This window comes from Zalophus californianus, chromosome 6, assembly GCF_009762305.2.
Source record: "Zalophus californianus isolate mZalCal1 chromosome 6, mZalCal1.pri.v2, whole genome shotgun sequence".
Lineage (NCBI taxonomy): Eukaryota > Metazoa > Chordata > Mammalia > Carnivora > Otariidae > Zalophus > Zalophus californianus.
In genome coordinates, this window is record NC_045600.1 from 140,651,225 (window position 1) to 140,790,663 (window position 139,439).

Below are 139,439 nucleotides of genomic sequence, written 5' to 3' on the forward strand. Positions count from 1 at the left end.
CCCAGGGGACTGCTTGGAAGCAGGCCCCGCTCACTCGGAAGTGCAGGTTCGGCGGCCTGTGCGGGGAGCTGGTCCGGGCCTCGCCCTCCGGGCGGCGGCCGGGCGGCCGGGCGGAGGCGCGGGGCTCAGCTCTTCTTGCGCAGCTGGCTGTACTGCGCGCGCGGCCCAGGATGGGCTCCATGACGCTGGGCCGGAAGAAGCTGTCGCTGACCCTGCGCCTTGGCTTCTCGCGGGCCACCGCGGGGAAGGCCGGGCGCGGCGCGGCGGGCGCGTCCGCCCTGTCCTCCGGCCCCGGGCCGGGGGCGCCGCGGCACTGCGGGCGGGGTCGCAGGCTGCCGCGGGGGCTGCGGGGGGCGCGGCGCGGGCTCGGGGCTCGCCCCGGAAGCCCTGCGCTCCGCCTCCCGGCGCTCGGCCTCTTCGATGTCCCGGAATTCGCTCTCGGGCTCCATCAGCGACAGCCTGGGGAGCTGAGGGCCCGGCAGCCGTGTTAGGGCCCCGGCCTGGCCCCTCGTCCTTGCGCCTCCCATCCACCGCTTCTCCGGGCCCCTCGCATGCACCCCTCCCAGCAGCGGCCTTACGGAGAGCACAACCTGGGGTGTGGGACGCGGGCGGGGGAGCAGGGGAGACCGCTGACGCCTTGCCCTCTCCCATGGTCTCCTCGGCCCAGACCCCCAAGGCAAGGCAGGCAGCCCCCCCCCCTCCCAAAGTGCCTGGACCCCTCGGGTCTCCCTCTGGGGTCGCTCCGTGGAAAGTCAGCGGCTTTTCCCACCATCCCTTGGGCCTGAGCCGTGCGCTAAGCACAGCCCATACGTGGTCCCAGCCAGGGTCAGGGGACCCATGCCCGGCCCTGTGTGGAGCCCAAGGTAAACAGGCTGGCAGCCAAGACCCCGGCGTGCCTCTTTGAGGGACTGACTAACCCCCACCCCCAACCCTAGCTCACTAAAGGGTGGGTGCCCGACTGGGCCTTCTGGAGCCTGCACAACCTGTGCCTTGCTCTGGGCAGGGGCCCAGGGACTGCCAGAGAGACAGTATTGGTGTCTCTTGGGTTTTTCCTTTTGTTAATAGGTGACAGGATTGGGATGGCGCCGCAGCTGTGCCCTGGAACAGAGCCCACCCCCCCGCCCCAGGGTGCCCTGGAAGCCTCCTTCTAGCCCCTTCCCAGGGAGCAGCATGCAAACGCCCTGAGGCGAGGGCTGGGCCAACTGGGGACCCCCAGACTGATGGTCGGAAGGGGGGCTGTGGGGCAGGGTCTCAGGCCAGGGCCACCGTCTCTATACTCTTGGGGCTGGCAAGGGCCCCCCCATCAAGGCCATAGCTCCTCAAAATGTTTCTGGGGTGCCAAGGAGATTGGGGAAAGGAGGCCCCCTGCAGCCCCTTGGGTCCAATCTGCTTTACCCGTCCTTCCCAGGCCCCTGGGGTGGGTGGGACTCACCGGCACGTAGTGGACCACCGTGTCTACCACGTTGTCAGTGACGCCCTTCAGGGCGTCTGACAGGGACATGGCCCTCCCCTTGATGGGGGAGGCGGCGCGGGCCGGGGTGAGGCGCAGCATCCTTGCCGCCGAGCCCAGCACAGCCGCAGGCGCCCACATCACGGCTGAGATGGTGCTCCCCGCGGCCTTCTGCAGCACGTGGGCCACGCTGCCCAGGAGGCCTTGCGGGCTGGGCAGGGCTGCCACCTGGGGGCCAGAGCTAGGTCAGCACCTGCGGCGGCGCGCCCCGGGGCCCTTCTCCCCACCGCCCCCAGAGCTGGAGGGAAAGAACGCGGGCGCCGGTTTCTTCCGAGCTGTGTGGCCTTGGGCAGGTCACTTCCCCTCTCTGGACCTGCTTCCTCACCTGCACAACGGGGATGACAGTCTCCGCCCTGCCTACCTTCTGGGGCTGTTGTGAGGGTCAGCTGAGAGAAGGGCACGGAAGTACTTTGTTAGCCGGCCGTCTGGGGGTGCGGTGAACAACGCAGCCTGCACGCCCTACGTCTCTGGGTCTGGGGGCCGAGGCCCACCCCGAGCCTCTGCTTCGCGTCCCCTCAGTGGGCTGTGGGAACTTGAGGCGTCCACGTCCCCCACTCGGCCTCCACTCGCGGCCTTACCTCGCTGAGCTTGTTCTCCTCGGTGTCAGATTCCTCCTCCTCCTCAGTCTCCTCTCCCTCCGTGTCTGCCCGGTCATCGTGGTCCTCATCCTGGGCGGCGAGGCTGTGCAGCCAGGGCACCCGCACCTCACTCTGCCGCCGGGACACCACCTGCATGGCGGCCGCGGCGCCCCACTGGGCCAGACTGCTCTGCATGGGGGTGGGGGGGGGCCGGTGAGCTGCTGGCCTCACACGCCTGCAGAGGACCGGGCGGCCCCAGCGGGCAAAAGCCCTCACCAGGGGCCAGGCCCCAGCGGACTGTCCCCCAGATTTGTCACTGAGTGATCACTCTCACACCTGGGGCACGCACATCGGAAGCGTGCAGCTCTGTGACATTTTGTAAGCACACACGTATGTAACTACCACAGATCAAGACAGAGGCCACTTTCAACACCCCAGAAGTCTCCCGTGGGGGTGCCTCCCACCCTGCCAGTACCCTTCCCCCGAGGGACCACATGTTGACCTCTGCCAACAGAGGGGTGGTTTTGCCCATTTTTGAACTTCATATAAATGGACTCATGCGATGGGTCTTCTTTCGCGAATAGCTTCTTCTGTTCAACATTGTGTTGTGAGACTCATCCCTGCTATCGCAAGTCAAGATAGCTCCTTCCTTGTCACTTCTGTGTCATATTCCATGTAGACCCACCACAATTTACCCACTCTGCTGTTGGTGGACATCTGTGTTGTCTCCAGTTCTTGGCTAAGGATAAAGCCTGATAGGAACGTTTTGACCTGTCTTATGGGGGGACGTAAGCTCTCATTTCTGTTGGGTTGAATTGCTGGGTCTTGGCAGGGGAGGCATGTTTAGCTTTAATAGATACTCCTTGGAGACTTGGAGATCTTTAAAGAGTGAAAAAAATCAAGGGGACCCCAGTGTCCCATGGGTGGAAACAGACCTGGGCAGGTGGGCTGGTGCCCCCTTGAGGCACAGCCTGGCTCATTCCTAGCCCTAGGGAACTCCCCAAACAGGGCTTCTTTATCATACAGCTTCAGGGGACACCATTATGTTCTGTGTGAACAGGGTGCCTGAGGTTGCACAGTACAGCAGGCCCTCCCTACTACACGTAAGGCTGGGACATGGGTCAGTCGCAGCCCCTACGGGTAAATGATCCCCCAGTGCAGGGGACAGAAGAGAACCACTACTCCCGTATCCCTACTGAAGCCACAGAACCTGGTGCATAGTAGGTTCTCAGCAAACATTTGTTTGAATGAATGAGGCCTGATGATGCTTTTAAAAATGTTATTCAAATGATGGCTGAGAAGTGGTTGTTTTGTTTGCTGACCTTTATGCTTTAAGTTTTAACTTTTATTTCCTTTGTTTTCCTTTGTTCGGCCTTTGTTTCTTATAAAGGTTCTTATGAAAAAAAAATCCAGTTTATATCTGCTAAAATACACAGTGGGGGTGGGGGTATGGTGGGGAGTTAGCCCTGCCTGGGCCTAGAAAAAACAGCTTTACCTTAGGTGCAAGTAAGATGCAAATTAGAACTCTAAAGGGGCAATTTTAAAACCTGTGGGCAGTCAGAGTCAGGGATGCAGCCCAGCCAGCACTCTCTCCCCAGCAGAAGGCATTTGGGACCTTGCTTACTTACAGGCGACACTTCTGGTCCCTGGATAGCAGCTAGGGGTCTCTGCTCCCGCATAGGTGGGAGGGCCCGCCGCAAGAAGCTCCCTTGTGAGGATGAAGGCTGGGGGGTAGGACTCCGAGGGAGAGGGAGTGTCCTCGGCTCACAACCTGTCCTTTCCCTTCTCCTTGAAGCCCAGAGGACTGGCCCTCCACCCCCTTAAGGCCTCCTGACCTTAAACCTAAAGTCCCAGCCCAAGCTGGAGGAGAGAATGTTCCTAGGACCAGAGGTGGAGTTGGGTGGGATGGGAGGGACCCAGGCTAGGGGTCAGCCAGAGCTCTGGGCAGACACTCACCAGGGGTGCCACACCTGGGATCCACATGGCCAGGGCGTGGCCCTGCTTCAGTGCCCGGGCTGTGGTCTGGAAGGTGTGTTGAGAGAGGGTGTTGGCCAGGGCCCCAACCCTGTGCATGAGGCTCGGCTTGGCTTTGGGGGGCTTCTGGGCCTGCTGCTGTCCTGGAGCAGGGGCTGGATGGGATTTGGGGGGAAAGCAAGGAAAGCTGATCAGAGAGAGGGGGTGCTGGGGAAGCTGAAGTTGTGTCTAGGGTTGAAAAGTGGTTACCCGAGCTCTACCACAGGTGGAGCTGGTGACTCAGGTCACTCAGTTTCCCCACTCACAAATGGGGAGAGGAGGCTAAATGAGGATGGATCCCTCTGGAAAAACTTTCTGGGCCTTCCCTGTTCCAGAGCCGTGGCCGGCTGAGCCCTGGCTGCCTCTTACTAATTCCCAGGCAGCATGGGCAGCCAACTCACTTCCCAAGAAGGGTCTGCCAGCCCCCCTAATGGTAGATACCTGACTCTTCCTTGGCTGAAGGGAGGAGGAACTCTACCATCTTCTCAACACCACCGAGGGCCAAGTCAGCCCCTCCAGAGGCCAGCCGGCCGGCTCGCGTGTTGGCGGCATACTCGGCAGTGTCTTTGGCTACCCCCCAGGCGAGCTCACAGCTGGCCAGAGCGGCCCCCAGGACCTTGTCCGAAGTGCTGGTGATGGGCACGCTGATGCTATTCCGGGCACTGCGAAGGCGGGTAGAGATGGTGTCCTTCAGCTCAGAGGCGATCTGGGGGAGATGGGGAGGGGAGTCAGGCCTGTGGGTCTGGTAGCCCTGAGCCCAGCTTCCAGGAAGGCCTCATTTAAAGGCTCAGGAGAGAGGCATGTGGCTGTCTCAGTCTGTAGAGCGTGTGACTCTTGATCTCAGGGTCATGGGTTCCAGCCCTACACTGGGCATAGAGCTTACTTAAAAATAAAATAAAATAAAGGCCCAGGGGAGGGGCACCAATATCTGGACCCCTCGATTAAGCTGAGCTTTAAGGGGAAAGGGCTCCCGTCCTCCCTGTGCATGGATCTCCTGGCCTCTTTGCACCCCACTTCTTCCTGGCAACATCCTAACCAACCTTAGCCCCCAAAGGCCACCTCCTTGATGACACCTGTCTCGATATTCTCATGCTCACAAGGCATCTCCACTCCCAAATTCCTCAAATGTCTTGTCTGTCCTTCCCTCAGAACATGCTCCCATTCCCATCTGCATTTAGACTGATTCAGAGATGTGGCTGATCTTCCTACCAGTTCCATATTGAAATAATTTATCTTTCTCTCCTATAGTCTGGGAGCTCTTTTGTGACATAGATGCCCTTCATCTGGAAAAATGTGAAGAGCACAGGCCTCGGAGCCAAACAGACCTGCTTTCATGTGGCCTCCACTGAAGGCTGTGTGCCCAGGGCGAAGTCACTAGTTTTCTCATCTGTAAAAATGGGGATACCCACCCCCGTCCCAGACGGTTGACAAGAGGATTAAATGGGAGGGCTCCATAAATCGCACTGTGGCCCCTGGCAACCCCTGTCGGGCTCAGTAAATGTTTGTGGGATGAGTACATAGTTGGTCAGTGAGATGAAGCTTATTCCCCAAAAGCGCCTGTACATGGCCCTTATCTAGCAAATACCCAATGAATATACAGCTAGGTAAAGTGACTTTTTTCAGTCTCCTGGTCCATAAAGGGCTGGATCTTGAGGACATGGGACTGCAATCCTGAGCTCCGATGAGTGTGGCCCCTGATCTTAGGTGACTATAGTTACCAAGTGGTCCAGTGCCGGCCCACTGGGTATCCTGGGGCGGGGAAGGGGGATCATGGGATTAGAAGCAGTGGGACCCACCCCAAGCCCCTGTTTGAGTTAGCCCCTGGGCTGTGCCTGCTTTCCAGAAAGCCTGCCTCCATCTGGCACCACAGGGAGAGGACTAAGGCCACTGTGGCCTTAGGGGCAGGCGGCCACCCCCAAGCTTGGAGGGCACTTGCCATAGAAATGAAAGGCTGACAGTCATGGCATTGTCAGCCTGTGCCCTCTCCTCTTGAGAGGTGGGACAACAGAGTACGGGGCACATTAGGGAAGAGGAAAGGGGCTCACCTTTTCAGGAGGGTACTGGAGGGCTGGGATCTTTTCCTCCAGGTGGTCCAGGCCACGGCAGGCCAGCTCGTTGGCAGCTACGACTAGAAAGCGAAGGCCACAGTGGGGTGAGCCATGAAGACCTAGCAGTGGCCTCTGTGTCAAGGAAGGTACCTCAGGGCCCTCAAAACCCCCCAGCCCTGCTGCATCCGAAGCATCTTGGAACCTGAGTTGCTCCCCACCCCGGCTCCTCAGCCCCCTTTTAGCTCCCCGTCCTCTGTGACTCCTTGAGGCCAGGCCAGTGTCTTCCCTCTGTGTAGGAACTCTGGAGTCAGGCAGATCTGCACTCAGAGCCCAGTGCGTGCATCTACAGAGTGTGGCTTTGGGTAAGTCACAGCGTGCCTGAGCCTCAGGTTCCCCACTTGTCAAATGTGGACTAATGGTGCCTAACGTGCTGGGTTGTGGTGAGGAGGAAGTGACAGGAACTCTGTGAATCACCAACAAATACTGGCCTCTCCCTCCCTGTCCTCCCTCCCCGGTCTGGGTGAGGTTTGGGTGGGCATGAAGGACAAGGTGTGAGAGGAGGGGCAGCAGGGCCCTCGGGTGGGCCCTGTGGGGGTAGGGCCGGTACTTGCTTCATCCTAGAGGTGACCAAGTCCAAGCTATAGCCGGCCCGGGCCCCGGACTGTCCATGTCCCTCTTTCTACCTTCTAGGAGTAAGATAATCAACGGTGGGAAGAGGGTGGCAGGGAAGAGAAAGGAGTTGCCCCCAGAGCGGGGGGCAAGTACCAGAGTACGTAGATGCTTCTAGGAGGTACGGGCTGCTGAAGACAGAGCTCTGCAGTCATGATCATGGAGATCAGTTCTCTATGCTTTCATATATTCTCTCTCCAGATAGCTTACATTTCTTCACAAAATTCTCAAGCAGCAGAGAGCCCAGATGACTTGGGCCATCTTCTGACTGGGCAAAATGAGACCGAGTGAAGTTATTGACGGAGTTTGGAGGCAAGGAGGCTGGCCCAAGGCAGAATCCTCACGCACCCATAATTTTCTAATCAGGATGGTGGAAGGTCCTAGACTTCTTGGTGCTGCTGGAATTTCCCTCAGCCCTGTCAAGAGCCTTGCCTTGGATGCACTTGTCATAACGAGCACTGGGTGATGTGTGGAAGGGTTGAATCACTATGTTGTATGGCTGAAACTAACATAACACTGTATGTTAACTATACTGGAATTTAAAAAAAGAGAGAGAGAGAGTCTTTCCTTGGAGACGATATTTTCAAATGGGGCAGAACAATTTGAGTAGGGCTGGGTCGGGTAGTAGGGCCCGTATGGAGTTGCTCTCCACCTCCAGGGCCCAGGCTGCTAGCTTTCCGCTGCTGGGCCCGGATGCCTTCCCGCCCACCCCACCCCTGCCCCCCCAGGCTCTGCCGGACCAGACCTAGAGTCTGCTGCCCCTGCTTCTGTATCAGACTCTGCTAGTTCCTACTGTTGCTGCTGGATTTGGGGCCAAAGTGGGCATCTGGTCTACCATGAGCCCCACTCCCACCACTGCCCACACAGCTCTGCCCATCCCTTGCCCTGCCAATTCTTTGGCCCATCATTGTCATCCCAGAAAAATGCCAACTGGGCTGTAGATGGGACATCTACAGATGGGGAGAGATGTACATCCATATCTGTACCTGTGTCTACAGCCGTCTCTCACTGTATCATCTATAGCTGTGGAGAAGATCATGTAACGGGATGTAGGTGGTGAGAAAGGCCATCGGACAGCCAAAAAGGCACACAGACATATCGGCAGACAGACAAGCAAGCTACCAGACAGACAGACAGGCGGTGGCCTGCCAGTACCGGAGGACTCACACTGGGTGGACAGCCTGCGGACCACCGGCTCCATGCTCCAGGGCCGCCAGGCTGCTGGCGCCCTGTACACCCTTCTCGTAGGCATTGCATACAGAGGCCACCAGCGGGTGGGCTTCCTTGGTGCTGGTGTAGGTCTTCTGGAAACACTCACAGGTGCCGCTCACCACCGGCAGCTGCAGGACCCGCTGCAACACATTCTCCTGCTCCTGGCACGGAAGGAAGGAAGGCAGGCAATCAAGGTGTTCCCTGCACACTCCTACCTCGCGGGAAGGCAGCCCTGGGTCACGGAGCCCACTGGGGAGGCTAGCCTATGTCCCAATAACCTAGGAGGAACCCAGGCCACAGAGGTCTCTGGATGGCCCACAGGAAAAACCAGAGCCAGTCTGCTATGCTCAATCCGAGCTCTGCTGAGATACTGGGACACGGCCTCCCTGCCTGCGTAGGCTGGTCCCCTGCCTGTGCATGCGCCCCCTTCCCTCCCATACCCGTCTATCTGGCAGAATACTGCTTCCTCACGACACAGCTTGAGCATCACTGCTTCTGGGAAGCTTCCTGACCCTTCTCCTCACATCAGCAGCCACCACTTCATTCCATTGGCCATTACGTCTTTCATTATTCTTGCCCTCCGTACCTTTTGCGGGGGGCTCTTAGAGGAGGGGGGGGGTCCCCTACCGAAAACTGAGCACAGTGTGTGTACTCGTCCCTCTCCCAGTGCCTAGCTCCAGGGCAGCAATGCTGGCTGAATAAATGAATGGGTCAGGGCTGCGCCTAGGAGGGGTAAGCTGAGATCTGCCCAACTGCACAGAATCACAGAAGTTTAGGGCCTCCAGGAGCCTCTGCAGCAAAAGAGCTTCCCATAGTCTTTCTGGAGGGCTTCTATTTATTTATTTTTTAATTTTTTTAGTTAAAAAATGTTCTCGAGTTCTTCATTTCTTTAATTTAAATTCAATTAATTAATATATAATATTAGTTTCAGAGGTAGAGGTCAGTGATTCATCAATCTTAGGTAATACCCAGGGCTCATTACATCACGTGTCCCCTTAATGTCCATCACCTAGTGACCCCATCCCCCCACGTTCCTCCCCTCCCTGGCAGGCTTGTATTGACACACTTCCTTGGATGGACCTTGCCCCTCATAGAGTGGCCTGTGGCCCTCGTTGGACAGCACTGCTGAGCTGCAATGTGCCTTCACCCGCTGCTCCACCCTCTGCCCTCTGGAACAACACTGGGCAAATTTATTTCATCATTCATGGGCTGGCCCTTCACATACTTGAAGGCAATATGTCTGCCTTTAGTGGTCCTTCCTCCGTGCTAAATAGCTCCAGATCCTAGCTCAGCTTACCGCCCTGGTCCTGGTGGTCCCCTCTAGCTAGGCTACAGTTAGTGTCGTCTTTCTTAAACATACAGCACTCCAACTTGAAGACAGCATTCCAGGTGTGGTCTAAGCATGTGGGATATAGTGAACTTGCCACTTCTCATTTTTGGGGTGCTGTGCTCTTATTATGCAGCCATACAATGAAACTTAAGGTCACCCGGAATTTCAGTGAACAAACACTGGTCCTTGAGTAAAGAATGTGGATTCTAGTCCTGCACGAGGAAATATTTACTCCAGGCACTGATTGGGGTGCTTGGGTGACAAGACCTCACTGAATTCTAACAGTGACCCTCTGATGTCAGCACTAGCACTTTGCCGGTGAGGACACAAAGACCCAGAGATTGTGAGGTGGCTTATCCAAGATCACACAGCTAGTAAATGACAGAGTCAGGATTCCAACTCAGGCCTGAAATGGCCTCTCTGCAAGATTCACTTCAAATATCGCAAGGTCTGGGATAAAGGAGAGCGCAGATGAGGCAGGATTGGCCACAGGATTGATTAATGGCTGTCCGTGGCTAGTGAAGGGGTATTAATATTTTTCTGTCCACTCAGGAAGGCTAAGAATTCTCCACATGAAAAGTGAAGAGAGAAAGCTCCCCAGGTCCCTGACTCAGACGCCAGGGCTCTCTGCAGTTTGACTACGTCCCTGTAGCAGGGTTCTGCTCTGGAGGTGAGGACCTGGTCTCTTCCATTTGTCCGCTGAGTTAGGAGACCCATCAAGGAGACTTATGACAGCAAGGCTACAATTTCTTAGCTTTCATTTTGAAGGCGAGTTTGAAATTTGAACTAGAAAAAGAATCTGACTGTAAACAAGAGAGTATTTTCTTTAACATTTGGACAGAGCCTTCGGTGGTGGTTGTAGGCAAAGCCAAAGAGGGAGAGAGAGGTCCTGGGAAGGGAATAAACCACCAACCGTTAGGATGGGTTAATGACGCACTGGTTCATTTTATGCCTCTGTGTTCTATGATTTAATATAAAACTTGGTGGTGATTCCAAGTGCAAAAGTTAGCTAAAGCCTAACTTGGGACAAGATGGGCATTATATGGGCTCACAGTTTTTAAGTTTCACCCACTATCTGAACTGTGCCTAAGTCAGAGAGGCCTTGCCTGGAAGGGTCAGGTACCCCTAAAGGTGTCACACCACTCTAAGTCACAGTGAAAACCAGGCTAGACACAAAACCCCGGAAATAATGTTCCTCTAACCCTTTCCCATATGCGGCACAGGCTGTGTGCCGTGTAACCCCGAGAGGTGCCATTCACATACCCTAGAACACGCACGACACCCCGGAGTTACAGAATGCAGCGGCTTGGCATTTGAATCTACATCCCGCCTGGGCGGACAAAGCAGGTGCATTTGCATCAGGGTTTAAAACACAGTAGTTCCCTTCCTCTCCTTACCAACTCAGCCAATATTTCTGTTCTTTTCTTCCGAGGTGCTCAGTTTTCGGTAGGCACCCCCCCTCCTCTAAGAGCCCCCTGCAAAAGGTACTGAGGGCAAGAATAATGAAAGACGTAATGGCCAATGGAAGAGGAATATAATCTAGACATAACTTGTTCTGAGTCCCCTGAACCTCTCCTCCCTGCTCCTTCCTCCCCCGCTCAGTGGTCCCCCCCACTTCTCAAGCTACTTACAGGGAGGTCTCCATCCGGCAAGGTTGGGCCCTTGTTGACCGCCATCATAGCTCTTCAAGCTGCAAAGCAGAGTCCCACGTCCATCAGAAAGCCCTCAGCTTGAGGCCCGCAGGTCAGCCCCCAACCTCTCATGGCCCCGACAAGGCCCAGGCTGCCGGGGAGTTCCAGCTCCCTCAACAGAAGGCATTAGGCTGGAGCATGAATGTCACAGACAAGCGGTCACTCCCTAGAGCCCCATTGGGAGGAGGTGCCCCACAGCCTACTTGTCAAGACTGATGTTTCTGACAAAGGTTCAGCTAAGAAATGACAAATAAGGGTAGCTTTAAGAGATAAGAGGTTTTAGATGAAGTTAAGGGGCTCCCAGATGAGGATCCAAAAGAGACTAAAAGACTAAATTTCAGCTTTAGGTCTTTTTTTTTTTTTTTTTTTTTGATGCAAAAGTTCTGCAACAATTCCTCTCTTTTTAAGCAAGCATACCTGCCAGTCCTTCCCTGCATTTTCAACTAGGAAGAAAGTCATCACTTAAAACCAGCTATTTCGGCTGTGTTCTGGAAAAGGCTGGTGCCCCAGAATATCTACCCTACACTCTTGGTTATTCACCTTGAATAATCTCTCCCCCTCAGCGGTTTCCCTGCGGCCTCTTCCTCTCAGTGAAATTCTCGGAGACCCTTACCCTCAGCTTCTTTAACTCTCGACAACAAACCAGGTGAGGCAGATGTCCCCCCGGGCCCCCCGCGCTCACGCTATAGCTGACGCTGCCTCCGTCCCCCAGAGCCCAGGCTGCGGAGTGTGTCCCCCAGCAGAAACGATTCCGGCCACTCCAGGGAAGCCTTGGGCAATACTACTAACACCTCCAGTTGGAGGAGGGCAGAGAGGGAGAGTTGGGTTATCTGAGCCGGGGTCCCCTGAACATATCCGAACTTCGGTAAGATTTGAGCAACTAGGACTGCGGAGCTGACAGAGATGCAGCCCCAGAGGAGTTATCCTTCCCGAGCCAGGAAATATCAGTTCTGTAACGTGTTTCTGGCCCCCAGTTCTCCAAAGAGCTGTCTTCCAGAAGGAAGGTGTGGGAATATAGGTCATAAAACTCAAAAATTTCTAAAGTTCTGTAATCTTTGGCTCCTTTCTCACAGAGGGTCCTGTGGACCGTTTCTAACCCGTTTTCCTCATCCCTTATTATGTACTGTTAAGAGCGAATTTTTGAACAGTAAGATTTGAACCCAAGCAGGAACAGAGTCCACCTGAATGTGCTACTCTTTGATTATTAAGATAAATTGCTCTTGGGCACCTGGGTGGTTCAGTTAGTTAAGCGCCTGCCTTCAGCTCGGGTCATGATCTCAGGGTCCTGGGATCGACCCCTTCGTCGGGCTCCCTGCTCAGTGGGGAAACTGCTTCTCCCTCTCCCTCTGCCCCCCCAACTTGTGGGCACTCTCTCAATAAATAAAATCTTAAAAAAAAAAAAAAAGATAAATTACTCTCCATGAAGAAGAGGACCAGAGCTAGGGGTCGACTTCTTGACATTCTAGCCTTTGAGGGAGCAATTCCAACCTCTGCAAATTCCTAGATTTCAAGGAAGTTTATTGAACTCTACCTGGTCTAAGGTGCCACCAGAACAGGCTGTGGAAGAACCAACTGGATTTGCTGAGTCTGGAAAAGTGTTTGTGTTGACCAGGGATCCTCTTACTGATCAACAGCATCCAGACAACCAAGAACTATCAGCTCTCATCCCTTCCTTAGCAACAGATTAGGCAGGAGCCCAAGTTCTAGTTCCTGGCTTCAAAAGGTGATGAAGGACTGTGGTGTAAAGCCATAGTTTTCAGATGTCTAAGAAGGGCCTTTAAAAATGGATAAGGGGTATGAGGGGGCACCAGCCTGGCTCAGTCGGTAGAGCATGCAACTCCTGATCTCAGGGTTGGGAGTTCAAGGCCCATGTTGGGGTTTATTCATAATAAAATGGATAATGAGGGGTGCCTGGGTGGCTCAGTCGTTAACGGTCTGCCTTCGGCTCGGGTCATGATCCCAGGGTCCTGGGATCGAGCCCCGCATCGGGCTCCCTCCTCGGGAGGAAGACTGCTTCTCCCTCTCCCACTCCCGCTGCTTGTGTTCCTGCTCTTGCTATCTCTGACTCTGTCAAATAAATAAATAAAATCTTAAAAAAAATAAAAAAATAAAATGGATGAGGGGACAAAACTTATTTTCTTTGTTGTTGGTAGAATTACCTCTATTGTTGACTCTGCTAAGTTGTATGCTGTGGGCAATAGGAGAAAGAGGCAGGAGATGGGGAAGATTTCTGATGGATCCTTGGTAATCCTGTGTTTGTGATATAATAAGGCAGGGAATGAGGGGTCAGAAAAGGGAGAGTCAAACAGGGGGCCTCCAAAAGGAGTTATAAGTATGTGATACATTTAATACTTATTGATCCAACCCAGACTTTTAAAATATAAGACAGTAATGGAGAGGAAAGGAAGCGTCTAAAAAAGGAGCCTCTGCCCTTGCTTCAAGGTTCAGGACAAATTATCCATGAGGCTGTGTCTGGAGAGCAAACTGGGCCAAAGGGCTGTTCCAAGCCTTTGGAGTAATGGCTCTGGGCCAGAGGGTGTATAGGGCTCTGTGCCGGAAAGTTCTGCTGACAAAGCCGGTCCTTTGGCAGCTTCGACTGGGAGTCTGGAATGTGGGTGAGAGATGAGAAGCAGTGAAAGGGCCTAGGGCAGTCCCCTGGGAGCAGTCCTGTCTTCTAGCCACAGCTTGAAAGACACAGAGTTATCTTCTTTCCTCCCCTCACGGCCCCCCGCCCCGCCCCCTCACCCTCCACCTTCCCACATGAGCATAGGGACCTTGGTCCTCCTGCGCACAAGTGGGTCCCACCGCTAAGCATGGCATTCAAAACATTCGCTGCTGAATAAATTCTCAGGCAACAATGTTCAGGTGTGAAAGTGGCTGGCCTGTGCATCTCTTAGGAACATCTTCGGTTTTTAAAATCCCTCATGAAATGTGGAGGCTCAGAGGTGGGGAGGGGTGCTTAGAAACGAGAAAGATGCACAGGGAGGGAGGTACCAGGGTACCATTAAGGTTTTCACATGAAACAGTGTTCCCCAAACTCCCCATCACCCACCCTAAATCGCAGAGGACAAAAGTACCAAGATGGATGCCACCGTAAACACGCCACCACGGATTCGAGGCCAACTTTTCCAGGCAGAAGCCAAAGCTCCACCTGACTGAGCTGTTACAGAAGACCCTGTCCTGGATGAGATCACCTCAGAGGTCTCTTTCAACCCAGACGTTCCAATCTAAATCCTTCTTCATCCTCCTCCTCAGCTGGCTCTTCCAGGTGAGAGCGCGTTTTACCAGAGCGCTCTCCACCGACTGTGCATTACTCCGATCACCTCTGGATCGCCCTTCTCTTAGCGCTTCTTCATTTCCCAGAACACATTCACAGATCCTGGGGTCTCTTTTGTCTAGAAATTTATTAGACATAAGTAATCTACAACAGCAGAGGATCTGGACAAAGTAAAATCAGTTGCTTAAACTTTTTACTTGCCCTGACCTAGCAGCTTTCATTTCACTTAAAGTTCCCCAAGTATTTTCTCAATCTCATTATCTTGATTAATCACTTCAAAAATAAGAGAGCCAAGGACCTGAGTCTGCTTTTTAAGAATCTCATTCCCAGTGGGGCGCCTGGGTGGCTCAGTCGTTAAGCGTCTGCCTTCGGCTCAGGTCGTGATCCCGGGGTCCTGGGATCGAGCCCCGCATCGGGCTCCCTGCTCCGCGGGAAGCCTGCTCCTCCCTCTCCCGCTCCCCTGCTTGTGTTTCCCTCTCTCGCTGTGTCCTCTCTCTGTCAAATAAATAAATAAAATCTTAAAAAAAAAAAAGAATCTCATTCACAGGGCACCTGGGTGTCTCAGTCGTTAAGCGTCTGCCTTCGGCTCAGGTCATGGTCCCGGGGTCCTGGGATTGAGCCCCACATCGGCTCCCTGTCCCCCTCTCCTCCCCGCTCCCCCTGCTTGTGTTCCTGCTCTCGCTGTGTCTCTGCCAAATAAATAAATAAAATCTTTTAAAAAAAATCTCATTCACATTTATGGGAAAATTTATTTCGTGTACATTTCTTTTCTCATTTCCATTCAGGTAAGTGAAATGGCTTTACCTGATAGGACTGACATTGGCCTCCTACCTGATGGCATCTTATTTTTCTGCTTCACTTCCTCGCATCAGAGGACCTGGCGATCACAAACCACTCAGCCCCCGAGACGGGGAAGCAGGACCGTGAACAAATGGCCTATGCCCCCAGCCCCGTAGTGCTCCTTTCCACTCCCTCAACCACCTCCCCCGTATGAAGTCTGATCTATCACAGAAAACTGTGATGCTCTTTCATTCAGAGTATTCATGAAATTTCTTAACTGCGTAACTTCCGATGAAAATTAATGTGGTAGTGCCCCAACTGTCATATGGCTTTAAATAAAAAAAAATCTAGCTGATGAATCTAGACAGTTTTTAATTTTTATATAAACCCACTAACAAAGTTCTAAAAGAGGGCTTTCTGGTATAGGATTCTGGAGTCTCACGCCTCCACTCAATCAGGAGGGCAATGAACTATCCTCGAGAGAACACTGAATTGGGGAGGAACGAGGTGCTGGGCTGGTTTTTTAAACCTGTTTCCTCATCTGTCACAGGCCACCCACAGGCACCTGTTGTGGACCTCCCATATTATGTGTACCTCAGTCCTATGTGCTTCTGATTTCTGCTTACTCAATGCACTACCTGAAGTAACCGCATCTACCAGTGCAGGTGCCCGATGCGTTTCTGATTCTACTTCTGGGCAGAGGAAGGGCAGGACCGCCATGATGAAAGGCTGCAAGCCCAGCGCCCCGCCCCCCGCCACGCCCTGGCATGGGCCTCCAGGGGAGAAGTGGTGTGGGGGGCTGGGGGCTGGGGATCTGCTCAGAGGAATAAGAGGCCTCTACTAGGTCTGGGAGAGGGCTGGGTATCAGACCTACGGTAGTTGTGCAAAAGCAGTGAGGCGCACAGCCCAAAGGCTGCTGTATGTTAATGCTCAATTTTTGGGGCCTTTTTCAATTTTATACATTCAGCAAACAGTAAGCTCCCACGATGAGCCTAAGAGATGTTCGATAAATGTTGGATGAAAGGAAAATACTCAGGAATTCAGAAGTCACTCCAGCCCTCTAAAAAACACATACACATTTTCATGCGCCCCCATCCTCCATTCTTGGCCCCACCTCTGCTCACATCACTGGTCACTAAATGCTCATGTGAACAAGTCTTTTGCGCAGGATGACATGGTCTGTGCCTCAAGCAAATGTCCATCCTAAGACGTTGTCTTTAAAGCAGGCACTAGTCTTCAGTCTGAAACCACTTCAGTGCATCTTCAGCTTCATCTGAGGATTTGCCACAGTGATGATGCCTGCTATGGAGGACACAAGACCCCCAAGTCCAATGATGCCAGGATTGGACTTATAGATCCCCAACTGGTCCAAGGGGTTCAAGATATCGCAGAAGTTCTTCACTGTGTCCAGGAGCAAGGGAGGATGCTTCTTCAGAGATCGGAATAAGAGGAGGAGAAAGGACTGGAGCCATTCTGTTTCCTCATCAGCCACGCTGTACCCAAGAGGTTCCTGAGACAGTGACTTCTCCCTCTTTGCCCTGTCATGTGCAGCCTGTTCCATCTGCAGGGAGATTTCATACAGATCCCTGGCCAGGCTCAGCAGGAGAGAATAGTAGTAATGGCGGGCAGCCCACAGGCGCCATTTCTCTTTGTTAATGCCAGAGGCAAGCCCTACGCTCCTCACCCAGAGGATGGTATCACAGATGAAATAAATCACACGGTTCACGTTGGCTAACGTTAGGCATAAGCGGGGTACCAGGTCAGTGGCACGAACGCTCTGCTGAGTCGCCTGCACAGCATGTAACACATTGCCTAATCTGAACCCTGCAAGAAGAACCCACAACAGTTAACAAATATTTAATTACTATGTTATATGAAGGCAGAATCCCTATATCAGGGTGAGAGGCCAGCACTGGTGTTTGACAACTGACTGTCATTTGAGGCTCAGTCTTTGCTCAGGAATAAGGAAGGACTTTGCAGTATATTAAGGACACCCAAAATGATCCTGGAAGGCACAAAAGACAGTGACTCTTTAAATTTATCACCTCCATTCCAGTGAATACCTTAACATTGGCTTACAACATCCTTCAGGCAAGGTCAGTCATGAGTATGGATTGTGACACTTGAACGTTACCAGCTAAACATCGTTAGAAGAAAAGTAGTATAACATGAAGTCTAGATGCAACTTTATTTATTTATTTACTTATTTATTTATTTTTGCACATAGGAAGCTTTGATTCACTGTGGCTATTTCTCTGACCCAGATGCCAACATTCTGGAGAGTCTGATGCCTTAGATTTTATTTACTTTCCAGACAAAGATGGCTTTTCTTATAAAACACCATTATCATTTTGCCATTTCTGTGGTCCAAACCCCTATTGGCTCCCTACTGTTAGGAAGACAAAGTAGAGATGGTAGGATTTAGTGTCTGGGAAACCTATTAATATTGTCATATGTGACTCCTAGTTGAATTAAATCAACCACTACAAGGTATATCCTCATCTGACCATGTAATTCAATTAATCAGGGATGATCAATCAACAAATATTTATTGAGCACCTACTAGATGAGTTATAGTCCTAACATTATGGAGAATACAAAAGAAGTACTTTCCTTAAAGGACTATATCTTAGACTCAGCATATGCTCAAAAGTAGCTCCTTCAAGAGACTTACAATCTCAGGAATGTCTGGTATTATTTTAACAAAAGTAACACAAAACAGAATACGTAATGAATTATCCTGGGTTCCAGTTCTTGCTCTTGCATCAGCTGGCTGAATGACCCTGGGTAAGTCCCTCCTGGACTTCAGAGACTAGTAACCTTTAAAGTACCTGTGAGTTCTAACATACGGAAAGAATCTGAGAACTTCTTATCTTATCCTTCAAAGTCATCCAAAAAGCTCACCCTACTCTTGACAACTTAAGTCTTCTGTCATTGACCTTCCAATACAAGGTTTGCTCATAACAGTTCTGAGCCTTCATGGGGGGAAATCACCTTCAAGAAGGCTCTCCTTCCCTTTCTCCTCTAGCTACACCTCAAGTTCCACCTCCTCCCAAACCTTTTTCCCCCCCCTCTATCCTAGCTAATATATTTGGCACTAAATCTTATACATTATTTATACCACGTAATCTTATTTCTCTCATAAAGCTCAGCTCTATACCTAAAGTAGTTGCTCAAAAATAATTGTTCAACATCGGATTTCTACATTCCATTCTAACATCTCTGCCTACCTACATCTGATTCTTATCAAACAACCAAGATTCAGGCATGCAACTGTTACTAGAAGTATGGGGTTTCCCGGTGTGCTTTATTATTAAAATGAATTAAATGAGTGCAAGACACTGACTTCACTTTTGCCTGTAACATGAAACATCCACAAACAGGCTGAGAACCACCCTCGACTTCCTCTAGCAATCCCTCAAGAGAAGAAGGGGAAAAGGCAAGCTATTCTGTTCTAGAGAATACAAAGGCCTTCCACAAGCCAGAAGCTCATGTTAGGGATTACCAAAACGTTGTATAATTCTAAGAATTAAAGGTGAGCTAACATACTGTATGCCCACTGGCTATGATTAAGCAGAAAGATACGGTATAAGCACCAAATGTGCACATAGGAGGGTGTTGGTGAACGGTCTGGAGCAAACATTCAATCTTCTTGGCCTGTCATTTCATGAAGGCAGCTTTACTGGTCAACTTCATCAAAAAACTTCATGGACTAGAAATTAATGATCTAGAAAGCATTTTGTAAATTACAGGGTTCTGACGATTTGAAACCAGGAACCACTGTCCCTCAAGAGACAGGGTACTTACATTTACGGCCAGTGCTCACACTGGACTCCAGTTTCTTGAGCTTCATTACCACCTTCTCTTTGCCAGCTTTAGGCTCTAACAAATATCTAAGCAACATGCATGTGTATTGAGTGGCTCTGAAATGGAAAAAAAAGAAATGAGGAGAATGATATACAAACCAAACGAAATTTGATTCATGAAGTAAGGAAAGGAGAAACATGTGTTGCTAAAAGCAAAGTTTCCATGACAATTTCTCATATAAGTGGCTCTTACAAGAGCATAATTCTGCAACAGTCACTCCACAGGGCCAAAGGGTAGAACATGGGATGGAAATGTGGCACAAAGGTAATGAAAGAGAACTCTGTAGTAATAGTGAACAGCCCTTCAAAAGGCCTGTTGTTGGCACAGAGAAATGGGTAGAGTCAAAGTGGAAACTGCAAAAAATCTCCCTCATGTTAAGTCTGCAGCGATCCATTCTTTATTTTCTCCTGTTTAGAACGATTTTTCAGATTTCTAAAATGAACTTTTTACGTATCACCACCTACTTATGTGATCGGACATACACTCAAACCAGAACCAAATGAAAAGTTCAGTTGGCACATTACTGAATTTTTTGTAGAAGGATCAAATACACACCAATACGTGAATAGGTATAGATATGCTTTCATGTTTATCTTTCAAAACCAGTTAGGATTTTATATAATACAGACTCCTGCTTAATACTAAATAGTCAGTAAAGCGACTATTGTTACAACTACAAATAACACTGCCTTACTAACAGCAGTGTAACCCGTGACAAGTTTTATATCACATGATCAAACATCTAAAGCACCGGAGCCTATTTAACAAAGCGGCTGCCTGTTTCCCACAGGCCTGTAAGTGCACTGGAATCCCTGCAGACTACAGATATTATCCTCAATAAAAATGTGGCACATTTTCCAAAATGGTGAACTTGCTATTGGGGATGAAGCAAAAAAGAATGTCCCTTTTAAAGTAGTTTCCTGGCTATAGGGCTCAAGCCAGTCATGCCTGTAAGTCCCCCTTTCTCAGATTTGGGCTAATAACAGGAATGTGTCCAAAACCAGGTATTATTTTATGAATGCCAGTTAGTCTACAGGAGCTATAGACCACCACAGGGATTGGGAGATGAATACCATCTCAGATCTTGCTGAAAAGTATATCCTAAACAATTATTTTATTAACCAACCTCACTGATAAACCTTGCAGGGTACACTCTGAGCGCGCTGAATTTGAAGCCTTCTCTTTAATGAAACTTGTATACAATGTGACCATTTAAAAAAAATCTATCAAATTAGTTACAACAGTGGTATGGCTTGGTCATTAAAATGGTGGGCACCGGAGTCAACTGCGTGGATTTAAATCTCAGCTCTGCCACTGCGTTCCTATTAACCTCCTGCTTCAGTTTCCCCATCTGTGAAATGGGAATCATTCAGAGCATCTACCTCTCAGGGTTGTGATGAGGGTTAAATGAATTAACAGTGGTAACACACTGAGAACAAAATCTGGCATAAAGTCGGCTTCCAAAAGTCTCATGACTGGGGCTATGCGTACCGACTGTTTGTATCAGCACCAGCACACCCAGAAGAGAAGGGAAGCTGTTAAATGAAACCACAACCCTAACGATTTAGAAACCTGTATCTGTCAAAGTTCCTTTTTATTCTTTATTACTGAGCGAGAATCAACAAATTTCTAAAGAAACATCATGAACTAATTAGTATGAAAGCACAATCTCTGTTCAGTATTTTCAGTAGCATAGCATGTACCTTAGAGGTGCAGTTAGTTGTCTGGCGCTCTCCATATGGTACTTGGTTTTACAGTTCACAAAACTATTTCACACGCAGACTCTTGTAGGGGCCAAGAGCAGGCTGCCCCCAAATGTGCCCACTGATTATTTTAAATAAAAGTTACTTAAATAAAGTTACTTAAATGAAAGTTAAATAAAAGTTACTTAAGAAACAAACTTAAGAAAAAGCTTAGGCTTATTTTGCAAAGAAATTAGTCTTGATTTGGCTATCTTTGGTAAAATGAGAGGGATTATACGAAAAAAAATTATGTTTCAATAACACACCTTTGTGGATATTAGATTCAAATACAAGTCATTATAAACTGGACTAGATCCTGATTTCTTCTAGTTTCTTCCAATGCCCGGCTACATTCTCCAAACTAATATTTTTGATATTTTTGACTTGAAGTCATTTGATAACTAAGACTGACCTTTATCCTAAAGCCCTGCAAACTGAATATGAACAACTTGATGTGAACTTCAGAAAAATCACAACAGCTCACACATGAGCAATCTTCATGCCTGGTGCTCTATGAGCCACTCAAAATGATCACCAGAGATACTCAAACCACAAACCAAGCAACTCTGTCAGATTGCCACAGTCTGCCCTCATTTTATGTAAAGATGCTTTAAACCTGACAACTAGAAATCCTCGACTGGCTACACTGAGAACTCCGAAACTGATTTATAATTTGATCTAATCATGAATCATTGTTTTTCTTTTGTTTCCATAGAAATGCCTTATTTATTACCTGATTATTTGAACCATAGGCCTAACTTTGAGAACACAGTTGCATCTCTGCCTCCTGAAATGAGTTTAACTAAAATGACCTATTGTCAGAACTCAGACACCGTTCAAGGAAATGGAACAACCTATCAGCTCAACTTTTAACGTAAGAAGCTTCCAGGGAGGGGCGCCTGGGTGGCTCAGTCGTCAAGCGTCTGCCTTCGGCTCGGGTCATGATCCCGGGGTCCTGGGATCGAGCCCCGCATCGGGCTCCCTGCTCGGCGGGAAGCCTGTTCTCCCTCTCCCACTCCCCTGCTCGTGTTCCCTCTCTCGCTGTGTCTCTCTCTGTCAAGTAAATAAATAAAATCTTAAAAAAAAAAAAAGAAAGAAAGAAACTTCCAGGGAAGTTTCAGAAAAGGGAACTGTAGGGGCGGACGGTAGGCCACCCCAAAATGTGCCACTTGGGCATACTGATTATTCTAAATAAAAGTTACTTAAGAGACAGCCAGTGCAAGGACACTCAGACCCTCCTCTGTCCCCCGGAAAGTAGGAAACGCATCTCCCATATGAAAAATACCCTCCTCTACTAAGGAAGTAAAAAGACATCCTTATCACCAGAGATAGGAGCTTTAAACAGAGAAAGTTGTAGAAACAAACCTCGTTACTTTTTTCCTAACCCTGCTCCCTCAGCCTAAATCCTGTTTAGGATGCCCACCTAAATGAAGCTCCCAAACACCTGTTTCTTTATCCTGTCAATTCCTCACAAATGTTATTGTCTGTTCGTCTAACATGTAGAAACCTGCCCGCCTGGGGCATTTCTCTAGGTCTTAATTTCAATACTGGGCCTCTGTGCACACACCTTCTGCCCCCGCCCCCTCCTGTGAACCTGTTCCGTGTAAACTTAATTCTTAGTCTAGTTGAAAGACCTTGAGGGTAGAGGGAGAATTTTTCCTTCCCTACAATCTCAATGAGGTAGACAGGGCAATAATAGAAGACAAATACAACTTCTGTCTCTCCATAAGCATTTCATGGGGTATTTGAAGCCACAACCAAGTGGCTGACTTCCCTGGCCACAAATGCCAACCCAAAGTTCATCTCAAAAAAAAAAAAAAAAAAAAAAAATCCCGGGGGACGCCTGGCTGGCTTCAGTCGGTGGAGTGGTGGACCTCTTGATCTCGGGGTTGCCAGCTCGAGCCCCACCTTGGGTGTAGTGATTACTTAAAAAAACAAAATCCTTAAAAAAAAAAAAAAAAAATCCCGGGAAGAACGCTGAGTGGAGAGGACCCGGTCCTTTCCCAGGTTAGGAGAGCGCTGGTGGACTGGTCCACCGCGGTCAGGGCCTGGGCGGCTCCGGGGCCACACACCGGGCTGTCCGGCGGACGCTCGGCCGGACCGCGGGGTCCGGTCCGGCAGAGTGCCGGCGAGAAGGGCTCCGGAACCGAACTCCGTCCCGCCGCCGTCCACTGGGCAAGTCCCTCCTCCCGAAGCCGGAGGACCCGAGACCCAGCTCGGGTCGCAGCACCGGAAGAGGTGGAGGCCGCGGGCACCTGACTCACCTGAAGAGTCGGTCCCGGCCCTGGGTTTGGTTGGTGAAGCGGATGAAGCCGTCCATGGCTCCCGGCCCGAGACCACGTGTCGCCCCGGGTTCAGTCGCGAGTCCTCATGGGTGTCGCCAGGTCCCCGCGGGAGAAGCTGAGTCCCCGCCCCAGTGGGGGCGGGCACGCCTTCCGAAGAACAACTTCGCGGGCTTCCGGTGGGGGCCGGAAGTGGCCGTTACTAAGGCGACGCCACGCTCCCGGCCCAGGTGAGCTGAAACTAGGCTTCCGGGCCGGGTTCAGCGGTTCCCCGCGTGTCCCCGGACGCCCTTCGACATCTAGGGTCTCCTAGAGGGGGACTCGGTGCGGGGGGGCATATCCCCGCCTCCGGCCTTCCCGGAGATCCTGGGAACTCAGGAACCCCATGCGGCATCCCGAATGGAGATTCCCCTGAGGTTTTGCTTGGAGACTCTGGGGCCTAATCATTTCCCACTTCTGTACCTCCGTTTCCCTTGAGCAACACCAGCTCCAGGTCTAGGGAGCAAATGGTTAGAGCAGAGAGAAGCCAATGCGTGGTATGTAGTTCTAGCATGAAGATCTGGGTAAAGTGAATTTTCTCTTCGGATCATTGAGTACCCAAGGAAGATTGCTACCTGGAAAGCCTAGAAGGGTTAATATGGACAAAGTGGAGACAGAAAGATTACGACGAAATTGCACCACTGAACGTTGGTTCTTTGGGGCTTGAAGACGTGGAATCCCACCCGTTCCATAGCAGTAATATTACAAAATATACCCCTACAATCAAAAAGTGAGGTCACCTATTTTTGTGACCTTTATTCCCTTGGTCAGGCCTGCCCTTAACATTTGCAGGCCCCAGGGGAGGACTACAAATAGAGACCCACATACCATATGGTTATTTTTGATTCTATTATTTTTAAAATATTTATTTTTAAAGGCTTATTTTTATTTTTTGAGAGAGTGTGTGCTCAAGGGATGGGGTGGGGGGCAGACAAGGGAGCGATCCCAAGCACACTCTCACTGCGTGGGGCTACATCTCAGGACCCTAAGATCATGACCTGAGCAGAAACCAAGAGTCAGAGACTTAAGGACTGAGCACCCAGACACCCCAAAAGATTTATATTTTAAATAATCTCTACACCGAACTTGGGGCTTGAACTCAGAACCCCAAGATCAAGAGTTGCATGCTCTACCGACTGTGCCAGCAGGCACCCCCAGAGTTCATTTTCTTTTTCACGTGTATTTCGAACTGCTGCAGCTTTATTGAAAAAAAATTATCCTTTTTCCACTGAATTATCTTTGCACCTTTGTCAAAATAAACTGTCCATACATATGTGAGTCTAATTCCGCATGCTTTATTTGGTTTCACTGATCTATTTGCGCATTCTGATGCCAGTACCACACTGTCTTGATTACTGTGGCTTTATAATAAGTCTTGAAATAGGTAGTATTAATCCTCCAATTCTGTCCTTTTTCTACGTTATTTTGCTATTCTAGGTACTTTGCATTTCCATATGAATTATAAAGTCAACTTCTTAATTTCCTTAAAAAAAAAAAAGTCCAGCTGGGACTATCATAGAGATTGTGTTGAATTTATAGATCAATTGGGGGAGAATTGACATCTTAACAAAACTGAGTCTTCCAATCACAAGCAAGGTATCTCTGTCCACTTATTTAGGTCTTCTTAGGTTTTGTGTATTCCTACATATCTTTCTGTTACTGATTTCTAAAATAATTTTGTGTGGTCAGAAAACATACTTCGTATGACTTGAGTAATTTTTAAACTTATTAAGACCTGGCTTATGGCCCAGAATAGGATTTGTCTTGATAAATGTTTTATGTGTACTTAAAAAAAAGCTGTCCGCTGCTGTTACTGGGTTGGGTGTTATAGAACACTCCTCTACTGTTCTTCACTGGTGGTTTCCTTAGGAAATCTGCTGTCATCCTTTATTTTGTTCCTTTATTCATATCTTTTTTCCTCTGGCTGCTTTTCAAATTTTGTCTTTATCACTAGTTTTGCTCATGATGTGCTGTGGTATAGATTTCTTTGTGTTTCATTGCTTAGGACTTGTTTTTCTTCTTGGATCTGTGAGTTTATAGTTTTCATCAAATTTAGAAATATTTTCTCTATTTTTACAGATTTTTTTTTGCCTCTTCCTTCCTTTGGGGATTTCAATCACACTTATATTAGGCTACTTCAAGTTCTCCCACACCTCACTTTCTTCATTTTTTTCTCTTTGTTTCAATATTTCTATTGCTGTATCTTTAAATTTACTAATCTTCTGTCCATCTAATTTGTTTTGCTCTGAGAGCTTGTGATTAATCTAATCGAACAAATTCTTCATCTCAGACGTTGTAGTTTTCATCTCTGAAAGTTCAGTTTGGGTTTCTTGGCATCTTCCACATCTCTAGCTAACATTTCCTCTTGGTTTTTGAACAGTGAAATACATTTATAACTGTTTTGTCTGCTAATTCTAATAACTGTGTTGATGATGAGTCAGCTTCAGTTGACTGACTTTTCTCTTTTATTATGGCTGTGTTTTCTTGCCTCTGCATGCCAGGTCATTTTTTTTATTGCCCTGACAGTGCAAGACCCCACTGTGCTACAGGTGAAGCATCTTAAAATGGACCCATGTGCCACATTAGATGTCTTTATTTAACTGTAATTTTGAAAGCCTTTTTATAATTTGTACAGTTTTGAATATTTATGAAGTTCAGATTACTTGTTCTTTTCTATGGACTGAAACGTTATGCACACATGCAGACGGGAGCTGATAAGTTGTAATATTTTTGTGAATGTTTAATTATTTTGATTTTGTGAGGATTATGTTTTCTTTTAGTCTGTTTTTTTTTTTCCTGAGTTTCAAACATTTCTGTAGGCCCTAGAAAAATCTCACAGGCCCTGGCACTGAGTCCACAGAACTCCCGGTTGGTAGCAATGGGTCTAGAGAGAAAGGACCAAATGAGACAGCAAGGGTTAAAAGTGCTTGAAGGGCATCTGGTCAGAGGCGAGGGAAAGGATGGAGAGCAGTCCTGGCTCACTACCCAGCTGGCCTGGGCACAGCCACTTGCAGAGATGGAAGAAGGAGAAGACCTAAGTTGTAGGAGAGCGGTTGGATTCTAGTTGGAACCCAGACAGACACTCTCTGAGTAGAAGCTGGAGAAAGGCAACAAGGATGCCACATTTCCTCTCCCTGTGCCATAGCACCCGACATCTTGAGCTGGCCTGGAAGATGTGACTCGTTGATACCCGTTTCTGCTGATATCCTTATAATATGAAGATTTCTTTAGTGATGTGGTAACAATCCTGTGATAAATAAGAAAAAGTGCCAGTCTCTAGAATAAATAGTCCCCATGGGTTGTTGGGCTCGAGAGGATGATGTGCTGTCTTCTGGTAACTTCCCTTTTTTTCTCAAAGTACCTTTGCTTGCTTCCTTTATCAGCTTTTCAGAGTTTCCTAGACATTCCCAGTGCAGCTTCTGTGATGTCAATCCCCAGAGGAAGTCAAGTCCAGACGAGGTTCTCCAGTTTTATGAGAAAGGGGCTGCTGGAGGGTGCCGTCCCCAACAGAGAAGGACTGGCCTAAGGATGATGAAGATGATTATGTCTTCGCAGAGTGGGTCAGGAGGTGGATTCCCTGCCACAGCCTTATCGCATGATCAACAGATGGTGAACCTTCTGTTTGACAAATGTTGGGAAGTTATCCAGGAGAGGGATGCACTGAGGGACGTTGAGTTCACCGGACCCAGCCCACAACCTACCCTCCACTTGTAGAAAGCAAGGTATGGAGCAGCTGACCAGGAGTTCTGTTTCCCAGTTGAGGTTAATAAATGAAAATACCTGATCCAGGGAAGGAACTCCTACAGTGAACCTACTCATTAAGATGTGCATTTTGGGGCGCTGGGTGGCTCAGTTGGTTAAGCGACTGCCTTCGGCTCAGGTCATGATCCTGGGTCCCGGGATCGAGTCCCGCATCGGGCTCCTTGCTCAGCGGGGAGTCTGCTTCTCCCTCTGACCCTCCCCCCTCTCATGCTCTCTCTCTCTCTCATTCTCTCTCAAATAAAAAAATAAAATCTTTAAAAAAAAAAGATAGGTGCATTTTTGAAAGATTACTAGGCATGCTGATGTTGATTAAAATGGATCTAGTAATTACCTGGGAGGAATGGGTGTTCTGATTAGTTGAAGATTATGCAGAAAGTCTTTTTATTCTGTTGTTATTTAAAAATATTTCTGAATATATTAATCACTCTCTTGCTTGATGGTTGAGAATCTGCCAGTGTCTCAGCTATAGCTCTTTCCACAGCATTCTAGATGAAAAAAGTACAGGGAATGGGGCCACTTGTCCACTCATCACAGGGCTTGTGGTTATGGTTAGCGTTGTAAATGTGTACTTATTCTCAACTTACTTGTTTGCTCTGGCTCCTTTCTCCTAAAAGTAGAATGCTATGACTTTCTTGATTTTGGGGCAAGATATTTAGATGGGTTCTGTTTGGGGGTGATATTATATCTAGGAAGGGCCCACATGCTCTTTGAAAAGTTAGCTCATATCTTGCAGCTGGTGGCAGCTGAAAATAATTCCTTTTCTCTTTGTTTTTGTTTTCCCAGCTCAACAAAATGCCAAATTGTATGGCGATTTCCCAAGACTATGTCTTTTTTGGAGGAGCCAAAGGATTCTCCATCTATAATCTGTACAATGCTAAACGAATATATATTTGGGAGAAACTTAAAGTTGATGTCACTTCCATCTGGACCACAGATTTGGGGAATGAAATACTTATTGCTCCTGTGGATGAAACGGGTACATGTTCTTCCTCTTTTTTTTTTAGCTGAATTTATAGTTATCTGTAGACTGTTCAGTTTAATCTCCTTTCCAGGTATGGGTGGGGCCAGACCTGGAGAGTTCTCCTTGGTCATGTAGTATTAACTAACAACCACAGAACAGGATGATGTGCCAAGCACTAGTCTAACATTGCACATAGGTTAGCCCATCTAACCTTCACAATGGCCCTAGGAGGTAAGTACAATTTCTTATCCCTGTTTTTCAAAGAAGCAACCAAGGCATTGAGGTTAAATAACTTACTTGAGGTAATGTAGAAGGTGAGTGGCGCAGGCAGGATGCCAACCAGCCAATGTGGACCCAGAGTTCACACCCTTTGGGCACTCAGAAATCCTACTGCTCATATAAACCAGGGATTTTTCTTCCCCTCAGCCTGAGGATGAAACAGGGCCTCATGGGGATGATAGTACACAGAACCATAGACAGTGTCATGGAGGACAGTGTTTCTGCAGGAGAGTGACCTGACCAGATTGGCATTTTAGGAAGGACACTATGGTAGGAGCAAGTCAAAATGAGAGGCAGAGATATGGTTGTTTAGTTAGTTCACTTGTCCAGGGATGCAATTCTGTACTATCTCCAAATAAACTTTATCTTCTGTGAAAGAAAGAAAAGAAAGAAGGAAGGAAGGAAGGAAGGAAGGAAAGAAAAGAAAGAAAGAAAGAAAGAAAGAAAGAAGAAAGAAAAAGAAAGAAAGAAAGAAGAAGAAAGAAAGAAAGAAAGAAAAGAAAGAAAGAAAGAAAGAAAGAAAGAAAGAAATAAGAAAGAAAGAAAGAAAAAGAAAGAAAGAAGAAAGAAAAAGAAAGAAGAGAGAAAGGAAGGAAGAAGGAGGAAGGGAGGCGAAGAAGAACTGTTGCTTTCATCAAGGAGAGAAATTATGAAAGTCTGAACCGACGCACAAGCTGTTAAAATGAAAGGAAAAATCATACTATGGTTGTGTAAGATGCTATCACTGGGGAAGTTAGGTAAGGGATATATGGGAACTCTTGGTACTATTGTCGAAACTTTTCTATAAGTTTGAGCATACACTGCATTGAGGCTAGAGGGGGAAATTTGATACTCAAGAGGAGTTTGGTCTAAAGATAGGAGTGTATTTTATCACTGCATTACATCTGCTTGGTTTCACGTCTGTGTGATCCTCAGTGTAATGCATGTGAAGGTGGAGACTGCCTTGGTTGTCCCTGGCATGTTTGTGGTCATGGAGCAGCTATCCCTCGGATGTTTATTGGATTGAGCTAGATCTTCACCCACAGTGGGCCCTTTGCCTTTGCCTTTCTGGATTACGGGTGTTGGGCAAGTTAGGAGTGTCTCACAGCGGGCTTCAGGCAAGAGGATGGGCCACGGTCGGCAGAGAGGACCTGGGAGGGGGAACAGCCTGAACATGTCAAGTCAGGGGTGGAGGAAGCCAGGAAGACTGAGTCAGCAGGTGCCACGGAGAGGCCAGGAGGAGGCTTAAGAATCCGTGAGCACACATCGCTCGGCATCGGGAAATCCAAATCAAAACCTCCATCAGATCCCACCTCACACCAGTCAGAATGGCTAAAATTAACAAGTCAGGAAACGACAGATGTTGGCAGGGACGCGGAGAAAGGGGAACCCTCCTACACTGTTGGTGGGAATGCAAGCTGGTGCAACCACTCTGGAAAACAGTATGGAGGTTCCTCAAACAGTTGAAAATAGAGCTACCATACGATCCAGCAATTGCACTACTGGGTATTTACCCCAAAGATACAAATGTAGGGATCCGAAGGGTACGTGCACCCCAATGTTTATAGCAGCAATGTCCACAATAGCCAAACTGTGGAAAGAGCCAAGATGTCCATCGACAGATGAATGGATGAAGAAGATGTGGTATATATACACAATGGAATATTATGCAGCCATCAAAAGGAATGAGAGCTTGCCATTTGCAATGACGTGGATGGAACTGGAGGGTGTTATGCTGAGTGAAATAAGTCAATCAGAGAAAGACATGTACCATATGACCTCACTGATATGAGGAATTCTTAATCTCAGGAAACAAACTGAGGGTTGCTGGAGTGGTGGCAGGTGGGAGGGATGGGGTGGCTGGGTGATAGACATTGGGGAGGGTATGTGCTATGGGAAGCGCTGTGAATTGTGCAAGACTGTTGAATCACAGATCTGTACTTCTGAAACAAATAATGCAACATATGTTAAGAGAAAAGAAAAAGAAGAAGAAGATAGCAGAGAGGGAAGAATGAAGGGGAGTAAATCGGAGGGGGAGACGAACCATGAGAGACGATGGACTCTGAAAAACAAACTGAAGGTTCTAGAGGGAGGGGGTGGGGGGATGGGTTAGCCTGGTGATGGGTATTAAAGAGGGCACGTTCTGCGTGGAGCACTGGGTGTTATGAACAAACAATGAATCATGGAACACTACATCAAAAACAAATGATGTAATTATGGTGATTAACATAACAATAAAAAATTTAAAAAAATTCGTGAGCACAAGATGATAATTCAGAAAGTCAGATACAAAATTCCAGTCTTCTTTGATTCATTTGTCTCTCTTACATTCTCTGTTTCAGGTATTGCTAGACTGTTTTATTTCTATAAGGATGGGCTTTTCCTAATCAAAGCCATCAATGAAGTGGTAAGTTCCTGTTCTTTCTTTTTCCAGAGCTGGGCCAAAGGCTGTAGCAAATGAAGTTTACTTTTACTATGGAGGTGACGACAGCTGTCCTAGAGTAGAAAGAGACTCTCTGGACAGAGAGCCTCCTCTAAAATATCCAGTTTAAAGATCCCCCACCAGCTGAGGGTACATGCTGAATGCTTTGGATTTATTTACCCTGTTGTCGGGAGAAGAAAGTCACTAAGGAACTCCAGTCCAGACTGAGCACCAGACCAAATATTCAGCAACTATTTACAAGTCCCTAAATTTTCCAGGCTGCTTCACATCCTATTCCCTTGCCTGTGCTGTTCCCTCTGCTCAGAGTGCTCCCCTTGCCTCCCTACCTACTATGTGTGCCTCTTAAATTTCCCTCATTCCCTTACATTTCCTTTAAGACCAGCTCAGATATCTCCTTCTCTGAGATACTTTCCCTGAGATGCCCAAAAGGACCTGTTGTCTCCCTCCTCTGTCCACCCCCATACAGAACAGAATCTCTATCATAGTGTTTTCTCCACCCTCCATACTTAGTTGTTTGTATGACTACTTATTCTCTTGGATGTAACCATCCTGGGCAGGGGACATGTCGTATTCACCCACGTATCCCTTGTTCCTAGCACACTGCCTGTATACTGTGGGGTCTCGGAAAGTGTTTTGTGAATTGATGAGTCCAAAAGGAGAGAGAGAGAGAGAGGGATTGCTCAGAGTAGATTTTTTAATTGCAGTTTAACTTGTAAAAAATACCACTGATGGGTATCAAGCAAGTCAGTGTGGAAAAGAAAGTATTTTCAACAAATGATGCTGGAATGCTAGATTAACAAGTAGGGGGGAGATGAACCTCCACCCTACTTTGCACCATATATGAGAAATAATTTGAGATGGATTATAGGTCTAAATGTAAAGGCTAAAAACATTATCCTTTTTGAAGAAAACACAGGAAAATATTTTAGCTACCTTGGGGAAGGCAAAGATTTCTTAGGACATGGAAAGCACTAAATATAAAAGAAAAAATTGATATTGGACTTCATCAAAGTTAAAAATTTCTTATTCTCATACCATACACAAAAATTACCTTGAAGTGGGTCACATGTCTATCTGTAAAATCTAAAATCATAAAACCTCTAGAAGAAAACATGGGAGGAAGTCTTGCGACCTTGGGATTGGCAAAGAGTTTCTAGCTGCAACATCAAAAGCACAACCCATACAATAAAAAGTGATAAGTTGGATTTCATCAAAATCAAGAACTTCTGTAGATGACACTAGTAAAGAATAAAAAGACAAGCAGTGGACTGGGAGAAAATATTTGTAAATCACCTATCTGATAAATGACTTGTATCCAGAACATGCGATGAACTCTCAAAAACGCAAACTAAAAATAAGGCAATAAACAACCCAGTTTTCAAAATGGGCAAGGGTTTGAGAAGAAAAGGCAGTTCACCAAAGAAGATATATGGAAAGTAAATAAGATGCTCAGCATCCTTAGTCATTAGGAAAATGCAAGTCAAAATCACAGTGAGCTCCACTACACAGGCATTAGAATGCCTCACATTAAAAAGAATGACCGTAACCAGCGTTGGCAGAGATACAGAACAGCCAGAACTCTGATACACTGCTGGTGGTAAAGTACAATGGTACAATCATTTGGGCAGGGTTTTTTTTTATTTTTTATTTTTTAAATTTTTTTAGGTAATGTCTACACCCAACGTGGGGCTCAAACTCACAACCCTGATATCAAGAGTTGCACACTCAGGGGCGCCTGGGTGGCTCAGTCGTTAAGCGGCTGCCTTCGGCTCAGGTCATGATCCCAGAGTCCTGGGATCGAGCCCCGCATCGAGCCCCGCATCGAGCCCCGCATCGAGCCCCGCATCGAGCCCCGCATCGAGCCCCGCATCGAGCCCCGCATCGAGCCCCGCATCGGGCTCCCTGCTCCGCGGGAAGCCTGCTCCTCCCTCTCCCACTCCCCCTGCTTGTGTTCCTTCTCTCATTGTGTCTCTCTCTGTCAAATAAATAAAATCTTTTTTAAAAAAAAAAAGAGTTGCACACTCATCCAACTAAGCCAGCCAGGTACCCCTTTGGCAGGTTTTTTTTTTTTTTTTTAAGATTTTATTTATTTATTTGACAGAGAGAGACACAGCAAGAGAGGGAACACAAGCAGGGGGAGTGGGAGAGGGAGAAGCAGGCTTCCCGCGGAGCAGGGAGCCCGACGCAGGGCTCGATCCCAGCACCCTGGGATCATGACCTGAGCCGAAGGCAGCCACTTAACGACTGAGCCACCCAGGCGCCCCTTTTTGGCAGTTTTTTAAAAATGTTAAACATGCACCTACCATACGATCCGGGCGTTCCACCCCTTGATATTTACACAGAACTGAGAGCATATCTCCATACAAACACATGTACGTGAATGTTTATAAGCAGCTGCATGTATCATAGATAAAAACCGGAAGCCACCCAAATCTCCATCAGCAGGTGAGTGGATAAGCAAATTGTGGTATACCCACACAATGGAATGAACTATTAGTGCACGTAACAACATGGATACATCTTAAAATAATTATGCTGAGTGAAAGAAGTCAGACACAAAAAGAGTACACACCATATGATTCTTTTTTTTTAATTCAATATTATTTTATTTTTCCAGATTTTGTGAGGTTAGTGATATTTGCCAGCCTTTACATTTGTAAGTTGTTGTCATATACCTTCTCATTCTTTTTTTTAAGTTTTTTATTGTTATGCTAATCACCATACATTACATCATTAGTTCTTGATGTAGTGTTCCATGATTCATTGTTTGTGCATAACACCCAGTGCTCCACGCAGTACGTGCCCTCTTTAATACCCATCACCAGGCTAACCCATCCCCCCAACCCCCTTCCCCTCCAGAACCCTCAGTTTGTTTTTCAGAGTCCATCGTCTCTCATAGTTCGTCTCCCCCTCCGATTTACTCCCCTTCATTCTTCCCCTCCTGCTATCTTCTTCTTTTTTTTTTCTTAACATATATTGCATTATTTGTTTCAGAGGTACAGATCTGTGATTCAACAGTCTTGCACAATTCACAGCGCTCACCATAGCACATACCCTCCGCAATGTCTATCACCCAGCCACCGCATCCCTCCCACCCCCAACCACTCCAGCAACCCTCAGTTTCTTTCCTGAGATTAAGAATTCCTCATATCAGTGAGGTCATGTGATACATGTCTTTCTCTGATTGACTTATTTCACTCAGCATAACACCCTCCAGTTCCATCCACGTCGTTGCAAATGGCAAGCTCTCATTCCTTCTGATGGCTGCATAATATTCCATTGTGTATATATACCACATCTTCTTTATCCATTCATCTGTCGATGGACATCTTGGCTCTTTCCACAGTTTGGCTATTGTGGACCACACCATATGATTCTATTTATATAAAATTCTAGAAAATACAGACTAATGTAGTCACAGAGAACATCAGTTTTTGCCTGGGGTAGGGTGGGAGGAAGTTGAAGGGGATGATTACCAAGGGCAGGAGGAAACTTTTGGGCGTGATGGATATGTTCATGGTCCTGTGGGGATGGTTTCAAGGGGTATACATATGTCAAAACATCAAATTGTACACTTTAAGCATGTGTAGTTGGTATATGTTATTAGGGATATAGTAATTTTTAAAAAATTAAAACTTCTCATCAAAAGATGTTATTAGAGTTCACTCTGTAGCAGGAGCTGACTGGAGCCTGAGGGCCTTGAGTGGCCCCACCGGTGCTGGTCAGTGACCCTTACACCCCAGGAGGAGCCTCACACCCCAGGAGGAGCCGCAGCCGATACCAGAGTGACCACAATCCTGAGCAGTGGGGCAGAGACCCAGCAGGGACCTCCACAATGGCCCCGCCCACACTGCCATGCCCCCACCCACGCCACCTGCCGCAGTGCAGGGAGCTGTGGCACCTGCTGGTGGGGACAAGGAGGTCATGGCAACAGAGGTTTAGGGACCAGTCAGATGGTTCCATGTGCAGAACAGACATGGTTTCATTAGCAGCAAGGACACCAAGCAGAATGTACTTGCATAGCCGACTGCCATAAAGAGTAACCCCAAGAAGGGACTTTTCGGTATAGGAGATAGAGAGATGGAAGAGTTTGATGTTGTTGGAGAAGAAAGTGTGCAGAGGCAGTAGGCCTTACAGGCCCTGGTGGAGTTCAGTGCAAGGCAGTTAATCCGCAGCAGAAGAGAACCACTGTGAACACCGTCCATGTCTAGGGCCATGGAATGACCAGTAGAATTCCAGACTCGTGAGAGTAAGGAAAGGAATGAGGGGTCAGAGAATGCCCCTGAAGGTCAGGCCCCACAGCATTGGGCCCAGCACAGGCGACAGTCCCCACCTGCATGTGGGTGGAGACCCTGCGGAAGCCCATCACACCACACCAACCCTCCTGTGCAGAAGGGATGGAGCGGGTTGACAAGCAGGGTGCAGAAGCAGGTAGATGGGGAGAGAATAATGTTAAGATAAGCAGTGAGAGAATCTGTATCAGGGGATGGGCCCTTCTCACTGAAGACAGCCTACAGAGGACAGCAATGAATAGGAGAAGGAAAATCAAGGAGATGAGACCCAAGATCAGCAGCCACCTCAACCCCTCCACTTCTACTGCTGATATAAATGCCCGGAAAACCTAGGCCATAAGATGGCAAAGGGACAAAAGCAGCTGAGAATTCAGATGAGACTACACGGCTCCTGAGGCTGAGCAGGGCAGGGCTGAGCAAATGCAGGCTTACCACCTGTACCATCATGCACTTCAGTCAGCCAACAAGGAGCGATCTCGAAAAATAAACTATCTGGACTACACCAAAATAAAAGGATTTTGCGCAGCAAAGGAAACCATCAACAAAATGACAAGGCAAACTACAGAATGGGAGAAGATATTTGCAAAGGACCTATCTGATAAAGTTAGTATCCAAAATATATAAAGAACTTTTACAACTCAACACCCAAAAAATAAATAATCCAATTAAAAAATGGACAGAAGATATGAACAGACATTTCTTCAAAGAAGACATGCAGATGGCCAACAGACTCATGAAGATGCTTAACATCACTCATCATCAGGGAAATCCAAATGAAAAAACCACAATGAGATCTTACCTTGCACCTGTCAGAATGCCTAGAATCAAAGACAAGAAATAACAAGAATTGGCAAGGATGTGGAGAAAAGGAACCCTTGTGCACTGTTGGTGGGAATGTAAATCAGTGCAGTCACTGTGGAAAACAGTATGGAAATTCCTCAAAAAATTAAAAATAGAAATACCACATGATCCAGTAACTGCACTCCTGGGAATTTACCCAAAGAAAACGAAACACTAATTTGAAAAGATATATGCACCTCGGTGTTTACTGCAGCATTACTTAAAATAGCCGAATTATGGAAGGACCCAAGTGTCCACTGATAGATGAACGGATACAGAAGATGTGGTATATGCAGACACAATAGAAATATTACTCAGCCACAAAAAAGAATGAGATCTTGCCATTTGCAACATGGATGGATCTAGAGGGTATAATTCCAAGTGAAATAAGTCAGACAGAGAACGACAAAAGCATATGATTTCACTCTTATATGGAATCTCAGAAACAAAACAAATGAACAGAGAAAAAAAGAAACAGACTCTTAAATACAGAAAACAAATTGGTGGTTGCCAGAGGGGCGGGGTGGGGGGTGGAGATGGGAGGGTGGGTGAAATTGACACTCTGGCGGTAAGAAGTGAAAACAAGACTGGCGCTGAAGACCTTAAGTGCTTGTTTTTCTACCGTTGACCAGACAGCTAAAACTAGTGGCATTATCTGCAGCATCTGGTTTTTATTTTTACTTAAAGATATCTCTTTTTGGTAATACCAAATGGGTTTTTCAAAAAGTCTGGTTTTTCTTGATACACCCTTAAAGGTTTTTAAATTGTTTCATATCTAGCCAAGTTGAGATTTTTATTTTTATTTATTTATTTTTTTTGGAGAGAGAGAGAGAAAGAGAGAGCAAGCCTGGGGTGGTGGGGGAGAGGCAAAGAGAGGGGAGAGAGAATCCCATGCAGGCTCCATGCCCAGCGTGGAGCCAGATTCGAGGCTTGATCTCACCACCTGAGCCAAAATCAAAAGTTGGACTCTCGAGCAACTGAGCCACCCAGGTGCCCCTGGCCAAGTTGAGATTTTAAGCACCTCATTTTTAATTTGTAATAAAACATTACAACTTGATTTTTTTTTCAAAAACAGTCAACAAAATGCAAACACCTATTAACAAAGGTCTTAATAACAATTATCTTCATTATTATAAAGATACAATTAAGAAAATGAAAAAGCAAGCCACGGACAACCATGAACATTGAGTCTCTCACCTGGCCTGAAATTTGAGCAGATTTCATACTAGGGTTACAGTCAGTCTCTTCTTGCTATGGACTGAATGTTTGCATCCCCACAGAATTCAGGTTGAAAATCCTATCCCCAGTGGGATGGTATTAGGAGGTGGGGCCTTTGGGAAGCGTTTAGGTCATGAAGGCAGAGCCTTCATAAATGGGATGAGTGCCCCTTAGATGAGGCCCAAGAGAGCTCCTTCAACCCTTCCACCATGAGAGGGCACCCTGAGAAGGTGGCAGGCAGGAAGTCTACAAACCAGCAAACGGGCTCTCCCCAGGCACTGAATCGGCCAGATTCTTGAAATCTGGAAATCTTGGCTTTTCAGCCTCCAGGACTGTGAGAGATAAAGATTTATTGTTTATGAGCCAGCCAGTCTATGGTATTTTGTTATAGCAGCCTGAACAGACGAAGACACTGTTGCAGTCCAGCTAGAGCCTTTCCCCAACACCTGACCGGTTTTCAGTGTCGTATAGAACTGAGTTCGACTCATTTTGAACAACTGAGTGCTGGCGTAGGTCTTTAGAGTTTGCAGAGATGACCAGGAGAACAGATAGTATGTAATCACCACAATCATCAGGAGTATTTAAGAAACCAGGAAATATGTCCAAAACCTTTAGGCAGGAAATCGAAATTCCACGTCTTTATATACGATCTTGTCCAACTGCTGTACAAAAATGGGAAGTATGAAGCAGTTTGAGGCATCTTTTCATGTCTCAAGCTCTAAGAGGATTTATGTTCCCTGGTGCGACCCACAAAAGACCCTGAAACACATTCCTCTCCGTCGTCAGGCTGAGCTTACTCCATCAGCCCTTCTCTTCTTTTCAGGATGATGCCAGCAAGCAAACCACCTGTATAAAGATGGAGATCTCTCAAGGAGGGGACTTCGCAGCTTTCCTCCTACAAGGCAAGATTAACCGAAGGCTGATAAGAAGGTTCAGATTTGTAGTCTCTTCCAGATAACCACCTTTTTTCAAACCTTTTATTTAGAAACAATTGACAGGAGAGTTGTAAAGATAGGTACAGGGTTCCCCTGGACCCTTCACCCAGCTTTTCCAATACCAACATTTAACATGACCACGGTACATTTGTCAAAATCAAGCAATGACATTGGTATAATACTATTAACTACAGGTGGTGGGATTTTTTTTTTCAGATTTTGCCCATTTTCCACTACTATTTTTGTTCCAAGGCTCAACCCAGGATATCATATTCTATTTAGTCATCATGTCTTCTTAGTCTACTCCGATCTGTGACAATTTCTCGGTCTTTCTTTGTTTTCATGACCTTGACACCTTTGAAGAATACCGGTCAGATATTTTGTACCATGTCGCCCAATTTCAGTTTGCCTGCTGTGTTTCTCATGATTCAACCAGGGTTACGGATTTGGGGGAGATGCCACAGAGGTGTCGTTGTATATTGGGGGTATGTGCTAGCAACATCACCTAGTTAATTGGTGTCTGCCAGATTCCTCTACTGTTAAGATACTGCTTTTCCCTTCCCATCCTGTGTTAGAAGCAAGTCACTACGTCCGGGTCACACTCAAGGGCAGAGGATTTAAGCATCCCTTCCTGGAGGCAGGAGAATCAAAGAATGTGGGGGCATATGTTGAAAGCACCACAGTAACTGATAAAGATTTGGGGGGAGATACTTTGAGACTATGCATATATCCCTTTTCCCCTTAAAGTATAACCCACCAATCTATCATTCATCCTTGGATCTTACCTGCTGTCATTATTACTGAGGTGATAGAACATCTTTTACTCTTTTATTCAAGTGACTGTTAGCGTGAGTTTTAACTTTTAAATATTTAGACATAACTGTATATGCACCTCTATATTCTTGCCACAGGCCCCTAAAATGTTAAGTGCTTATATACTTTATAATGCTTTAGGCATCAAAGGAAGCTTTTATACTTTGTCATATTTCCTAGGCCCCAACAAAGTACCACAAACCAGGTGGTTTAAAACAAAAGATATTTATTCTCTCCCAGGACTGGAGGCTAGAAGCCTGAAGTCCAGATGTCCAGATGTCCAGATGATTACGTGTTAAAGGAAACACTTAGCCAGAGCCCCAAACCAAGGGGAAGTAACCCTTCCCAGGTTGACAGGTATTGGGTGTAGAAGCTGAACGTGTTTCTGTGACAAGTTAAAGCCCCACAACCACGTCCATGGGTGGTCATTTCCTCAAATATCAGAAGGACGCTCCGGAGGGATCTCTCCCAATTCTAGCCCTCAGCCGTACCCATTATAGAGTTACGGACTCTATAATACCGCCTTCCTCCCCTGACAGGAAAAGCTGTATGACAAAATGTCGGTGTAACTTACCACTTGGAACCTAGAAAACATGGGGACCGGGCAGAGCAGACAGCTTGGTTCAAAACTGTGATATCAGTGCTGTGAGTGTGAGGAGCCTGGTTTCCTTCAGAGGGCGGTGGCCTGAGGACTGGCAGCGACCCACTGCAGGACCGTGTCTCCTTCCGTTTGCCCAAGTGGCTGTTACAAGGGTCCCTGCTGGTCCCTGTGCCGGGGGTTCTGAGAAGACAGGCCGTTCCTCATAGGAATCTTGTGGCCTGCTCACAGTTGCTCAATGGCTCCTTGGTTTCCCAATGCAGGGGCCGGAGATACTTGGCTGGATGTGTATAAATTGCCCAAGGAGTCTTGGCTCAAGGAAGTGGAGCACCCCCAACCTGCTCTAAATCCGAAGAAAAAAGTCAGACAGCCACAACTGGTAGGAAACAGTCCCTGTTTTCCACGGATGTTTCTCCCTCCCCTTGACGCACATCTAGCCTAAATCCTCCTTGGGATTTCAGGACGAATGGGGCCTTATGGAGGCTGTAAGAGAGGACTGCAGGCACACTGGCCCATGGCTCCAAAATCGATTTGCTTTGGTTAAAATAATATATTAAAAAGTAGAAGTGTCCTCAGTAGTGGGAGCCCCACTCTCTCTTGCCTGAGAGTTGCCTCTCCACCAAGACCACTCCCAGGCATTTCTCTGGGAGAACGGTCTTTTGTCCTGATTCCTGCCTCATTGGTAATTTTTTCCCCCATCTGGACTGAAATAACCCTTTCATGCCTCCCTGAATTTCCCAGATTATGGTATAAACTGGTTGTTCTCAATATATAGGAATACATTTGTTCTTCATACTATTTTTACAAAGTAGGAGCTCTACCATTTCAGTTTATTTTTTTATTTTTAAAATTTTTAAAAAGTCATCTCTATGCCCAACATAGGGCTTGAACTCACGACCCCGAGATCAAGAGTCGCACACTCCACGGACGACTGAGCCTGCCAGGCACCCCCATTTCAGTTTAGTTACATGTGATCCCTGGGCCTTGTGCTCTGTCTTTAAAATATAGTTCCTCAGTAAATACTATTTTGAAACTTAATTTGCTTATCTATCCAATGTGCACCTGTTATTTTTTAGCCAACAACAATTATTAATTGGGTGTGCCTTTAAAATGCACTGTATCAGGTGCTAAAGAATTGTGAAATTATTAATACAGGAGAGCGAGACAGACTCACATTCACTGCTGAGCTCACTGAGTGGCTTCAAAGAAGGGCCTTTTCTCCCCAGTGAATGTCTTCAAAGTGGGGTGTAGTCCTGATCCCTGAAGAGTCACCAGCCCAGAGATCTTCCTCCTCTAAACTCTTACAGAATTTATTTCTTATACCCCTTTTTTGGCACTTCCCATATACTACCTTGATTTTTAGTTATCCTTTTGTTCACGGAAGTTTTTTTTTAGTTAACTAGATGCTAAATTTCTGGATTGTTAAGAACGTATCTCCTGCTTCTTATGAACCAACACCACAGCATCATACTCAATGCCCCATAGGTAGATTTTTTTGAGGGCTTGATTTATTATCCAGCTGGGAAAACCACCTTGGAATGGAGATGTTTCTCACCATAAATCACTGTTTCCATACACCGAGAAGGCACCAACTAACACCAGTTGCAGGGGTAGTCCTGGTAACTATGAGTTATGTTTAGAGTCGGTTAAATAAAATTGTCAACATCGCCAATATATTTTGCCAATCAGAAATATTTGCTTCAGCTTAGATTTTTGGAATGGGCTCCTGACTGATCGCCTTACCTCTGTTCATTCATATTTCTTCCTATCATTATTTCCAGTTTCCCCTCCTACATTCTAAGATCCTGGATAGTAGGGATCCTGTGTTAAAATCCTGCGGGCCTGGGGACCACGCAAATATCAGTCCTCTGTGTCTACAGGATGAGTTCACTACTGACAACAGTGATGGGGAGAAAGAGATTAAAGGGGAGGGGGCACATACACCAAGCCTATTGTGAATTAAATTCTCACTTTTCTCCTCAGAATACTCTTGAACCCATGACTTCAGAGAATTTAGAAATGGTAAGGAACTTTAAAGAAAATCTCCAGGGAGATTTAGGTTGCATGCCACTGGTTTTTATTTTGACTTGAAATGTACTTTAAATACCAAGTATACTAGTAAAATGTTCCCCCCAGGGCACTATTTTCAGATTCTCTGTGACTTAATCTTGTGCCTCATATCCACGGAAGAAGGCCCCCTGTCCTTGAGGATAATTGACCCAAGGCATTTGTCCAGAGATGGGTTTCCAGGAAGATAAGGGAGGTGAAATTTCAGGGCCCCTCGCTTGTATGGCCCCTTCCAAGGTCCTGCAAGGGACCCTAACAATGTGTTCACATGGTCATATAGTTTTATAAAATTGGCAAAAGTAAAATTTTAACCACAGTCACTTAAGACTATTCTCTCTTTTCACTCACACTTCCCCTGTCACCATTTACTCCATACTGGGTGGTATTAGGATAGCCATGGGCATTTTGTGCTCAAAATTTTGGGTTGTCTTTTTTTTACAGAGGCCCCCAAATCATATATCCTCAGGCCCCATGAGACCCAATTTGCACCTGCCAAAATAACAGCCCAGTCCCCCAAGGCAAGTTTCCTGAGGGGTTTCATCTTTGTATTGGGATACCTTAGGGAACTAGAGGCTTCCCTGGAGCTTCCCAGCTCTCTCTTTGAGGCCAAGAGCACACCATACTTTCCAGAGGCTCCGCTCTTGGGAGGACTCAGGCTTGCCAGTAGAGTAGAGGTCACCTCCACATGGAAGTCTCTTGAGAGCCCTCTGTTTTCCCTCTTTTTAAATTACGTTATATTTCACATTATACAAACAATATGTGAACATATCATTCTGGGAAAAGCCAGGTAATTCAGAGAGAGCAGCTGTCTCCACAGGTCCTCACCATTATTAGCCTGAGGTGTGTTTTCTCAATCTTCAGTGTGTATTTAGATTCTTACCTTCATTTATCTTAAAAAAAATATAGTTTTGTTTTATGGGAATGTCTTTTCTATGGGAAATTTTTTTCTATTTTTTTGTTTTATGAGAATTTCCTATACTATTTCTATTTTCTTACAACCTTGCTTTTTTTTTTTTTTTTTACTCATCAACTTATTGGCAAAGTTTTTCAATGTCAAATAAACCTACTTTGTTCTTTTCACCTCTTGTATTCTGTTCCATATTATGGATATACCACAGCTTATTTGGGGTATGAGTCTATTGATGATACTGAGGATATTCCCAATTTATGGCTTTTACATAACACAGTGAAAATCTTTGTAAATTCTTTGTATACCAGGTGCTTCTGAGCATTCAGGTACGTGCATTTTTAGTGTTAATGTAGATACTGCTAAATTGCCCCCCCAAAGTGGCATGACAATTTACATTTAATCAATTTCTCCACAGCTTCTCTGACCTTGATATTATCTTTTTTTTTTTTTGTAAACTGATGGAACAAAATGGCATCTCGTGTAATTTTCATTGATCTCTTTCATATTTTTTATTGGCCACTGAGGGTTTCTTTTGAATTGCCTGCCTGTATCGTTGTCTTGTTATATATTTGCTTCCAATTCGTTGTTTCCCTTTTTCCTTTGTTCATGTGCTTTTCTATTGTAAAGAAGTTTTAGGTTTGGGGCGCCCGGATAGCTCAGTCAGTTGGGTGTCCAACTCGATTTGGCTCAGGTCATGATCTCAGGATCGTGAGATTGAGCCTCACTTGGGGCTCTCTCTCCCCCTCCTTTTGTTCCTCCCCACTGCGTGTGCATGCACACACTCTCTCTCTCAAAAGAAAAAGGGAGGGGAGAAAAAAAAGAAGTTTTAGGTTTGGATACAGTCAGAATTTTCTTTTTTTTTTTTTTTAAATACTCATTGCACTGAAGAAGGCTTTCCCCACCTCAAGGTTATAAATAAGTTCTCCTGTGGTTTCTTCTAATAATTTCAGAGTTTTGTTTTTGACATTTCACTCTAATTCACAGGGGAGTATCTTTTGTGAATGGAGTGAGAAGGGGGTCAACTTTTATCTATTTTTTTCAAATAGCCAATCATCACACAAATATCCTTGAGTAATTCATCTTTTCCCATTTGTTTTGAAATGTGATCTTTTATCATTCCTGTATATTTGTCTATGCTTTTTATCCTGCCCCATTACAATATTCATCTGCCTACACCAGGACCTTAATGAACTTTGGAGCGAAACTGCCGGGGTTCTAATCTCATCAATGCCAACCCCCCCCACCTGCTTATTTTCTGTTCTATTTTCCATACTTTTGTTGTTGTTGACCTTTGGGGAAAGCTCATTGGCCTCAGTCTCTCCACTCTCTCACTGAGTTTTTCCATTTTTGCTATCAAACTTTCATTTACAAGAGCCTCCCTTTTTGTTCTGATTGTTTGTTTATTTAATGAATTACTATGGCCTTCCCTAAAAACATTTATGATAATTGTCGGTGTTTCTTCTCCATGGATGGTCTATTTTCCCCAAGTTGCTTTTTTCTTCCTATTTGTTTTGGTCTCTGGCTTTCTGAAGAGATGCTCTCCTCACTTGTCCCTGGTGGTACTTGGCTCTCTACTCATAAGAGAAGGAGTCAATAGGGAACTGACAGGAAGCTAGTCCTTTGGGCATGGGGTGGGGCTGGCTGACTGTGGTTTTGCTAAAGAGTGCCCCCAACTGGGCTTTAGTGTTGGGAAAACTCATGTCAGTGTCTTGGACAGCACAGGTTTTCTCCTGCTATCTGAAAGGAGAGCGTTCCTATGAAAACCTTTCCTAAGCCAAAAGTGTAAAGTGAAGGAGGAATTAGCATTAATTTATATGGAAAAAATTTGAGTATTCCCAGCCTCCCAAAATAACCTCTCATTAGGCTCTTCTGATACCTTAGAACACATATTGCTAATGTATGTATAAAATAAATTGACACGCTCACAGATGCTCACAGACAGAGTGAAAAGCTATGGCGCATGATGCCTACACACTGGGTGTAGCTCCCGGGGAAAGGGATGTGGGCGGGGCCCCTGATTTAAGCAGGTGCTGGGGGCCTATTTAATTGCAACTCTCACCTGAGTTGCAGAGGCTTGTGGGGAAGACACCTTGGGGGTGGGGTGGGGTGACATACTGACTATGTTCAGTATGTCAATTTTAACTTCATTCTGTTGGCTGCGTGGAGTTAGGGAGTCTAAGAGTTTAAATGCTTCTTAAAGAGATTTTCAGCCAATCCTGTTGCTGACCCCACTGGCATTTCCACTCGAGACACCTGGAGCTGACATTTTCTTGAGTCTTAGGGTGTTTGTGGTATGAATCAGATGGCTCCCAGGCTTTCTCCCCTACTGGTTCAGATCTGATTTTCTTGGGTCTGCTAAATCATTTAGCCACCTGCTTTCCAACTTCAAAATTTTCTTGCTTTGTCTTTTTATTCTCTTATTCCTTATGAGTTTATTCCCTTTCGAAAAAGCACCTTTCTGTCATTTTAATGGGGTTTCAGGAAGGAGAGGTATTAAATGTTAAATGTTCCCAACTATATTTTCCAGATAGTTATTGCTAGTCCGTGGCTGTATCAGTATTCATCAGGTCCTTAGTTGCAGCAAAGAAATTGGAAGGATATCAAGTTTCAGGAAATTGGAAGGAACCAAGGGAGGGTAGGCAGTGAAAACATTGTAGCCAGGACTCCACACTACCACCGCTCCTGAACATCACCACCCCCAAGAGACACAGCCACCAAAGCTGATGCTGGGCTTTCCATGATGGCTCTGTCACTGGGCTCTTGACATGGCCACCTCCGCTGTAAATAATTTCTCTACTGTTTCTAGATCTCCGTGTCACTTCCTCAAGAGTCAGAGTTTTAGGCAGGAACACACAGCTGGTTGAGTGTAGGTCATATGTCAACGCCCAACACTCCAAGGGACAGAAAGAAGAATCTGGCTCCTTCAGTTCCTTAGAGGGAGGCTGATTCTTCCAGACTCACACAATTAGGGGAGCCCCCTCAAAGTAGGAAGCGTGTTGAGGGCTGGATAGCCAAAAGGATGACAAATGTCCACTGCACTAGTGCATAGGGAAGTTATTGATTTTTGTATGTCGATCTTGTATTTTTGTATGTCGATCTTGTATTTTGTATGTCGATCTTGTATTTGGATGTCGATCTTGTATTTGTATGTTGAGGGCTGGATAGCCAAAAGGATGACAAATGTCCACTGCACTAGTGCATAGGGAAGTTATTGATTTTTGTATGTCGATCTTGTATTTGGATGTACTACAGCTAAGTACTGTGTTAGCTGCTTCCTTTAAATTTTGATGTTATTTTAAGAAAAAATCAAAGTTATTGATTTTTGTATGTCGATCTTGTATTTGGATGAGGTCAACAAAACGTAGATACTGTCAGGGTCACGCAAGCACAGGGTGAGCACCTAAGAGTGAGTGCCTCCTTAAATTTCATACCTGGGTGCCTCACTTCCTTTACCTGAGTCTCAGGACTCTTGGCCTCTTTACTGAAGTTCTAATGGTTTGTCAGCTGACACTGTTGGATTTTCTAGCTAGACAATCATAACTGTAAATACTGACAACTTTTCCTCCTTCAAGTATTTATTCCTCCTACTTATTTATTGTTCTTGCCTTGTTCTATTTTCTAGGATTTCTAGTAAAATTCTGAATAGTTGTGGTGATAGTACACTATCCAGGACCTAACTGGGACACTCCAAGTGTTTCACCATTGTGCGTGAAGCTTACTATAGGTGTTTGACATAAATATCCTTTATCAGTTAAGCATGTGTCCCTCTAGCCTTTGTTTGCTAAGCGTGTTTTTTTTTAAATTAAGAATAGATATTGACCTTCAGCAAATACTTCCTCCTCATCTTTTGAGAGGAGTTTTTCTCCTTTAATCTGCTAATGTAGTGGATTGCATTAATAGATTTTCTAATGTTGAAACATTCTTCCTTCCATTCTTGGGTAATCCATACTTGGTAATAATTCATTTAATTACACTGTCAGCTTGCTTTGCTAATATTAAAGTCCTAAATAAGATATTAGCAGACCAAAATGATAGTTTGGTGTTCATGGATAGTATCCATGTTCAAACATGAGATTGGCTTGTAGAGCTATTTTTCTTTGTGGTTTTCTTATCAGCGTTTGGTGTTAGTGTTATGCTAGCCTTGTAAAGAAGGCTGGATATTTCCTTTTTTACCCTCTAGGTCTAAAAAAGTCCCATATTATCTTTTAAATTTCAAAATTAAAAATATTTTTGAGCCGATTTCAGTCACAATTCATTTATTAGTGTAGATATATAGGTATATATAAATATATATATACCTATGTAAATATGTTTGTCCTACAGTATAAAAATAAAAACCTGTCTCTTAAGTTAGTCCCTTTTCTTGTTCTTACTGTTATTTATGTGTGCCTTCTTTTTATTTTTTAAAGAAACTGTTCATAGATCCAACTTACCAATTTTAACTTGCCAATATTTTCTTTTTTTTTTAAAGATTTTTATTTATTTATTGAGAGAGAGAGAATGGTAGAGAGAGAGCATGAGAGGGAAGAAGGTCAGAGGGAGAAGCAGACTCCCCGCTGAGCAGGGAGCCCGATGCGGGACTCGATCCTGGGACTCCAGGATCATGACCTGAGCCGAAGGCAGTCGCTTAACCAACTGAGCCACCCAGGCGCCCACCAATATTTTCTTAATAAATTTCACATCTATGTTCCTGAAGGATATGTTTCGTTTTCTTTCCTTTTCTTAAGATTTTATTTTTAAGTAATCTCTAAACCCAACGTGGGGTTTGAACTCAAACCCGAGATCAAGAGTCACACGTTCCATTGACTGATCCTGCCAGGCACCCCGGTTTTATTTTCTTGTAACATCTTTGGTTGTGGTATCAGGGTGATGCTGGCCTTGTTTAGTAAGTTGGAGTATTCCCATTCTATTTTCTGGAAGAGTCTGTATAGAATTGGTGTAATTTCTTCCTAAAATGTTTGATAGAATTAACCAATAAAGCTGTGGAGTTTTCTTTGTGGAACTACAAATTCGATGTCTTGAGTGACAAAGGGTTTTATCTCTTTCTTCTTAAGCAAACTTTTGTATTTCGTGTCTTTTAAGGAATTTGTCCATATTATGTAAGCTGTCAAATGTATTGGCTTAAAGTAGTTTGTAATCCCTTGTTATCCTTTCATTATCTGTAAAATCTGTTTTTTAAAAAAGATTATTTATTTACTTATTTATTTTAGAGAAGCAGGGAGTGAGCAGGGGGAGGGGCAGAGGGAAAGAAACTCAAGCTGACTCCATGATGAATGCAGAGACTGAGGTGGGTCTTGATCCCATGACTCCAAGATCATGACCTGAGCTGAATCCAGACTAAGCCACCCAAGCACCCCTGTAAAATCTGTTTTGATGTCGTCTTCTTCATTCCTGATATTGGTTTGTTTGTTGATTGATCTGAGAGAGAGAGAGAGAGAGAGAGAGAGAGAGAGAGCTGGGGGGGGGGAGGGGCAGAGAGAGAGGGAGAGAGAACCCCAAGCAGATTCCCCACTGATTGTAGAGTCCGATGGGGGACTTTATCACACAACCCTGAGATCATGACCTGAGCCAAAATCAAGAGTGGGACACTCAACTGACAGAGCCACTCAAGTGCCCCCCATTTCTGATATTGGTAATTTGTGTTTTCTCTCTTTTTTTCTTAATCAGCTTGGCTAGAGGTTTGTCAATTTTATTAATCTCATCAAAGAACCAGCTTTTGGTTTCATTTCTTTGTCTCCATTTTTTGTGTTTTCTATCTCACCAGTTTCCAATTTGATTTTTTTTTTTTTTTTTTCATCTGCTTACTTCAGGTTTAAGTTTTTTCTTGTCTTCTAGTTTCTTAAGGTAGAAAGCTAGGTCATTGATTTGAGATCTTCTTTTCTGATATGGGCATTTAGTGCTATAAACTACAGCTAAGTACTGTGTTAGCTGCTTCCTTTAAATTTTGATGTTATTTTAAGAAAAAAATACTTCCTAATTTGCTTTTTGATTTATTTTTTTACCAATGAATTATTTAGAAGCATATTATTTAGGGTCTAAATACTGGAGATGTTCCAGATATCTTTATTTTTTGTGATTTCTAATTTAATTCCATTGTGATTGGAGAACATGCTTCATAGAATTTGAAACCTTTTACATTTATTAAGATTTGTATCATGCCCAGGATATGGTTTATCTTGGTAGCTGTTCTATGTGCACTTGAAAAGAATGTGTATTCAGCTGTTGTTGGTCAAGTTATGTAAGTCTCCCATATCTTTACTGCTTTTCCTTCTATATCCTTACTATATAGAAAATCATTCTGATTTTCTGTCTATTCTATCAGTTATTGGGAGAGTGTTCAGAGCTCTAAGATTACAGATTTATCTATTTCTGCTTTCACTTCTATGAGTCTTTGCTTCACGTACTTTGAAGCTCTGTTACTAGGTGCATAAACATTTGGAATGTTATGTCTCCTTGATGAATTGACCATTTCATCATTATTCAGTGAATCTTTGATCCCTGGTAATATTCTTTGCTCTGAAATCTATTATGTCAGATATTAATATAGTCACCCCAGCTTTCTTTTGATTAGTTTTACAAGATGTATCTTTTCCTATACTTTAAATATATTGTTGTCTTTGTATTTAAAATGAATTTCTTTTTGACAGCATGTAGTTGGGTCTTTCTTTTACAATTTTTATACAATTACCTTTTAATTGGGGTAGTTAGGCCATTTATATTTAATGTGATTGTTGATGTGTTTGGATTTAAGACTATCTCTTTGCTATTTACTTTCAATTTGTTCCACCTGTTTTTCTTGCTTTCCCCTCTTTTTCTGTCTTCTTTTGGATATGTTTTTAATGATTCTGTTATATCTCCTTTGTTGGCTTATTAGCTGTGCCTCTTCCTTACCATAGGATATGAACGTTTGTTTTAGAGGAGACATTAAGCTGAGTCTTCCAGTTCACATAATGAAGATCAAACCACCCAAACCAGTTACAGGTTAGTATAATTCAACTAACACTCTCTTTCCTTCTGCCATTAATTTCTGTTTTTTCTTTCTTTGCCTTTCTCCACATTTCCCATCTTTTCTATTTATTAGCAGCAATATCTAAATTACAAGTATAATTCTGAAAGGAAAAATTTTTTAAGTCATAAGCTCTGGGATCTAAAGACAAAAAAATATAAATGTTACAAGGATACAGCTAACTAACAGAATTGGGAAATCAGGAAAGACAGACTTCTAGCTGGAGTTTATTCATTTCTATATTCTTACGTTAGTTCATTCATCAGTATTTGCTGAGTGCCAATAATGCACCAAGCACACAGATGAGTAGATCTTGTGCTCTAAAAGCTGCAGTTCTACCAAGGAAGAGTAAGAGGAAACCAGCATTGTAGGATATGATAAGTGCAGCAATGGGGAACATCTAGGACCATGAAAACATAGAGGAAACAGTGACTAACTCTGCCCACAGAGAGGCAAAGTCTTTATCAAAGGATGGGACATTTGGGAAGGTTTTGAAAGATAAGTGGGGGTAGGTCATGAGGAGCAGAGGAGAAGTCCACTGTAGGCAGAGGACAGTCTATCCTTTCAATACCTGCACAAGACATCAAAGATCTAGAATGTTCACTGCAGCAGTATTTATAGACGCAGAAAACTAGTTAAATAAAATCTGATACACCCATCCAAAGGAATATTTTGCAACCATTAAAAACAAAGAAGGAGGGCGCCTGGGTGGCTCAGATGGTTAAGCGTCTGCCTTCGGCTCAGGTCATGATCCCAGGATCCTGGGATCGAGTCCCACATCGGGCTCCCTGCTCAGCGGGGAGCCTGCTTCTCCCTCTGCCTCTCATGAATAAATAAAACAAAACAAAACAAAAAAAACAAAGAAGGAAATTCTAAAGGACAAGAATATCCAATTCACTCTCATAAAAAGAACATGATGATGCTCCATCAAGATTTATTATAAAGCTGATACAGTGATTAAGACAAGATAGAAAAATAGATGAATGAAATATAGAGGCCAGAACAGACCCAGGCATTAGTGGCCACTTGATACCTGAGGGGTGACACTCCAGAGCAGTGGAGAAAGGATGGTCATTTCAGTAAATGGTACTGCTTGTCCATATGGAAACAAAAGTGAGACTTGACTCCTGCCTCATGCCATACACAAAAATAAATTCCAGTTGAACCATGGAAGTAAATAGGAAAGAGAAAACAATAAAGCTTTTGAAATTTTTAAAAAGATTTTATTTATTTGAGAGAGAGAGAGAGAGAACGCGTGAGCGAGCACGAGTGGGGGGAGGGGCAGAGGGAGAGGGAGAAGCAGACTGCCCTGTCGCCAAGCAGGGAGCCTGATGCAGGGCTTGATCCCAGGACCCTGAGATCATGACCTGAGCCGAAGATAGACACTTAACTGACTGAGCCCTCAGCCGCCCCAACAATAAAGCTTTTAAAAATTAATATAAGACAATATCTTTATGACTTCTGGGTAGGGAAAGACTTTTTAAACAAAACACACAAAACAAACACAAAAAGCCCTTATAATAAAAGAAAAATTTGATAAATGTGGCTACTAAAATTAAGGACTTCTAGTTACCCAAAGACATCATTAAAAGCATGAAAGAGCAAGCCACATAGTGGGAGAAGATTTGCAAAACACGTAAAACATATGAATAGTCCATATCAAGAGTATATACAGAATTCCTACAACTTATTAAGGAAAAGAGATAATCTAGTATAAAACAGGCAAGAGATTATTCAAATGGCCGATAAACATATGAACATATGTACTCCACATCCTTAGTTATCAGGGAAATGCAAATTAAGACCATAATGAGCTACCACTCCACACCCACCAGAATGGCAACAATGGAAAGAGGCTGACGGTACCAAGTTGGTGAGGATGTGGACTAACCACTCTCATACACTGGACCAGTGAAAGTCAGTACAATCACTCTGGAAAACAGTTTGGTATGATCTAGTAATGTTGACGATAATTTATACCCTGAGACCCAGCGCTTACACTCCTAGGCCGTATGACCAACCGTTCCAGCTTGCCGGGGGCTGAGGGGTTTCCTGGGATGTGCGGCTTTCAGTGCTAACACTAGGGAACTTCTGAGCAAACCAGGGTGAAGCAGTCCCCCTCCTTCTAGGTATACACCTGATAGGTTTACAAGTAAATGTGCACCAGGCATTGACAGACATATACAAGAATGGTAACAGTGGTGTGATTTTTCAGTAGCCCTCAACATGGAACAACCAAAATGACAAGAATGGTAACAGTGGCGTGATTTTTCAGTAGCCCCCAACATGGAACAACCGAAATGTCCATCAACGATAGGACAGATAAAGAAACAGTCATATATTCATTCACTTGATGGAATACTATCGATAAAAAGGAATAAACTACAGCTCTCCACAACAAAATGGCCAAATCTCAGGAAGAGTACTAAGCCAAAGAGGGCAGACATAGAGTTAACACTGTATACAATTCCATTTGTGTATACAGTTCAAAATCAGGTGAAACAAAGCTATCGCGTTTAGATGCACATTTAGATAGCAGAAGTAAAATAAATGTCACGCAGTGCTTACATAGAAGCCAAGAGAGTGGTTGCTGCTCTTCCCAGGAGGTTGTGACTCGAGACAGGCCTTTGCGGAGCTTCTAGGGAGCAGCTGATGTCTTGTCTCTGGACCTGAGTAGAGACAGATGTTTGCCTTGTAATAATTTATTAAGATATATATTTTTTATGCTCTTTGCTGAATGTGTTATATTTCACAATAAAAATGCTTAGTGAATGAAAACAAGCAACAATGAGGAAGCTCTATAGTACTGATATGAAGAGCTCTCCAAGCTACTGTGAGTGAAAAATGCAAAAGTGCTAGTGTCTAAGAGCAATTCTCAAACATAGGGATCAGACTCGCCTGGAGAACTTGTTAGAACCCAAATTGCTGGGCCCCACCCACAGAGTTTCCGTTTCAGCCTGGGGTGGAGCCCAAGAATCTGTATTTCTAACAAGTTCCGGTTGAGCCTGCCGGATCCCTGCTGATCTGGGAGCACACTTCCGGGAAGTACCAGTGTATCATATGTTACCATCTGTTTAAACAGAAGGGGTCTCCTTGTAGCAGTGAATTCCAGAAACCAGTCGTCTCTGGTTGCCTCTGGGGAAGGGGACCTGGGGCACTGCGCGGCCTCCTGGGCACCCTCCAAAGAGAGCAGAGTTCTGAAAGCTGGGGCGGGCACCCAGAAAAACCAATCGCCCAGTTTTACTGTGGATTTAGGAACAGTTGAAAAAGAAGGAAATGAAAGGTTTCAGGGGAAGTGGAGTGGTAAGAAAAGTGGCGGAGAGGTTTTTGAAGGACGGTAGTTGGGTAGATGTGAACACAGGTAGGGGGCAGGACTGTCAGCTTAGGTGGGCCTTCAGCAGCGGCTCAGTAGTGACCATAACTGGCAGGTTTGGGGCCTTGCTGAGCTGGGAGGACAGCAGCGGTGGTCTGAGGCCTCTAGTGACCTCCTGAACATTTCCTTGGCCTCCTCTGCGGATCCGGTAAATCGGAAACAGGAAGTGATGGTGGGATGGGGCGGTAGGAGCAGGAGGAGGGACGGCAGCTGCCTGCGCTCCCTGAGCAGCCGGGGTCGGAAAGAGGCAGGGAGAAGGCCGAACGCTGGGCTCCCAGATGGATTTCTGAGGATGAGGGATTCCACAGGAAACCCGGAAGCACGGAGGAAGGAGAGAACATCAGGAAGGGGGAAGTCCCATGGTTTGACCAATTCTGGAATCTTTTCAACCGAGGTACCACATTTAAAAGCCCCCTGGAAGTGTTCGCAAAGGTAGAGGACTACTACGGGCTGGGCTCCGGGCAGAACCACTTCATCAAAGACAGTCAGTGGGAGCAGCTGGCGGCCATCTTCCTCGCCTCACACCAGAAGTACCTGGACAAGGAGTGGGAAGAGGAGCCACCCAGGTGAGCGGGCAGAGGCCGCAGGGGCACCCCGATCCCCGCGAGCTGTGGGGGCACACGCAGCAATCGACACAAGCCCTCGAATTCATCCGAAGTCTAAAAGCTCCTCCTGGCTTGGGGGATTTTTCTGAGAATTTCAGCAGATCTTTTGAAAAGGTGTGTGGAGATTGTTCGAATACATTAGAACAGAGTCTGATCACACGGATTTCAAAGAGGGGATAGACATGTATGCAGATGAGGAGTTGATTTTATAATTTTATGCACATCATGTCTTAAAAACTTGTTTTCCTGATTATCTAGACAACACAGAAGACCCTAAAGAGAGAAATAAAAGTCACACTCTTCAGATTTCCTCAATTTCCATCCAGTCTTTCTAAATGTAATATGTTAACGTATAATTACTAAAATACCTTCCTTTATAACCTCCGGCAGCAGGTAGGGCTCAAGATCCCCCTGCTGTGATTGTAGAAACTGAGCCCAAGTCTTTGAACATGGTGGAGCTGGTTTTAGGAACTAGCTGTCCTCACAGCTATGCTGGACCTCAGGAATGTTCTTGCTTCAGGCGGGAAGCGAGGCCTCACGTCTTGCTGTCAAGTGCACCTCGAATTTTCTCACTTCAGGACACAGACTCCTAGGGTTGCACCCTCATAGCAGCCACCGGAGACCCGAACCGGGACCCAGCGAGGTTCAGGGGTACACGGCCTAGCAGGGCAGTTAGGAGTCTTGCAGGCTAGTTGTTAAACTGCCCGCAGTGTCTGCAGTGGGAGCCTTTCTACCACAAGAAGCTCTTGTAAAAGCAAACTCTATAAATCAGGAAATTGGTTTGCTTTTTTTCTTAAGAGCAAATTTATTAGCACCCCCCTGGTGGGATTGCCCCCAGCATAAGTGAGCCAAGTCTGGTTACTAAGGGATCTTCCCCTAGGACAGAGAAAGTTCTGCTCGGTGGTGGGTGCTGTTTCCAGCCTGGGAGTGACTCCTGCAGCTCAGCCTGCCCTGCCCTCACCAACTTCCAAGGTCTGCAGCCACCAGGACCAGCACACAGAATGTGATTGAGCTCATGGCCCTGTACCCCCAGGAAGGTCCATCCTAAACACCCACGTCTGGTTTTAGTACCAAGACTCTGTCAGCATCTCTCCTGGCCAAGGAGTCTGCCAGGGCTCTGACTGGTGTGTCTTTTTTCCCCCAGCATGGCCACGTTCCATTTCCTCCTTCCCAGCAGAATAATTACAATGCCAGTGGAAGTCAAGGGCCCCTCAGGTAAATGAACACGAAGCAGGGAGTTATCCTTGGCAGTGATCCACTCGAGGGAATGCCTCAGCAGACCCTGTGTGTGGGAGGGAATGAGGCGGAAAGTGGGTCGCCAGCTTCGCAGCTGTAGCGTAACTTTCTGGTTGGACGAATGGCACCCAGATTCCCTGAAGACGGAGGCTGGCATGGTCTTTGGGGAGTGACCTGCCACAGAGGAGGGTGTGAGCACATAGCCCGCCGGGCTGCTTCTGGACTCAAATTCATTTTGGAGAAAAGGTTATTTAAAACACCGACGGCCAAGGGACGCCTGGGTGGCTCAGTCAGTTAAGCGTCTGCCTTCGGCTCAGGTCATGATCCCAGGGTCCTGGGATCGAGACCCACTTTGGGCTCCTTGCTGAGCAAGGAGCCTGCTTCTCCCTCTGCCTGTCTCTGTCTCTCTCCCTCTGATAAATAAAAATCTTAAAAAATAAAATAAAAAATAATAAAATAATAAAGTATTAAAACACTGATGGCCAAGAGGACGTGAATTATCCAGAAGATGTGAAAGCAGGCAAGGGGCAGTGTGACTGTCCTCCTCACCCGGGAAGGTGACTCGGCCCTAGGAACAGCCCTCCCAGGGGTGCCCCCCCACCCAGGAGGCACGTCCTTCTTTTGCCTGTTGCCCATTAGAACAGACCACTTTTTTTTTTTTTAAGATTTTATTTATTTATTTGACAGAGAGAGAGATAGCGAGAGAGGGAACACAAGCAGGGGGAGTGGGAGAGGGAGAAGCAGGCTTCCTGCTGAGCAGGGAGCCCCATGTGGGGCTCGATCCCAGGACCCTGGGATCATGACCTGAGCCAAGGCAGACGCTCAACCGACTGAGCCACCCAGGCACCCCCGAGAACAGACCACTTTTGATTGCAAACCGACTTCCTCTTGGGCAAACACCTTCCGTACAAACCAGAGGGTACCCAGATTCCTTATGTGATGCTTCTTTCTCTCTTCTTTCCCAGGGGTAGCCTGTGTCCTTGGCATACACTGGGCTGGAAGTCACAACTTCTTCTTCTATTCGCTTCACCGAACTCTGAAGGATAAAGTCGGTACTTTGAGATGGGAGTTGCCTAAGCTCGGGGCTCTCAGAATGTGTCCTTCTCCAGCTTAGTTGAGGGCATGTGACTGATGTGTCACTTTAGGGGACGAGAGCTGTGCAGACTGAAGCAGGTGGCTCAGTGGCTGGGGTGTCAGTGACTGCAAGGCTCTGTCTCTGAACGGTCCCGTTCCTTAAAGAGAACAGGTCAATAGGGACAAAGCCTGGTCAGGTCCCTAGGGCTCCTTTGGCAGCTCAAGTAAACCGAGGCCTGGCATCAGAGGCCCGGTCCAGCCCCAGCCCAACGGTCTGCAAGCTGTGTGTTGTCAGGCCAGTCACTGAGAGCCCCAGTCCCATTTTCTCATCTGAAACACAGAACTAATTCATGACACCATCCCTGCCCACTGCTCGCACTTGTTACTCATAGCAAAATCCAGAGGGTCTCTAGATGTGAAAGCTCTTTGAGATTGAAGGCACTTTGGAAATATGGCGGTTGTTTGGTTTATACAAACTCATGGAAGCAGTTACGTAAGCAAGTTCACTTTGTGGTAATTCCTTGAGCTGTACACTTATGTTATACTTCAGAATTACACTTTACAAGTATAGTAAAATGTAAAAATGGACAAACGAAGAATCTCTCTCCTTCCAGCTCTCCCAGGTAGCGTGGCTTCCAATCTCAACCTCTGTACTGATTGGCTGGGACCGTGGGCAGGTCGCTTACATCTCTGCCTCAGTTTCCTCATCTGTGAAATAGGGGTACTAATAGGACTCACCTCATGGGACCCTTGCGAGAATTAACTGAAAGGAGGCATGTAAAGCGCTTACCACAGTGCTCAGCACCTCATTCAGGGTTCGCTGCAGTGGAATAGTAATATGACCCCTTCTTTTATCCTGAGGGAGGAGGCAGCACTGCTGAGAGGCAAGAGAGATGGTGAGCCCAGACAGCGGCTCCTGCCCACATCCCAGACAGGCAGACTAGTCAGGGTCTCGGGCTGTGCAGCGGAGGTGATGGGTGGGTGCAGGGTTGGGGGGTCAGCCTAGCAGGTGGTGTCCTCCCCACTAGACCCGGAGGGCGTCTGGCCCTGTGCTGCACCCATTGCGGTCTCCCAGCTCAGCTGCACCTGCACCTTCCTAGTGCTGGCCTGTGAGGATGGTGTGCTCACGCTGTGGGACCTGGCCGAAGGTGAGCCCCCCCATCTCTGCCGAACACCTAGATGGGTCTCTGGATAACGAGAGTCAGGAACTCTGGAATTCCTGTAGGCTCTGGGCCTTCTGTTAGTTACTCTGTGTTCTTAAGTCAACTCGGGGAGCTGGTCCTCTCTTCCCCTCATCCACTTATTCGCTGTCCATTTATTGAACTTAATATGTGCTGACAATTCCCATTCCCTGTGGATTTATTGAGTGCTTGCTCCGTACCCGGCACCGGCCCAGGGCCTGGGAGTCTGTCCATTACCTCATTGTCACACTCTGGCGAGGAAGTGTCTTCCAGCCCAGGATGTGGGAACATGGCCGCCTCAGCCCTCCTCCCTCCTATCCCTCAGGCTCTCAAAATAAGCAAGTCTGCCTTCCTGCTATTCTACCCCCACCCTGGTCAGTGAGAACCTCACTGGTATGGAAGCTAAGAGACCTCTAAGGTGGCCAATGCAAGACCAGCAGTTGTTCTGGGTGGGTGGCACCTTGCTAGAGGCCCAGGGCCCCAGGGTCTTGGGTCCAGCTCTGCAGGTGGAGAAAATCAGTGGTGTCTAGTTGCCCTAAATTGATCAGGATCTAAAGGAGTGTATTTATTTATTTATTTATTTATTTATGGGCTGGGGGGGGGTACAGAGGGAGATGGAGAGAGAGAGAACCTCAAACAGACTCCCCACCGAGCACAGAGCCCAACACGTGGCTCTATCCCAACACCTATGAGATCATGACCTGAGCCGAAACCAAGAGTCGGACACTTAACCGACTGAGCCACCCAGGTGCCCCTATTTCCATCTGAAGAATTCCATGGTTGTTTCCAATAGCAGGCACTCTGCCCACATGGTGGAAAGATAAACATGGCTATAGGCCCTCTTGAACTTGAGTTACTGAACCCACGGCATTCTTACAATACCTAAAGATATGTCAAGAGCAGAAGAATGTTCCTAATTGCACATTCACTTGCCCAATAGCTTGCTTTCATTTTTCTGGACATCGATACATTGTGGATATTGCTTGGCTATACACACAGCTCCCTCTCCTTCTCTGAGACCACCCACCCCTTGCCCCCTCTGATGCACCTTGACCTGCCACGGTCAGCTGTGGTTCAGGACCTGGCTGGGTGTAACTTCTTTTCTTCGGTCCCAGTGCTGACTCGCTCGCCTCCACAGGGCTGGTCCTCCCTGTCCTCCACACCTCTCCATACTCAGAAGCGGGGGCTCTTCTCTCCCACTGGGCATTGGGGTTTCTGGTTTCACCCTCAGAGGGTTCTCATTGCTGGATCTTGCCTTCACATCCCTCATATACCTGCTGGTCACAGACCCTGCACCCATGGCTGCATCATCCTCTACCTACTTTTCTGACCTGCTTTTGCGATTGTTTCTCCAGGTTTCCCTCTTGGGGTCATCGCTCTTCCCAAGGGATGTTCCTGCCAGAGCATTCACTTCCTGAAGTACTTCTTAGTCCACGAAGGACAGAACATGTACCCCGAGAGTCCCCTGAAATCCCAAATGAAATGTGTGGTGCTGTGCACAGATTCTTCTCTCTATCTGGTGACAGCCAAAGGGACCCAAGGACCCACCATCAGTGTGCTTGTTGAGAGGTTGGTGGCTTGAGCGCAAGACAGGGTAAATGATCTGCCAACCAGATGACTAAGAGGAAACTGACCACCTCCCCAGCAGGAGTCCACTTGCTCTGTAGCCACCACCCTCCCTGTGAGCTTCTCAAGGTCCCCACTGTCTTTTATACGTGGAAAGATATGTAAAACTTGTCTCACAAAATTGTATGACGGCGCAAATGACACCTTTCATGTCCCACATGACCAAGAAGAGGATCATTTCTGCCAAAATAGCCTTTTATCCATTTCCTCAAGGGTCTCTTTCTTTTTTAAATTGTAAAATACTTTATGCATGCAAATGATCTATATAATACGTATGTGTGTGTATTTAGGGTGTATCTGTATATATACCATATGTGTTTATGCATAGATGTACAGTATATATACACTATATGTAGTGTGTGTGTGTGTGTGTGTGTGTGTGTGTATCTGGAGAGAGAGAAAATCTCCCCTGTACAAGCTTAAGCAATAAATCATCTCCAGGGGCACCTGGGTGGCTCAGCCGGTTAAGCGTCTGCCTTTGGCTCAGGTCATGATCCCAGGGTCCTGGGATTGAGCCCCGTGTCAGGCTCCCTGCTCAGCGGGGAGTCTGCTTCTCCCTCTCCCCTCTGCTCGTGCTCTCTCTCACTATGTCTCTCTAATAAATAAATAAAATCTTTTAAAAAAATAGATCATCTCCAGGTCAGCTAAGGCTGAAAACAGTCACTGTTTAGCCCAGGACCCCCTGATCCTGTAGGTCAGCAATTTGGGTGAGGCTCAGGTGGGCGGCTCCTCCACTGGTCTCTCTGCTTAGGCTCTCATGTGTTGCCTCAGGCAGCAGGCAGTTCGGCCAGGGGCTGGACGGTCCTAGGTGCCCTCACTCACATAGCTGGCCGTTGGCCAGGACACTTGTTTCTCATCCTTGTGGCCACTCCTGTGGGCTGTCTCAGCCTCCATCACCTGGAAGCTTAAGGGGTCCCCTCAGCAAGCAATGCACAAACGCTTTCCAGGCCTCTGCTCACGGCACACTGGACAGAGCATGTCACGTGGCCACACCCGCAGTCAAGCACTGGGAAAACTGACTCCACCTTTTCTTTTTAAGACATTTTATTTTTTTTAAGATTTATTTATTTATATTGAGAGAGAGAGTGCGTGTGTGCAAGCAGGGGGCGGGACAGAGGGAATCTTTCAAGCAGACTCCCTACTGAGCAAGGAGCCGGAAGCAGCGGGGCTCAATCCCACAACCCGTGAGCCCGTGACCTGAGTGGAAACCAAGAGTCAGATGCTCAACTGACTGAGCCACCCAGGCGCCCCTTGACTCCACCTTTTGATAGGAGTAGCTGCTAAATATTACGGCCAGTTTCTTTTTCAATCTATAATATCCTTTTCCAAAATTCATCATTCCTTCACTTTCCTGTAAGAATTAACCACCTGTATCTCCAAGTAACCTATCGTTTAGCTGTGCATATTTGGGGACTTTGTAAATGGAATCATGTCCTATGTATTCTCCAGCCTGTTTCTCAGCGCTTTTTCTTCTATACCTTGTGACCTTGTTCATGGGAGTCGCACATGTTGGGGAACGCGGCTCGGTTATTTTCCCACCGGCACTGCAGCCTGTCATATAATAGACCACAACGAGGCATGCTCCTACCAGTGGACAATCAGATTGTCCCCAGTATTTGCTACTCTGAACAGTCTCTGACATGTCTCCTGGTGCTTATATACAAGAGTGTGTCTGGGATGTATGCCCAGCAGAGGATAGCACAGCCTGAACACTTCCGGTATGAATGTCTGTGTGTCTTGTTTCCTGCAGGCCAGTAAAGCACCTGGATGAGGCCATCTGTGCAGTGGCCCCGGTCCTAGCCTTACCTGGCATGGTAGGTTCCTCATGCCCCTCTCTCCTCGTCAGTAAATGTGGTCATTTGCCCTTCAGAAACCATGTGTTGAAGGCCTGTCAAGTGCTAGGCACCAGATGAGCTCTGGGCCACGTGGGGATGAAGGGGCAAGTCGCTGCCCCGCTGGGGTGCACAGTTCAGCTGGGAAGACAGACGAATCGCTGAGCAGCTGCCCTGGGAGACAAGAGAGGCCATGAGGCATGATGCGCTGGATGCCAGGAGCAGAGAGAGGGTTGCTGACAGCCTACGGAAGTTGGTGGGGGCGGGCGGCTGCTCTGGGGGGCTGTGACAGGAAGGGCTGGAGGGGGCAAGGGCAGGTGTCGGACATTTGAGTGTGGGGGAGGGGAAACGGTGTGGCAGGTGGAAGACGATGACATTGGGGTACATCTAGCATGCTCATCTACAAGGAGGAAGGAGCCCAGGCAGGAGGGAGGTCTGCCTCTGATCTCAGGCCAGGAGCAGGGGCCCCTGAGGACAGGAGGAAAGGGTTTGTGCACAGAGGCAGCACCGCAACCATGTGCAGGGCCAGCTCCCCAGCAGGGGGGATGCTGGTGAACTAGGAGAAGCCAGGGTAGAAGGGGAAGCACCACAGAGGATCAGACCCAGCACCTGGAGGAGGGCCTGTTGCTGCTGGGGCCCCCAGAGTAGTAAACACACACTTCTCTGCTCCCTGAGCAGCCCTGGGTGCCTGAAGGCAAACCAGTTCTCTCTATTGCCGGTCGTTATGGCCAGCTGCTTCTCTCATTCCAAACGGAGGCGACAGAGAAGTCCCCATTGCCATCTCTTTGCTTCCCAGTTGCTGATCTTCGGCAAGAATGGCTCTGTACAGCTCATGGATGTGGCCAAGCCTCAGATCATCTGTGCCTTTGTTCTACCCAGAACCTACCATCTGGCGGTCCCCTGGAAGCCCTTGTTTGCCGTGTCTGTTCAACACCCGTGTTTCCTGCTCCGAGGTAGAGGAGGGGGACCCTGTGGCCTGCTGACTATTTCCCTGACACTCTCCGTCCCCCCCGCCCCCAAAGCACAGGGTGATGCCGCCCGATCTCTTCCCTGCTCTTCAACCCCACACCACAAGGCAAAAGGACACAGCTGTTCAGTCCTCACTAGGCACTTAGCTAAAGCGCTAGGCAAGGTCTTCTCTCTGGAATCCTGCTGCTCCAGATCAAGTGAGCCCCCCACAGCTCAGTCCCAGTGACCCAGCCTTTACAAACAGAGAGGAGCCCCCCTGTGCCCGCCCAGCCCACAGAGAAGGTCATCCCTCCACAGCACACGGCTCTCTCATTTCAGGAGACCACCCAGACGAAATTGAATCCGACGACACCAAGGACATCCAGAATTCTGTTTTCTATTTTAATCTCGAGGCCTACCCACTCCTGGAAAACATCTCAAGAAATCACACCATTCCTGAAACTGACATGACAGAGAACACAGCCTTTGCCCAGGTGCTGCCCTTGGAGAAAAGATGTGAGAGTTTCCTCCAGAAGAGGTAGAGTCCTGGGTCTGCTTCCCATCCCTGCAGCTGGGATTATCTCTGGGTGGAGGACTAGTGGCGTGTGTTTGATGGTAAGAACGGTCCAGCATTTAGGTTCCCCCTTCAGCGGGGGACCCCACCCTATCATAGCCCGGGAGCCCGTTCCCGTTCAGCTTGGTGATTCAGCAGTGGATTCAGGCTGGTAAGGAAGGGCTGCCAGTGGCTGTTTTCTCCTTGTCAAGACTGTCTTTGCTTTCTGCTTTCTCAATTCTTTGGTTTTTTAAAAATCATATTTGGATTATCAAAGACAGGGGCTGGCCAACAAGGGGCTGTGCCCGTTTCTCCGGAATTACTGGAACAGTCGGGCCCGTTTGTTAGGTTTACCGACGGCTGCTTGTGTGCTGGAGCTGAGCACCGCCAACAGACACCAGCTGACCCGTAAGGCCCGCCTCATTGACCTGGGCCATTTATAGAAACTTTGCCAGCCCTTGGTCCAAGCCCCCTCTGCTTTATCCTTCATCTGGACAAACGGTTAGGTCCTGCGTCTGTCCCCTTTCCACTGACCCAGTCCGGCTGGGGCTCTGTCCGAAGTCCTTTCTGCTGTAGAAGCATCGTGAGCCGTGCTCTGTCCGCTCTGGAGAAGCAGGTGCTTCTTCTCATCTATCCGCCACAAATTTCTGGCGTCTTGCAAATTCTTACTGATGATTTGTGTCGTGATTGGACCATATACTTTAGGCTGGATGGGGTCACCAGTGGAGCCCTGGATTCTCGCCACGACAGAGCGGGGGACTCCGGTGGCCCCTTCCCTTCCAGGGCCTTCTGTAGTGTCCACTCTGTGACTCTGTGATCTCTCCTGGCCATGTAACAACCCTTTATGACCACTCCGCCTTTTGCTATTTACTCTTGCCTCCAGAGGAATGAAGCGGAACGGCCAGGATTCTCAGGTCTGAAATCCAATACCACCGCTTACTAACCCTGAGACCTTGTTGAGTCCCTTAACCTCCAAGAGCCTCAGTTTCCTCGTTAATTCCAAAAAGATTTGTCCAACAGCCACGGTGCACCACGCTGTGCTGTGGGCTCGTCGACGATGCCTGGCCCTCACGTTTTGTAGGTATTCGAGAGATAATACGTGTTAAGTGCTGGGCACAGGTAGGTCCAAGAATGATGCTGGGTTAATCCCAGTTTGTGCCCCGGAAACTCTAAACACCACCGTCAGGTGGCGCCACGGCCCCCATGACAGCATTTACCTGCTGCACTCGGTTCCTTCCTGGGCTTGGTGGGCTGCCTGGTGGCTTTCAGCATCCCTGGGAGGGAAGCAGGGCCATTCCTCAGGAGAGGGGGATGGTCTGTGGGTCTTGGGGGAGGTCAGCAAAGAAGGGGTCAGTGGACATTTCTCCCGACTGAAGATTTACCAAGAGTGTTCAGCTGTTCCTCCCACGGAGGGTTCTTATTTTAACCCTTGATGGCTTGATTTGTTCTGAGGACATGTGGCTGAAGAATTTAAGGGTGAAGCATCATGAAGTCTACAACTTACTTTCAAGCGGGCCAGGAAAACATTTAGAGAGAGAAAGAGAAAATGTGAAGTGAAACCCAGGAAAATATTCATAGAAAGAGAGACAGACAAAATGTTCACTGGTGGTGAATTATAGGTGCAGGTTCATTGTACTACTTGCAACTTTTCTGTAGGTTTGAAATTTTTCTAAATAAAAGATGGGGAGAGGTTATAAAATATTACAGTATAATCCTGATTTTGAGTAAAAAAGCCTGGAAGTGTGTATACCCATAATAGTGGTAGTTATATTTGGGTAATGATGTATGTGTGATTTTTTTTCTTTGTGTTTTCCCTATTTGCAGCTTTTCTACAAAAATAATATGTTATTTTGGAAAATTTAAAATAATGGTTTAAAAAAAAGTCAAGAGTATGAGTTTAGGTCATGGCTATCATGTGACTGTTCTCCTCGGGGGAGGTCCTGGCACGGAGCTTTCTAGAGCTCTTTCTTTTTTAAATTTTTAAAATTAGTTTCATATGTAGAAATTAGTGGTTCGTCAGTTGCATATAATACCCAGTGCTCATTACATGAAGTGCCCTCCTTAATGCCCATCACCCAGTTACCCCTACCCCCCCACCTCCCCTCCAGCGACCCTCAGCTCGTTTCCTAGAGTTTGTCTCTTATAGTTTGCCTCGCTTTCAATTTTCATCTTATTTTATTTTTCCTTCCCTTCCCCTATGTTCATCTGTTTTGTTTCTTAAATTCTACATGAGTGAAATCATATAGTATTTGTCTTTCTCTGACTTATTTCGCGTAGCATAATACCCTCTCGTTCCATTCACGTCGTTGCAAGTGGCAAGGTTTTATTCTTTTTGATGGCCGAGTATATCTGGAGCTCTTTCTTGATAACACCCAGAGAACTCCTTGTTTAAGGAGCTTGTTTCCATTTCTGCCTTTCAGTCTGACCCCCTCTTTTACTGGCCTAGAAAGGGTGACACTTCCCACTTGACCCAGAAGCCAACTGGCTGCCCCACTTGGGGGAATGGACCCCGCCAGCCCCACATTTCCAGTACTGGGAGGCTCGCCTCCTGCCTGACAGCAGAGGGCCCGGCCAACTGAGGCTGCCTTAGTCCCTGATTGACAAGGCCCACCCTCAAACAAGCTGTAAGTGGAGATTAGTACTCAGACACCCGCAGAAGGAACCCTACTTAGCCCCTGAAATTTGCTTCAAGCAGAACTTACTACTGTAACTGAGTACTTCCCCTTGTAAAAAAGTTATTCATTATTTCTGATAGAAGTTATTATATATGCACTTATTGAAATTTGGAAAACAGAACAATGCAAAAAAAAATTTAAATAACCCACGATCCATCACAAAAAACCCTAGCACTGCTGCTACTACGTTAGTGCATTTCCTTCAGGTTTTTCCTTTGGCGTTTTTACTAAGTTGAGATCCTGTTTCATGTTCAGTTTTTAAGTCTGGCTTTGTGTCACTCCAGAATATAAGTTAATTGTTTTTTAAGAAAAAACTCCTTATAAATATGGTTTTTAATGCCTATGTAATTTCCATGGAAAGGATGTGTCTACCATATATTTCTCCACTCCCCTGTGGTTGGGCCTGCTCTCGTAAGGATGAGGTTCTTCTGCCCTGACCTCCTCCAGTCTGTGTTCCTGTGGGAATGGGACTTCTCTTTTCTTTTCTTTTTTTTTTTTTTAAGATTTTATTTATTTGAGAAAGAGAGAGACAGAGATAGTGACAGAGAGCACAAGCAGGGAGGACAGGGAGAAGTGGGCTCCTGCTGAGCAGGGAACCCAGTGCGGGGCTCGATCCCAGGACCCTGGGATTATGACTTGAGCCAAAGGCAGATGCTTGGGCGCCTGGGTGGCTCAGTCGGTTAAGCGACTGCCTTCGGCTCAGGTCATGATCCTGGAGTCCCGGGATCGAGTCCCGCATCGGGCTCCCCGCTCAGCAGGGAGTCTGCTTCTCTCCCTCTGACCCTCCCTCCTCTCATGTGCTCTCTCTCTCTCTCTCTCTCTCTCAGTCTCAGTCTCTCAAAATAAATAAATAAATCTTAAAAAAAAAAAAAAGGCAGATGCTTAACAAACTGAGCCACCCAGGCGCCCCTGGAGTGGGACTTATCTACAGTCCCCTTTTTCAAATGTCTTTCCTTCCTGTCAACACAGCTTACCTCTTAGGTCCCACACCTCAAGCTCTGCCTGGGAAGGCCCCATAGCCGCTGGGAGGGGTGGACAGAACTGCCTCCTGGGCAACCTTCTGCAGGGGAGAAGTCTGGAGGGGCTGGCCAGGTGGGACATCAGGGACCAGGGGCTTGAGAGTTTGGGAACAGAAAAGCTCAGGGAGGTGCTGACTGGGTCCCAGGACTTAGCAGGAGCTGGGAGGGGTCACACTGTGTGGTTGTAGCCAGCCCAGATTGAAGGAACATTTACTGGGGCCTGATCTCAACAGAAAACCCATTTTCTAAATTGGGTTCCAGCAATAAATTGGGAAACATTGATTTAAAGAAGGCTTTTCCTGTTCTACTTGCTCTGAGGTCTGATACCTGGGGTTTTCCCAAAGAGTAGTCCCTGCCCCAACATTTTAGTTTGAAAATTTCCTTCCTTTCTTTTCTTTCTTTCTCTTTTTTTTCTTTTTCTTTCTTTTTTTCTTTCTTTCTTTCTCTTTCTTTCTTTCTTTCTTTTCTTTCTTTCTCTCTTTCTTTCTTTCTCTCTTTCTTTCTTTCTTTCTTTCTCTTTCTTTCTTTCCTTTCGAAAGTGCACATGGGGTGGAGGGGGGTAGGCAGAGGGAGAAGGAGAGAGAATCTTAAGCAGGCTTCATGCGGCTCGCTCATAACCGTGAGATCGTGACCTGAGCCAAAATCAAGAGTTGGACTCAACCGACTGAGCCACTGAGGCGCCCCTTATTTTGAAAATTTTCAAACATACAGCAGCTTTGAGGAAAAAAAAGTCACTGAACATCCACATACCACATCTTAGACTCTGTCATTAACATTTTCCTATTGTTGTTTCTCACAACAATATGCCCCCCAAATTTTAATCTCATCTTTTTCTCCCCTTTTTATTCCTCATGTCTGAAACGGCTTCCATTGGCCCTAAAACTAGGTGAAATTTCAAGGCAATGGGTTTCTGTGGCAATCGATTCAAAGTTTCAGACTTGCAATCATCTGTCCAAATTGTTTTCACAAAACCTGCACTTGGGACTGTTTTGTAAACAGCCAGTGTGAAAGGGAGCCTGCCTTTGGGGCTTTAAAAGGAGGCCAGTTAGCACCAAATATGTGCCCCCACCCCCGCCCATTCCCTGAGGCCTGGCCTCTGCTCTCCTCCAGCCCTGGTCTCCAGGCACCATATCCTGGCTCCCTGCCCTGCTTTAGAGTCTGCCATCTCTGGCCGGGTCAAACTTGATCACAAGACAGAAATTTCTGGACACCAGGAAGCAGACAGAAACAGAGTGCCCCTTCCTCTCTATGTCTCTCTCCTGTCTGTCTGTCTCTCTCGCTTTCCCTTTATTCCCTGTGGAATACAAAGCCCAGCAAGCCTGGGGGTTCTCCACAGCCAGTTTTGGTCAGCGGGTGGGCTTCTGCGGTGACATAAGAGACCAGGTCCACAGCCAAGGGAGCCAGGGGCTGGGCAGGCAGGAATTGATAGCTCATTACTATTTTCATTAGGAAGTGAAGGAGATTGAGCAGCTTTTTGTTACATATAATGTACACTTCTCTCTCTCCTTCCTTGACTTTCCTTGGATCTTTTTCCCAAGCGTGAGTTCATTTTCTTTTGATTTTAAGAGTTCTGTGCCCGTGTGTTATGAGTAATTTTTTCCTGGTTTGTCTTTAGATAGGAGCAAATGGGGCTGCTCATCTAGCGAAACAGAAGTTTCGAGGGTCAGGTAGCTGGAGTTTTCCACCTTCTCCCTTAGGCTTCACTGAAGGGCGGGCATAAAGAGCCTCAAGATCAGGGTGCAAGCTGTGCAGTAGGACCGGGATACAGACTGGGGGCCTCTGTGTGACGGGACAGGCCTCAGTGTCTTCGTGCATGAAATAAGTGTCAGCCGTATCTCCCGCATGGGACATTATGGCACATGCAGGAAAGGCTAGCCGTTACTTATCATTAGATCATAGAGAAAGGCTGTCTCCACACCAACAGTGTATGTTGAAAATCACCCACATCTTCACACATGAACAGCTTTATTTTCAGGTTTCCTTTTAAAACCGGCCCTTGGGGGGCGCCTGGGTGGCTCGGTCATTGGGCGTCTGCCTTCGGCTTGGGTCGTGATCCCAGGGTCCTGGGATCAAGCCCCGCATCGGGCTCCCTGCTCCTCGGGAGGCCTGCTTCTCCCTCTCCCCCTCCCCCTGCTTGTGTTCCCTCTCTCGCTGTGTCTCTCTCTCTCTGTCAAATACATAAATAAAATCTTAAAAAAAAATAAAAATAAAAAAATAAAACCGGCGCTTGGGGTGCCTGGGTGGCTCAGGCGTTAAGCGTCTGCCTTCGGCCCAGGTCATGATCCCAGGGTCCTGGGATTGAGCCCCGCATCGGGCTCCCTGCTCCGCGGGAAGCCTGCCTCTCCCTCTGCCACTCCCCCTGCTCGTGTTCCCTCTCTGGCTGTCTCTCTCTCTCTCTCTCTCTCTCTCTCTCTCTGTCAAATAAATAAATAAAATCTTTAAAATAAATAAGTAAATAAATAAAACTGGCCCTCGTTCCATCTATTCAGCTGCCTCTTGGACGGTCACTTTTTCTTTTTTTAAGATTTAATTTTTAAGTAATCTCTACACCTAATGTGGGGCTCGAACTTACCTCCAACCACCAGCTGAGCCATCCGTGTTGTTTTGACCTCCTGACCCAGAAATTTCACTTCCACTAATTTATCAGCGGCAGAAGTATTATGATGATTGACCTGTACTGAGCACCTACTGTGTGCCAGGTACTATTTTTTTACTGTCATTACTATCCCCACCGCACAGCGAGGAAGCTGAGGCTGACGGAGGTCAAATCGCCTGCCCAGGGTCACCAGCTTGTAAGCAAGGCACAAGCAGTGTGGGTTCAAAGCCTGAGTGTGTAACCTGCACACACTCTGCCACCTCCCTGCCCTTCGCTCCCACACGCAGGCACGCTCACTGCAGCCTGGGAGGCATTAACAAAAGATTGGCAGCCCCGAGTGTCCTCGATAGGGCAAGAGAAGGTGGCGGGTCTGTGAGTGCCACCTAGAAGCAGTTTCTAGGATACATTTCCAGTGCAAACACCAGGGTGTACAACAGTGTGTAGCAAAAAAAAAAAAAAAAAAGATTTTATGCACGTCTATGCTTATACGTGTATAAACAATTTCCAGGGATTTACAAGGCGCTCTTAATTACGGTTGCCTTGGGAACGGAAAACCAGGATGTGAGGTGAGAGGGAGATTGCTTGTAATTGTATATCCACCTGGATTCTTTGATTTTTTTTTTAAAGCAAAGGATAGATTACTTTTTCAAGTGAAAAAAAATGGTTTAGTGAGTTGAGTACCAGATACATCTCCGCGTGGACGTCCCTTGGCAGGCAGAGCCTCCAAACAAATCCAAAGCTGCAATCCCTGCCTTTCTCCCCAGAAGGAGCCCTCCGCCTGCTTGCCCTCAGCGTTTTAACACCCTCCGTGCACTCAGGCAGAAACCTGGCCAGCAGCCCGCACCCCTTCCCCAGATCGAAGGCGTCCTCCGCGTGCTCCCGGCAGTCACCTCTGCCTGCAGAATGAGGGGTGAATCCTGGACTTCTCTGACTCTCCTCTACTGAAGTGCATTTACTTGTTTTTTTGTTTTGTTTTTTAATTAACCTGTTATTTTGTAAGAGACCCAACTCAAACACCTTATCTCCCAGGAGCACTCCTGGGCAGGGTGGAACCTTCCTCCTTCCTACATTTGACCTCGGTGGCATTTACATGCCTCCTATTAGAAACCTTCTTTCATTCCTGTCACCCTTAGGAAACCGGGGCGGGGGGGAGGGGGGGACCGGGGCTGTCTCAGGCACTCTGGTCCTTACCGCACTTGCAGCGCCCGTGCCTGTCACTAGTGTAACCAAACCCACGTGAGTTCACTGGGAAACTACACCAGGCGAGCTGTCGCACACACTGCAGCCAATGAGGAGATCACGGGGGAATAACTTCCAAAGCCGGGACTGCCTGAGCAAGGGTGAATGGGTTCCTTTGCTTGAGGGTTAGGATGAATATTTAGATAGGGAAGCCTCGCATGGTACGTAGAGGTGGGCATAGGGTCATGCATGTGCCTTAGGGAAACATGCCTGTACATAGGTTGGTTGTTATGCAAACGAGGCATGTGCTCCTCCTTGGGTGGCGATTTTAGTATTATATTGAGGTAAAGGTAACTGTCGGTCCCTCCGTGGGTCCCTCCATGGTCCATGTGCACAGGCCTGAGTTGGGGGTTAAGTTCAAACCGGTCTGGGTGGCCTGGGCCTCCGGAAGTCTCTAGGTAGATGTTATTGCTTGAGGGGTAGTTTCGGGTTCAATCACGATTGCTGTGCCCCTGGGGTCTTTTGCCTGAGTTAAGGGTTACGCTGAAAAGGGATCAAGCCCCACGTGGGACACCCTGATCAATAGGGAGCCTGCTTCTCCTTCCCCTCCCTGCTTGTGCTCTCCCTCTCGCTATCTCCCTCTCTCAAATAAATAAAATCTTAAAAAAACAAAAAAAGTAAATAAAACTACTTGTTTGGAAAGAAGGGCTTAAGGAAAAATGCGGGACAAAGGTCAATGGGTACAAACAGGCAGGCAGGCAAGGGCAGGGCTTGGGGTCCAGCTGGGGACCCTAGTAGATGTTCAAGGAGTGTTTATTCACTGGACGTGTTGGCATTGTGATGTGGCTCCCGGTGGTCCGCGCACACGGACCGTGAGCCCCCCAGCATGCGGTGCCTTCTGTCGGGGCGCGCCTCCTGGTTTAGGATGCCGGCCCTGTCGTCAGGCAGTAAAGGGGTTCCGAGGGCGGGCTGTGCACCAGGCTGAGTCCTGAGGACACAGACGGGCAGTGGATGTGCCATTTGGAGAGTTTCTTAGTTTAGCACAGGGCCATCAGGGGCTGCCCGGGGACCTGAGAGCGGGAGGGATGGGGGGCAGACTGCACCAAGCGGTTTCCTCTCATCCCCACCCATGTGGCCCACAGGTTCCAGAAGCTGGAGAAGAAGGTGAAAGAGCAGGAGCACTGGACCCGGCTTCGCAGATACTCCTTGCTTCTCCAAAGAGAGAACTTCAGGAAGTGACTGGGCTGTTGCCCTGGGCTCTGTGAAAAGGCTGACCGCAGGCCCGCTTCACCCCAGGGTGCCCCGACGGCAAGAGATGCGGTGACAAAGGGCTGCAGCTCAGCAGGCCCAGGGGCCTGCTGGACTGGCCGTCTGGGACCTCAGCAAAGGCGGAGGTTTGATCTGGGGAGCCTTCAACCCTAAGCCACTTGTCAGAGCCCTCAGATGGGCAGATGTGTCACCCCGATAAACAGCGATACCGTTTCCAGACTCCAGAGTTGCTGTGGTGCGTAGCCCTGCCTTCCCGCCGAGCCAGACCCTAGCAGGGCCCCAGCAGTGGTTTCAGGCAGAGTCCCGGGCCTGGTGAGGACCCCTCACCTTCTAGGCCCGGGAGAGTCACTTTGCTCAAATGAGCAAGACCCCAGGCTACCCCAGCTACTCCGTGGCCCCCTCTCTCCCCACCTGCTTCCTCTCCCTCTCTGTGCCGGCGCATGACCTTTCCGGAATCACGTGGGAGAGGCTGAGGCTCAGAGTGGCTGGGCACTGCCTGAGGTCACAGGGGCCGCCTGAGAGGCGAGGTGGCAGGCAGGGACTGTACCACCCCTGGCCTGGGACCCTAGAGGAGGCCGGGGGTGGGGGGGGGGCAGGGTGGAGGACAGGAGGGGGGCAGAGAGGTGCCTTTCTCTTCTGGAAACGGCCCTTCCAGGAACACAGGGCAGAGCGCGGCCCCAGCTCAGGGCCTCCGCCGGCCTCTCCGAGGACACCGTGTGGTGCGTCTGACAACTGCAGGTGGTTGACGCGTCGCCGTCCCCGGGGATCCCGACAGGTGGGCGACAGGCCGCTCCCTTTGTGTCCCCATCCCTCTCCCCTCCGGGGTCACACACGCTCCTCATCGCCACGACACCTCCTTCACGGCGCTGGTACTGACCGCAGGACGTCCCTGCACGGAGAGGGGCCCCCCCACCCCGAGGTATTCCGCCCGTCGCCCTCCCACCGGGCGAGCGAGAGACAGGCAGCACCGGCGACTCTCACAACAACCCTCTTCCTCCAGACAGACGGCGCGCACGGTGGCCACCCTCGTCTCCGGTGAGGGAGTGAAACTTAGGATGATGGCCGTGGCCTCACACACCACCCGAATGGCACAGAGGACGAACGTTTACGGGGCACTGCTGTGATTGTGGGCTTGACCTGTGCGCCTCAAGTAACCTTGTGAACTGGAGAGGGTATCATTGTCCACATTTCACAGAAGGGAAATTGAGACCCAGGGTACACGGCCTGGAACAGCCTGTATCAAGTCCTAAAGGGCTTTTTCAACATCAAGTGTCAGCGGCTCAACTCAAATCAACTTTCGGGTTGGCTCATGTAATGTAAAAATCCAGGTGTGATGCATTCCACGTGGCTGGGTCCAGGTGTTGGAGAACATCAGCACCCTCCATCTCCGTTTTGATTCCCTTTGTAAAAAGGGAGGCCGTCTGCTTGGCTGGCAACGTGACTGCCAACAGCACCCACAGCCAGTGTCCCTTCCTTGACGGTTCCAGCAAAGTCCGAAGCCTGCTTCTCACTGGTCTGGGTGTGGTCACATTCCTGAACCACTCTGGGGCTGACCGCGCAGGCCTGTGACACGGGCCCATCCCTGGAGGGACATGGAAGTCACGCCCACCCAACCTAAGGAGGGGAGAGCCATCTGAAGACAGGGAAATGCCAGGTCACAAGGGAAGAAGGCAGGAGGGGTGCTGAGCTGGCCCTGTCCCCCCTCTTCAAAGTCATGTGCTGCCCACCCAGCTCCTTGTTGCCTAGTGTGTGGGGGGAGGGGAGTTGGGGCATTCACAAGGAGCCTCATATGCCAGGTACACTGGAGAGGGGGAGGGAGGAGGGCGGAGGACCCAGGGCTGGGCAAAGCGCCGGGAAATGGGCAGAAGAGGCCTGAGCAGCGCTGAGCTGGGGACCCACGGCTCTAGCCCCACTCAGGGCTGGTGCACCACCGGAGGCTGAGCGGGCGGTGCCAGTGGTCCCCAAAAGAGGTCCTTGCCCACTAGGTGACAGAACCCCCCAGAAGGACCAAGAACCTTGGGTCTCCTCGGGCTGCCTGGGTGGCTCAGTTAAATGTCCAACTCTTGATTTCAACTCTGGTCATGATCTCCGGGGCGGGGGGCGGGGGGCGGGGGGGGGCGGGTCTGCTTGAGATTCTCCCCCTCACCCACCCTGCTGGCACACAAGTGTGCTCACTCTCTCTCTCTAAAAAAAAGAGAACCCTGGGTCTTCTCAGGGGACTGTTGGAGCTAGTGTGAGTCAAAGGAGTGCCCAAAGTGCCATAGTTAGGGGGCATCACGCTCAGGGTTGTGCAAACGCAGGGATGACATCTGGGGAGTGGGGTGGACAAGGTGGCTCCTGGCCTCGCCCTGGGATAAGCAGGGACTTTGCAGTTCGGCCTAGCGGCCCTCCCCAGCCTTGTGCTACCCTGGTTCTCCAGCTACAGGCTGTTTCAGAAGCCTGGCGCATCAGTGTGCCCCTCAGACGGCCCTCTTTATTTAGCAACACGTGGCCAGAGGGACACCGGGGCTCAGCCTCCTCCAGACGCAGCAGCGAGGCACACAAGGCCCGGCCCAGCCTCAGTCCTATCCCCTCCCATGCGCCGACAGACAACCCGTGACCACTGCCCTCTTCCTCCCCCCGGGGTTCATACGGTGACCCATGTAGCTTGTCCTTGAGTAAATGTCTTGGCTATAAAACCATCAGCTTAGCTGCCCCTCCTTAGGACGCGGCCCCTCGGCATCAGCACCCACACAGTGCAACCCTCGCAGCGGGAGCAACATCCCTGCTCAGCAAGCAGAAGCAGCTTCCCTGCTAGCAATAGCACGGGCGGCCTAGGAGCGTGAGGGGCCTCCTTCTGCACCTCCCAACGCACGCACGCACGCACGCACGCGCCTGCCAGGACCCGATGTGTCAACGGCCACCCACCGTTGTCCCCGCCCCGACGGCCAGGCACTAGCTCTGTGAACAATTCCCCGTGTTCTGTGCTCCGTGTCCCGCTGTGTAAAAGAGGCCTAAGCCCACACACCTGCCCACCTCCCCTGCGGCTCCCGGGCTCAAAGGACCTGAGGTCAGGCGCTGAATTCAAAGCCCTTACCACCGAGCCTGGCTGGCGGGAGCCGCTCCGTGGGCCTGTGCCGGGGCAGGGTTCTGACCCGGGCCCGTGCTGAGGCCGGCCTCTGGCTCCCGCCTCCCGGCAGGCGCGCGCCCCCACCCCCGGCCAGGGCCCGGGGCGGGCGGGGGGGGGGCGCCACCCAGTACCCTCGTCCTCGTCCTGGAGACAGGCTGGTGTTCAGCTGTGTGTGCACCCCGGGGAAGCTGCACTCCCGTCGGGTCCGCATCCAACGCTGCCCCTGACCGTCTGCCCGGGCGCGTTCGTTAGCCTCTCCTCGCTCCACGTTCCCATCCTTAACACAGCCCCACCAGCGGGCCGCCTTCCCAGGCTGGTTGGCGGAGAACCGAGAGAGCACAAGCTCTCGCCTACCTGGAAGCTGCTGGCCGCCCCAGTGCCTCGGAACGGCTACACCGGCTTTCCTCTGGGTGCGGGGGCGCTGGCCCAGCAAGGGGGCGCAGGCGCAGGAGCGGTGCGAGGAGACCCCTTCCCATCCCCGGTCCTCTGTCCTATTAGCAGAGACGTGTTAATGAAAATTCACACCCAGGCGCTAATAAACACTGGGCCGCTCCCGGCTCCGAGAGAGGTAGGCGAGGCTCGCCCCAGGGGAGGGCGCTGGCCAATGAGCCCCGCTTATCTGTGAAAAGACTTGCTAATAACTTTAATTCCCCATCCTAAACCACAGGGCCTTTGCCATGCAAACAGATTTTCTAAATTGGCTAGGCCCCTGGAAAGGACTTCCCACTCTGCTCCGGTTAGGGTCCTGGGAGGGGAAAGCAAGATGGGAGGGGAGGTGTGGGAAAGGGGGTGGTCAGTGGAGGTGTGAGGTCTGCCCCCCTGCAGGGCCTCTGCTTTTGGATCCCACTCTCCGGGGCCAAATGCTGGCCAGGGTGCGCCTGGCCACCTGAATGACACAGCAGTGTCGCCGGCCCGCTCTGAGTTACCCGCAAATGATCTCTGAGGTGGTCTCAAAACAAACCTCTCAGTATCCACGGCTAAACAGATAAGCCGGGGCATGTCCATGCAATGGAGTATCACTGGGCAGTCAGAAGTACTGACGCAGGAGACCACGCGGATAAACCCTGGAAATGTTGTGACAGGTGAAAGAAGCCAGACCCAAACGGCCTCCTGCTGTGGGATTCCATTCATTCAGAATGTCCAGAACAGGCAGATCTATGGGGAAAGGAGCCGAGTGTGCTGGGTTGGGGGTGGGGGGAATGGGATAATGGGGTAGTGCCTGCTAATGGGTGCGGTGTTTCTTTTGGGGGTGATGAAAATGTTCTCGATTTAGGGGCACCTGGGTGGCTCAGTCCGTTAAGCTTCTGCCTTCAGCTCAGGTCATGATCCCGGGGTCCTGGGATCGAGCCCCGCGTAGGATTCCCTGCTCAGTGGGGAGCCTGCTTCTCCCTCTCTGCAGCTCCCCCGTTCGTGCTGTCAAAATCTTAAAAAACAAACAAACAAAAGTTCTCAATTTAGACAGTGGTGATGAGTGCATAACTCTATGAATACACTAAAACCACTGAATTATAAAGTCGAATTTTATTGTACATAAACTGTATCTCAATAAAGCTCTTATAAAAAATAAATACCAAGGCCCCGTATTTCAGATGCTTGAGGGAGAGGGAAGAACTTGGTATCCATCCACAGAGGGCCTTTGGGCAGAGGCTACATCCACTAGCCCCACCTCACCTTTCCCCCAAGGCCTGACTGCTTCCCAGCCCCCTTGAGCGAGGCCAGGCTCCTTCAGGGTCAAGGCTTTCTTCTTCCCCATACAACGTGTCCCTGAAGTGTAGACAGGAGTGTGGTTCCAGGGCAGCTGTGGATCTGGATGCGACCTCCATGAGCCTCTTCACCCTAGCTAGGCTGCTGGGAGCTCACAGTTACATGAACCCGGGACTAACTCACGGATGTTAGTTTATGTCCCTAAACCACTTGGGAGAGAAACCGGAGTGAAGGGAGATGAGAAAATCCCAAGGTCCAGGCCATGATGCTCTAGCACAAGGGGAGAAAAGGCTTGGGACACGTGAAATAAGCCCTTGGTAGCTGGTGTCCCCTGAGACCCTACCCTGATATGAATTCATATCAGGGCTTAAGTGCCGATCCTTGGTTTATTCTTCTGTAAAATGGTTATTTGGGTATAAAATGTATAAAGGACCTGATGCATAGTAAGTACTAACAGAAATGTATTTTCTACAGAGACACTTAGGTTTACCCAGATCCCACCAGGTTCAAAGAAAATATGGACAGACTCCACCTGCTACCACGTCCTTATATGCAGCACCTCCCCCCTTCCAGGCTGACCTTCCCGGAACAGGAGATGCTAAGCCAGGGCTGGGGGCAAGGAGGAAAGGGCGCGAGCCTGTGTGCTTTGAGGGCTGAAGACAAGAGACCCTCTTGATTCTCCTAGGTTTTTTGTTTTTTAAGATTTTATTTATTTATTCATAAGAGAGAGAGAGAGAGAGAGAGAGAGAGGCAGAGGGAGAAGCAGGCTCCCCGCCGAACAGGGAGCCCGATGTGGGACTCGATCCCAGGACCCTGAGATCATGACCTGAGCCGAAGGCAGACGCCTAAAGACTGAGCCACCCAGGCGCCCTCTCCTAGGTTCTTCTTTGTGTGTGTGGGGGGGGGGGGGAGCTTTGCGCCCATGTAGAGGAAGAAGAAACGGTCAATGACACCAGCACAGTTTATTCACAAATAAATAAATACATACTAGGCAGGCACCCCCTGCCAGCCTCCGAGGATCTATCTATGGGTCCCTCCAGTGCGGGAGGGGCTGAGAAGGGCCGCCCTGGGTGGGGACAGGCCCTCGCTCTCAGGAATGCATATGCCAGTATCACAGGGGCCCCCTCCCAGGAAAGGAGTCTGGAGAGGGGCCGTTTTGAAGGTGCCGAGGCCAAAAAGGCCTCGATGCTCACAGACAGGGCGCCAGTTGTACGTCGTCACTACAACTATTCAGGCCGGCGGCCACTCCAGGGGCGAAAGGGGCATCCAGGTCTCCAGCAGGGCCAGCACGTCGCCAGGAAAGAGCTGCGGAGAGAGAGGGAACAGAGTTATCGTCCGCGTTGGCTGCTGAGGGTGGGTGTCCGCGCTCATGGGCTCCACTCTCAGGGGACCTTTGGCGGAGAACAGGACCCTGTCCCTTGCGTGTCCTCCCCCTCCGCTCCCCGCTTGAGCGCCCCAGGCACACCAGTTACGCTCCTCCGGATAGCATGCAGCCCGGGCCAGGCTGCCGGTGGGGGTGCCGCAGGGGGAGCTGCACGCTGGGGACGGGGACAGCAGGTAGCACCACACACGACAGCGCCGGGAGGGCGTCCTGCGCGGGAAGGAGGTACTAACCGGAGACGAGGGGCTCAGCTCCATTGCCAGCGATTCCGGACACGCTGCCTCGTCGTAAAGCACCGGCGGGTCTCGAGGCTCGGGCGCCTCTAGTGCTCCGGGACAGGCCGGCGGGGACCCCCACGACGCTGCGGCGCCGGCGGCAGAGCCCACGCCCGGGGCGCGCGCCTGCACCTGCGCCTGCGCCTGCGCCTGCGCCTGCGCCTGCGCCTGCGCGGGGCCGCCGTCGGGGCAGAGCGGGCAGCCCCGAGGCGCCGCCGCCGCGTCGCTGCGCCGCCGCCGCCGCCGCTGCTGCAGGCTCTCCTCGCTGAGGCCCAGCACGGCCGACAGGTGGCCGATGTAGCGGATGGCCAGGCGCAGCGTCTCGATCTTGGTGAGGCTCTGGCCGGCAGGCGCCACGGACGGCGGCAGAAAGCGGCGCAGCTCGTGCAGGGCGCGGGCGAGCGTGCGCATGCGCAGCTTCTCGCGCTCGCTGGCGCTCTGCCGCTGCCCGAAGCCCAGGCGGCTGCCGCGGGCGCCGCGCCTGCCAGCGCTCCGGGCTCGGGGGGCCGCGTGGGCGCCGGGCCGCCCGGGGCTCGGCTCGGGGCTGCCGGCCAGGACGCTGCCCCAGGAGTCCGGGGACGAGGCGGGGGAGCAGCTGCAGTCCCTGTCGGAGGGCAGCGGAGGCCGAGCCGGGCCCCAACCCGGGGAGAGGAGCCAGGACTCGGAAAGCGGCGGGCACAGGGACTGGGCCATGGCGGCGGTGGCGCGTCTGGGGGCCGGCGACCGGCGACCGCTTTATCCCGAGCCCCGAGGTGTGAAGTGGCCCCTTCCAGGCCGCATCAGCATTTCAAAGCGGGCTCGGGACCTGGAGGGGGCGGGGCCTGACCCTTTGAACCAACGGGGGCGGGAGGGGGTTGCTGAAGGTGCGGGCCGATGGCTGCCCCAGGTTGGGCCCACCTGGGCCCTCGCATGGGCACCTGACCCAGCCGCTCGGGCCTCTTGCCTGCGCCCAGTGGCCCGAGCTGCCTGGCGTGTTGGGCCAGCTCAGCAGGTTAAAGGAAGCGCGGTCAGGGAACTGGAAGTATAGGACCTAGGTTTGGGGCTGCCTTCACCTGTTGGGACCTTATGCAGATTCTTAACGTTTTCTTGCAAATTCGTTCCCAGTTTGTACAATGGGAACCTTGGGGCATGCTGCAGCCAGGTCTATAGAATCGGTAGGTTGGCGGGGGGGCACCTGGGTGGCTCAGTGTTAAGCGGCTGCCTGCCTTTGACTCAGGTCATGATCCCACTGTCCTGGGATTGAGCCCCACATCGGGCTCCCTGCTCAGAGGGAAGCCTGCTTCTCCCTCTCCCACTCCCCCTGCTTGTGTTCCCTCTCTCGCCGTGTCTCTCTCTCTCTGTCAAATAAATAAAATCTTTAAAAAAAAAAGAATCGGTAGGGCGGGGACCCTGAGTCGGCCCTGATCCCGGCTAGAAGTGAGAGGAACAGTAATCCATTTTTCCTCCTGGACGTGGCCCACCTGGTGGTGGTGGTCGTGGGAGGTAGGGGCACTATGAGGAAGCTTTCCCAGGCAAGTCCAACAAGCTGGTCAAATCTGGTCAAGTTGCTGGACCATCTGAGCTGAGGGAGGGGAAGCCTGATGCCCTTCAGGACACCCTCAGCCTGGCAGGATCAAGGGCTTGGCCTGCTGCCACAAGCTGCCACCACTGGCCTCAGGCTGGTATTCCGCCACTTTGGGGCAGGTATAGAGGACTCGAACATTGAAATGTGAGTGGACGTGACACAGAAAAAGCATTTAACAAAATTCATACCCCTTCATGATAAAAATTCTCAGCCAACTAGCTGATAGAAGAGAACTTTCTCAACCTGATAAAAGGCATCTACAAAGAACCCACGGCTAATATACTCAACAGTGAGAGACTGAATGCTTTCCCCTAATACTGAGAACAAGGCAAGGATGTCCCCTCCTACCCTGGCCTACTCAACATTGTCCTGGAGGGCCTAGCTTGTGCAATAACAAAAGAGAAATAAAAGGCATACAGATTGGAAAGGAAAAATAAAACTGTCTCCATTTATAGACAATATGATTGTCTAGGTAGGAAATCTCAAGAGAACCTATGCTGCCTTGCCTGACCCCTCAAGTGTTTTGAGTTTGCACCTTGTCGTAATAGCTACTTTGTGCACGTCTGTCCTCTGCCTAGACTGCGAAGTACCTGGTGTCTAGCATCATGTCTTCAAGAGAAGTATTATCTTACACATCTTTCAGTGGGAGGGGTATGTTTCCCATCCCCCATGGCTTCCAGCCCGGTGAGACTGATCAGTGAGCTGGTCTGTGGCAGAGGTGGCCAAGTGACTTGGTACCTTCTCCCTGGGTATCTCTGCCCACCACCACCTCCTCCCCTCATTTTATCTTCTACTGCCCTTGGCCTCTTCTAGCACCTTCTGTACCCCCTTCCCCTGCAGTCTGTCCCAGCAGTCCCAGAATTCTTATGCCCGTGGTCGCATCCAGGAGAGGTAGTGCCAACCCAGCCTCGGGGAGAAGGGGAGGAGCCCATTCCCTGGGCCCGTGCCATAGACCCATCTATTCCCAAGGAGAGCCTGCTCCAGGAGGGCCCTCCTCAGCCTGAAGCTGTCAGTGGGGTCTGCCCCTTTTGGACCCTGGTCAAGGGATGCCTTCCTGGGACCCCAGATCCAAGCCAAGAACCTGGCATTGCAGCCCAGCCGCTGGGCCCCTTCAATGCCATTGGACCCAAGGGGACTAATAGTTGGCAAATGGTAGAGCATATCGCGCACTCAGGTGGGAGGGGGTGCAGAGTACAGACTGGTCAGGCAGGAGGGGTGGGATTTGCAAGGGCTCTGGGCACTCTGCTTCCAACCTTTTGAATGTCAAAAAATCCCTCCAATTCCCACGATTCGGATTTCCACTTTGCAGCTAATCATTGAGAAAACTCAGAACGACCAAAAACACCTAGGCAATCAGCCACCCTCTTGCTTCACTGTCATCTCTTTGAAAATCCAGTACGTGCACACGGCTAGAAAGTCCACGGCTCAACAAGCACGGAGGGTCTAACGAAGTTCATTACCATCCTGCCTCTGAGGCCTGCAGTTCCCTGTCCAGGGGAAACTGCCGGGACTGGTTTGTCCTTGAAATGACTCTTCATCTTATGCGGTACAAAATCAACTAGACATGTTTTGGACAACAGGCCATATGTGTGGGAGGCAGACTGTTTATCCTAAAAACAGAGCTCTGGCTCCTGAGGATTCGCGCGTCTGGGACCTAAGATCTGACATCCCTTGGGCCCTTGTGCGGGAGCAGCCGAGAGGCCTGGAGCAGGAGAGACACGGTGGACAAGTGCATGTGACAGTAGGATCTCTGGTGTCAGGCCGAGGGAGGGCTAAGAAGCCCCCCAGGCGAGTGTGGAGGCAAAGAGCCCCCAAAAAGGGCATGAGAGAGGCAGGGCAGATGGCAGGTTTCCACCCCGCCCCAACCTTGGAGGCCTCGGTCCTAAAGGCTGCCGCCTGGGAGTCCCTTCCTCTCCTGCTGCCCCCCCGGGGGGGTGTCCGGGCCCAGTGTGTGCAAAGGCCAAAGCCAGTGGGGGCAGAGGAGGGACCCCTCCCAGCCCGGAGCCTGGGCTGTACGGCCTCCTGCCAGTTGCCTTTTCCCTTACCCCCCCCCCCCCGCCCCGGCCCCCCCCACCTCTCACCTTTGATCTTATCACCAGCTCCTCCTATGGGCTCATCTGGGAGCTGCCCCAGTTAATGAGTTCTCCGGGCAGCAGGGCCCGCACGCCCTCCCGCGGCGGTGAGGCCTTCACACCTCTGGGGCCCGTGTTTTGACAAGTGCCGGAGCCAGTGGCTTCTGCCCCCTGGCCCGAGCCTGCCTGCGCCTGCCAACGTGTAAGGCTGGGAAATGAGGCCTGGGGGCAGCCCCACTGCGCAGAGGTGAGAGCTCAGCTGGGGCCGTTGGCTGGGGTGGGGGCGGGCGAGACAGGGCAGCCTCCTCTTGGGCCGGGGCCTTGGGCTCAGCCTTCCCACCAGGAGCCAGCCAGCTCCACCGGCCAGGCCTGGGCCCTGCACGCGGGCCCCCGCTCCCGCCTCCCAGCCTCCCTGCTCTCATTTCCCGGCGGGGCCTTCTGACACGGGAGTGCTAATCAAAGGTGCTATGTCAATACTCCCCTTGTAGCCCCTAATCCCTGTCCCCGCCGGAGCCAGGGGCCCCAGGGGAGGGAAGAAGCTCCTCTGCCGCAGGCCTGCTGAGCATCTGCAGGCCCATCTCCCGGGAGGCTCCTCACTGAGGTGTCCCCTACGGGCCGGGATCATCCCACCACACCCCAGCCCCAGCCCGAGAGGCAGGCCCTTCCAGGGGAGGGACTGTTGGGAACAAGCTGCCACCTTGACACAGCCCAGGACACCCCTCTGGAGTGTGGCCAGTGGGGGTTAGAAGCGAATCTCCATCCTGCCAGGTGCCACCCGTGTCACGTGGGGAACTCGCTCCCCATCTCTGGGCCCCAGCTTCTGCTCCTGTGCCGCGAGGTAGTTAGACTTACTGTGCTGACATTATAAGGAGATCATCCTGCGTGGCCTGAGCTTTGGGCCACCATCGTGGTCACGGTTGCTACTGTCACTTGGGCCTGGCACTGTGTTGGGGGCATGGCTGGGTCACAGCTCCCTGCCCTGCCGTGATGTGGGTGTCACTGCCTCCCTTTGCAGATGAGGGAATGGAGGCGTCGAGAGGTTGTCCCGCGTCACGTGGCAAACAGGCGCAGAGCTGGGGCCCGTTTGCCTCTGCCTGGGTCAGAGCCTGTGTTCTGTCCTCCCCACCAGCTGTCCTATCTCCTCTGGAAGACAGGGGGGGCTCCTTTCCTCCTGAAGGCTGCCCCAAGAGTGAGGGTGCCAGTGTGGGGGAGACTCCCCCGGAGTCCTCGAGCACCCACAAGACCTTGTCACAAGTCCCAGGGACCCGTGGAGATAGAAGAAGGTTTCCACACCCACCCTGGACCTGCTGCACCAGAGCCCCTGGGGGACAGAGCTGGAGAATTTGGGTGTGAAAGGTACAGTTGCCCCAGAATTATGAAACTTGGCCACTTTCGAGAAGCAGTGCCCTATAGTAACCACCCCTCAATCCAGAGAGTGGAAAAAGCATGGGGAGTGCGCAGCCCCCCAGCATGGCTCCTAAGCCCCCATGGGTCACAGACGGATGAGGCTGTGGCCACCTGGAGCCCCAGAGCAGTCAGGGGGCTCAGCAGGAAGGCCCCTGACTTCTCCTCCACCTCCCTCCTTCCCCAGCAGCTTCCCAGCTAAGGCCCCCGAGGCTCCCAGGGAGCCCTTTCCAACTAAGATCACCCCCCTTTCCTCACACCTTTAGCTCCCGGAGCCTCTAAGTTGGCAAGCCATATGGAATAGATTATTCTGGACCCAAGGTAATCTGATTATCTTGGTCATGGATCAGCTGGATGCACAGCCAGTGGAAGTCACAGGAGGCAGAGGGGTGATGAGGAGGGAGGGGGTGGGAAGACAGGAGAGAGATTTGGCAGATTCCAGGAAAGGCTCCAGGGGAAATGCAGAATCTCTGCAGTTCTGGAAGGGGGGGGTGAGAATGCGGGGTACGCAGATAGCGCCTCTCTCTTAGGGGAGTCGCATTTACACTCCTTTGCGTCATCTGGGTAGGTGGAGGAAGATCTAAGCTTTATAGTGTAATGTGGGGAAACCAAGGCATAAAGGGGTTAAGGAGCTGAACCTGCCCAAAGCCGAGATGCAGGCATGCGAACGTGAAGCTGGGGGAACCTGTCACATGGCACCTTGGTTTCTCCAACTGTAAAATGGAGCCCAGAACTCCCGACCGCCTGCTGAGATGTTTTGGGAGATTGTATGCCTTGTTGGAAGGCTCCCATCTCAGGCCAGAGGGTGGACCCCTGGGTCAGCCAGTGTGGACCAGTGTCCACGAATTCCCAGCCACCACCAGCAGGGGGCACTGCCCAGCCACCCGGGGTTCAGCGATCTGAGCAGGGCACACCAACCTCCAACAAGTCCGGGGCCTTTGTTCTAGGGCTAGGGCCTGGGTGGGGTGGGGTGGTGGGCACCAGGCACCGGAGATGTAGGGGCTAGCTTCAGAAGTGGGTGAAGCCACGCAACATCAGCCCTTGCTCCCACTGACCCCGTTCTTGCCTGCGGAGGGCCATGGGAAGCTTTTGTTCTGGCCTCGCCTCCCTTCTATGCTGCCAGGTGTGGGCTGTGGCGCAGAGGCTTCCATTTAGGGGATAAAGGCTGCCCGACCTACGTCGCTGTGCTTTCTCACGCTGCTTGGGGAGTGCAGCCCCCTCAGTTTACTTTCCACGACAGCAAACTGCTATCCGGCACAGGCAGGACTCCTGCCTCACTGAGGGTTGGCCCGGCGGGCTGCTGGGCCTGTGTAACCTCGGGGACAGCTGAGGGGGCACAGGTTCACTCTTCCACGTTCCCACATGAGCCGGGCCTGCAGCCCAGTAGCAAACCATGCCAGGCTCACCACCTGTTCTGAGCCCCAGGGCTGTCAGGGGGCAGGCTGGGCCTCCTCCTGGACTTGCCTTACCCTGGGCCGACCTTTGCCCCTGGGGCCCATTACGGGACTCCACTGACTCCTAAAAAAAAAACACGAAACTAGCTTCTTTTCTTAAAAAAAAAAAAAAAAAAAAGTGGGTGAAGCCAGCTCAGTGCCAGAGTGATGGGCTGTGTGACTCCTGGACAGGCCACCTGTCCTTGCTGGAGCCCTGTGTGCTCATCTGTCCACTGGGAAAAACATGCATCTGTGTGCAGAGAAGCAGCACAAGATAGAGCCCAGAGGAATGAGGAGAAGGGGAAGGGGTCAGGAGGTAGGGCCCAAGCAGGGGTCCCTGGGGCCCTGACCTTCCCTATGCACTCCTGGGAGCAAAGGTTGAAAAAAGACCCCAAGATGATGGAAACTCTAGACAGGGGATGCCTTGGGCTCTGTGCCCTTGCCTAGCCCCCGGTAAGGATATGCAGGTCCAGCTCAGCTGCCAACTTAAGACACATCCGATACCAGCCCCTGCAGAAAGCACAAGGTGGAGCTTCCTCCAGGCAGGGTGCACAGCTTGTGGGCTCCTTGTAACACCACCCCTGCCTGTGCTGACTGCTCACAATAGCCCGGTGAGGTGCCAAGACAGTGATGAGCCCCCTGCCAGGGCAGTGGGTGGCTCAGGCCCTCAGCCAACTCCAAGGGCAGAGGGAGCAGGGGAAGGAGGGCGCCCCAGAGCTATCTGACTTCAGGCCCGATAAAAAGCAGAGTGGGGGCTCCTAGGACTGAGCTGGAACGCCTGGCTGGGACGTGGGGGAGTGAGAAGCCTTTGGGCAGAGGATTCTTTGCCAGAGGCTGGGGGCCAGGGATGTCCCCGAACACAGGGGAGAACATCTAGGGGGACAAGAGCTTAAATTGACCAGATACAAAATCATCCAGGAGAAGGGTCTTACGGGGTCAGGCCTGGTTATTTGCAAAAGGATGAACTCAAACCTCAGTTCTAGGGGTTCCCCCACCAAGAGAAATCCAAGATCCAGCCCCTGGCCTGAGCCAAGTGAGTTTCTTCACCCTTGGGGATCGTGCCCCAGCCCCGGCCATGGCAGTGTGCACGTAGCGCCTGACACGGTGCGGGCGGCCAGGATAGGTAGAGCACCCCGAACCAGGTGAGCCTCGACAGCCCACCTCCAGGGCTCCCCAAGGCTGGCCTGCAACTTCAGAACAGCCTCCGCGCACCCTCTGCCCAGCAGTTTCCCTGATGGGAATTCATTCTGGCTGGAAAAGCTTAAAGGCACACGTGAAGACACACTGCTGAGTGGTGGAACCAAGTTGCAAAAAAAATCTGTTCAGCAGCACACCACTGACAGATGCACGAACAAAGAGAACACAGATCTGGAACACAAGCCCCACACAGAAAGGCACCCAGTGATACCATGCATATTACGAGGGTCCACTGTACGCATGCATGTGTGTGCGCAGAAAGGGTCTCACGGCCCTCATGTAATTTCTAACAACGTCCCAGGACTTACTTGGTGTGTGTGTGTGTGGTGGGGGGCAAGTCTGGGTTCTGGGAAGTGGTCAAGGGAGACTTTTTTTTCCCAAGATTTTATTTATTTATTTGAGAGAGAGAGAGACAGAGTGCGCACAAGCAAAGGGAGGGGGACAAGCAGACTCCCTGCTGAACAGGGAGCCAGATGCGGGGCTCGATCCAAGGACCCTAGGATCATGACCTGAGCCGAAGGCCGACACTTAACTGACTGAGCCACCCAGGTGCCCCCAGGGAGACTTTAATCTCATCTGTAATGTTTAAATTTTTCAAAAGGAGTTTGCATTCATATAGTACATGTGCAACTTAAAAATAACTTTAAAAAATCTAGGTATAAGGATGTCACTATGCGGAAAAGCCGTAAGGCACCTCAGTGTGTATTAGAGAACTTATTACCAAAACTGCCACCACATCATGGAGAACCAGGCGTGCTCTAAGCATCTCATTGCACAAATACATCTACTGATGGGGCACCTGCGTGCCTCAGCCCCTTGGCCGTTTGACTCTTGATTTCGGCTCAGGTCATGATCTCAGGATCATGAGACTGAGCCCCGTATTGGGCTCCACGCTCAGTGGGGAGTCTGCTGGAGATTCTCTCTCTCCCCCTCTGTTTTTCCCCTGACATTGCTCATGGACACACACTCTCTCTCAAATAAGTAAAATCTTAAAAAAAAAAAAAAAATACATCTACTGATATGGGGAATGTTAATACATTCACGAGAAAAGTTGGTCACAAAACAATATGCTCTTTTCATACCCAAAGAACTTGAAAGCAGGTTCTAGAACAGAGGAATGGATAAACAGAATGTGGTCTATGCGTACACCGGAATATTTATCAACCACAGAAAGGAATGAAGTCGTGGACGAACCCTGAGGGCATTATGAAGTAGGCCATATACAGAGCGCACGCTGTGTGATTCCGTGTCACGAGGCACCTGGAAGAGGCAGATTCGCAGAGACGGGACACAGCAGAGAGGTCACCAGGGGTGGAGGGTAAAAGGAGTTACTGCTTAATGGGTACAGTACAGTGCTTCTGCCCAAGGTGATGGAAAGCTGTGGAAAGAAGTGATAGCTACATAACACTGTGGATGAAATTAACGCCACTTAAAAATGGTTAAGATGGCAAATTTTCTTATATATATTTTACAACAGTTTTTTTTTAAGATTTTATTTATTTATTTGACAGAGAGAGACACAGCGAGAGAGGGAACACAAGCAGGGGGAGTGGGAGAGGGAGAGGCAGGCTTCCCGCGGAGCAGGGAACCTGATGCGGGACTCGATCCCAGGACCCTGGGATCATGACCTGAGCCGAAGGCAGACAAGCGCTTAACGACTGAGCCACCCGGGTGCCCCTTACAACAGTTTTTTAATGCAATATACGAAACTACTGAACTGTACACTTTACACCGGTGAACACATGATGTGTGAATTCTCTCTCAGTAAAGCTGGGCGCCTGGGTGGCTCAGTCGGTTGAGCGTCCTCTTGATTTCGGCTCAGGTCATGATCTCAGGGTTGTGAGATCGGAGCCCCTGTGTCCCGGCTCGGCAGGGAATCTGCCTGAGGTGCTCTCTCCCTCTCCCTCTGCCCCTCCCCCCATGTACACGCACACTCTCTAAAATAAAGTCTTAAAAAAAAAAAAAGAGAGAGAAAACATATATACCAGAAACTTCAAGAAATGGAAAAACAAAAAACAAAAAACAAACAGAAAACACCCTGGACATGCTCCCTCTTGATGCCTCTACCTCTATGCTTGTGTATTTGCGGGGCTGCCTGGAGAAGCTTAGGATGCAGGGATATGTGCTAACCCAGTGCCAACCCGGTGTTAACCTGGTTCTCTCTGGGTGGATGGAACCAGGGGCATTTAAAATTCCTTCTGATTGTCTACATTTTTTCACTTTCCTGTAATGAGCATGCACTGCTTTGATAATTAAAATAAGAGAAAGAAAAGGAGGGCAGGGAGGGGGAGAGGAAAAACACTTTGCAGAACCACCTCAAACTTGTTTGCATTCCAGCAGGTGAGCCCAAGCCCCCGCGTGGCTTCTGGGGCCAGGAGCCTGGGCCGCAGGAGTGCGCACCACTCCCCCTCTGTCCTTCCTGAGAGCTGCAGGAGCACAGGTGGGCACCTCTCTCCAGCAGGGCAGACAGGCAAGACTGCTGGAGGCCCACATGCTGAACACATGATGCTCCAGCTAATCCTCCCAGCAAGGACACCCATTTCATAGATGAGGAGACAGAGGCTCAAGGGATGGAGCCCAGGCAGTCCTGGGGCCTCTGCAGGCCCTCCCACACCAGCCTCCTTGGTGCAGCCTTCTTGTTGGAGGAAGAGTGGCGGGTCCACCTGCGTGGCCCTGGCCGGCTGGGCAGCTCCCCAGATGCCTGTGGCCCCAGCCCCTCCTGTGCCTCTCCCAGCCCACAGGGGCCATGTCCCTCCTGCCCGTGTCCACATTCTCGGCCTCGACTCCTCGGCCCACGCCCAGCCCCTGCCAGCGCTCACGCGTGTGACTGTGGTCTCCTCACGCTTCCTGCCTCCAGCTCCTCACCCTCCGGCCCCCTCCTTCCTCAGAATGTCTGTGGCTCTCACTGCCTCCCTCCCTGAGAGTCCAAACTCCTCACCCGGTAGGCTTTCCAACCCCTGCCTCCTCCTGCTTGCTAGCCCACAGCCTCGGCCACCCCTCCAGTCGGACCCCAGCCCACCGGCACTCCCCAGACCGGTGCCGGGCTGCCTGCTCCCGTACCTGGGCTCCCACCTCGTCCCTCTGCCAGGACGGCCGCACCTCCGCTTGGAGAACACCCACAACTCCGGGTCCCCCCGCTTCCGCCCGGGACCTGCCCTGATCACGTGGCCGGGTCGTGCCCCTCTGTGGTCCTGGGCTCCCCGCACACCAGGTCACCGCAGACTCAGAAGCTCTCTTTCCCCCCCTCCAAGTTCTGAAGTCCCAGAGGGCTCGTCCCTCGTCCCTCCCCGGAGCCTCCCCTCGGCCCGGGGCAGCTTCCCCGTGGTGTGGTTCCTGGCCTCTGTGGGTCTGAATCCTGACTCTGGGGAATGAAGGCCAAGGAACCGACTTCTCTGGGCCTGGCCCATCTAACGCAGGGCGAACCATGGGCTGGATCATGGGGTCTGAGCACTGACGCGGTTACTGCCGACACAGTGTTGGGCACTGCAGAGTCTAGAAGTGCTCAGAAGACTGGGCAGTCATGAGGCCCTGTCAGGGTGACCCTGCCTTGGTGGCTTCGGTCTCTGGGCCTCCTGGTGACACTGATGGCACTCTGCCAGGCAGGGCCTTGTCAAGCACCAGCCCCCAGAGCCAGGAGAGGGGACCAACTGGGCAGGTGGACTCGGGGCTCCCGTCCTCCCCCCACTCCGTCGCCCCCCCTCCCCATCCCCGGGACACAGGCCTCCCAGGGTGGGGACCTGCAGCCTCCCACCCCCACCCCAGAAGGGCTTTCTGAGAGGACCTGCTGCTGGACTGTTTTGGAGGCCCCCGAACACCCTCGTTCCCAAGTCGACACCTTCTGCCCTGGGGGAGGTGGCCTTGTGTCAACAGGCAGAGAGGAGGTGTGAAGGCAGCCACAGTGGCCAAGGGGGAGGCTGGGCTGGCCCTTACTGCTCCCTGGTAATGAGAATACCACACGCCGCTGCAGCCCCCGTGCACCCTGCCTCTCCTTCCCTCCCACATTCCCACAGCCTGGCCACCCCTAGGGCCTGGCAGGGAGCCGGGGGGAGGCAAAGACGACCTAGAGGGCAGAGGCCAGGCCTTCACCTGGCTCCAGGTCCTTGGGCCTGTCCAGGGAGAAACAGCAGGTGGAGGTCTTCCAGGAGTGGGGCCGGGGGCGAACAGACGGTGGGGCCTGTGCTAAGTCACCAGGAGCAGGCTGGGCCACAGTCACTGGCCTCCCGCAGCCTCTCGCAGGGCCAGAGCTGACTGAGCACGGTCAGGGTCCAACCTGGGCCTCTCTGCCCCTTCTCATCTGACTGCTGGCCTGGGGCAAAGTCCAGGGAAGTCGATAGGGGAGGATGAGTCTCCTCACCTGTATGAAAGGATCACTGGCACCCGACTGGGGCCGCACTGGCAAGCCGAGCCAAGGGCACGGTGACCTGATGGCTCCCGCCTACACATGAGGAGGCCCAGCTGAGCCAGGGCTTCAGGCACAGAGAACAGGGGTGAGAGTGTCAGGGGTGCTGAGGCACCTGGGAGGCCTCAGGGTGCAGCCCCAGCCTGGCCCAAGACAGCCTGAAGGGGCCCCTGTGGCTCCTCGCCCTCGCAGAGCCCAGAGCCCTGAGGCCGCCCCACCCTCTCCCTGATTCTTGGCCTCAGCTCTGATTGTACCTGAGGGGTCGTCAAACCCCTCGTTTTAGGGGGCTTGTCAGCATAGGTAGAGTCAGGCACAGCCATCCACTCCAGCTCCCGCCTGTGCCTAGTGTGTACGCATCTGGCCTCTTCTTCATCACCTCCACAAACAGGCCACTCACTCCCTCATCAGACATCCCTACTGATCTTAGGAAGTTCTTTGGTCTTCCTGGAGTATTTCCTTCTAGACGCCTGGAGGCAACCATCCTACCCCAAAGTTTTTGCTTTGTGAACAAAACATCCCCGAGTCCTTCGACTATTTCTCTGGTGACCTGGCTTGAAGCTGTCACTAACCTTGCTGTCCTTGGCTGGGGCCTGTTTCCTTTCATCATGAATGGTGGCCCCCACATGTGACCACTTACTCTGGCAAAGGCCCATCCTGCAGAGGGAATAAGAGACAGTCACCTCCTTGGTTGAAGACCCCATTTCTCGCAAATGGGATCACCTTTGTTTTTCACGCGTGCTGCCAGTTACATGCCACCTGACCCTGAACTAAGAGGGAGATTACGTGGAGCTCTGTTGATCCCGACTTAGTAGATCTGGTAGGCTGTTCGAGCCTGTCAGCTTCTCTGTGATCCTGGCTGTTATCCAATTCACTTGTTGCATCTGGACCATACCCCAAATTAGATCAATTCATATCTTCATTCAAGATCAAAACAATGCCCTTGACGAGGCTGGGAATAGAGCTGGTGGCACCATCACCGTGACCTTCCTTCAGGTGAACACCCATCCGCTCATCTGTGGGAACATCAAATCCGTTATGAACTCACTCAACTGTCATCCAGCTCACATGGCCCTATTTGTTGACAAGGATACCCTGGCACTTCTTTATTACATGGACAGGAATTATGTGTGGCTGCTCAAACACACCCAAATGTCAATGACTTATGCAAACGGGTAATTTGTTTTCTCTCACATTAAAGAAATTCAGGGATAGACAGTCCTGAGCTGGTATGGTGCTTCCATGTTGTCATCAATGCCTCAGGCTTCTGTCTGCTCCATCATCCTCAGCGGATGACTTCTGTCCTTGGGACTGCTTCAGTGTCACCAAATGGTTGCTGGAGCTCCAGCCATCACATTTTCCAGGAAGAAAATATAAGGGGGTAGAAAAACATGGGAGCGTACCTCTCTGCTTTAAAGAGCTTTCCTAGAAGCCCCATCCAATATTTCTGTTAATATCTCAATAGCCATTCCGTGAGCAAGAGAGGCTGGGATGTGTTTTCTAGCTGGGCATATTGCCACCCACAATAATACAGTCCAATTATTAAAAAAAGATGTAAGAACAGAGGCTGTAACTGATGCTGTGTGTGCAACTAGAAGGGTCTGCCAGACTCGTGAACATTCTATGGACCATGTTTCCCTGACCTAACCACCACCTCCTCCCATCACAGGAAGGAGCGGGCGAGCCCGCCAGGAGCCTGCGAGGCCCAGAAGTTAATCACCTTGTCCAAGAGCATACAGCTGTAACCCCGTCCCTCCTTTTAACAGGGGAGTTGGATGAGGAAGAGAGGAGAGCCGCCCGTGGGGCAGGGCCCAGACCCGGCTTGTTCACCAAGCACCTGGGGCTTCCCACATAGAGGGAGGAATGCTTGAGGGTGCCAGAGGCAAGCTGGACCAGCACCTGGGCCAGGACCCAGCCCACCAGCAGAGGCAGGTTGAGATCTTCCATTTCCTATAGCCTTGGCTGGGCTGGTGGGCTCGGTTCTAGCTCCAGGCATCTGAGCTCTCCTGTCCCCTCTGCGCTGTAGCTGTGGTGGCCCCTGCCACAGGCCAGGGGCGGGTGTGCCCTGCTGAGGATGACCCCTGTGCTGGGTCCACAGAGGAAAAGGGCCGCAGGTGGAGGAGGGGGCTCGGGCAGGATGCGCTAGGCCTGGTGCTGGAATCTCAGGAATGGAAGGAATCACCTTCTTCTAGGGCCAAGACTAAGAGACCAGCCGCCCCCTTACCCACACCCCAACCTAGTCCTTTACCTACTTCATTCTGCTGCCCCTGAACTTACTATAAGACTTATAAATGTAGGCTCTGTGCTAAGCACCATGACATGCATCATCCTTACTTACCCCAATAATCACCCTGGAAATCAGAACCCTTCACTTTACAGATGAGAAAACAGATGCTGAGTAAGTAGCCCAAGTCCTCACGGCTTAGAAGGGGTGGAACTGGGATCTAAACCCAGGTCAGTCTGATTCCATAGCCCAGCCTCTTCACCATCAAGTGACACTACCTCCCTGTGCTAAGTGGAGGCCCAATGGGAGGATCCACTTCGGCTCCCCCACCCTGGTGAACGGGGATGGTAGACAGTGTGTCCCTGTGCTTCCAGAGCCTGGCTGAGAGGCCTGGTGAAGAGCCAGGGCCCCACCTTCCCAAAATTATGCTCTGTCATCCCAGTCAGTCTGAGGCCTGGGCTCTGGGGCTAGCCCAAACCAAGACAGGAGGCCAGGCTATCCTGGAGAGGAAAGGAGAGTAAGCAGGGCTCTGTGCTGGTGGTGAACTCCCATTATTCACCAAGTCCTTTCATAGGAAACCCCTCCAGGCTGGCTCTAATTCTGGATTTTCGGACCCTTCCTGGAGATTGCAAGGCCATTCCACCTCTCCAGGTCTATCTGCCTGTGCACAAGGCAGTGCTATTTGGCAAAAACTAAACACACACTAAAGATACATCAGTAAGGGCTTGACTGGGGTACACGTGCTATAATACCATAGAACAGTTAAAACAGTTAAAAGGGGTGAGTCAGAAAACTCAAATATCGGGACGCCTGGGTGGCTCAATGGGCTAAGCGTCTGCCTTTGGCTCAGGTCATGATCCCAGAGTCCTGGGATGGAGTCCCGCATCAGGGGACTCCTTGCCCAGCGGGGAGTCTGCTTCTCTCTCTGCCTGCTGTTCCCCCTGCTTGTGCTCTCGCTCTGATAAATAAAATCTTAAAAAAAAAAACTTAATATCAACAGCACATTAATCTGAAAGTTCAGAATCCAGATCAAGAAACATACAAGAAACCAGATGGATTCTGTTTACAAATGTCAATTACACGTAAATCAATTCCTAGCCAGTACAGCCATGAGTTCAACCTAAAAAGTGCAGGATTGATTGTTTTCTAAGTCCCACCACGCTTAGGGGAAAAAATTTTTTTTAACTTCGTGTAAATCCTTTCAAGTCATGGGGGCGCCTGGGTGGCTGTCGTTAGGCATCTGCCTTCCGCTCAGGTCATGATCCCAGGGTCCTGGGATCGAGCCCCACATCGGGCTTCCTGCTTGGCGGGAGGCCTGCTTCTCCCTCTCACATTCCCCCTACTTGTGTTCCTGCTCTCGCTCTCTCTGTCAAATAAATACAATCTTAAAAAAAAAAAAAATCCTTTCAAGTCATGAAATACTTGCATAACCTCCTGCTTCTTTCCAGAGAAAGCCTATTTGGATTCAAGGCCATGGTTGAGTTACCTTCTTTTTGTGCTGTGGACAAATAAGAAATTTCCTCTCCTCATTCACGGCAGCTAGAATAAACTAAACAGGGGTTGCCCTGACGACATGGTTCAATGCCAATTATTCCTTCATCATCATGCTAAAGTGGTGACTTGGGCATATTTTCTCTGGTATTTTAAAAAATGAGTCCTGAAGGGCGCCTGGGTGGCTCAGTTGGTTAAGCGTCTGCCTTTGGCTCAGGTCATGATCTCGGGGTCCTGGGATGGAGCTCCACATCAGGCTCCCTGCTCAGCGGGAAGCCAGCTTCTCCCTCTCCCTCTGCTGCTCCCCTTGCTTGTGCTCTGTCTCTATGTCAAATAAATAAAAGTAAATAAAAAATAAGTCCTGAGCAGAAAGTGAGGTCATCTCCTCACTGAAGGTTTGTCTGCACCTCCTGCCATTTTTTTTCCAGTTAAAATGATCTGCTCTAACGTTCGTATAATGTTTAAATGTTCATCCATTTAAGTCACCCGTGACCCTCTACGAGTCAGCTCAATATCTCCTGACGGGGAGTGCTCTAAGACATGCTGTTGAATGAAACAAAGCAAGTGACAGGGCACCCGGGTGGGGCAGTCGGTTAAGCGTCCGACATCTTGATTTCGGCTCAGGTCATGATCTCAGGGTCATGATATCGAGCCCCTCGTCATGCTTGGTGTTGGACGCGGAGCCTGCTTGGCGTTCTCCCTCTCCCTCCCCGCCACACTTCCGTCAGGCTCCATGCTCAGTGGGGAGTCTACTTCTCCCTCTTCCTTTGCCCCCCCCACTCATGTGCTTTTGTGCTCTCTCAAATAAATAAAACCTTTTTAAAAAAAAACAACTTACAAACAGGCCGCAATGTTCCCTCATTTACATACATCCAGGTGAGCGTGTGGGCCCGGCGAGGCGGGGCACATAACAACCTAAGAGCTGCTCTTTGCTGAAGGACCTCAGGTTTACCTGTAATGTTCCCACTGCTGCCAAAGAGAATGTATTTATGTAATTTGTGTGACTAAATGTTTGTTTTTAGGAGCGGCCACAAATACTACAAGGTCATTATTTATTACTTCAAGCTGATACAGGCCAATCTATCCCAGAATCCAGAAACATCATCATGTTGAACTTTTGTTACTGATTGCCTGCTTTTTCTTTTTTTGGTCACACTTCTGCTCCATCTGGCCATCCAACTTCTTAGCCTGGCCCCAGCCAAGCTGCGCTCCAGCTCTCCACATCAGCACCCCTGTGCACTGTTCCAGAAGCCCCTCAGCAAGTCCCACTGCCAGGCCTTTCCTTAAGCAGTTTCCATGGCCAGAATTCTCCCTACCTGCCTCTCTCCTTAACCAAGTCCTACTCATGGTTCAAGGCTCAGTGGTGACCTCTCCAGCTCTGTGGCCAGAACTCTACAGCCCCTGGCCCTCATTTGGCCCTTAGCCTCGGAGTTCAGCCCTTTCTCCGAAGATCACAAAGGACACCGATGCCTCCTTTAACCTGTAATAAACTGCTGAGGAGAGTTTTTACTATCTCCAAGTTCATACTGTAAGACTATAACAGTCCTACGAATCGATACTATAATCATTATTCCTGTTTTATAGAGCACAAGCTCAAGCTCTGACTGGTTAAGGGCCCTGCCCAAGGGCACAGAGCCAGTTAGTGATGGAGCTACTAAATGTAAAATGGTCTGTTCACTTGTTGTCTCTCAGCACAAACTTCAAATGTCATGAGAGCCAAGACCACAACTAACTTGTGTCACGCTGGTGTGCCTGACCTTTACCAGTTGCTAAATAAATATGAAGTAAATGAGTAATGCCTACAGCATCTTGAAATGTAAGTACCTTCCTTATGAAATGATAGGAGCAAACATTTAGCTCATCTGCCAGGCCCACACTGATGGTTCCACTTAGTACCAGCAGCCTGCCCAGGTGGTGGGCATTTTGTAGTATTATTGCTGTGAGATCGAAGGAAACTTGAGTCTCAGAGGAGGTAAGTAACTTGCCCCAGGTCACACAGCAAATAGACTCAGGCCTGCCTGGAGAGCTCACCTTCCCCCATTTTCATCACCCACTACTTCCTATCTTTTTTCTCCAGGCTGCTCTGTTTTTCAGGGACGGAAACTATCTGTGGGTAGTGAGACGACGTTGCCCGTGTTATTCAGCAAACCAGCAAATGTGGGTTCTGGGAGCAAACCAGGAAGGCTGCACTTGTATGTCCCCCTACTTCCACACCACCCCACATCACTGTGGGCAAATCCCTCGGGGCTTGTCTTGCAGCCTTATCCAGCACACCTGCAGACAGTGACTGGCAGTTACTGGACAAACTCCCACCCCACCCCACCCCCGGGGCGGGGGAAGCTGGAGATGAGAGAGGCGGCCACTCTTTGCATGGGTCCACTGTTCACATGAGGGACAGCCTGGCCGTCCCCAGACGATGATGGCACTGCCCACCACTGTCGGGCTCCTGGGCACTCACCATGCCACGAGCCCGGGTGGGTGGGAACTCGGTGAGAAGCTTAGCAGCTCCATCCAGATGCGAATTGTCCCTCCCACACTTCCCGGGCTGCAGGGGCCTCCATTAGAGCCCCCGAGGAGTCAGAATCCACACCTCCGCAAATGGGCCCGCTTTCCCAAGGCCCCCCTGCCCAGGCCTTCCCTGGGCTCTGTGGGTTTTGACACCTCTCTGTAACCTGGCAGGGGGCCACCTCTCACCTTTGGTCCAGATAAAAGCTCAGGCCTGGAGGTGGCCGGCCCAGCCTCCCAGAGCCTGCAGCAGCCCCGGCCATGGCCCAGTCCCCTCCTCTGCACAGCCTTCTGGGCCACGACCACTGGATCTTGCCCCAGGGCTGGGGCTGGGCCGGCCACCCGGACTCCACGTCCCCGGCCTCCTCCTCGGACTCTTCGGGCTCGTGCCCCTGCGACGGCGCCCGCGGCCCCTCGCAGCCCGCGCTCCCGGCCCGCGGCGCCCGCTCCGCAGAGGCCGCCCCAACGGCTCCCGGACGAGGCCGCAGCGGGCCGGCTGGCGGGCAGCGGCAGAGCGCCAGCGAGCGCGAGAAGCTGCGCATGCGCACGCTCGCCCGCGCCCTGCACGAGCTGCGCCGCTTTCTGCCGCCGTCCGTGGCGCCCGCCGGCCAGAGCCTCACCAAGATCGAGACGCTGCGCCTGGCCATCCGCTACATCGGCCACCTGTCGGCCGTGCTGGGCCTCAGCGAGGAGAGCCTGCAGCAGCGGCGGCGGCGGCGGCGCAGCGACGCGGCGGCGGCGCCTCGGGGCTGCCCGCTCTGCCCCGACGGCGGCCCCGCGCAGGCGCAGGCGCAGGCGCAGGCGCAGGTGCAGGCGCGCGCCCCGGGCGTGGGCTCTGCCGCCGGCGCCGCAGCGTCGTGGGGGTCCCCGCCGGCCTGTCCCGGAGCACTAGCGGCGCCCGAGCGCCTGGGGAGCAGGGTGCCCGAACTGGATCCCTGGGTTACACCCCCTTACTGCCCTGGGATACAGTCGCCCGCGCATCTCTCCCAAGGGGGAGCCCCTGAGACGGCCCTTTGGACACCGCCCCAGGCCTGTTCCAGAACGCAGACGTCCCCGGAACCTAGGAACCAGGCCGTGCCCTGGACGCCGCCCCCCGCGGCCCGGGAGCTGGCTGTAGTATATCAGGTATGCGCGCAGGCCCGGGCCACTCCTCTCGGGGTGGTCCCAGGTTCATTCGGAAATGGAGGGCGTGGGTGGGCTCAAGTCTGCAGAGATTCTCATGCTTTTTAGATCTGGGTTTATCTAATCCAACCCAGTTAGGGTTAGAGAGAAGCTGAAGAGAGTATGGAGAGGACCCTAACCTCTTTGGGGAAAGAGCTGGGGCCCCGGGCCATTATTAAGTCCACCACCACCTCTACCGAGAAGTCTTCAGCCACGTTAAAGAGGGGGAACCCTCGGACTTGCTCCAGAGGCACGATGAAGGGTAGCAAGAGCCCCTGGTTCTAAGTGCTCCATTAAAGTTTGGGGGGTGGGAGGCTGGCCAGCCCCAGGCGTGGGGACTTCCAGAGTATAGGGGCTTGGAGCTGGTGACCTTCCTGTTTCCTTTAAGCTTCATTTGTTCATGAGGCCCAGGAGTGAATGAGTCATGGTCCATAAAAGAGCCTATCAATAACCAAAAGTTACTGCTCGCTTACTGTTTGCCCATCACCGTTTTTGGCACTGTGCATGTATTAGCTCAGCCGGCCCTCCAGCAACTCTATAGCGTACGTGCTGTTAATCATCACCCCCATTTTACAGATAAGAAAACCGAATGAAAGAGGTTGTGTTCTTAAAGCTAGTTAGTAGCAGAGGTGGGATAGGAACCCCCGGAGTGTATCTCCAGAGCCAGTGTTCTTCACCACTTTGCTTCACTGCTTCCAGGACACCCAGGGCTGTCCAGAAGCTGCCAGCCACGCTCCGGGGAGCATCCAGGTTCAAGGTCTCAGGGCATCAGGCAGTGGCCCACTAACCAGCTGCTTTTGCCTCTCTTGCAGGGTATCTCTGTGTCTCCAGAGTCCTGCGTGTTGCCAGAAACCCCACCCCTCCTGTCCCGCCCAGCATGCCAGAGACTCCAGCCTCAGACCCAGTGGGGATGCTGGAGCCACAGTGCAGAGGAGCTCCCCAGCTCAGAGGACCAGGGACCAGGCCCTGCCTTCCAGCTCGGTGACCAAAGCCCATCCCAAAGCTCAGGCCTGCAGCTCAGTGGCTGCCCTGAACTTTGGCAAGAAGATTTGGGGGGCGCCCACCTGGGCGTCTTCTACTGATAGCCTCGCCTGTCCCCTTGTTAGCCAGGAATCAGGCCTCTGGTGTGGAGTGTCCTCCTCATTTGCTACTTGCTGTGGTCTTCAAGCTTTTTTTAAGCCAAGGATCTCTTTTCCAAGTGATGTCTTTCCCAGAGAGGCAGTGTTCGAAATAGAGAGTGGGTGGCCTCCCTGGCTGGAGTCTGGGCTGGGGTAGTGCCCTCCGCTCCTAGACACCCCCCGAATGACCCGTCTCTGCAGAACACCGGCTGAGCTGCAGCAAGGTGCTGGCTGCGGGACCACAGAGTCGGCGGGTCTGGGACCGCTGGTGGAATGCATTCTCGGGGTGGCGGAGGGGAGAGAGAAGCCTGTACGCTTCGATTTTTGTACTTCTTAAAAAAAAACAACAACAAAAATGTTGGTATGGTCTGTTTTTCTTCTATCAACCTGGGTTTTTATTGCCTCTGGAAAAGGAAGAATGTTCCCATCCTGCAGGGAACCATCCTTCTGCTCTTCCCCTCCCCGGGTCCGGGCCTCCTGAGGTTGGTGTGTGCCCTCCCGTGCCACTGTGACAAGTCTTCACCTCCAGGGGCTCCCCTTGGCCTTGCTGTGTGAGGTGGCACGGGTGGGGGTTAACGTTTGGGCCTGTTCACTTGCCTCCAACCCAGCACCACTACCTTGTCCCTTCCTCTGAGCGTATTCCTGCCGACCCGGAGGGCTCCTTCACAATTCTAGGGAAGTGTTTTTTAAAGGATGCAGGGTGGTTCGCTTCCACAGGCGAGGCCCGGCGTATTTGTTCCTGGGGCTGCCATAAGCACGCATCAGGTGGCTTGGAGAACAGAAATACAATTTTCTCACAGTTCAGGGGGCTAGCATCCAAGATCAGTGTCAGCAGGGTTGGTTTCTGCAGCGTCTCTCCTTGGCTTGCAGATGGCCGCCTTCTCTCTCTGCCCTCGACGTAATTACGCTGTGGTCTGTGCACCTGGCTTTATCACTTCTGTTAAGGCCCCCAGTCATCCTGGTTTAGGGCCCCCCCCATATGACCTTCTTTTACCTTCATTACCTCTTTATTAAGCACTATCTCCGAATACATTGACGTTCTGAGGTCCTGGGGGCTAGAACTTCACTGTGGATGTTGGGGGAACACAGTTCATCCCATAATACCCAGTGCCTTCTTGCCCTAGCATTCTAGGGTTTGGGTTCTTACCCCAGGGCCTCTTGTCCCTAGGGGCTGCCAGCCACAGCTGGAGGGATAAGGAAACCTCCCACAATATCATACACAGCGAGGAGATGGGTACAGGGCAGGACTGACCTGGATGCACGTTCCACTCAGTTCTTGCTCACTGTATAACTGGGCAAACTATGAAACCTACCTGAGCCTCAGTTTTATTGGCTGTGAAGTGGGGACAGTAACGAACCCTATCCCTCAGGGTTCTGAGGCTTGGCACGTAGTAATTCCTGAATGGAGCCACACCGCCTAGGAGATGGTGCAGTCCGGTGATTCCCGAACCTGGCTGCATGCCGAGACCCGTGGTTGTAGAGGCCCACCCTGAGAGCAGGAGTCAGTGCATTGAGTTGGGACTTAGGAACCTGGGGCTTTAAGAAAATCCTTCCCAGGTTTGGGTTCAATGGATATTCTCCACCCCTTCATTTTATAGCTGAAGAAACAAGCCCAGGTAGGAGAGCAACTTTCCCTAGCCCCCCAGCTAGGTAGAGATGTCAGGCCCCTGACTCCCTGTCCAGTGCTCTCTCCTTCCCTAGAAGAGTCCATAGGTCTTGGCTCCATAGCCTCACAGCAGCTGCCCATCTCCTTCCTTTGGCTCTCACAGATCTGGGGTCACGGATGGCCAGGCCGTTCCAGCTCCAAGGTCGGCTCCTCCCTCCTGCAAGGGCTGGAGTGGAGCCCAAGAGAGGGCTGGCTTTCTCCAGCAGCATTCCAGAGCTTCCAGAATCTGGCAGCCTTCTTCTCCCAGCTCCCCTCACGAGGTACTCCTCCAGGAGGTGCAAAGGCAGAGGTGAGAGGCCGCCCGCTAGAGTGGCCTGGGAGACATCTAAAGTGCAGCTGGCGTGAGGGCCCCGGGCCCGGCGGGCTCGGGCTAATCTCCCACCCCCGTCCTCAGCCTCTGCAAGGGAAGCCTCAGGCCTGCCTCTCAGGAGCAGTAGCTCCTCACCTCCTTCCGTGGTTCCATCCTGGGTGTTCTGCTCTTGACTGCACCTGTCTGCCACGGGCCTGGCAGGGGAGGGAGAAGGGCTGATGCCTGTGCCCTGCCAGGAAAAACCGGTCTTCCCACACCTTCCTGGGGATCCACCCCCATCACCATCCATAAGTGACTGGACATTTCTTTCATGACCCTGCACTGTAGAGGACGTGCCTCCGAGGAGTCTCCTGGGTGGAGGGAGGTGGGAGACCTCCATCTCCAGGGTCGGCCCATCCCCAGGGCCTGCCTCTCCCGCTGGTCCTGAGGGGTCAACCCGCCACAGAGTGCTGGGCTCAGAACCAGCAGCCTGAGTTCGAGTTGGCCCCTGCTCTGTGTGCGACCTCGAGCGAGGTTCTGCAGGCGGGTCACTGGCTCTGGGTGCCCTCAGGAACCCGATTTCCTCCAGACACACAGGGCATTCTGAATGCCAGGCTTGGGAGCCGTCGGGTGGTGGGAGCATGCAACGTGTGGAGGCCACAGATCTTGCCTCAGCTCCAGATGGAGGAGGCCTTCCACTCTGCGGCTTTAGAGCCTGCATCTCGTTCGAGCCCTACTGACTTACCCTCCCTGCGCCTCAGTTTCCTTGTCTGCAAAACTGAGATAAAAGCAATCCTTATCTCCTGGGGCTGTTGAGACCCAAATGAGATAATGCGCATAAACACTTCGCCCAGTGCCAGGCACAGAGACTAGGATCCCTGCAGACTCTTCTCCCTGGAGGCCAGCTCTCTCCCAGGGACCCTGGTGGGGGTGGCCCCTCCCCCAGCGGGACCTCCTGAGGGGGCCTGCCCTCTGATCCCCAGCAGGTTAAGTGCCAGCCAGGGCTGCTGGGCACTGGCGACAGGAAGGACTGGCCCATAGGGGCTGGGCTGAGGGAAGCCTCCTGATTGGTGGAGAGATCCCACCCGCTCCCCTGGGCTGGTCTCACTCCTTGGCCCGCCCCACCTTTGATGTAGGGACTGCAGTGGCGGCCCGAGGAGCCTTCCGGCCACGGCCCCACCCCCACTTCTCCCAAAGGGGAACAGAGGCTGTGAGGAGAGCCGGCAGACCAGGAGACAGGGCTAAGGGTAACAACACCCAAATCTCCTCCTGTGTTGGGGGGCAGTGTACCAGATACCCCCATATGGGAATCTCCTGAGATCTGTCCCCCAATCCTGTGATCCATCACCTTTTTCGTGCAGATGCAGAAGCCAAAGCCCACGGGTCTGGGTCACTTGCCCAAGAAACTGGCCAAGCTGTGATCTGATACCAGGCCCCCTGGTCTCCGGGATTCGAGCCCCAGTGGCTCACTTGGAGGAGACCCCCCCCCCCGCCGAGGAGCCCTGTGGTCTGTCAGCTCCCATGTTCCCTCCACCAGCCTGGGGCACTCAGCTGGGCCCCGTGGGGGCTGAGGCTGAGGTGAACTTCCAACAACCTGGCTCCATTTGCTAAGAAACTTCCACCAAGGCGAATGTGGGCCATGAAGCCATGTGGGTCCCAGACCTTCTCCTCAGAACAGGCACTGACCACCAGGTGATCTGAAGGGCACCTGCCTTTTTCTGCATGTGACTCTTGAAAACAACCACTTTACAAATTGATATCCCACCTTCCACCATGGATCCTGGAGAGGAGATGGGACAGGCCCTTGGCCAGTGAGGGGTCAGACCAGGCCTGGGTCCCAAGGCTTGCTGCCCTCACTCCAAGCCCCTCTCTCACCGTCCCAGGTGTGCTGACTGCGACACAAGAAGAGGAGCCCAATCGGCACCCTGCTCCTTCCCTCATGTTAGGGCAGGTGCTGACCCCAGCGGAAACTTCTGCTTTCTGAAACAACACTCCCTCCACCGTCAGGACCTGCCCTGGGCCTGGCACGGAGCCCCAGCTCTCCCCACCCCACCAGTCCGGCTGCCTAGCCTCAACCTCTTCATAGTTCCCAGCACCCAGGGTCTCCAGCCGCCACGGGAATATGGATGGAAGGAACACTGTAGGCAGACCTCATAGGACACAGAGGCATTCTGGACACTTCTCCCCTCCTCTGCTCCCTGGGGGTCCCATACAGCCCAGGTTCCCTCCCCGCCAGTCTTCCTGGCTGCTATGCAAACCCACTCCTGCTCTAGCTTAGTAATGAGTCTAGACGTTGATCTAGAAATCCTTTATTTACATTTTCTCTTAGAAAAAAAAATATATAGATCTTGTGCCCTGTTGATTCTTTAGGTTCGGGGTCTTTATGGGAAGGTGAGAGCGGGCACAGGGCTACCCCCCCAAGGCCATCCATCGTCCATTGAGGGCTTCTGCTCATCTGGCCCTAGAGCTGGGCTTCCCTGAGATCAGCCCCAGGGCCCTGGGTGACAGGCACCATGCCAGGCCTGGGGTGGGGGTTGGCATGAGGGGCAGGGGCTGGAAGGTGCTTGGACAGTCTGGTCATCAGGAACTGGATCGGTTCCTGGGCAGACTGGAGAAAACGTGGACCAGAGACTTTGTCCCTGAGTGGAGGACACCATCGCCTCAGGCTCCAGGAATGGGGTACTGCCGTGGGCCACGGGGGCAGACACATAGAGGCATCTCACATGGGGGGCCAGGTGATGGTTAAGGACCAAGGACTATTAGCTGTTTTCTGTGAACCAATTGAGCACCACTTCCTTGTTTTCTTTCACCCACTTGATGTTCGCTTTGGTCTTCTCCAGGGCTTGCTCCAGAGCCCGAGTGGCTGAGCCGAAGCCTACGTCCATGTTGTTCATCTTGAACTGCTGCAGCTGCCAGGAAAATGAAGATTCTCAGCCCCAGGCTGGGTGTCTAAGTCAGCCTCAAGCAGAGGGCTATGCAGTCCTCTGACCTCCCACCCGCATTAGGGCCCTTGGGAACACAGCCCCACAGCCTGTTCTCCAGGAGAGGAAGGGCCCATCCTTCTCTCCACCTGAGATAAAGTCTTTATCTAGGGCAGAGGTCAAAACTAACAACCTTATGGTTAAATCTGGCTCCTGGATATATCTGATCTTCACTGTTTATGTTATTATGTTATGTTAATCACCATACATTACATCATTTAGTTTTTAATTGAATTGTAATCTCAGTGCAGTCAAGGGAGGAGAGAGGGACAAATTAAAAAGATACCACAAGGAAGCAATCAGCCAAATTCAAAATGTGGCTATTTCTATACTACAAATAACCTCGTTGTTTCAACAAATAAATGGCATTATTAAAAAAAGAAAAAAGATGTCACAGATTAAAAGATACATTACTAAAGGTTGTAGCCAGGGCAATTAGGCAAGAAAATGAAATAAAAGGCATCCAGAAAGGAAGAAGTAAAACTATCTCCATTAGCAGATGACATGATTTTGGATACAGAAAATCCTAAGGAATCTACCAAAAAAACCCTATTAAAACTAACGAATTCAGCAAGGTTGCAAGATGCGAGAGCAATATACAGAGATCATAGTACATTTCTACACACAACAATGAAAAATACAAAAATGAAATTAAGAAAACAGTTCCATTTACAATAGCATCAAAAAGAATAAAATACTGAGGAATAAATTTGACAAAAGACATGCAAGACTGGCATGTTGAAAACTATAAAGCATTGTTGAAAGAAATTAAAGAAGACCTAAATAAAAGAAAAAAAGACCCAAATAGACCCAAATCTGTATTAATGGTTTGGAAGATTTAATATTATCCCATGGCAACCCTTCCCAAATTGATCTACAGACTCAATGCAATCCCTATCAGAATTCCAGTTGCCTTTTTTTTTTAAATTTTTTACAGAAATGGACAAGCTGATCCTAAAATTCATAAAGAAATGCAAGGAACTCTGAATAGCCAAACAATCTTGAAAAAAGAACAAAGTTGGAGGGTTCACAACCCTAAACTCACTGCAGAGCTACAGTAATCCAGAGAGTGTGGTACTGACATAAGGACAAACAGATCAATGATATACAACTGAGAGTCCAGAAATAAACCCCCACATTTACAGTCAACTGATTTTCAACAAGGGTGCCAAGACCATTCAGTGGGGGAAAGAATAGTCTTTTCAACAAATGGTGGTGAGACAATTGGATGGCCACATGCGAAAGAATGAAGTTGGACCCCTAACTTACACCATATACAAAAATTAAGCCAAAATCGATCAAAGTCCTAAATGTAAGAGCTAAAATGGTAAGATTCTTAGTAAAAAGCATGTATAAATCTTTGTGACCTTGGATCAGGCAATTGTTTCTTAGACGTGACACTAAAGCACAAGCAGTAAAGGAAAAATTAGAAAGCTGGACTTCATCAAAATAAAAAAACTTCAGTGCATCAAAAGACACTATCGAGAACGTAAAAAGACAATCCACAGAATGGAAGAAAACATTTGCAAATCAGGTATCCAATAAGGGTCTAGTATCCAGAATATATAAAGAACACTTACAACTCAACAATAAAGAGACAAATACCCAATTAAAAAATGGGCAAGGGATTTGAATAGACATTTCTCCAAAGAAGATATACAAATGGTCAATAAGCACATGAAAAGGTGCTCAACACCATTAGTCATTAGAGAAATGCAATTCATACTACTTCACACCCACAAAATGGCTATAATTAAAAAAGAAAGAAAGAAAGAAAATAACAAGAGTCCACAAATACAGAAAGACATTGGAGCCCTCCTACATTGCGGGTGGAATGTAAATTAGGTGCAGTTACTCTGGAAAACATTTTGCCAATTTCTCAAAAAGTTAAACATAGAGTTACCAAACAATCCAGCAACTCCACTTCTAGGTGTATCCCCAAGAGAAACAAACACATATGTTCAGTCAAAAATGTGTACATGAATATTCATGACAGCATTATTCATATAGTCAAAAAGTCGGGGCACCTGGGTGGCTCAGTCAGTTAAGTGTCTGCCTTCGGCTCAGGTCGTGATCCCAGGGTCCTGGGATCGAGCCTCACATCTGGCTCCCTGATCAGCAGGGAGCCTGCTTCTCCCTCTGCCTCTGCTCCTCCCTGGCCCCGCCCGTACTCTCTCCTGCGCGCTCTCTCTCTCTCTCTCTCTCTCTCTCAAATAAATAAACAAAAATCTTAAAAAAAAAAAAGGTGGAAACAACCCAATGTCTATCGACCGATCGGTGGATAAACAGATGTGGTATAACCACACAATGGAATATTATTCAGCCATAAAAAGGAATGCTACACGCTACAACATGGATGAAACCTGAGAGCTTGAAGCTAAGTGAAAGCCAGACACAAAAGGTCTCATATTATATGATTCCATTTTATGAAATATCCAGAATAGCCTTATCCATAGAGACAGAAAGTGGATTAGTGGTTGCCGGGGGCTGGGGACAGAGGAATGGAGAGTGACTGCCACAGTTTCTTTTTGGGGGTAACAAGAATGTTCTGGAACAAGATGGTGGTGATGGTTGTATGACCTCATAAATATACTGAAAACCACTTAACATGGTGAGTGTCACGGTACATGAATTATACCTCAATGAAAAAAAAAAAGACAAATCAACCTAATACAATGAGTTAACTTTGTTTGGCTTCTGATTCAAACATACATATCGCTGCAAAAAGAATTTTAAAAGAAACCTACTGGGTTTAAATTGGCCCCGGGTAGAATATGATAGCAAGAAATTGTTCCTTTTCTTGGGTTTGCTAATGACATTGAGATTATCTGTTAAAAATCCCTTTATTTTAGATATGACTAAAGCACTTACAGGTGAAATTATAGAAGGGATCTCTGCTTGAATAGTATCCACCCCCCCCCGAAAAAAGAATCGGCAAAATGCTGATAATCGTTCAATCTGGGTAATGGGTACGTGGAGGTTCATTTATATGATTCTCTTTACTTTTTGCCTACACAAAAATTCCAAGATGAATGTTTCTGATTGACTCGTCACCTTCTAAAAAGCCTGGATGCCCAGCCTCCCCTGGAAATGAGGAAGGCCTGGCAACGTGGAGCCCAAGCTCCCTTGTGAGCACACTCAGGGGGCGCTCGCTGAATGGCAGATGCCCCTTTAGACTGAGATGGGCCTCTGGGTGCCGCCCCAGGGTCCAGGGCCGCTTACCTGCTGCAGCTCGAACTCCGTGGAGAACCGTCGCGTCACTGCCTGGATGAGGTTGGAGAAGGAGAAGGAGCCAGTGCCGAAGCTGCGAGAAGTGGGGGGGGGGGGGGAGAGGCGTGAGGGGCTGAGAAGGAACTAACGCTCGGTGACTGGCAGGCGACACCGTATCCTCACAGCCACTCTACGACTGTCCTCATGGTGTAGAGGAGATGAAATGACATGCCCTAGGGACACGAACGCTGGTCTGATTGCAGTGTCCCTGCTCCCACCTCTTCAGAGAACCAGACTTTCCCCTGAGCGCGATGAGAGCCGGCCCACACCCTGCCTCGTCTTTGCCCCCCAACTGACTGACCTCAGGCTGGGTTAATTTTCCAGCATTCCTCGGCAGTGCCCACAGCCCCCCAACTTCCAGCCCTGTGGTGTCCCATGCACACAGCCACACAGACCCCACCCCCCCAGGACACCCCAGCCTCGGTGGGCACTTCTCCTAACATGCTCCCGCAGACTCACTCCTCAAAGAGCTTCTTCCAGTTGCTCTGGACGAAGTCCCAGACCAGATTTTGCCCGACGACATTGCTGGCGATGCTGCTAAGCGTGGAGGTGACATCTTGCTTCCGGATGAGGTCAGGGTTCCTGGTGTAACTCAGGTACCTGTGAGGGCAGGATGCTGACTTAGTGACCAAGGGCTCTAATCAGAGGATTCAAGAGAGAACCCAGGGGCGCCCGGGTGGCTCAGCTGGTTAAGCGACTGCCTCCGGCTCAGGTCATGATCCTGGAGTCCCGGGATCGAGTCCCGCATCGGGCTCCCTGCTTGGCAGGGGGTCTGCTTCTCCCTCTGACCCTCTTCCCTCTCGTGCTCTCTATCTCTCATTCTCTCCCTCTCAGATAGATAAATAAAATCTTTTAAAAAAAAAAAAAAAAAGAGAGAGAACCCAGGACGGCAAAGGACCCCGCCCTCCCCTCCCCCACACCTCTCCCGCAGCCTCTTAATATGGCTTTGGCCTACCGAGGGTTGAAGCCCCTTAGTCCTACCTCCCTCTGGTAGAAGGGACACTGAGTCTCCTAGGCAGGGTCACTGGCTATGCCAAGTGTCATGTGTCACATGGCCCCAGTGCCTGATAAATATCTGATGACAGGCCATGAACAAATGAATAAAGGAAGGAGAACCAGAGCCAAGAGCCCTGTACCAGGAAGGGTGGCTATGTTTGTCTCTGACATGGAGGGAGGCTCTTCTTTCCTGGATTCCGGGAGTGGGAGCCAGGAGCGCTCATGCAAGAGCTTGAGGCATGCCCAGCTGCACATCTGAAAGGACTCAGGTCCAGCTGCCCCGGAGCCCTTGACAGAGAGGAGAACTGAGCTTCGGTCAACTGCAGGCCAAGAAGCCACAGCACTTGAAAACCTGGGACGGAGACCCAGACCTGGGTTCAGATCTTGGCTCCACCACTTGTTAAAGTTTCTGGACTTTGGGCAAGCTGTTTTGCTTCTCTGAGCCTCAGTGTTCTCATCTGTAAAATGGGGAATGGACTGCCCCACTGCACGAGTTTGTGGGGATCCCGTGAGTGAGAGTGTGGAGGCCTGGCTGGTGTGTTCTCTCCCACGCAAGGATCCTGGCCCCCAGTGGGGAGGGAAAGTTAGCCCCGTCTGGCCGTGGCCCTCACCTGTTCAGGATCCAGACCTGGTTGCTGCAGGCCAGGGCTGCACGGAGTTTGTCGGCCTCGTTTACCAGCGTGGCCTTTTGGAACTGTTCCCACATGAAGTTCCACTCCTCCTCACCACCCTGGGCAATGGCGTTGCAGTATATGATGGAGCGCAGGTTGGGGTTGATCCTGGGTAGACGAGGGTCTGATGAGGACATGGCTGTGGGCTTGAGGGAGGGATGAAGGTTGGGGGAGGAGCAGGGGACACACTCACGGGTTATTTTGGGGGTTCTTCCTCCACTCTGCGAAAAGAGTTGAGACCAGCTCCTTACACTTAGGAACCCCATAGGTGCAGGCGGTGCTGACGGCGTTAATCTCGCTGTACCTGTGCCAGGGGTCACACTTGATCAGCGTGCCCGTGAGTCACCTGGCCCAGACTCCGGCCAAGATCCCCCTGCTGATGCACAGCTCTAGGGAGGATGGCAGGGCCCGGGCTCTGTCTGGGGCTGCAGCCCACCCAGCCCACTGGGTCCCCCTGTTTGCTTTGTGCCTTGGGCAGCCCAGGGACCTAGAGGGGTCACCACAAGCTCCAGCCCCAGTTTGAACATCTAGAATCTAAATGACCAAGGGGCGCGTGGGTGGCTCAGTCGGTTAAGCAGCCAACTCTTGGTTTTAGCTCAGGTCATGATGTCAGCGATCACGTCGGGCTCTGCGCTCTAGGGGGAGTCCGCTTGAGGATTCTCTCTCTCTCCCTCTCCCTCTGCCCGTCCCCAGCTCATTGCTCTCTCTCTCTCCCTCTCTCAAATAAGTAACTCTTTAAAATAAAGTAAAAGGACCAAGCAAGTGAGGGACCTCAGTTTCAGTTTGGGCCCTTGTACAAAGAGGTCAGATGGGCCCACAGGCTACGAAGAACCTCAGGGTAGGCCTCCTACTCCCAGGAGGGGTTCTCTCCCTGCTGGTGGCCCTGGTCCAGCCGGGAGACGTCCTCGGGAGGACACTGCAGGGCCCCGCTCTGGACTCCCCAGGTCAGGGTGTCTGGGCCCCCCGTGACCTCCGGAAATGAGCGAAGGAGCAGGGCTCTGAGCTTCCCAACAGCATACTCACTGTTCCATCAGGTTCTGTGGGTGAACCGTCCAGTTGTAGGTGATTTGTTCGAAATAATCGAAGAGAGGCGTGACCTGCTTCCTCAGGTAGCTCTGGGGAAAAGAAAACAGGAAGGGCTTCGAAGGCAAGACTCATGCCTGACCTTTCTGGAGCCCGCGCAGCCTCGGACGTGGGTGGGGAGGTGTCGCGAGGGCTAACGGCACAGAGGTTCAGGCCTCGTCCGGGGCTGCAGGGCTCAAAGGGGCCGGGGCTGGCCCAGGTTTCAGCTCACGGGTCTGAGGTTCTCCCTCCCGGAAGCCTCGGTCAGGTTAACCCTCCCGGTCTCCGTGTCACCACTTTGGAAGACAGTGTCGGGCCCTCCCCTCCCCCCCTAAGTATCCCACGTGTGTTGTGAGGAGCTTAGAAAACACAGAGCAGCATCTGCAGAAAATAAAATCTATTCAGGAGCTTCCCCAAACTACGATGTTCAAGTTGGTGAGTTTACGCCTTCTTTTTCCTTTTCTACCTAGCCTCTTTATAATCCTGCACGCTGCTCTTTGTCCCTGGCACTGGGACGTGAACCCCGCCTTACGTCCAAGAACAAACTTCGGAGAAAAAAGGAAATAGGAAGGGAAACTAGAGTGGATGAGGGGCCCGTGCAGTCAAGGAGCTGGAAGGTGGGGAGAGAGGGGTGGATGGGCAGAGTGGCTGTGACATGGCTCAGAGTCAGAGGGGCGGGTCTGCAGCGGGCAGGGGTGAGGCAGGGGCGGGACACAGGGCAAAGGAATCAGAGTGTGTAGCAGGAGTAATTAAACCCCCAAGCTCCCACTTCCCTCCTGGCAGCAGGCAACACCCCAACCTCCCCTGTGGGTGAGGGTGAATGAGTAGAGGCTCAGAACTGGGGGGTCACCAGAACAGGGGAAGGGTTGGCAGACCGCAGAGAGGGCCAGAGGTGAAAGTTTATGTCCTGAATGGAGATATCTCCAGTTTCTTCCCCCCCATCCCCAGTCCCAGAAACAGCATCACCAGCTTCATTATAGAAGATACAGAATGGCTCTCTGGTCTCAGAGGAACACACTCATGGGTACTATTTTTTTTTCTTTTTCTTTTTTTAGTAATCTCTATACTCAACGTGAGGCTCGAACTCACGACCCCAAGATCAAGAGTCACATGGTCTTCACATGGGAACCAACCAGGCACCCCATGGATACTAATATTTGAGGGTCCCCATGAGGAGTCACTTGGCCACCCAGTCACCCCCCAGTGAGACCTGCAGGCAACAAATGTGACCTCCTCACAGAACTTCCAAGCGCCTTTTATTGCCTCACTCTCAAATCCAAAGGGGGCAGCTCAGCCTCCAACGTGAGGAGGTCTCCAAAGGAGACCAAAACAAACAGAAGACTCAGGAAATAAGTCAACGGAAGAAAAAGAAAACTTTGTAAAAGCCTGAGATGAATACCCTCTGAACGTTCCGAGAAGATATGCATAGGACGCTGGACCCAGGACCAGTACTTGGAAGTTTAAACGCAAGACAGAAGAAAGGCCAACGCAAGACCAGCAAGTTGGATTAACAGGGGACCCAGAAAGAGAACCGAACAGCAAGGAGGGGAAGAACATCTTAAGGAGCAATGCCAAAATGTCCAGATGGAAAGGGTAGGGGGAGGAGAAAGACCCACACAAAGGCCCACCAGGATTGAGAGAAGAGCCCACAGGCTTCCAGAAGGGAGACAATGGCCACATTCAAATAACCAGGAATGAGCAAGGCTCTGAGCTTCTCAACAGCAACACGAAAGGCTGGGCGTCAGTAGAGCAAGGCCTGAAATTCGCTGAGGAATAATTTCCAACCTAGAACCTTCTACACCCAGGTAAAATCTGGGTCCTGTGTCACGGTGAGACAAAGACATTGCAGATGATATGCCTCCATGTCCTATGAACACTTTCTCAAAAACTGGAAGGGGTGCTCCCCTGTGGGAGAGAGAACTCGAGGAAGAACCCCCAGGTTTGGGAAACGAGAGGCCGCACCATGGGAGAGCCTGCCAGCACCAAAGCTGAGCAACAGCTCATATTGATAAAATATCATGACTTCCCTATATCAGGAGGATGGGGGTCAATCCAAGGTGGGCAGGTTAATGAGTTAAAAGCTCATTTACCCTAATACTTCATTTACCCTAATACCTCATTTACCCTGATAGGAAGTTAATGTGAAAAAGTTTTAATTAAAAATGATCTCTTCAGGGCGCCTGGGTGGCTCAGTTGGTTAAGCGACTGCCTTCGGCTCAGGTCATGATCCTGGAGTCCTGGGATCGAGTCCCACATCGGGCTCCCTGCTCAGCGGGGAGTCTGCTTCTCCCTCTGACCTCCCCCCTCTCATGCGCTCTCTCTCTCTCTCTCAAGTAAATAAATAAAATCTTAAAAAAAATAATCTCTTCAAGGGGCATCCTTGAAGGAGGCTCAGTCGGTTGAGCGTCTGACTCTTGATTTTGGCTCAGGTCATGATCTCAGGGTCGTGAGATCGAGCCCCACATTGGGCTCCGTGCTGGGTGTGGAAGTCTGCTTAAGATTCTCCCTTTGCGCCTTCCCACTCAACCTCACATACACGGTCGCTTTCTTCCCGACAAAGAAAAAAAAAAAAGATCTCTTCGGGTATTATCTGATGGTTGTGTAATAGTCCATCAAATGGATACGGTAGTTTACTTAAGCAATCCCCAACTGTTGGACATTTGAGGGCTTGGGGTTCTTTTTTTTTTTTTTTTTGTCTGAAACTGCCGAGTTTCCCTCTGGTCTCCCTCATGGGAGCCTCATCATACGCCACCCCAACCAACCCAACTTCAAAGCGGTTAACACCTGCATCTCCCTCCCTGCCCCCTTGGGCTAGGCAGGTATGGGCCTGCTCACTTCACAGAGGGGTTCGCTGGGGATGAAGAGAGTTGGCCAAAGCCGCCCAGCTGGTAAGAGGTGGGTCCTCCAGCTCCCAGCACGGTGGCTTCTTCTGCGCCTTCCGACAGTGCTAATTTCCCAAACAGCCAACTTCGCTAGGAGTCTGTGTCCTTTCTTTACCTTCCCCAATCTGCTCACCTTGTCGCTACCTGCTCCCTTCATCCCATATCCCCCTCGCCACCCTGCCCAGCCTGCTCTCGGCGAAGAACGCTGCGTTGTGGCAGCCTGAAGGGTCCACCACTCCAGACAGTATTTCTGTGAACTCCCTGTGATGCAATTTCAGGCACTGGATCAATGGGTCCTTGAACCCTGCCACGCCCCTCTGTACCTTCATGGGGCCGTAGACCTCAGAGCGGTCGAACATGAGCTTGAAGTAGCTCAGGCTGCTCAGGGCGGCCTCCCAGGGCATGTACTCTCTCTCTTGGATCAGGAAGAGAGTGCTGTTCAGCGCCAGGGTGACAGGGACCTTTTGGGCACTGGGGACAAACAGAGGGGCTCAAGTAAGTCCAGCCCCACAGAGGGAACCCCAAACCCTTCGTGGAACCTAAGGTCCAAGAGCCCCAGCTGAGGATGGGGCTGGGGGACATGGATGCTGGCTGGTACCACAAATGAGGCCAGCTCAGGCCCCGCCCCCACCCATAGCCAATCACATATTGTCCCCATTTTACAAATAGGAAACTGAGGCTCAGAGAGGTCAAGTGATTTGCCTAAGGCCACAGAGCGGAGATTCATAAGGATAAAAAGCCTGTGCTCTTTATTCTGCCCACCTCTTCTCTTGCTTGGCCCTCTGTGCCTTCCTCCGCCCCTCCCTCTCAGGCCGTGTGCACACATTTGGTTCATAAATGACCGTGTCTATGGGGGACATCACTTAAATCAGCTTGGCACCTGCTGGGAACACAGTAGGCGCTCCACCTCGCCTGTCCTGGCCTTCCTGGATTCTCTGAGCACCTAGCGTGGCAGCCTGGCACGCTGTTAATCCTCAGAAAAAGCCTGGTGTTGTGCAGTACAGTGTGGTTTTAGAGTGGATGGGCCTGTGTCTGGCTGTCGGGGGCTCCTCCTGTGTGGCCTGAGGTAAAGCACTCGGTCTCGGATGCCTTATCTGGGGGCCCAGGGAGGGCTGTGCAGAAGCACAGGGAGCCCGCTGCCCTGTGCCTGGGACGGGAAGGCCCAAGTGGAAGAGCACCGGCTCTCGTTACGGAACGGCACTTGCTAGAGTCACCAGGCCTGAGCCAGGTTGGGCCCGAGGAGGAAGGGGGCACTCACCTGGCCAGGCTGAAGGTGTCATGGATGACCTGAGCCCGGTTGATGACAGGGATGACCTAGAAGGGGCAACAGAGGGTGTGTGACCTCAGGCTGGTGGTGGGGGCGGGCCTGGTAGTCTGGGGCGCCATCTTGGGTCCGGGCCTGGGGCAGGGGATGGGGTGGGGCGGCAGACACCCACCGACAGGTCTGTCTGCAGCTGAGTCTGGATCCTTCTCCAGTTCTCTTCGTCATAGTTCACCAGGTAGTAGCCCGTCACGTTGAGGTTCAGCAGGACCCACTCATTAGCTGGGGTTTTGAACAGGTCATTCTGGGCTGTGGGGAGAGACCAGAGCTGGGTGGGGCTGCTCACAAGGCCACAGGCTGACGCTTGGCCTGCCTCTCTCCAGGCCTTGGTGAGAGCAGCCTCTCATGCAGCCTGGCACTGGCTGGCCCTCAAGCCTCGGGTGATGCCAAGGAGAGGGGAGGGGAAGGGGCATAGGACTGGGTTGCCAGGCCAAACTCTGCCGTGGGTTGGCCGGTGACCTCAGATGGACCTCATGCCGTCTCTGCCCCTCCATGCCCACCCTGCCTCCCACAGGCTCCACGTGGCTGGGCCAGTGGCCGCAGCCTGGATATCTCCATCCACACACCCCGGGGCCACTCCGATCCAACTCCCCAGGCTGTTACTCCTCCTCCTCTCTGGGCTTGTAAATGGCCCCATCATGCCCCAGTCACCGAGGGGGAAGCCCAGGTGATGCCTCCCTGCCACTCAACCCCCCCCCCCAGAGCCCCCATTTCCAGCCTTTTTCCTGGCAGCTAGATGAGGTCCTTTCATGGAGGTGGTCCTCACCCACTTCCCACCTGCCCCGGCTCCTCCTGGCCTGAGGACACAGCCGCTGTGTCCTGCAGCCTGCAGGGACCTCAGGAGCCAGCCTCACTTTGAGGGCACACCTCTGCCCTAGCCACAGGCCCTACGTTCTCTCCTACCTCTGTGCCTTGCACTTGCTATTTCCTCTGCCGCCATGAGCCTGGCTAAGTCCTTCCCCTCCTCTAGGACGCCGCTCACCTCCTCCAGGATGCCTTCCCTCACCTTTCCACAAAGCTAAATCTTTCTTATTCCTGGCTCCCTGCCCTGTGCCCCAGCAGCCCAGAGGCTGTACATGCCTCTGTTAAAGCACTCAACACAGCTCTGGAAAGTTCTAGCTGCTTATCTTCCTTCTCTTCATCTGCAGTTCTGGCCTAGGCCAAGGAGGAGTTGCCTTAAGCTTAGTCTCCTCGGTACCTGGCAGAGCAGGGCTTTTCATACTTTGTGCCAGGTGCTGTTTTAAACATTTCCTATACATTCTCTTCTTTAGTCCCCACACAACTCAATGGGGTAGATACCCATCTCAGCCCCATTTTATAGATGAGGAAATGGAGACCAGAGAGGGATGGTAACTCGCCCTGGGTCACCCAGCTGGGCAACAGTAGAGGAGAGCTTAGAACCAAAACAGTCGGCTCCACTGGTTGAATGAATGACAAAGGAAGCCACCACTGAGGCCTGCCGTAGCCCCCAGAACGTGGGCCAGGAGCTGGGAGTCTGGCCTGCGCCTGCCGTCCACTAGGGCAGGGCCGGATTACCCTGTGCAACGCCTTGAAGCCAGTAGTCCGCCTGCTGCATGCCATTTTTGACGGAAGTGATGGGCACAATCCACAGGTAGCTGTAACGAGAGCCCCCCAGACCAGGCGGTAAGAGACAGCAGCTCCTGGACACGGCCAAGGAAGAGCAACCACGGGGCGCCCCGCGGTCAAGGGGCTCCACGGCCACTGCCCCTCCAAGCCCCTCCTAGGACGCCTGCCTCAGTGGCCCTGTCTGCTCACTTGAACTGTGAGGGGCGGGTGACGACAGACTTGGAGTCAAGGAGGAAGTGCTCCTGGGAGATGGTGCCCGTGGAGGTGTTCACGGTGATGACCGGGAAGCCCATCTGCAGGATCCAGGGGTCCATGATGTTGTGCACGGTGTCCGGCAGCTTGACGGTTGTTTGATCGTTTATGACCTGGGGCACAGCAACATGGTGCGGCCGTCAGCGGAGCGCCCACTTCCCCTGCGCCCACCCGCCGCAGCCTCGGCAGACCCCCGGCCTCACTGCGCAAGTGCCACCCCACGGGGAGGCAGGAGCGGGGCTCCTAGCCCCAGGGCTGGAAGAGCTGAGAACTTCCAGGCGTTTGGTGCACCGCACATCAGCTGAGCAAATCTATGAGGGCCCCCTGCTTCAGGTGGGTGTGTGGGGGGGGTGCCCAGCATGAACAACCCCGGAGGAGGAGAGGGCAGAGGAGCAGATGGTGCAGAGTGAGGGAGAGGGTGAGAGCGTGGGTGGTCTGGGGACGCGCTTAGGGTGCTCTCTATTGTCTTCTTAGGTTTTTTCCCTCTGTTTTCACGCACATGCATTGCTTTTGTAATAACGGCAAGAAGCCAACAACATCTGTTAATAAGTGAGAAAATAAAGACGGAAAGAGGAAGAAGAGCCCTCCAAAGGCCCAAAGCTGAGCAGGGAGGGGAGCCAGGAGCTGCCGCAGAGAGAAGGGCTCAGGGCCAGAGGGAGTGGGAGGGAGGGGTGGAGCTGGAGGGGCACCAGGCATGGAGGAGAGCTCAGCTTTGCAGGAGAGGAAGGAGAGGGAGACTGAGGCAGGCTAGGAAGACAGTGGATGTGGAGGGCAGGGACCGAGGCAGTGAGGTGCCCCCCCACCCCGGTCAGCAGGCTGTGGGAGGCCGGGGGAGGGGGGTATTGGGGAGGAGGGCCGACCAGGCTCCTGGCAGATAGAAGTTGGGCCACGGAGACCAGCTAGGAGGGCCTGGGTCTCCCCTCCCTGCTGGACTGGGCTCGGGACTCTGGAGGGGTCAGTCAGGCTGCTGTAAGGGAGGGCAAATGATGGGAAGATGGGAGTATGTAGACTCCGGCCCTAGGAGAGGCAGGGCGGGGAGAGGGGAGGCAGGGTGGTCAGAGGGTCTGTCCCACAGCCCGGGCTGCATGGGGTCTAAGAGGGCAGGAATGCAAGGCAGGACGGGGCGAGAAGGTCAAAGTCAGTGCTGCGGGTGCTGGAGTGTGCAGGGTCATGCCTGGAGGGGCCCGTTGGGGCACAGGGCAGCCAGGAGTGCTGAGTAGGTGGAATGACCGGCTCCAGAGTCCCAGGCAGAGGAGGGGTTAGGAACCGTGCGGGTTGGTTGATTAGGGTGCTCCTCGGCTCCCATCATGGAGCTCACTGCAGCGGGGGGCAAGCTGCCTGCCCGGGCTCCTGACCCACGGTCTCATAACACCTCCTTCGAGGAGCTCTCACGGCACCCATTTTACAGATGAGCAGCCAAGGCTTCAGAGGACCTGCCTGGGCTGGTAAGCAGTGGAGCTGGACACATTCTCCCACACGTGCTGCCCCCCCGCCCCACCCCGGGGACTTACAGCATCTCAGGACCCCCACAAAATGGCTGCACGTGGCTGGCGGTTACTGACCTTCTGCAGGTGGTCCCACAGGTCCAGGTACCTGGTGTTTTTGTAGGAAAAGGTGTGGAGGTAGGACTGTGGAAGGACAGGCCACAGTGAGGGCGAAGCTGGTGCTCCCCTGCCTCTCCCACGGAACCCCTGCGGTAGGCGGGGGCTTGGGGACACAGGGCAGGGGCTGGGGGAACCCCACCCCCCCATGGCTGGCCCAGGGTACTCACTGCCACGCCCTTCTTGAACAGATCCTCCGTCAGGAAGCTGGAGAGCATCCTGAGGACCGAAGCTCCCTGGGGAAGGGGAGAGGGGTCTCAGAGAGCGATGCTGAGCCCAAAGGACCGGGCCAGAGCCCTGGCTGGGGCGGGGGCGAGGGGGGGGGGGCTCCGTGGGCTGAGTCCCCACTCCATCTGCCTGCCCCTCACTGCCTCAGTACCTTGCTGTAGGAGATGGAGTCGAACATCTCGCTGATCTGGGCCGGCGTGTTGACCTCGTTGGGAGGTGAGGACAGCGGGTGAGAGGAGGCCAGCGCATCTATGGCCATCACCCTGTACACGTCGTTCAGCACCATGAGGTCTTTCTGCAAATCCCCAGTGGCCATCAGGAGACCAGCCTGGCTGTGGGGTGGGACCGCCGACCCCGCACCCAGGGGCTCCCAGGCAGCTGGCTCACCAGATTCCAGGTGGGCTCTGCATAGTTGGCGCCCAGGTACTCCACGTAGGAGGCAAAGCCCTCGTTCAGCCACAGGTCATTCCACCATTCCAAGGTCACCAGGTTCCCAAACCACTGTTGGGGAGGGAAGGTCAGCCCAGCTAGCCACTCTGGCCTTGTGGTCACTCACAGTACCCAGAACGCCCCTTCTGCAAGCGTCCCCACGGGCCAGGCGCCTGTCAGCACTTCACTGGCGTCGCCATGACTCCCCTCCACTATCCTGCCTGCTGGGAGCCTCCTCCCTTCGCAGCGGGCCTAGGGCAGAGCCAGGGCTCGTGCCCTCTCCTCCCAGAGCCCCCTACTCACTTCTCGGCGCTCCCCGGGACGGGGGGGCTACCTGGTGGGCCAGCTCGTGAGCAATCACGGTCGCCACTCGCTCCTGGTTGCCGCTGGAGGAGGACTGTGGGTCGTAGAGCAGGGAGTTCTCCCGGTAGGTCACCAGCCCCCAGTTCTCCATGGCGCCGGCGTTGAAGTCAGGTAAGGCGACCTGGTCTGGGGGGGCAAGGCCATTGGCAGGATGGCCTCTGGGTAGGGAGCCCCATCCTCTGCCCCCACCACAAGGCCCTTCACTCACCAGATTTGTTGAGTGGGTAGGGTGTGTCATAATGTATGGAAAAGAAGTCTAGGATGGGGCCTGTCACATTCAGGGCATACTTTCCATGGCCCTGGTCGATCCCACTAGGCCGAGCCCAGATCCGGATCTGCAAAGAGGATGGACGTAGGTCAGAGGCCCTCCTTGGTCCCGGCGCAGATGGGCGGGGCCCCAGGGGCCAGTAGGCTAGTGAGGGAGGGCACCAACCAGCTTAAACTGAGAGGCGTGAGCAGCAGAGAAGGCTGGGGGCGGGGGGGGGCTTTGACTCTGAGGGGCTTTGAGTCCTACGGAGGATCCTTTAGGAATAATTGTAGTCATGGCCACTGTCTGCCTGGCACCCAGGCGTTGGGAACGCCCTTCATGAGGACAGACCGATTTTTCAAATGCAGAGACTGAGGGTCAGGACTTAAGACACTTGTCCAAGATCCCTCAGAGCTGGGATTCGAACACTGGTCTAACAACTCAGGGGCTGAAGATGGGAATGAATTAAAACAAGAATATCCCTCGGGCCAGGGCCAATCCCGGGGAAGGACGGGTGGTCCCGGCTCCTTACCAGGACGCCACTGGGCGCTATCGTCTCCACATTCTTGAACTCACTAACGATGTAGGCCAGCAGGTAAGTAGACATCACAGGCGTGGTTTCAAACTCGGTGACCCTCCAGTTGCCATCTCCCAAAAGAGGGACGCTGGGGCCTGGGCACGGAGCATTCAAACATGTGGAGATGCCTCCTCTGCCCTGCAATGCATCCTAGCCCCGGGCTGCCTCCTTCCTAAGGCTGCGTGGCCCCAGGACAGACCCACTCACCTCTGGGCAGCATGTTGGACAGTGCCACGAAGTTGACGGGGTGGATGAGGGTGATGTTAAACGTGGCCTTCATGGCCGGCTCGTCGAAGCATGGGAAGGATTTCCGGGCATGTGTAGCCTGCATTTGTGTTGTGGCCAGCACCCTGCCCGAACCAGGACATTAGAGCGTGTGCTGGCGAAATGCCTGCGACCCGTCAGGGTGGGCAGGGTGGGGGGGTTTCGGGGTGTTGCCAGGCATGCAGGAGAAGGGGTGCATGAAAGCCTGGTCCAGCCTCATCCCTGCCCTCCCCACTTCCCCCAGGCAGCCTCTGGGGCCTGACAGGCAACGCCTTCAGGAGTCAGGGTCAAAGTCCCAGCAGGCTCCATCCCCGTATTAGCCTGGAGACCTTAGGGAAGTTTCTCTCCCCTGAGCCCCAGTTTTCCTATCTATCCAAGAGGCTTTTACCACTAGCCCCTGACTCCCTCATGTGGGGTACAGAAGCCCCCAGGAGAGGGCTGCTTTCTAGGCAGATGCTCCCCTAGCACCTGTGGATAGAGTCAGGGGCCAGCGAGAGGCTCCAGGAGGTTCAAAGGCTTGCAATCCAAGCCCTTTCTTGGCCCCCAGGATCCAGCTCTGCCTCAGCATCTAGGACCTGCCCCCACCGAGCAGACAGACCCCGCGGCAGCTTACTTTTTGACACCGTTCTCTGTATACTCGCTGCGGTAGAAGCCCGCCAGGTCGTCAGCCAGCTCCCCATGGAAACTGCTGTCCATCTCGTACTGGCCATTGACCTGCAGTGGCTCCCGGAGGTGCACCACCAGGTACTCAGTGAGCTCCACCAGCTCGGTCGTGTCAATGGTGGGGGTCTGCGTGCCCCCCACGCCCCGCAGGGCCACCCTTTGCCCCTGCATGTCGGTGTAGTTGAGCTTCTTGCTGTGAATGATGATGACGTTGGTGGACTCATTGCACATGAAGCGAACGGTGCTGGTGCCGTGGAAGGTGTACAGGCCCTCACTGTTGGGGGTGAGGTAGGGCTGCAGCGTCACGTTGTAGGAGCTGGGAATCAGAGTCTTGGGGAGGCGGTAATGGTTCCATGGTTTGCTTTGGTCCAAGGTGGTGGCCGTGGTGGTGGCTGTAGTGGTCATGGGCTTCGTGGGGCCCGCCGTGGGGCCCGCCGTGGAGCCCTCGGTGGAGCTCCCGGTGTTCTTGTTCTTCTCCTCGGCATACACCACGGACAGAGCGATGATGGTGCACACGGCTGCCACCCCCAGGATGATGACCAGGATGCCCAGAGTCTTGGAAATGTAGAAGCCCTTGGCCATGGTGAGGGCAGGGGGGAGCTGGGGGTGGTGCAGGACGGTGAGGAGCAAGGCAGCCTCGGGCCAGACTTATATATCCCTGAGGCGGAGGGAGGAGAGCCCCACAGTCTACAGCCTGGGCAAAAATTAACCAGGGCTCACACAGGCAAAGGTCAGTGGGCTGGGCAGGGGCACCCTCCGCTCAGGGTCCGGAGAGGAGGAGATCCAGACACAGGAAGCCGGGATACCTGCTGGGGAGCACACAGCATCCGGTTATGGGCTGCAGGAAGAGGGAGCAGCGGGGCTGGGTGGCACTGATCGGCCTGCGTGCTGGGACAGTGGGGGCAGAAGCAGGAAGACTGAGGTTAGAGTCAGGGAAGGACTTCCCGGGAGCAAGAAGAGGTGGGCGATGCAGAGGAGAGAGTCAGTTTCTGGCTTGGGTCCCCCCTGTGGCTGGATCCCGGCAGGACACCCAGGGCAATGCAAGCCCTGGGGACAGGGTCCCAGCCTCCTTGTGTTCTTCTAGAGCAGGGAGTTCTTCCAGGTTCCTCCTCTTATCGCTTCTTGCCAAAAATTTCTATCTCAACTATCAGCATACTGAGGAGAAAGAAAGAAGATGTTCTGCCCGTTTTTTGTTTTTTTTTGTTTTTTTCAGAGAGGAGGCCGGTGGAGGCTTAACCTCTTCCCAGCTGTGACCTTGGGCAGGTAACTCTACCTTGCTGAGAGCTCTTGCCTCATAAATAGATAATAGTGTTCACCTCTCAGCTTTGTTGCACAGATTGAACAAGAGAACATATTAAACACCACAGAGCAGAACCTAACCATCATTATTCGCTTCTTCCTTACTCAGAGCTCAGCCACGGCCTCTTTTCCTATCCTTAGTAGAAATGAAGATATTATTTATCATACTGAATAAAATGTTCATTATCACTCTTCCTATCTAGCAGCCCAGTGTCTCAGACCTGGACACCTCCTGACCCCTTACTTCCATGTCCAAGTCTGCCCTCATCCCCAGATCTCACCATGTCCTTGGTCAAAGCCACTCTCCCTGTTTATGCAGACACCACCATCCCCTCATGGACTCGCCACTTCTGCTCAGGCCCCCTCAAACCTGTTTGCCACAAGAATGGGATCACTTTTCATCACGGCTTCAAACCTTCCTGGGGCACCTGGCTGCCTCAGTCAGTGGAACATGCCACTCTTGATCTCAGGAACATGAGTTCAAGCCTCATGTTGGGGCTAGAGATGACTTAAAAACAAAATCTTAAAAAAAAAAAGCAAAAAAACCTTCCTTTTGCTCATAAAATCCAGACTAAATCTTCCAAAGGGACCTACAAGTTCAGATGGCATTAGTCTGCCCACCTCCCAGCCTCATTTTCACCACATTCCCTTCTGTCCAGCCACTCTGGTCTTTGGCCAGCCCCTCTGCCACAGACCCTTTGCACATGCTGTTCCCGCTGACTGGATCCTCTTCTCCCAATTCTTTCCCTAGTTATTTCCTATTCATCCTTCCAGTCTTTCTCAGAGAAGCCCTCCCTGGCCAGGTCAAGTTTCTATTAGTTTCATTAGTACCACAAACCTCTCCGTTGAAGCCCTGTAACCCAGTGCAGTTTTTCATTTGATCCCTGTGGTGAAGACTTGAGTCCTGTCTGTCTCTCCCAGCAACTTCAGTCCCCATGAGAGCAGGCCCTTGTCTACTTCCACTCATCAGCCCCTGGCATGGCGCTTGGCACACAGCAGGTGCTCAATACATATCCGTTGAGTGAACGCACTCATGCATGAATTGATTCAGGAGTCACTGCTTATTGAAGCCTTTCTCGCCCACTTCCACCCCTGTCCCTGTCCCCACTCTGGCCCTGGGAGAACTGCCTGGCCCTCCTCGGAACCTTCCTCCAACCATGGCAGACAAGCAGTGTTCTTGTTCAGGCCAAATGTATCTCAGGGTTCACCTGTGCTGGCTTCAGCAGAGCTTGTAAGCTCCTTAAGAACCTTACCCATCTTCCACTGCCTGCCCTAGCTCGAGTCTGCCTTCCCCTGAGCCTGCGTGAACGCTTGGGAAGTGAATGCACGCATGCACTGAATGGACACGTAGATGAATCCATTCACCTGTAACTGCAAGAATGAATGACTGCCACCTGTCATCGGGCCGGCGGAGGTGAGGGGCTGAGTACGGGGTCTTCAGGGGAATCCCTAGTGCTCATCTTTCAGACTGAGGGTGTTCTGAGCCCTTGGCATTTCTTCCCTTCTCTCTAGAGATCTGCCTACGGGGCCCTGGGCTGGCCGATGTGCACTTCTCACCGTGGTGGCCAGGACCCACCCTCCTCAGGCCTGGGTTGAGGGCCAAGGGCACTAATAGGAAGCCAAGTGCCCAGGAGAAGGCTCCAGCTTGGGCATGGTGACACAGGGCACAGTGGCTCCCAAGGGTGATGTGGCATGTGTTCCCAGTCTATCATTAGGGCCAGGGTTGGCCTAAGGAGGCCATCAGTATAGCAACCCTACTGTAGGTTGGCCCCAAAGAGCCCTGTGTCCCCCTAAACCAAGTTTCAATCTGTCCCTGCCTGAACCTGCAGCCCCCCACCTCTGAAGCAGAAAGACCCACAAGCCCACTTGGCCTAATCCCGTCTCCAAACAAAGAAAGAGGCCCTGCCTGGCCCACTGTGGTCTCTTCCTGTTTGTTTTGGACACGGACCACAGGCCCAGCTGGCTGGAATCTTTACTCTTTTGGAAAGGGCCTCTAGTTTTCAAAGTTGGCGCAGCAGGCGGCTTATTGCCCTGTAATAAGGGGTCCCTGCTCTGGGCACCAGGCCAGCTCAGGCCGGAGGGCACAGAGAGGGGCATGCTCCACAGCTTCCCCCCTGCCAGGGCCCAAGCCTGGCCATCTTCACACCGCTCTGGGCAGTGGTGGCAGTCCCCAGGCTCAGCACACACCTCAGCAGAAGGATCTTCCTTTCCTGCTCAAGCTCAGTCTCCAGGTCCTCACTGCCCGCAGAATGAAACCTCAGTCTTGAGTCTGAAGACCTTCTGTGAACTTGACCGTCTGGCCTCTCCTCTTTCCAATGCCTACTGTGGCTCCAGGCTCAGCCATGTCCCCAGACCTGCTGGTGCCTTTACTCATCCTCTTTCTGCTACTAGGAATGCCTTTCCTCTCCCTCCTGTCAAACTCCTACTCATCCTTCAAAACCCAGCTCAAATGTCACGGCCTTCGCCTCTCCCCTCTGTGATTCCCTGGCCTCTCTTTCACATTTCCATAACAGCACTTAGGAATAGACCATCTGTGTGTTCAAAAGCCGGCCACTAGACCCGAGCACCGTAAAGGAAGACCCTAATTTTATAAGCCCCTCCATTACCAGCACAGGGCAGGAGCCCAGTAAATACTGGCTAAATGAATGATCATGTACATAATCCTTGCCATGGCTTTTAGGTCAGGCATGATCCAGCCCTCCAAGATTCTCTGGTCTCATCTCAAGCTTTCTTCCCCTGTCACCCTCTGGGCTCTGCCCACAAGCCTCTTTCTGTTCCTCAAGCCCACCATGTTCTCCCCCTTCTAGCCATGTACCGCAACCCCCTCCCCACCAGCAACAAGCTGCTCCTTGGGTCTGGAAAGCTTCTGTGTTTCTCTCACCCATCAGCCTGGAGGCTCACTTCAGTGATGCTGTCCCAGGACAGCCCTCCCAGCACCCCCAAGACTCTCAGCACCATGGGAACAGTATCCCCCACACCAGGAAAGCGCCTAGTACAGAGCAGGCAGGTAACACATGCTTGTGGAATGGATGCATCGATAAGAAAATGAGCCAGTGGTTAAAGATGGAACTCACCCTAGTTCAGACACTTGATCCTGGGGGCAGATTTCCCTCCCATACCTCATATTCCTTTTTGGGCTCCTGGATCATAGACACAAATCACCTTTGTGACTTTTGCCATATCTGTGATCCTCTTGTATATTATCCACTTCATAGTTTTCTTTTTTAAAAAGATTTTATTTATTTGAGAGAGTGCACACGAGTGGGGGGGTGGGAAGCAGAGGGGGCGGGAGAGGGAGGGGAAAAGAATCTCAAGCAGACTCCACGCTGAGCATGGAGCCTGACACGGGGCCCAATCTCACGGCCCTGAGATTATGACCTAAGTCGAAATCAAGAGTTGGAGGCTTACCTGACTGAGCCACGCAGGCACCCCGATATTTTTCTTTAAATCAGTCCACTATTTACTCTCCTTCGGAGCAATAATTACTGGGAACTCATGGTTAGATGTGTTAAGTTATAATTTCTCCTGTATATATTTTAATTAATGATTATTGATTTAAAAACTATTCATCAAGAGGTAGCCTCTAAAAGCATCTTGTATCCCTGCACTCACTTTGGAAATCATTGCTCCACCCTGTCTGGTTCTGGGGCTGGGGTCCCCTGTGAGCTGTCTTTGGAGTGGGACCTTTCTGCAGGTGAGCAAAGTGTGTGCACTCCTTTTACTGTTAATCTCTTGATGAGGGAGATGCTGAGTACCTCCGACCCCTTCTCAACCTTCCTTTCTATGGGGTCATATATTTCTGCCCATCTTTGTTTTGGTCTAGAGAACAAACGTTCTTCTCAATTAAAAAAAAACATAAGGTTGACAACTTGGAGAATGTTTAAGGCACACATGTAGGAGACCTCAGCTGAACGAGAAAAGGCACCTTTGTCTCAGATGTGGGGGGCACAGATTGCCTTCTATTCCAACATGGGAAAGCGAGGAGCCTGGGTGGGGGTGCGGTGCGGAGAGCCCGGGACCTGCAGTCTGGTGCGATCCAGGCTCCCCCACAGACCGCTGGGTAAGCTGCTGCTTAACGCTCACTCAGTTGCCCCCTGTCACCTGCAAGGCTGGGCAGGCTGGGTTCTAAGGGACAACCTGCAGCCCATCTGTCTGTCCTGTAGAAACAGCAAGGGGGAGGTGGGGACGAGGCTAGGGCCCCAGCATAGGACACAACACACTCTGGCCCCTCAAGCCCCTGGCCTACTCCCAAGCTTCTGAGGCCTCCATCCACAGCTGCGTGAGGCTGGGTGTGGGCCAGCCCCCAGGGTGCTTCCTCTGGGAGCATCAGACATTGTCCGTCCTGTGAGAACCTCAGAAGGACCTGATAGGAAGTTAGCTCCTGCTATGGATTTCGAACCCAATGTAGCGCACTCAGGAGGGAAGGAGCGGAGAGGCCCTGGTGGGCTCGGGGGCGGTACACCAGCCATGGAGGTACCATTCTGGGCTGTGGAGCTTGCCTGGCAGCTCCCATCTGTGTAACTGAGCATCTACTATGGGTCCCACCAGGGTAATCACCACCCGTGGGCTGGCTGTTGAGGGAACCGAAGCAGAGAGAGATGAAGTGACTTGCCCGAGGTCACACAGCTAGTTACTGGCAGCTTTTACAGCCTTAACTACACATGCACCCTCCCAATCTCAGAAAATCTTCTCCCACCCCACCCTACATTTTCTCCTGGGCCCTGGAGGAGACAAACGCTTTTTAGCATAACAACATGATAGCAAGTTACAAAGGCGGACCTGGGCAGGATGAAAGGTCTGATCATCTTTTAGGGGGACTGTGTGTCCCTTCTGAATTTTTATTTTTATTTATTTATTTTTTGAGAAAGAGAGCATGCGCATGTGCGGGGAGGGGGGGAAGGGCAGAGAGAGGGAGAGAGAGAATCCCAAGCAGGCTCCACACTCAGTGTGCTGCTGACACGGGGCTGGATCTCAGGGCCCTGAGATCATGACCTGAGCTGAAATCAAGAGATGCTTAACTGACTGAGCCACCCAGGCGCCCCCCCCTCCTTCTGAATTTTATAGGCACATTAAGGGTCATGGAGTTGAAGCGGCTGTTGCAGGGAATGGCCCAGAGACTGACGATCTGATGGAGGCCAGCATGGGGGCTCTGCCAATGGGCTATGCGCTCCATTTCTCCAGACCAGGACTGGAAGCTGGGGGTGGTTCTAGGAAGTGGAACTTCTTGGCAGGAGGGCCGCGGTGGGGGCTCCTACCAGACACAGGCCTGTGGAGGACCCTGGCCCTACTTCCATGGGTGCAGCTGGAGCCCCTGTGGGGCCTTTGATGACAGATACCTAGGGGGGCCCAGGCAGGTGGTGATGGCTGTCAGTGACGATGAAGGCACCAAGGGGCCTCGGTGTGAGCAGGTGACCCACTGTCCCTGCCATCCCTCTCAGACGGTCTGGCAGCACCCAGCAAGGGGTCCTGGGCCTTCCACCAGAGCCACAAGCCAGGAACTATACCCAATTCCAATCCCCCGGCCCCTTCCAATGTGGGGACCCCCGCGATCTCCTCAGAAGGCTTAGCAATAAAACTTCAAGCAGAGGGGCTGGAGGACCTGACTTAGGGATGTGGGAGTGGTAAGGAGCTGGCCCCAGGGACTGAGGTGGGGTGGTGGGAACCCAGGGTGGGGGCTGGGCTGCCTCACACAGTTGGGTCTGCCCCCCATCTGTGAAACGGAAGCAGCTTCGCCTTCTTCCACGGATGGTCTAGACTCCAAGGCTCCACAGGGAAGCGGGCTAGGAGGCCACAAGATCACAGCGGGATCTCTGCCAAAAGGGTTCCTCGCACTTGTGGTGGTGGGCCCTGGGGAAGGGGCCGCAGACACCCGCTCCTGCGCAAAGGAGCAGCCCAAGAAGCTGGCCAAGGAGGTGGTCAAGGCAAGGCCGTCAGGCAAGAACGGACAGGAGCAGGAGAAACTCAAGGAGCTAAAAACGAAGCCCCCCGGCAGGGGCCCCCCGGCCACAGGTGGAATGAAGAAATCTGGCCCTAGTAGCCCTTCCTGTGCCTGCAGCAGTGGCAGTGCTTCATTCCATTCCTGCGGACACATCTGGGGTCCCTGCCACAACATCTGTTGCCACCCAAGTCTAGAACGTAGTTTTGTCTTGGAACCTGTTGTACATTTAGGAATAAACTTCCGTAAGAGGAGGAGGAGCAGGAGGAGGGGCCGGAGAAAAGAACAGAAAAGAAAAAGTTCGGGCTCTCCCTGAACCTCAGTGTACCTGTCCGAGAAGGGGGCGTCGGCAGCAGATGTGGGGTTCTCTGCTCACCCTCGCGTCCCGGTCCCTCCCTCACTCCGGCACCCGCCCCGCAGCCCCTCTGCGCCCGCAGCCCCGCAGCCCTTCGGCACCCGCCCCGCAGCCCCTCTGCGCCCGCAGCCCCGCAGCCCGCAGCCCCTCCGCAGCCCCTCCACCACGCTCCACTTGCCTGAGACCGCAGAGGCGCTCCACCCTCCCTGACAACGCCGCCGAGTCAGGCGGCCACCGACAACTGCCCCACCAGGGCCTGACTCCTCCTTTCCCCGTCTTTTTAAAGGGAAGTAACCTGACCCGACCACTACTCCTCCGGGTTAACCCCTTTCAGGCCGCCCGCCCGCAGCTCCGCCGGGACCCGTCCCGCGTCCGCCCCACACCCGCAGCCTCCCCGGAGCTCCCCGCGGGTGGGGAGCCGCTCGGCCACCGGCCGGGCCGCGCCCCCTGGAAGCGCCCTTGGGTTCTGGGTGCCCTGCGCCCCCCACCCCACCGCCCCCCCCCCCGGGGGCCCGCAGCCCCAGCGCCCCGCCTCTCCACATCTGGACAGCACGTGCCACAGAGGGAGGGGTGCAGAGCCTCGCCCTTGGAGTTGCGGGTGGGGGTGAGCTCTACTCACCCAGAAAGACACCTAGCAAAGCGCCTGGAGATGAATGTTCCAGATAACTGAATCATGCCAGGACACAAGTTAACTTTGGTAATAACTTCCTCATCAAGAGGGCAGAGAACCGCAGGACTTAGGGGAAAAAAATAAGTAAAAATTAAAAAAATAAAAATAGATCAGAGCCAGAAGTATGCATGCGCTTCTCGTCCGGATTCCAGGCGCTGTGCAGCCAAGAGCAAGGCACTCTTCTAGGGGCATCTTTCTGCTGGGCAGTACTAGATGATATCCGTATTCCTTTCCTCTGGCTGTTCTAACAAATTAACACAAACTTAAAACAAAGCACATTTATTACCTTACAGTTTTGTTAGTCAAATCCAAAATGGGTCTCTCTAGGCTAAACTCAAGGGTGTCCACAGAGCCTCCTTCTGGAGGTTCTATGGAGCATCCACTTCTTTGCCTTTTCCAGCTTCCAGAGACCGCCCACGTTCCTTGGTTGTGTGGCTGCCACCATTTTTCAAAGCTGGCAATGGCCCCATCTTTCTGACATTGTGTCAATCCAACACTAGCTCTTCTGCTGCCTCCTGCTTCTACTTTTAAAGTCCTTGTGATTAGGTTGTCCAGCAAGATATCTCCCTATTTTAAGATCAGCTGATTAGCCATTTCAGTTCCATCTGCAACTTTAATTCCTCTTTGCCACATAGCGTAACATAGTCACAGATTCTGGGGATTAAGAAGAGGACCTCTTTGGGGCGCCTGGGTGGCTCAGTCGGTTAAGCATCTGCGTTCGGCTCAGGGCATGATCCCAGGGTCCTGGGATCGAGCTCCCTGCTCAGCGGAGAGCCTTCTTCTCCCTCTCCAGCTCCCCCTGCTTGTGCTCTCTCTCACCTCTCTGTCAAATAAATAAATAAAATCTTAAAAAAAAAAAAAGGAGGAGGAGGTATCTTTGGGAAGGGGGACATTAAGCTGCCTACCACAATATTCAAGAAGCCTGCCAGAATCTCAGGTTGAGAAGCACAGCTAGAGATCACCCAATCTAATCGGCTCCTCCTTATTCATTACTGGGATCTGTGGGACAGTTAAGCACTGTGCTGCATGGTCCAGACTAGGTGCTTTCGGACTCCATTTTACTATACTTTCACTTGCTCTTCCTTTGGCAACTGTATAGTGGACCAGGGTGCCTCTAAGCAGCAGTCTTGCTTCCCCTCCCTAATTTGTTGCTGTGCTCTTAAAAGTCAGGTCACAAATGTATTGGAATATAGAAGTATGTGTAAAGTAAGAGTAGGTAGGCTCTGAGTGAGACCCCAGCAGCTACGGTGGGTTTTCCTTCTCTCTCTCTCTCTCTCTCTCTCTCTCTCTCTCTCTCTCTCGGATCTCATCCTGCCTCGCCCCCTCCTCCAGCATATTTCACATAATCTGCTCTATAGCTGAGAAGCCAAGGAAAGGCTCCCTCAGGCCAGGAGAGAATGTTCCTCCCTGGGTCCCTGCCGTTCTGCCTTAGGCTCTGAGGTCATTTTGAGAGGAATAAACATGCCTCTGTGGCAGAAGTGCAGCCCAACTTTCTGGAGGGCAGTTTGGGGACAGGAATGAAGGTCACTTTCAGGAATCTAGCCTAATGAAATAGCTATCTGGGGTACCTGGGTGGCTCAGTCAGTTAAGCTTCTGACTTTGGCTCAGGTCATGATCTTGGGCTCAGGTCATGATCTTGGGCTCAGGTCATGATCTCAGAATCCTGGGATCAAGACCCACATCGGGCTCCCCACTGAGCGGGGAGTCTGCTTGTCCCTCTCGCTCTGCCCCTCCCCCTGCTCATGCTCTCTCTGTCTCTCTCTCAAGTAAATAAATAAAATCTTTTTTTTAAAAAAAAAATATTTATGGGCAAGGCTCTTCACTGCAAGTATGACTTATAATTCAGGAAAATCAGAAATAGCTTAAATGTTCAGCTACCGTAATAAATTATGGTCTTCCCATATGAAATACTATCCCACCATGAAAAACAAATCATGTTTTGTAACTGCTGAATGAGCCCATGGGAGAATTAAAAAAGCAAAAAACAAAAAACATAAATACCAGAATGGGGAAATCCTTTCTAAGTATTACACAAAACCTAAAGCCTCAAAAAAAAAAAAAAAAAAAAGAAAAGAAAAATTTCTGCATCGCAAAAACTACCACAAGCCAAGTCAAAAGAGAAACTTTAAATTGGGAGCGGGGTGTGCAGGAGCAGGAGTGAGGGTGGGTTGTGCAACTCATAACATAGGCAGAGGGATGAGTTCTCTAATACATAAAAGGGCTCCCACAAATCATTTTTAAACGAACCAATAATGACTCAAATACAGAGAAATAGATGAAGGATATGAAGGAACAGTTCGTAGGAAAAGGGGAAATTCAAATGGGTTCTTAAACACGTGAAAAGATGCTCAGAACTCCCTTATAAGGATAAATGAAAACTTTATCTCCAAAGGTACTGTTGTTCACTTATCAGATCAGCAGAGACAACAACGTTTGGTAACACACTAGGTTTGCAAGGGTGGGAGAGAAGAGACACCTTCCTGCCCGGCTGGCTGGTGGTGTAAACTGATTTAAACTTGATAGAAGGAATTTGGCAATATTTATCAAACATATAAACACATGTTCCCTTTGACTCAGCATTTCCACTTCTGGAGATTTATCCTACAGATACCCTCACACAGAAGTGATATGGTGCATGCATCAGGCTTTTCACTGCAAAATTGTCTGTAGCTGGAATGAACCTAAAAGTCCACCAGCAGAGACAGGGTAACTGAGCTCCCTGTATGTCCGTGCAACGAGGAATGTAGGTAGCTATTTTTTAAAAAAGAGCTGGGGTGCTACCTATAAAAAGTTGTTAAGCAATAAAAGTAATAAATAAAATTTTTTACAGATTTTTTAATTCATTTATTTGACAGAGAGAGACACAGCGAGAGAGGGAACACAAGCAGGGGGCGTGGGAGAGGGAGAAGCAGGCTTCCCGTGGAGCAGGGAGCCCAATGCGGGGCTCGATCCCAGGACCCCGGGATCATGACCTGAGCCGAAGGCAGACGCTTAATGACTGAGCCACCCAGTCGCCCAATAAATAAATGTTTTAAAAATTAAAATAAACAGATCATTGTTCAAGTAGATTATCAATTGTATTTTAAGCAGGAAAAAGCACGTAATTCACTTTGACATATGTAAATAATGACTCTAGAGATACAAAAGATGCTGATAACACTGATTGTTTTCCAGAAGGAGAATAGAGCAGATAGAGAACGGGGTAGAGAGCAGATTTTCCATGCATCCTTTGGGAATGTTGAGCCGTGTGAATATGCTGTCTGTTCAAAATAAAAGTAAAAGTGCAACGCAAAAAGACCAGAGGATTTAACAGATTTTACAATATAAAAATTGTTTAACTTTTCTATATTTGCAGATGAAACGACTTGATGTCTGGGGTTTGCTTGGAAATAATCCAGGTTCGGGGGAAGTCAGGGATGGCTGCTCAATACAGCATGATTTAAAATAGGGGACCCTGCTCAGCAGGGAGTCTGTTTCTCCCTCTGACCCTCTTCCCTCTCGTGCTCTCTATCTCTCATTCTCTCTCTCTCAAATAAATAAATAAATAAAATAAAATCTTAAAATAGGGGAAAATCAGAAGCAACTTTAATGTTCGGTAATTGGGGACTAGTTAAATAAATTATGGTCCTCCGTGTGAAAAAATACTACGTCATCATTTAAACAAATAACTGTTTTAGAAGTAGTGGAAGAATCTGTTTTTGTTTTGTTAATAATCATGGACTGGAAAAACCTTTCTAAGAATTATACAAAACAAAAAGTCACAAAAGGAAAGTAAGAAATTTGACTACGTGAAAGCAAAAATCTCTGCACTGCAAAAACCACTATAAGCAACATCAAAAGGAAAACTTCATACTGGGGGGAAATCAGCCTTACCTTGATCACTGTGGGTGATCAAGGGTCACTGTGGGTGACCCACTCAAAGGTGGGTACACTGGGAGTTTATTATACTGTTCTTACTACTTTTGAGTATGTTTTCAAATTTCTGTAATAAAAAGTTAAAAATCATTTAAGTATATATGAACTTCCATATGGCAAAAGACAACAATTGCACTGGGCTATAATATTTGCAGTACATATAACAAAGAATATCAGTAACATTAAAAAAGTTGCTACCAAGGTGATTTTTAAAAATAAAGATGCCACAGTTGAAAACTGGATGAAGGATTAGAACTCAAAAGACTTGTAGAAAAGGAAATTAAAAAGGCCAATTGATACATGAAAAGGTGTTCAACCTTAGTCCTAGTCGAAACACAATTTCAAAACGAGATGTCAAATTTTCCTCAGGATACTGGCAAAAGTTTAGACAATCCACTACACCTAGAGTTGGCAAGGGTGTGGGGGCAGGCTCTTAGAGCACTTGTGAATTGGTCTGACTGCTTGAGAAAGTACAATGGCAAGACCTATTAAAAATATAAGGATGGGGCACCTGGGTGGCTCAGTTGGTTAAGCGTCTAACTCTTGGTTTCAGCTCAGGTCATGATCTCAGGGTCGTGATATTGAACCCTGCTTTGGGCTCCACGCTCAGTGCAGAGTCTGCTTGAGATTCTCTCCCTCTGCCCCTCCCCGCCTTTAAAATAAACTAATAAATCTGTTTAAAAATGTAAAGATGTGTAGCAAGATGTTTATTGAAGCATTCCTCGTCATAGGAAAAATATAAAAAGGCCAAAGTGTCCATAGTGTGCCATTTAAACAAATTATTATAAACATCCACACGAAGCATTACACAGCAGTTAGAATGAGTTAATTCTGTATATTTACCTTGGAATGATGTCTGTGGATATTTGTAAGTAAAAAAAGAAAAAGCATGTGCTAAAGGAACACATTTACTATTGTTCCATCTTCATAAGAACTCTCCTGTGGGTGGTGTCATGAGTGTTGGGATGAGTGGAAAGTCACGTGCCAAATGATTAACCTAAGTGTTCTCAGTGAAGTCAACTTGATGCAGGGGGGCTGCAGGGAGGGCAGGGAGACTGACCTTGTTTTCTTATATACCTGGGTACTCTTTAAATTGTAGCACAAACACAGACTATTTTTGTAGCAATTACCACCCCAAACAGTAAAATAGTATTTAAAAGAAAAGGATACAAAAAAGCCAAGGGGAAGGGGGAGATGGAAGGAGCCAGGCCCTGCCCATCCCGCGTGGGGCCCCTGGGTGCCCCTGGGCCTGCTCCTGCAAGCTCTGGGGCTGCTGGGCAGAGCCCTGGGGTGGGGGGTGACTGATGTCACAGTGGGACAGGGAACAACTTAGGGCAGCTCAATGAGGGCCCTCCCTCAAGTCCCCTCCTCCGAGCTGGAGTCCCTTGAGGACCAGGGCAGTCCCTTCAAGGTCTCCATCTCCCCTTGAATTCAGAAAGAGTGTGGGAGTAGGCAGGAGAGGGGTGCAGACTCCTAGGGTCCCCAGCCTGGAAGACCAGGAGCATTCCGTTTCCTCATCCCTCAGGGTCCCTTCCCTATACACACCCCTCCCCCGGGGGAACAATGTGTCCTGGAACTGAACACCTATTTTGAGCAGATGATTTAACTCTGAGGCCAACACAGTCCCTGCCCAGGAGCCAGAGAGCGAAGAGAGAAACGGTTATTGTTATTCATTCACTCCTTTGGTCGGTCAATCAACAAACAAGTTTAAGGAGCATACACTGCATGTGGGCACCAAGCGTGGCTCTGTGGATGCAGGTGGGACCTGTTCCAGGGGACTCCTGTTCTACCTAGGTACCAGTGGCAGGGCTCATAAATGCCAAGGGTGCAGGGGCTGGATCAGTACTGTCTTCCACTGTGCCCTAGTGCCTAGCATGAGACTTGGCACTTACCAGGCGAATGAAGGAACCAAGTTCCACACTATTGTGACAGTGGCAGGGGGTCTGCTCTGTGCCTGGGAGGGGCAGGAGAGGGTCAGTGAACAGGGGGAGCTATTTGGGTTGAGTCTTGAGGATGGAGTTGAATTAGCCTAGTGGACAGGTGGAGGGAGGTTGTCCTGAGCGGAGGGACCAGCATCTGCAAAGGCACGGGGTCAAGTGCATGGCGGGGCATCAGGCTGGGGCCGGTGAGGATGAAACACTGGGGCCTTGGATGCCATGCTAAGGATTTTAGGCGCTGCCCCTAGGGGATGCTGAGTCCCTGATGAATTTTGAGAAACAGACACTACTGGAGATAGATTTGCCTTTTACATTCCTGGGGGACAGTCTGGGACCTGTTTGGAGGAGAGTCAGGTGGGAGGCAGGGAGAGATGTTGGGACGGGGTACGGGCTCTCCAGAGGTGGAGGAGGGGGCAGTTTGGGGATATTACGGCTTGGTAAGCAGGAGCTACAGGCTTGAGGAGGTAGGTTTTCTGAGAGGGAGGGAGGGTGAACCCGAGCGGCTGCTGGAGCTGGGATGCTTTTATTGTTATTTCTCTTTGCTGTTGTTTTCAAGAATTCAGTTTGGGTTTTATTATAAAATTGATTAAAAACACATTGTTTGAAAAAAAGGAAGACACAGAGCAGCTTTGAGAGCAAATTGCCTTGGCCAGGCAGGAAGCAGGAAAGGGCTTTTGATGTGGAGCTGGGCCCAGCAGGGTCCTGGACCGCAGAAGGGACAGACTGGACCCAGAGCACAGTGGGAGGGACAGAGGTCCCAAGCCCGGGTGAGAAGGGACAGGCAGGCAGGGCAGAAAGGCAGAGTGAGCCCTGCACCCCTTGGTGGGCTCCCATTCTAGGGCTCCCTCAGAACCCCACTCCAGGGAGCTTCCCCAGGGCAGGCCAGGGTGCTCAGTAGGAGGCCAGCTTTGCAGTCAGACACATGGCTTCCTATCAGGGTCTGACACGCACCAGCGAGTTAACTGACTTTGGGCGGTTACTTCCCCCGGAGCCTTCACAGATGAGGGTCTGTGAAATGGGCACAGTCCCTCATGGAGTTGTTGTGAGAAGTACATGAGAAACAGTGTGTACAGCGTGGACCACCATCAGGCCCCCAGGAATCCCTCCGTGATGACCCCACCATCAAAGTGTCCATCTTTGACCAGTTTGGCAAGGTTTGTGTCCCGCTCTGGCCCTGCCTCTTCCTGGGCCTCCGGCCCCCCGCAATCGGCAGCTCTGGGGGGTTCCCCATCTGCCTTCTTGGCCATCCTCCCACATCCTTTCCCAGGCCCTGCTATCTCCTGAAAGTGCCCTTTCCTGAATCCCCTTCCTGGAGCCTGGCTCTCCCATCCCTCTGAGAGCTCCAGGCCTCTGCCCCCCTCCCGCCCGCAGCCCTGGCCATCCATCGCCCTCTGTAGGCCTTCCTGTGCCCACCCCGCCTGAGCCCGCCCGAAGCCGCCACCCTGCCGCCCCGCTCCCCTGCTCTCCCTCCGTTTGCCCCCCGGCCAGTCTGTGAACCTCCTTTCCCACGCAGGGGCTGCCCTGTACGGCGGAGGAATCTGTAATAGGCCGGTTCTCACCTCCACTGTTTTGGTTTCCTAGGGCTTCAGGAACAAGTGACTACAAACTGGGTGGCTTAAAACGATAGAAATGTATTCTCTCAGCGTCTGGAGGCCAGATGTCTGAAATGCACGTGTCAGCAGGGCCATGCTCCCTCCAAGGCTCCAGGCGAGGATCCTTCCTGGTCTCTTCCAGCTTCTGGTGGCTCCGGGCGGTCCCTGGCTGTGGCTGTGTCCCTCCCGTCTCCTCCTCTGTGATCACATGGCCTTCTCCTCGGAGTGTCTCTTATAAGGACACTTGTCATTGGAGGTGGGGCTTCCCTAAGTCATCCAAGAGGACCTCATCTCCAGAATTTTCACTTAATTTTATCAAACATCCTTTTCCCAAATAAGGTCACGTTCACAAGGTTCTGGGGATCAGGACGTGGACCTAGCTTTTGGAGGGCCACCATTCAACCCATCCTCAGCCTCTTCCAGGCCAGCCTCTGCCCACGCCCCCCATGGCTCACCTAGAGCACCCCGACCCCTCACGCCACACCCCGTGTCACAGCCTCCCCTGCCTCCAGCCTCAGAGGATAAGTTATGACGTGTCCTTCCCACCTGCCCTTGGGGCCCCAACCGCCTCACCCCAGGGAGAACTGCTCCAACCGCCTCTCTCCTCCAGGGCCTCCTCCTCTTGCTCTGGCAGCCTGAGACCTTTTCTAGAATTCCCTTCTTCGAATCCCCAGGTGTTGGACAGTCTGACCCCTTCTCAACCCAGGGACCTCTCCCCTCGCACCGCCCCCCCCCCCCCCCACTGACCTGCTGTGAGGCTCTCAGGCTGCGCCATTTTGGAAGCTCTCCTCTTCAGAGCCCTCAGGAAACCCTGGGGCCTCCACCTGCCCAGCTTTGCCCCTAGTGCTCCAGGGATCCCCAGAAGGGCCCCAGGCTGTTTCAGGAAAGTGTGCGCCCCCCACCCCCCACTGCCACCGTTGGCCTAGGTCTCTGGAGATGGGTCGGTCCTCTCCCTGGCACTCAGATCTGCACAGAATGTGGTCCCCAAGACCTGCTGTACACAGGAGGGGTGAGGCCATGGACCTGGGGATCACTGAAGCCCACTCCAGGCTTCTGGAGGGGTCTGCACCTGGCTGACAGTTTCAGGAAAGAGGCCAGACCTGTGTCCAACACTGGTACTTTTGGGGGGCAGAGTGTGGACAGTGACTGTTAAGGATCAGGCTTTGTATCCTGGCTGTGAGAATTGACTAGCTGAGTGGGCAGGTAGCTCCTGTGTGCCTCAGTTTCCTCATCTGCCAACAGAAACAGCACTCTGCCTCACTGTGCTGTGGTGAGGCATTAAGTGAGGCAATACCACCGGCAGCCCTGGGCCTTGGCCCTGGGCTGTACCTGCCCCTGCCCCTGCCGGTAGCCAGGCAGCCAGACAGTAGGGCTCAGTGCTGGGGATGGTTAAATGTTTAACAACCCGCCGGTGGTGGGCATGAGGTAGTCCTGATTTAGCACTTTCTGATCTCCGTGGGTAATTAACCCCCTCCCCCCACCACATCCAAGTTCAAGCTCCCAGAGGAGGCAGAGTTGGGAAAAGACGCTGGGGCGGGGCGGGGGGGGGGGCGGGTGGTGCGGACGGGACACAGCACTGTAGAACATCAAGAGCATAAATACCAGTCAGATGCGGGAATGTAATTAGGAAGCCGTGAGTTTTGAGTATTACCTTTGTCTTTACTATATTTAATTGTAAGCCAATTATCATTTAATTTTTAATAATGGCTGTGGTTCACAATGGACTCACAGACTTTGTGTAACTCTAACAGTGGGCTCTCACGAGCTGGGTCGCGCTGGCTCCAGAACCCTGCTGCCGCTGCCCCCACTCTTCGAGGAGATGTGGGGTTGCTCCAAAAACTGGGGCCTGGGGTCTGCCCACCTCTCCTTCACCCCAGCGTGACTCTTGCGGAACCCCATGTTTAAGCAGGGGCTGGCTCTGGGGTTCCTGTATGTAGCCCATATTCGGGCCCCGCCAGCCATGCGGACTCCTTCAAGGTTGAAAGGGCACGGGTTTGGGATTCGGGCACACCGGGCTCACCTTCCGGATCCACCCTTTGGTAGCTGTGTGACCATCAGCCAGTGCTCTAATCCCGAAGAGCCCCATCTTCCTCATCTGTGAGATAGGGATAAGAATGTTGTTAGAATTCCAGTCTGGCAGAGTTGGGTGTTAAGAACGGTTTTGTTGAAACTGACACACACTTGACATGTGGTAAACTGCTTACAGTCCACAAGTCCTGACAGGTACCTTTTCGGGACGCGTTCTCCACAATGAAGATACCGAAGGTCCCTGGTGACCCAAAAGTCTCCTAGCCCCACTGTGATCCCTCCCGCCACCCCACCTCTTCCCCGTCCCATCGCCAGGCAGCCACACTGACCTGCTCTCGGTCATTATGGATTAGTTTATGTTTCTCGAATTGTACGTAAATGCAATCACGTGTCTGGCTGCTGCGCTCACAGAGTTGTGTGAGGATTAACCCCATAGGACCTGGTGCAGAGGAAGCGCCCCAAACCCAGGAGCTGCTGAGGCAGTTCACTGAGGTCCCGCTACGCTGCAGTAACGAAGTTTCCTCTTCGAAGTGGTGCACCTCACTTAGGGTCGGGTCGTCAAACCTGAGGGCAAGGTTGTGGGAAGTGTCATGTTCCCCCAGAGTAGAGAGAGGCAATGGATCCTTCGAACAGTAATAACGTCTACCACTGATGCTTTCCCTATTATTACCACTGTTTCAGATTAACCCCTTCTACGAGATGGAGATCATGCAAATGCTCCTCACATGTGGTCCAGCTGATGTCCCAGGCACCACCACCCCACGCTGGGCTCTCTTCTCCCCATGGACAGGGTCCTCCCCTTCACCAGTAGCCAGTTCACAGTTTTGGAAATGTAGAGATTAGCTAAGTCCACCAGGCCCCGCATCGCTGTTATCCTTGGCCACAACCCACTCTGTGCACCCTCCCCACTGCCCACTGAGCCCCGGAAACCCTCCTTCCGTGGCCCGCACTCTCCTAATCATTCTCTGAGCACATGGCTTCCCTTCCCTTCCGTGACCCGGCCCTCCACAGACTTTGCCCACTGCATTTCATCTCTTCTTGTTCTGCTCCCCAAACCTAACTTACCCACCACCCCCAACCCTGCTTCTCCCACGGTGCCCGACAAGACAGGGTCCCATTATCCACATGGCTGCCCAGGGCCCTGGTCATGACCTCCCTCCATGCCACAGGACGAGATGCAAGCCTTGTCAGCTCGAACCCCATGACATCCCATGCACCCTCCATGTCTATCTCTATGGTCCCACCTTGACCTGGTTTGGGCCACCACTGAAGGCCTCCTGGGATATTTTCCCTCCCTTTTCCGCCATTCTCTGCACTAAAGCCAGGGTGCAAAACGGGACGCGTCATCACCCTCTCTATGCACAACCAACACACACAGTCCCTCGCTGGCTTCCTGCTGTCCTCAGGATAGCCTTGCAAGGCCCCAGCTCAGGTCACCTCCCTGGCCTCGATGTCTCCACACCTGCTCTAGCTGCTCAAGAGCCCTTACTCTGCAAACTCTTACACTCTCTGGCCCCCTGGCCTTTGTGTGTAGCTAGCTAATCTCGTGATGAAGGAGCTGAGATGTACAATCCTGGAGGTTTTTTCTATCTCCCCGCAAATGAGCTCAGTCTCTGGATGGTGGCACCAGCTCTGTCTACCAAGGGTTGTGAACATGTGGGTCTCTTCCAGTCTGAGAGGACAGGGAGGGGAGTCGTGGGGTGGGAGAGACCAACCAGTGACAAGGACAACAGTAACGACAGTGACCTAACATTTATTCAGCTCATACCATGGGCCAGACACTATCCCAAGTGCTTCCCATGGATTCTTTTTTTTCTTCTCAAATCCATGTTATTTTTTTTATTGAAGTTTAACAAAGCCAAAGAAAAGTACGAAACCATAAGTGAAGAACTCAGTGAAGCTTCACAAAGGGACCACACAAGTGAAACCAGCACCCAGACCAAAAGCGAACATGCCCAGCACCCCATGAGCCCTACTCCTGCCCCCTTCTGTCTCTAGCTTCCAGAAGCATACCCGCTATCCCAGCTTCTAATACCGTTCGTTCACATGGCCCATGTTTGCAGTGCAAATAAGTGAAATCACACAATCTACGTTGTTTTGTGCCTGGCTTCTCATGCCCGGCGTTCTGTTCATGTCTGACACCATGACATATCATCATGTTGCATGTCGGCGTCGTCAGCTCTTTCTCATGGCTGTGCAGCATTCCAGGGTGTGAGTAAATATTCATGCATATCATTTAGATGGGCATGCGGTTGTTCCTGATTCTTGGCGATTATGCGTAGCGCTATCAACATTTTGTCCACATCTTTTGGTTGGACATGTGCACTCATTTGGCACCACGGAGTCCTAGGATAAGCATGTTAACTGCAGTGGGTTCCGCCAGTTTCCCACCAGCTGTAGAAGAGAGCTCTGCATTAAGTCTTCATCTGCACAACAGCCCATGGCACGCGATGTGGTGGACAGCTGTCTCCACCTTGCTCAGCAAGCTCCTCACTGTGTGACGCTGGGGCCGGCCTCCTCTAATTCCAGTCCCAGCCCCTGAACTTCACCAATCAGAGGCACCTGCCTAGGAGTCTGTGTCTTCAAGGAAGGCAGGCAGGGTCTACGGCCCTGGGGTCCAGGGTTGGCAGTGTCGGTGATAATTTCGGAGGACATTTTTTCCCTTGTGTCCTGGTCACCTTGGTTTTGGGCTTTCCACCTTCCTTTTGAACCTGTGAGAGCTTCCCCATAGCCCTTTAGGAAGCTACTGGGTAGGTTCCATTGTTTGCAACCAAGAAGCCCCACTGATTCAAGGGAGCTATTTTATTCCCATCTCACAGGTGAGGAAACTGCACAGAGAGGTTATGTATTTTGCCCAAGGTCACACAGCTGACCTGCTGGAGCCAGGACTCAAAACCACGTTTATACCCCATTTAGGGCTTTCTGTCTATGTCTCATACACTACTCCTACAACTTGAAGCAGGCAGCTAAGTGATTCACTCGGGGTCACACAGTCACGAAGTCAGGCCCCGTGACTCC

General features: G+C 51.0%; 6 protein-coding genes and 1 long non-coding RNA gene across 9 annotated transcripts in view; 2 read left to right on the top strand and 5 right to left on the bottom strand.

Moving 5' to 3' along the window:
• Window positions 1-11,608, bottom strand: part of PLIN1 (perilipin 1) — an 11,999-nt gene extending 391 nt beyond the window's left edge. The window contains 12 exon segments of the mRNA XM_027572221.2: window positions 1-161; window positions 164-343; window positions 345-467; window positions 1,433-1,678; window positions 2,089-2,277; window positions 4,045-4,217; window positions 4,543-4,807; window positions 6,147-6,229; window positions 7,986-8,025; window positions 8,027-8,191; window positions 10,992-11,050; window positions 11,469-11,608. The exon segment at window positions 1-161 is cut by the window's left edge and continues 391 nt beyond it. Coding sequence (XP_027428022.2) covers window positions 126-161; window positions 164-343; window positions 345-467; window positions 1,433-1,678; window positions 2,089-2,277; window positions 4,045-4,217; window positions 4,543-4,807; window positions 6,147-6,229; window positions 7,986-8,025; window positions 8,027-8,191; window positions 10,992-11,039 — 1,548 coding nt within the window. The 5' untranslated portion in view covers window positions 11,040-11,050; window positions 11,469-11,608 and the 3' untranslated portion in view covers window positions 1-125.
• Window positions 11,609-14,988: 3,380 nt separating this feature from the next.
• Window positions 14,989-23,179, bottom strand: PEX11A (peroxisomal biogenesis factor 11 alpha). Of its 3 annotated transcripts, XM_027571311.2 has the most exons (3): window positions 22,982-23,179; window positions 18,916-19,031; window positions 14,989-16,932 (listed from the first exon to the last, which is right to left on the bottom strand). In XM_027571311.2, exons 1-3 carry the CDS (start codon window positions 23,035-23,037, stop codon window positions 16,361-16,363), a joined length of 744 nt encoding a protein of 247 aa, XP_027427112.1. In that variant the 5' UTR covers window positions 23,038-23,179; the 3' UTR covers window positions 14,989-16,360. The 3 variants fall into 3 exon arrangements, with proteins under 3 accessions (XP_027427112.1, XP_027427114.1, XP_027427113.1); XM_027571313.2 differs by lacking the exon at window positions 18,916-19,031 and having other exon boundaries at window positions 22,982-23,175; XM_027571312.2 differs by lacking the exon at window positions 18,916-19,031 and having other exon boundaries at window positions 14,989-16,669; window positions 22,982-23,064.
• A 3,283-nt stretch (window positions 23,180-26,462) lies between these two features.
• WDR93 (WD repeat domain 93) lies at window positions 26,463-70,519 on the top strand. The gene is given in 20 exon segments (XM_035728152.1): window positions 26,463-26,531; window positions 26,533-26,593; window positions 26,596-26,640; window positions 26,643-26,711; window positions 26,714-26,760; window positions 27,584-27,776; window positions 30,362-30,426; window positions 37,636-37,714; window positions 39,422-39,537; window positions 41,142-41,180; window positions 49,032-49,116; window positions 52,909-53,080; window positions 54,264-54,334; window positions 55,321-55,407; window positions 56,458-56,577; window positions 57,966-58,179; window positions 59,987-60,050; window positions 60,865-61,021; window positions 61,356-61,554; window positions 70,181-70,519. Coding segments are annotated over 20 exon segments (2,049 nt in total). The 3' UTR covers window positions 70,278-70,519.
• Window positions 70,520-76,057: 5,538 nt separating this feature from the next.
• MESP1 (mesoderm posterior bHLH transcription factor 1) lies at window positions 76,058-77,469 on the bottom strand. Its single transcript, XM_027571937.2, has 2 exons — window positions 76,735-77,469; window positions 76,058-76,425 (listed from the first exon to the last, which is right to left on the bottom strand). The coding sequence occupies exons 1-2, from the start codon at window positions 77,467-77,469 to the stop codon at window positions 76,351-76,353; spliced, it is 810 nt and encodes a 269-aa protein (XP_027427738.2). The 3' UTR covers window positions 76,058-76,350.
• A 7,506-nt stretch (window positions 77,470-84,975) lies between these two features.
• LOC113910261 lies at window positions 84,976-95,378 on the bottom strand. The gene is made up of 3 exons (XR_003515986.2): window positions 95,252-95,378; window positions 89,100-89,858; window positions 84,976-85,824 (listed from the first exon to the last, which is right to left on the bottom strand). It is a non-coding gene; the product is annotated as an uncharacterized LOC113910261 (long non-coding RNA).
• On the top strand, window positions 95,253-97,684 carry MESP2 (mesoderm posterior bHLH transcription factor 2). Its single transcript, XM_035728240.1, has 2 exons — window positions 95,253-96,187; window positions 97,036-97,684. The coding sequence occupies exons 1-2, from the start codon at window positions 95,324-95,326 to the stop codon at window positions 97,303-97,305; spliced, it is 1,134 nt and encodes a 377-aa protein (XP_035584133.1). The 5' UTR covers window positions 95,253-95,323; the 3' UTR covers window positions 97,306-97,684.
• Window positions 97,685-101,589: 3,905 nt separating this feature from the next.
• LOC113910569 (alanyl aminopeptidase, membrane) lies at window positions 101,590-119,273 on the bottom strand. Its single transcript, XM_027572890.2, has 20 exons — window positions 118,641-119,273; window positions 117,971-118,113; window positions 117,719-117,858; window positions 117,148-117,274; window positions 116,911-117,065; window positions 116,535-116,648; window positions 116,299-116,442; window positions 116,090-116,155; window positions 115,881-115,946; window positions 114,256-114,431; window positions 114,016-114,095; window positions 112,595-112,728; window positions 112,417-112,472; window positions 111,482-111,629; window positions 108,238-108,329; window positions 107,408-107,518; window positions 107,155-107,322; window positions 106,007-106,147; window positions 105,500-105,581; window positions 101,590-102,205 (listed from the first exon to the last, which is right to left on the bottom strand). The coding sequence occupies exons 1-20, from the start codon at window positions 119,270-119,272 to the stop codon at window positions 102,056-102,058; spliced, it is 2,925 nt and encodes a 974-aa protein (XP_027428691.2). The 5' UTR covers window position 119,273; the 3' UTR covers window positions 101,590-102,055.
• Window positions 119,274-139,439: the final 20,166 nt, after the last annotated feature.

Bases quoted from the DNA above. Each gene is read 5' to 3' on its own strand.
- PEX11A (XM_027571311.2), bottom strand. From the start codon at position 23,037: ATGGACGGCTTCATCCGCTTCACCAACCAAACCCAGGGCCGGGACCGA. The intron at 19,032-22,981 runs GTGAGTCAGGTG...TTTCCATTTCAG, and splicing joins GGCCGGGACCGACTCTTCAG to AGCCACTCAATACACATGCA. The intron at 16,933-18,915 runs GTAAGTACCCTG...TTCTTCTTGCAG, and splicing joins TGTGAGCACTGGCCGTAAAT to GGTTCAGATTAGGCAATGTG.
- MESP2 (XM_035728240.1), top strand. From the start codon at position 95,324: ATGGCCCAGTCCCCTCCTCTGCACAGCCTTCTGGGCCACGACCACTGG. The intron at 96,188-97,035 runs GTATGCGCGCAG...CCTCTCTTGCAG, and splicing joins AGCTGGCTGTAGTATATCAG to GGTATCTCTGTGTCTCCAGA.
- MESP1 (XM_027571937.2), bottom strand. From the start codon at position 77,469: ATGGCCCAGTCCCTGTGCCCGCCGCTTTCCGAGTCCTGGCTCCTCTCC. The intron at 76,426-76,734 runs GTTAGTACCTCC...CTCTCTCCGCAG, and splicing joins AGCTGAGCCCCTCGTCTCCG to CTCTTTCCTGGCGACGTGCT.
- LOC113910569 (XM_027572890.2), bottom strand. From the start codon at position 119,272: ATGGCCAAGGGCTTCTACATTTCCAAGACTCTGGGCATCCTGGTCATC. The intron at 117,859-117,970 runs GTGAGTGGGTCT...CTCCGTGCCCAG, and splicing joins GTCCAACATGCTGCCCAGAG to GCCCCAGCGTCCCTCTTTTG. The intron at 116,156-116,298 runs GTACTGAGGCAG...CCCCTTCCCCAG, and splicing joins ACTCCATCTCCTACAGCAAG to GGAGCTTCGGTCCTCAGGAT.